This window comes from Oratosquilla oratoria, chromosome 21 (assembly GCF_046742065.1).
Source record: "Oratosquilla oratoria isolate Oo_2021 chromosome 21, ASM4674206v1, whole genome shotgun sequence".
Lineage (NCBI taxonomy): Eukaryota > Metazoa > Arthropoda > Malacostraca > Stomatopoda > Squillidae > Oratosquilla > Oratosquilla oratoria.
The window spans coordinates 25,009,345-25,153,523 of NC_134797.1; the positions used below are offsets into that span (position 1 = coordinate 25,009,345).

Sequence of the window (144,179 nt, forward strand, 5' to 3'; positions counted from 1 at the left end):
ATCACCAACCCTGATGTCCACTAACCTCATACAATAACACCTGTTAAGTCCGGCTAAAGTTGGTATTTCAAAGCATAACAGTGCCTTAAAAATAGTTTCTTATTTCACTATAAAAGTTTATCTTAACTTATACTGCATTGAATAAGTCAATAGTTGATATATTTGTCCTATATACAATGTTAGGTTTCTAGTTTTTTTGATATATTTGTCCAATATAAAATGTTAGGTAACAAAGAAAGTAATGGCCTCCGCTAGCGGACCTAGGGATCTGGGTGCGCACGTCCTGTGTAATAGTAGTGTAGTGACGTGATGCATCCTATGACCCGTCACACACTAATCAAAGAAATCTTCGGAGTTAGCCTTTCCAAGTTCCTGTAGTTGGCAAGCGTAGTTCGCAAGGGTGTCCCTGCCAGCCAGCGGTCAGGAACTTGCAAAGCTCCTCACTTTCCTGCCAGCCTCCTTTAAAAGGTCGGCGTTTCGCTGAGATGGGCAGAACAGTACCGACCAGACCGACCAGTGCACAAACTACATCTCCTCGTCCAGTCTTCTAGCTGTCCCATCGAGCCTCGTCGTTATCATCTGCTACCGCCTCGCTGGTGTTAGGCTCCACGTCCAGCTACAACCATAAAGCTCCACTAAGCTGTGGCCTTAGTCCAAGCTTCGCCTATATTTCTCATGTGACACTTCTAGTGTCGCACCTTGTGGCTAATTACCAAAAGAAAGAGATTAGATATTTTGTGTTGATTTTCATTTGTCCTAGCGTTGTTCCGAACTAAAACTACTACAGTAGTCCTTGATATATATATGTATATATATATATCTTGTAATTCTTGTTGTTGTTCCAGATTGTCACGAGTCCTTTGAGCCCTCTTCTGGTTTGGTAGGTTCAATCTTTCGAGAAAACAATCAAGATATCAGAAAAAATAATTACAAACACATATATACATATAGTGTGCATTTTGTTAGTTATCACATAATCATTTTTAAATATCAACCATCATGTGCTTTACCATTTACTGTCTTATATAATTTGTATTTACCATCATTTGTAATTGTTCATACAATTAATGCAGAAGATGTCTTAGTAAAGATGAACGAAATAAATAGAAGATTATGGAAATCTTAAGAAGAAGAAGAACGCGAAGAAGAACGTAAAGAAGAAGAAGAATGCGAAGAAGAAGAAGAAGAAGAAGAACGCGAAGAAGAACGGGCATTTTGATGGTTAACTTCTCCCATATGCTTACAGGAGTGTGTCCGCAAATGGTAATGAGGCTACCCAAATTACAGAAAGTTTATTTTTAATTGTATTATAATTTATTTCTGCTACCTCCCTTGTAAAGGAAAAGGCCATTGGCATATATCAGAAGCAGAGGAGGATCTTTATTGGGAAGCATACAATATAGATTCTAATGTGTTTTATTGGAAAACATACAATACAGATTCTAACATGTAGAAAGAATATTGAATGCATCCATCTTCTAATCAATATTCATTTGTCTTGTGCAAATGTTTTTCTGTCTTTTTTGAAATATCCATATATTCTGTAGAGTTGTAGATGATAGTTGAGTTGTAGATGATAGTTTCACAAGAAACTCCAGTGCTCATCTCTGGTAATATCTGTTACACTCCAGCTTCTTCCTAATTATGTTCTTTTTCCTACTAGATGCTGGTTCATTTTTCATCAATAGTGTCTGAAAAATATATATAAAAATCAGTTGATTATGTTGTTTAACTTTGAAGTACCTTAAATATGATGTTGGTGAAGCAGTAGTTTCTAACCTACACAAGGCAAAGAGGAGAGCAGATGTGAAATGGGGTAAGATTATGACAGAAAATTTTGAAAGTAATAAAAAGGTGCTTTGTAAGGAAATTAAGAGAGGAAGAGGAGGGGAGTCAAGTAGAGAAGAAAAGGTTAAAGGTGCAGATGGAGAGATGATAATGGAAGAAACAGTAGTAAAAGGAAGATGGGCAGAGTATCTTAGGGAGTTGCTAAATGTGAAGGAGGATAGGGAGGGAAAGGTAGTTGCAGTGGAAAACATTAAGAAAATGACCATGATGAGTGAGGAAAATGGAGGAGAAATAGGGAAAGATGAGGTGAAAGCAGTTGTTAAAATGATGAGAGCAGGTATGGCACCTGGGTTGGATGGGTGTCATATGGAGTGTCTAAAAATGGGAGGTACAGTGATGGTAGACTGGCTGGTAAGGTTATTTAATGTTTGTTTCAGAGAGGGTAGAGTGCCAGAGGACTGGAGGAGTGCATGTATAGTTCCACTTTATAAGAAAAAAAAGGGGACAAGTGTGAGTGTAGTACTCTCTAGTTTCAGAGGGATCAGTTTGTTGAGTGTAGTTGGGAAGACTTAGGGGAGGGTCTTGATTGAGAGGATTAGGAGAGTAACAGAGGGAGTAATTGGTGAGGAACAGTTTAGGTTTAGGACAGGTAGGGGTTGCAAGATCAGATTTTTGTGGTAAGGCAGATATTGTTAAAGCTATAAGAAAAATTAAGGATATTTTTTGGGTCTTTATGAATTTGGAAAAGGCTTATGATAGGGTAGACAGGAAGGCACTGTAGGAGGTATTACAGATATATAGGATAGGAAGAAAGATGTTAAGAGCAGTCAAGAGTTTTTACGAGAGTAGTAGAGCTTGTGTTAGGATAAGAAATGGAGAGAGTAAATGGTTTGAGGTAAAGGTGTGACTTCGTCAGGGATATGTTACATCACCTTGGCTGTTCAATTTATACAAGGTTAGGGTGGTGTGAGATGTAAATGCAAGGGTAATGGGCTGGGGCTTGGAGATGGTTAAAGAAAATGGAGATAAGCCAGTTGTTGTTTGCTGACGACATTGCGCTTGTAGCAGGATCAGAGGATGGATTGAGGAAGTTAGTGACAGAGTTTTGGAAGGTGTGTGAAAGAAGGAAGTTGAAGATAAATGTGGGTAAAAGTAAAGTGACGAGGTGTACAAGGGAAGAATGTGGCAGGATATTGGAGGTGAGTATTAACCCCTTCCATACGGTGCCGCACACGTAGGCGTCATGGGGAGCGAGTGTATTCGCGAGGCTGCCATATCGGCGTCTTGATTATATTTATTGTAGTCGCCTGTCCATAATGACATTCTTTCTAATTCTTTTGTAATCGCATTTTCTATGGTTATCAAAATTCACGGGTGAAGAGAGAACGATCGATATAAGCGGTGACTATATTTTATGATGCGAGTATTATTACGACACGTCGTACGGCTGGCATTGGCTGCTGCCACCGAGATCTAAGTCCATGACGCCTACGTGTGCGGCACCGTATGGAAGGGGTTAAGGGGGAGAGACTGGAGGAAGTGGATAGTGTTAGAAACTTGGGTGCGAATGTGGCAGGAAAAGGAAGGGTGGAGGTAGAATGTAGATTGAGAGAACCAAATAAATACCTTGGTGAATTAAAAGATGTAATGAGAAATAGATATTTGGGTATGGATGCTAAGAGGAGATTGTATGAAGGAGTGATTGTGCTGGCAGCACTGTATGGGGCAGAAACATGAAACATAAGAGAGGAAGAGAGGAGGAGTTTGAATGTGTTTGAGATGAAGTGCCTGAGGAGTATGATAGGCTGAACAGAGTGAGAAACAAGGAGGTGAGGAGGAGGGCAGGGATGGAAAGGGAGTTGGAAAATAGGGTTGATGAAAGAGTATTGGGATGGTTTGGACACATGGAAAGAATGAGTTAAGAAAGATTAGTAAAAGAGGTGTGGAGGGCAGAGGTAGAAGTAAACACGAGGGGGCAACCAAGGATGAGATGGATGCATGTGGTAAAAGGGGCATAGGGAAGGAGGGGAATGTCTGTTGAGGAAGGACGGAAGAGGACAGGAGATACAGTGATGACTCATCATCCAGGAGGAATCAAGATAGAGGGAGGGAGGAGGATGAATGGGAGTGGAGTATGTGGGGATGGAATAAGTGGGAGTGGAATTTATGCCTTTGTTCTTTTTGATTTTGTTTTTACTATCACCCTTGTGAGGGAGAAATAGCCATTGGTATATGTATATATGAGAAATCTTCAAGGTTTTTATGAGTCTTGGGTGTCTACTGTGTAAGGGTTATAGGGGAGGTCAGGAAGAGATTTTCAAATGATAAGGAAGATGACACTGACAACACTGATACCGAAGTTAGCATTAAGAATGCTATACATTTTCTATTCTCTAAAAGGTATATTTTTGCCATTCTCTTTTATCTCCTCACAAATATATTCATGACAAAGGCTGAAGACCTGGGTGCGAATAAAGTAAATATATATATATATATATATATACACACCAATCAACCAAACCTAGCTTCAGTCCTATCTTTATGCAGAATATTTGAGAGACTATTTAAGAAAATACTACCAAATTCCATGTTTTTTTTTTATTGCCGGCACTTTGGACATAACAAGCAACAGTGTCACCATTCAATGGGCATATTTATTGTCTTGTGTTAGGTTCCCACACATGGATCCCCAAGCCCAGATCCAGCCAAATGCTCAAGCTGCAGCCAAAATCACAGAACATTTACTTGACACTGTATGTTGCTTTGAAAGTGAAAGCCTCTGCTTCCAAGATTCAAGAGCCAGGAATTACATATGCAGAAGCACTATGATTCACCACCTCAACATGATCCTCTACTACTTCCACTCTAACAGCCCCACCAAGTGAAACCACAAACACAACTTGAGAGCCCACAACACAACAAATTACCCCGCACAGTCCTGCATTCCCTCTAGTTTCTCTACTCAACCCTCCTGTCTTTTGCCGACAACACCCACATCAGTCGCGCAGTGCTGGAGAACGAAGACGTATACCATCTACAAGACGATCTCAATATGGTCTATGCTTGGGCTAATGATTGTAATATGCAGTTCAATGAAGAGAAGTTTGAGGTCATGAGATATGGTACTAACCAAGAAATTAAAGACAATACCGAACTGTACACAGAAAGAGGAATGACAATCATACCAAAGCACATGTAAAATGTCTGGGTATATATCTAGGAGATGATGCCACTTTCCAGCACCATATCACGGAGACCATGAAAAGGGCACGGGGGATGGCCAATTGGGTATTACGGACTTTCTCCTCAAGAGAGATGGAGGTAATGCTAACCCTTTGGAAGGTGCTAATCCAACCTATCATGGACTATTGTAGCCAACTCTGGTCTCCACATAAACAAGAAGACGTCCAGAGGCTTGAGGCTGTCCAAAGAAATTACACCAGGCATATTAGAGGGATGAAAGATCTCAATTATTGGGATCGCTTGAAAACACTGGGACTCTACTCCCAACAAAGGAGGAGAGAAAGATATAGGGTCATCTACACATGGAAAATCCTGAAGGGCCTTGTTTCTGACCCCACGCCCTCAACAATCAAGCCATGCTACAGTGTAAGGCACGGATGCAAGTGTGAGAGACAAACGTTCCCACCAAGAGCTCCAGAGAGGGTTAAGACCTTACTGGCATCCAGCCTGGGGCATGAGGGGCCAAAATTTTTCAACACTCTTCCAAAAGAAGTGAGAGAGAGAACCAACTGCCCGTTGGACAGCTTCAAGCATGTGCTGAACAGATTTCTATGGACGGTGCCAGGTTACACCGCCATCAGAAGGTTGTCCTCCAACACCATAACAGACCAACTGGACCTTGTGAGGAGGGACAGCAGGGCTGGCAGCAGCGGTAGGTCACTACGGCTGTGAGGACAGACCTCGGAACTTCTCCAAGTAAACCAAGTAAGTAAATTCCATTTTATAGAGACCCTAATTTTTACCAGTCCACCACATCCTCCCACTGTGAACCCATCCTCTCCTTCCTTTCATCCACCCCATCACCAACAACTTTCCTCTCATTGTTCATAAAAAGAAGCTATTACCCACCCAAAACAATACAACAAATAATTTAACATGCAAAAATTATCATATCTGTTCTCTATCTCAAAAGTGCCACCAAAGCACTATTTGAAGTACTCAAGACATTCTACCCCCACCTTAGGCTTGTGCTGCCCAAATACATGAGGTCTAAGCTGACTTATACTCTAACCTAAAACCAATCCCACTTCCCTGTTCCATAAAGGCACTTCCTAAAAAATACAAACTAGGTTCGGGTGACCCCGTGGACTGGGTTTGCCGGCTGTCATATACTAGATTCTTAAACTTCACAATCCTCCCAGGCCCAACTGAAATAAGTGATTACTGGTTAGGTTCAACTTCCTCATCCCCGTAATTCTCTCTCCAAACCCTCACCCATCAAAGATATCCCCTCTTTCAAAACATGGATGCGCCCACTTCCTCCCGCCATGCACCCTCAACCTACTCATTACAAAGGACCAACCCCCTACCCCCATCAAAAATACACCTCCTCTTCCAAAACATGGACACACTCACCCCTCGATCTAGTTTTTCAACCTGCTCCTTATACCAAATGGACATTCCCTACAAAATTGCCCAACATGAGAAGACAAACTTTCCCTCCTCTTTATCTAACCATCAATATCCATTCTCATTGAGCCACCCGACAACAGTGACCCAACCCATCTCCAACAATCCCTTTTAACATACAACCTATACTCACAATTGTATCCTGTCAACCCAAATACTTATGCACTCAGTTCTATGATGGAAATTGTGGACTCATCCCAAACTCCTCCTCCTCCAACTGTGTCTGCCCACAAAAAGCACAACCAGGTACATGTACACTTCCGCACTTATGAGATTATAGATTTGTCCCCTCTCTTCCTTCTCAAGCCAAACGAGGCCAAAACTCTTTCTACAGGGCCCACTTGCCATCTGTTCTCTACAACCTCTCTTCAGGGGGCACCACTTCAAAAACGCACCGATCTCCTATAACAGCTACACCCCCTACCTTCCACAAGAAGAATTAGATGCTCGGCACCGCTCTTTCTATGACGAGCTCCACGCTGATAACCCTTTCACCGAGGAGTCCCACGCCGATCTCCTCTTCCAGCAACAAATAACACACCAATCGCCCCTCCTACGACGATCCCCGTAACAGTCACCCCTCGTGCGTCGATCGCCCTTCCTGCGAAGAGCCCTGCGCCGATCGTCAACCCTGCTATTATCTCCACACAAATCGTCCTTCATATGGCGTGCCCCACACTGATCGCTCCCCCAGTGACGAGCCACACACATACGGTTTGGTCCTTATGCGACCTATCTTTTGCAGCTCTTCTTCACGGTCGGCCCTCGGAAGATTCCCCCTTCAGACCGTCACCTTGTCTAAGGCTCTCTTTTTCTTTCCATCAGTCCCCTGCCCGTCACATACAAGGGCGAGGACATCCACCAGGCAGACTTCCTGTTTAGGCTTCCACCTGCTTCGATTTCCATCGTGGCGTGTTAGATGGCTATCACCTTGCGTACCCATATATTCCAATGAGGTCAGCCGGCCAGCTGTCACGAATTGAGGTCATAGGATGAATTACCTTCCTGACCTCTTTCCTCGGCTTGCAGGCTGATTTGTGGTTAATTGGATGTTCTCGGTTGTTGCTGCTGACTAAACGGATATAGAAATAACTTTTCACAACATGGACGAAGAAAAAAAAAGTGCTTGATCCACCCTAGATTAGAATATGTATTTACCTAGTTGTATTTACCTAGTTGTATTTTACGGGAAGGGGAGCTATGCTCGTGGGGTCCCGTCTTCATATCTCATTTTATCTAAACTATTTTTAAATTCATGTATTGTTTTTGCACACACCACTTTCTCATCTAACTTGTTCCAACTGTCTATTGCTCTGTGAGGAAAGCTGTTCTTTTTCAAATCTCTTCTATAGTTGTCTTTTTTTATTTTCTTTCCGTGTCCTCTTGTATTTCTGTCATCCCATTTTATCAGATTCTCTCTATCAGTAATTTCTATGCCTTTCATGATTCTGTAAATAGCTATCAAATCTCCTCTCTCTCTTCTTTGCTCTAGTGTCTGTAGTTTAAGTTTTTGTAGTCTCTCTTCATATGATAGTTTTGAGAGTGTTGGTGCCAGTTTAGTAATTGCTCTTTGTATTCTTTCAAGTTTTTTTATACATTTTTTTGTACTTGGTGACCATATCGTTGCTGCATATTCCAATCTTGGTCTTATCAGGGTGACTAGGATTTTCCTCACCATTTCTTCATCCAGGTATGTAAATGCCACTTTGATTGTTCTTATTAAATTATAAGTTTCTCCAAAAATCTTATTTATATGTTTCTCAGGTGACATATTATTCATAACAATGACTCCCAGGTCCCTCTCATTTTCTACTCTTTTTATTCCTTCTTCTCCCAAATTATATGATCCTGTTATTCTGTTTTTGCTTTTTCCAAATTCCATTATACTACACTTTTTTGTATTGAACTCCATCTCCCACTTCCTACTCCATTCTTGTACTTTATTTAGATCTCTCTGTAGTGATTCACAATCTTCTTCAGTTTTCACTCTTTTCAGTAATTTTGCATCATCTGCAAAGAAGCTCATATAGCTTTCAATTCCTTCATCCATATCATTAATATATATAGCAAACATTATTGGGGCCAGAACTGTTCCCTGCGGGACACCGCTTATTACTTCATTCCATTTTGAGTGCTGATCTCTTATCACTACTCGCATTTTTCTTTCTTGCAAAAAGTCTTCCATCCAATTTAGCAATTTACCTTGTATTCCTCCTTCATATTCTAATTTCTTAAGCAACTTCTTATGTGGTACTTTGTCAAAAGCTTTTTTTAGGTCTAGAAATGCACAATCAGCCCATCCATCTCTTTCTTGTATTATATCTATTAGCCTTGAATAGAAACATATTAAATTGGTGACGCATGATCGTCCTTGTCTGAATCCAAATTGCCTTGGATTTAGTACGTTGTTTTTTTCCAAGTATTTTACCCATCTACTTTTGATAATTCTTTCACATATTTTTGCTATTGTACTTGTTAGAGAGACTGGTCTATAGTTGGTAGGTTCTTCTTTATTTCCTCCTTTATATATAGGTACTATATTTGCTTTTTTCCAATCTTCTGGAACTTTTCCTTCTTTTAAGGAACTGCTTATTATGCTATGTATTTTGTCTGCCAGTTCATTCCTACATTCTTTCAGAATCCAGTTTGCTATTTCATCTGGCCCATGCGATTTTCTGACATCAAAATTACCCAAGTGTGTCAATATTTCATTCTTCGTTACTTCTATTTCTTCCATAGGGGGAACTTTTTCCTTCCACTCAATCTCTTCAGGTTGTATATTTTCCCTTGTAAACACTGATTTAAAATGTTTGTTCATAATTTCTGCCATTTCCATTTCCTCAGTGTATTCAACTCCCCCTTGTCTTAATTTCTCCAAGTCTTGTTTGTTTTTCAGTTTATTGTTTACAAATCTGTAGAATAGTTTTGGTTGATCTTTACACTTTTCTATAACATCTTTTTCATATTTTCTTTTTTCCTCTCTGCACTTTTGTACATATTCATTTCTATAACCAGTATATATTTTCCATTTTTCAGGTCTTCTGTCTTTTTTCCATCCGGTCCAGGCTTTGTCTCTTTTGTCTTTTAACTCCCTACAACTTTTGTTGTACCAGCATTTTACATATTCTTTTTCTTGTTTTTGTCTTGGGACATACTTTTCCACTCCTTCTTTGTAAATTTTTGTCAAAATATTCCATTTCTCTTCCACTGATGTTTCTTCTTTGTATATTTCTTCCCAGTTTTCTTGTTGGAAGAATTCTCTTATTTGATCAAAGTTTGTTTTTTCATACATCATTCTTCCTTTTCTATATTGTTCATTTCTTTTCATATATTTTTCTTCATTAAGTTCCAGTTCAATCAATATGTGGTCACTTTTACCTATTGGTGTTTTATATTCAATCTTGTCCACTATTCTAGGTTCAGATGTAATTATTAAGTCTAGCCTCGATGGTTCTTCTTCATTTCTATACCTAGTGTTCTCTTGTATCCATTGTGTCATTGAATGGTCAGTAATCATCTCAAGTAGAGCATTTCCCCATGAGTCATCACCACTCTTTACTGTCATTTCTTCCCAGCAGATTTCTTTGCAATTAAAGTCGCCCATCATAACTATTCTTCCTCCGTCTTCCATTATTTTAGTTAATGCTATCTTTGTGTCCTCTAACATACTTTTATGTTCATTCTCCTCCCATGAGGCTGTTTTCGGAGGCACATAGTTGATCACAAATTTTCTGCTCTTCTTATCTCGGTCTTCCACTTCTATCATAATCATCTCTACTGTATTCTTTCCATATATGACACCTTTCACGTTTATATCCTTCTTTGTCAGGAACATAACTCCACCCCCTTGTTTTTTCTCTCTGTTTCTAATCCAATAATTGTATGTATCATGTCCTACACTGTTGGGTGGTAGTGGGCCTTTTAATTTTGTTTCTACAATTCCCATTATGTCCGGTTCTTTTTCTTTCAAATAATCATTCAGTTCATTCAATCCTGTTATCAATCCATCTATATTTGTGTAAGACACTCTTAGTTTTCTGCCACTTCCATTGTGTTCTCTGTTTCCCTTATGTTTTTCTTTAGTATGTCGAACTGCTTTATTTTCATGTTCACTACTCTCCAATAGAATCTCTCTTTCTCTGACTCCGTTCTTTCCTCGTTTTTTGCCTTAGCTTCAATTCTTTTCTGCTTTTCTGCCTCTCTTTCCTCCTTATTCATTTCTCTTTTTATCCATACCTTTTTATATTGATCATTTGTTGCTAGTTTCCCTGTCTTGGATAGAATTTTCTCTGCCGTTGTTTGTGACCTGAATTTAATCTTAATTGGTCTGGTCTTATCTGTACTATATTTTCCGAGTCTGAATTTTTCCTCAATTTCCTTTATAATTTCTGGTTCATCTTCCTGGACTAATTTTAATAAACTGCTTACCCTTTCATTTTCCTCCTTGATTCTTGCGGTTCTATCTGGGTTATGTTTCTCTTCCATTCCTAATATAATTATACATTTCTTTTTGTCAGCTAATTCTCTTACTATATTCTCCTTCTGTCTCATCACTTTAATAACTGAGTCTTCATTATGTTCTTTCAATTGCTGTTTGACTATGTCAGTGAATGAAACCTTATTCCCTTCTTGAGTTATTCTCCAATTTTTAGCTTCTGTAGCTATTTTCTCACTGTTTTCATTACTATTCTTCTTCAATTTCTCATTCTCCTCCTTTACATTTCCTAACTGTCTTTTTAGGTCCTCTACTTCTTCAGTTAAGTTTCTGTTAGTCTTCTCTAGTTGTTCCAATCTTTCAATTCTTTGTAGAATGGAGCCTACATTACCTAACTTACGTTCCAAGTCCTCGATCACCTTATCAACTCTCTCCTCTAGTCTTATCAGTCTGGGGGGGGTTGTGTCCCCCCCACCCTCTTTAAATCCCTGGAACATATTCTCGTCACTTTCTACTGTATTTCTCCTCTCTATACTTCTAATCTTTACATTTTTATTTGCCATTTCGTCATCCGGTGGTCGTTTCATGTTGATCTTCCGCCCGTCTGCCTGGGCCAAGTCCTCCACATCCTCATTATCTTCCATTTCCCCAGTAATCCCTCCCCCTCTCCTCTTTCCTTACTTTCCCACTACCTCACGAGCAATTCCCCCCCCCCTGCAAATACAAAAAGGCACTTCTCTTTGCGTTGGTATCCTCAATCTGCACTTTTCTTCAGAGCGTTCGTCAAGCCGTCCATTCGTTGAAGTGTGTGTGTATATGTGAGTGTAAGTGACAATGACTATTGTATGCCTACTTCTTCATCTACAGGTCTGGTAGTTGGTAGAGTAAGACTCGAATGATGGAGACATGAACCTACACCAGTCATGCGCAGGTCCCGTGGCTTGAGATTGGAACTTGGGGCAGTGCTGCTGGTAGTCTTCCACCTTCGCGACGAGGTCATCTATGGCAAAGAGGTCGCAGCCACCATCTCCTCCTGCCGTCCAGGAAGCGGAGAAGAGCTCTGGATTGTAGTAGACGCACTGGTTGGGTCCCTGGAGGTCGCCAGTGACCTCGCCGTCACGGGCTCCACACAAACCACCTGTGTTATACAAGTCCATCTGTGGACGAGGAGGAAAAGACAGGTTAACAAGAGGTGCAAACACAGTGTGTCTTTGCCAAGTAACTCTACTGTGGAAGGGGAATCCCAAAAGATGAATATGATCTAATATGAAAAACAGTCCATCGAGAATACCGTGATATTCTTTACGCTTGACTGGGCAGAGAGGCGCCCTCCTAGCTGAATGTAATTGTTTGCAGACAGCCAGAGAAAATAAACCGTATTGCCCAACAAAAGGTCATTTCGAAAGTTAAAGTACTACAATACCAAATTTTTCAAGATCATGGGTCGACCTTCCCACAACTTCCACTGAGCTCGATTGTGAGTTAAAAATGAAATATACGAACCATCATGATGTGTGAAATGTGCAAAAATAGGGTTAGTTAGGCACATGGTGTACAAGTTTAGCAGTTGAATGTGAAAATGAAGGCCATGCAAAGTTTAAGGATGGGGCGCCCCACAATCTCTGTACTCTTTTTTCTGATCATAGGCACCTTCACAGCAATGTGGGAGTCCTTCAGGGACACGGCCATTATGTTGGGGAACTCGACGTAGACCTGGTCCTTGTACACCTCAACAATGCACATATCCATCTCCTTGTAGCGAACTACCTCGCGGTCCCTGGCCATGACCACTGGCTTGCCGTTCACCTGAAAAGTCATAGAAAAATTAGAGAAGCTAACTAGCAAGGCAATGACGCTACCGTTCTACTATGCAGGACATTCAAAAAGAATGTTCTGGAACTTGTCCTAATTATTACCTGATGTCAACTCGCACAGTACAGTATGTATTCTTAATTCCAGCGAGTCTTATTCAGAAGAGCTATCCGACAAATGTGTGAAGTTTCGACAAATGTATTAACTATCTCTGCCACTGGGGCTCGAACTATTGTCTGTGCGACTGGTTACCATAAGGTAATGACACTATCACTGTACTACGTAGCCCTATCACCTATTGTCCTCTTAACAAGAACTACCCTACCCTTTCCATCTTTTTTGTTTTCTCCCCTTGCGCCCATCCTTCTTCTCCAACAGACCACCCTCCTTAGATATAAAAGGAAATAGTACTGTGAAAATCTGAACGAAGAGGAGGTATGGGAGGTGGAGACCGCCTTACCTGATACATCTTGTGCTACTGGCACATGCTAAAAGCCACCATATAGATTAGTTTTACCTCTCTATGAGTGCTAAGTAGATATCATTGATGGGCTCCTCAGGGATCGAGTAGTGTTGAACGTGACTCGAATCCTGAGGATCTGAAGCTCAAGTCTATCACTGTTAGACAGTACATTAGTTGCATGGTAGCACAGGTCCCTATCTGCATCTCTTTACTACATTAATCCTCAGAGTAGTCTTTGATTGACTAGGAAATTGAGAAAGTCTTGGTTTTAACTATATACCCACGAAATTGGTTTTATCATAAACCTGTAAGAAAACGCATGACTTCATCCTCTCTTATAGCTACAACAACTCTCGTACTTTGACTTCATCAGACGTGATGTCAGCGACGATCATGCCCAATGGGTCGATGAAACGTAATTGGACTCCTGGCTTTGGATATTCGACGTGGCGGTGGAGGAGCATCCAGCTCTCGTGCCGATCAACATCCATCGCTAACACTCGCCAACACAAACTCCTTTCCAGTGGATAAGTCGTGCCATCGAAAGTGTTGACCTGTTGGAAGTTACGTCCATTATCAAGCGAGGCAGGGTGTGTTTTGTTTAACACAGTCATGAGATTGAAGCATCACATGAATATTTAAAGTCTAGTTCACATTTTTTTTAGGAACATCATTGTCTCTAATGCATCCAATGAAATATAAAATTTCTTATGAAATTATCATGAAATATATCTGCTGAATGGTGTCTACGTTGAGACCTCTTTATGACACCTGTGAAGAATATTTTACAAGGGTACATTTGCTGACATCCGTAAGGGGTTAAAAGAATGCTATTTTGACCCCTAGGTGGTATTTGACAAAAACATTGTTGATCAAGTGAATAGATGATACCAAAAACATTGGCTAACATGATAATAAAGGACAACCGAGATGACAGTGAGAAAAGAGAGAAAATGAGAGAAAAGAGAGAATAAGGAATGAAATGGAGAGCTAAGAACAAAAGCAGACTAAAACAACTGTGGTGGTGATTTTGTTGGTGCTAATCTTGTGAAAACTTTATCATCAAATCTGATGAACTAAGGACTCAGAGTGGTGTTGTGAAGAACTGACTGCCTACATCTTGATTCATAAGGATTCCCAGATCAACTAAAGTGAGTTTTACATTTTGACCCGACCTTATTCGAAGATATTTTTCTTGACTTACGTGATCCTCGTAGACATGACACTCGTCGTGGAGGGGAGCGATGCCGTGGTTGGTGTGATGGTAGTTGTGGTCAAACGAAACAAAGTCATAGACAAAGTCAGGCAAATGCAGATGGTTAATGAGAGATGTCTCTGTAGGCTTGTGCATCCAAATATCCCAGAGGTTGTTGTCAATGCGTCTGTTGGAGAGAGAAAAAAAAGTTTCATTGTTCTGACTGGACAGCAAGGGAGAACGGGTCACCACAGAGAAAGTAATAACAGCTGCAAGACAGAGCTCAACCAAAAAGATATATTAGGCATATGAGATGATCAATAGATAATACTTATCAAACAGCTGAACTTGAACATCAAGGTTTAAGAATAGGAAAATAGGAAAAAAGTGGAAATTATTCTTCCCAGCAACTCTCTTTTCAACCAACTAAACTGAAGAATAAGTAATAATAATAATAATAATAATAATAATAATAATAATAATAACAATAGTGACAATAATATCAATAGTAATAATAATAATAATAATAATAATAATAATAATAATAAAAATAAAAATAATTATGATGATGATGATGATGGTGATGATAATAATAACAATAATAGAAATAATAATGATAATAATAACAATAATTATAATAATAATGATAATAATGATAATATTAATAACAATAATAATAAAAATAAGAATAATAATAATGATAATAATAATAGAAATAGTTACAATAATAATAATAATAATAATAGTGATAATAATAACAATAATGATGATAATATTGATAACAATGATAACAAAAAAATAATAATGATAATAATAATAATAATAATGATAATAACAAAAATAATAGAAATAATAATAATAATAATAATAATAATAATGATAATAATAATAATGATGATGATGATAATAATAATGATAATAATGACAATAATAATAATAATAATAAAAATAATGATAATATTAATAACAATGATGATAATGATACAATTATGATAATGATAATAACGATAATAATAATAATATTAATAATGACAATAATAATGATAATAATAATGATAATAATGATAATAATAATAATAATAATAATAACAATGACAATAATAATAATAATGATAATGATGATAACAACGATAATAATCCCCGTAAATCAGAATGAGGACAGAACTAGAATATTTTACTCTGTAGGTCTATGGGTACTCTTCATAAAACTATTCCATTACCTCTAAGAAAGTTTTCTACCTCTGATCCACCCTTCTGAAACTCCCTACCATATTTTCATTTCACAAGTTCTGTATATATATATATACATATGTATACATATATATATATACATATATATATATATATGTATATTTATATATCTATATCTATATATATATATATATGTATATATATATATATATATATATATATATATATATATATATATAATATATATATATATATACATGTGTTTACCTAGTTGTATTTTACGGGAAGGGGAGCTATGCTCGTGGTGTCCCGTCTTCATATCTCATTTTATCTAAACTATTTTTAAATTCATGTATTGTTTTTGCACACACCACTTTCTCATCTGACTTGTTCCAGCTATCTATTACTCTGTGAGGAAAGCTGTTCTTTTTCAGATCTCTTCTATAGCTGTCTTTTTTTATTTTCTTTCTGTGTCCTCTTGTATTTCTATCATCCCATTTTATCAGATTCTCTCTATCAGTAATTTCTATGTTTTTCATTATTCTGTAAATAGCTATCAAATCTCCTCTCTCTCTTCTTTGCTCTAGTGTCTGTATTTCAAGTTTTTCTAGTCTTTCTTCATATGATAGTTTTGAGAGTGATGGTGCCAATTTTGTAATTGCTCTTTGTATTCTTTCAAGTTTTTTTATACATTTTTTTGTACTTGGTGACCATATCGTTGCTGCATATTCCAATCTTGGTCTTATCAGGTTAATTAGAATTTTCTTCACCATTTCTTCATCCAGGTGTGTAAATGCAACTTTGATTGTTCTTATTAAATTATAAGTTTCTCCAAAAATCTTATTTATATGTTTCTCAGGTGACATATTATTCATAACAATGACTCCCAGGTCCTTCTCATTCTCTACTTTTTTTATTTCTTCTTCTCCCAATTTATATGATCCTGTTATTCTGTTTTTGCTTTTCCAAATTCCATTATACTACACTTTTTTGTATTGAACTCCATCTCCCACTTCCTGCTCCATTCCTGTAATTTATTTAGATCTCTCTGTAATGATTCACAATCTTCTTCCGTGTTCACTCTTTTCAGTAGTTTTGCATCATCTGCAAAGAAGCTCAAATAGCTTTCAATTCTTTCGTCCACATCATTAATATATATAGCAAACATTATTGGAGCCAGAACTGTTCCTTGCAGAACACCGCTTATTACTTCATCCCATTTTGAGTGATTGTCTCTTATCACTACTCTCATTTTTCTTTCTTGCAAAAAGTCTTCCATCCAATTAAGCAGTTTGCCTTGTATTCCTCCTTCAGTTTCTAGTTTCTTAAGCAACTTCTTATGTAGTACCTTGTCAAAATGTTTTTTAGGTCTAGAAATGCACAATCAGCCCATCCATCTCTTTCTTGTATTACATCTATTAGCCTTGAATAGAAACATATTAAATTGGTGACGCATGATCGTCCTTGTCTGAATCCAAACTGCCTTGGATTTAGCACGTTGTTTTTTCTAAATATTTTACCCATCTACTTTTGACAATTCTTTCACAAATTTTTGCTATTGTACTTGTTAGAGAGACTGGTCTATAGTTGGTAGGGTCTTCTTTATTTCCTCCTTTATATATAGGTACTATATTTGCTTTTTTCCAATCTTCTGGAACTTTTCCTTCTTTCAAGGAACTGTTTATTATGCTATGTATTTTGTCTGCCAGTTCATTCCTGCATTCTTTTAGAATCCAGTTTGCTATTTCATCTGGTCCATGAGATTTTCTGACATCAAGATTACTCAAGTGTTTTAATATTTCATTCTTTGTTACTTCTATTTCTTCCATAGGGGGGACTTTCTCTTTCCATTCAATCTCTTCAGGTTGTATGTTCTCCCTTGTAAACACTGATTTAAATTGTTTGTTCATAATTTCCGCCATTTCAGTTTCCTCTGTGTATTCAACTCCTTCTTGTCTTAATTTCTCCAAGTCTTGTTTGTTTTTCAGTTTGTTGTTTACAAATCTGTAGAATAGTTTTGGTTGATCTTTACACTTTTCTATGACATCTTTTTCATATTTTCTCTTTTCCTCTCTGCACGTTTGTACATATTCATTTCTATAACAGGTATATATTTTCCATGTTTCAGGCCTTCTGTCTTTTCTCCATCTGGTCCAGGCTTTGTCTCTTTTGTCTTTTAACTCCCTACAACTTTTGTTGTACCAGCATTTTACATATTCTTTTTCTTGTTTTTGTCTTGGGACATACTTTTCCACTCCTTTTTTGTAAATGTTTGTCAAAATATTCCATTTCTCTTACACTGTTGTTTCTTCTTTGTATATTTCTTCCCAGTTTTCTTTTTGAAAGAATTCTCTTATTTGATCAAAGTTTGTTTTTTCATACATCATTCTTCTTTTTCTATATTGTTCATTTCTTATCATGTATTTTTCTTCATTTAGTTCCAGTTCAATCAAGATGTGGTCACTTTTACTTATTGGTGTTTTATATTCAATCTTGTCCACTATTCTAGGTTCAGATGTAATTATTAGGTCTAGTCTCGATGGTTCTTCTTCATTTCTATATCTAGTGTTCTCCTGTATCCACCGTGTCATTGTATTGTCAGTAATCATCTCAAGTAGAGCGTTTCCCCATGAGCCGTCTCCACCCTTTACTGTCATACCTTCCCAGCAGATTTCTTTGCAATTAAAGTCGCCCATCATAACTATTCTTCCTCCATATTCCATTATCTTATTTAATGTTGTCTTTGTGTCCTCTAACATACTTTTATATTCACTCTCTTCCCATGAGGCTGTTTTCATTTCTTGTTTTTGTCTTGAGACATACTTTTCCACTCCTTTTTTGTAAATTTTTGTCAAAATATTCCATTTCTCTTCCACTGTTGTTTCTTCTTTCTATATTTCTTCCAAGTTTTCTTTTTGGAAGAATTCTCTTATTTTATCAAAGTTTGTTTTTTCATACATCATTCTTCCTTTTCTATATTGTTCATTTCTTTTCATGTATTTTTCTTCACTTGGTTCCAGTTCAATCAATGTGGTCACTTTTACTTATTGGTGTTTTATATTCAATCTTGTCCACTATTCTAGGTTCAGATGTAATTATTAGGTCAAGTCTCGATGGTTCTTCTTCATTTCTATACCTAGTGTTCTCCTGTATCCACTGTGTCATTGTATTGTCAGTAATCATCTCAAGTAGAGCGTTTCCCCATGAGCCATCTCCACCCTTTATTGTCATCTCTTCCCAGCAGATTTCTTTGCAATTAAAGTCGCCCATCATAACTATTCTTCCTCCATCTTCCATTATCTTATTTAATGTTATCTTTGTGTCCTCTAACATACTTTTATGTTCACTTTCTTCCCACGAGGCTGTTTTCGGAGGCACATAACTTATCACAAACTTTCTGCTCTTCTTATTTCTGCCTTCCACTTCCATCATAATCATCTCTACTGTATCCTTTCCATGTGTGACTCTCTTCACGTTTATATCCTCCTTAGTCAGGAACATAACTCCACCCCCTTTCTTTGTCTCTCTGTTTCTAATCCAATAATTATATGCATCATGTCCTACACTGTTGGGTGGTAGTGGACCTTTTAATTTTGTTTCTACAATTCCCATTATGTCCGGTTCTTTTTCCTTCAAATAATCATTCAGCTCATTCAATCCTGCTATTAATCCATCTATATTTGTGTAAGACACTCTTAGTTTTCTGCCGCTTCCATTGTGTTCTCTGTTTCCCTCTTGTTTTTCTCTTGTGTGTCGAATTTCCTTACTTTCATATTCACTACTCACCAATAGAATCTCTCTTTTTCTAACTCTGTTCTGTTCTCGTTTTTTTCCTTAGCTTGAAGTCTTTTCTTTTTTTCTTCCTCTCTTTCCTCTTTATTCATTTCCCTTTTTATCCATACCTTTTAATATTGTTCACTTGTTGCTAGTTTCCCTGTTTTGGATAAGATATTCTCTGCCATCATTTGTGACCTGAATTTAATCTTAATTGGTCTGGTCTTATCTGTACTATACTTTCCAAGCCTTAACTTCTCTTCGATTTGTTTCATTATTTCCGGTTCATCTTCCTGAACTAATTGTAGTAAACTGCTTACTTTTTCATTTTCCTCATTGATTCTTGAGGTTCTATCTGGGTTATGTTTCTTTTCCATTCCTAATATAATTATACATTTCTTTTTGTCTGCTAGGTCTCTTACAATATTCTCCTTCTGTCTCATCACTTTGATAACTGAGTCTTCAGTTTGTTCTTTCATTTGCTGTTTAATTATATCAGTAAATGCAACTTTACTATTTTCCTGTATCTTCCTCCACCCCTGTGCCTCTTTTGCTATTGTTTCTTTATTGTCTTTATTGTTCCTTTTTAATTCTTCATTCTCCTCTTTTACTTCTCTTAACTGTCTTTTTAGTTCTTCTATTTCCTTAGCTAAGTTTTTGTTTGCCTTCTCTAGTGCTTCCAATCTTTCAACCCTTTCTGCCATTTTTGACATTCTACCAAACCTACTCTCCCAATGTTCAGTCATTTGTTCAAGTTTTTCTTCGAGTCTTGCCAGTCGGGGGAGGTTGGTATCCACCCACTCCCCCTCATTAAATCCGTGGAAATTTTTATCCCCACCTTCTATTGTGCTACTCATATCTATGTTTCTAATCTTTACATTTTTGTTAGACATTTCGTCGTCACTAAATTGGTCCGGGCCTCTTTTGTTTACATGGCGTCTGCCTGCCTGGACCAAGTCCTCTCCTTCCTCATTTCCTTCCATTTCCCTCAGTTATTCCTCCCCTTCTCTTTTTTCCTCACCCTCCCACTACACCACAAGCAATTCCCCCCCCCTATAAATACAATAGGTACTTCCTTTGCGTTGAGATCCACGAGAATTTCACTTTTTCTTCAGGACTTCAATCTCTGCCGTCCATCTAACAGACGTGTGTGTGTATTTATTTACCTAGTTGTATTTACCTAGTTGTATTTTACGGGAAGGGGAGCTATGCTCGTGGTGTCCCGTCTTCATATCTCATTTTATCTAAACTATTTCTAAATTCTTGTATTGTTTTTGCACACACCACTTTCTCATCTAACTTGTTCCAGCTGTCTATTACTCTGTGAGGAAAGCTGTTCTTTTTCAGATCTCTTCTATAGCTGTCTTTTTTTATTTTCTTTCTGTGTCCTCTTGTATTTCTATCATCCCATTTTATCAGATTCTCTCTATCAGTAATTTCTATGCCTTTCATGATTCTGTAAATAGCTATCAAATCTCCTCTCTCTCTTCTTTGCTCTAGTGTCTGTAGTTCAAGTTTTGCTAGTCTCTCTTCATATGATAGTTTTGAGAGTGTTGGTGCCAGTTTTGTAATTGCTCTTTGTATTCTTTCAAGTTTTTTTTATAAAAAATTTTGCACTTGGTGACCATATCATTGCTGCATATTCCAATCTTGGTCTTATCAGGGTAATTAGAATTTTCTTCACCATTTCTTCATCCAGGTATGTAAATGCAACTTTGATTGTTCTTATTAAATTATAAGTTTCTCCAAAAATCTTATTTATATGTTTCTCAGGTGACATATTATTCATAACAATGACTCCCAGGTCCTTCTCATTCTCTACTTTTTTTATTCCTTCTTCTCCCAATTTATATGATCCTGTTATTCTGTTTTTGCTTTTTCCAAATTCCATTATACTACACTTTTTTGTATTGAACTCCATCTCCCACTTCCTACTCCATTCCCATACTTTATTCAGGTCATTCTGTAGTGATTCACAATCTTCTTCCGTTTTCACTCTTTTCAGTAGTTTTGCATCATCTGCAAAGAAGCGCATATAGCTTTCAATTCCTTTGTCCATATCATTAATATATATAGCAAACATTATTGGGGCCAGAACTGTTCCTTGCGGAACACCGCTTATTACCTCATCCCATTTTGAGTGATTGTCTCTTATCACTACTCTCATTTTTCTTTCTTGCAAAAAGTCTTCCATCCAATTAAGCAGTTTGCCTTGTATTCCTCCTTCAGTTTCTAGTTTCTTAAGCAACTTCTTATGTAGTACCTTGTCAAAAGCTTTTTTTAGGTCTAGAAATGCACAATCCGCCCATCCATCTCTTTCTTGTATTATATCTATTAGCCTTGAATAGAAACATATTAAATTGGTGACGCATGATCGTCCTTGTCTGAATCCAAATTGTCTTTGTTGTTTTTTTCTAAATATTTTACCCATCTACTTTTGATAATTCTTTCACAAACTTTTGTTATTGTACTTGTTAGAGAGACTGGTCTATAGTTGGTAGGTTCTTCTTTATTTCCTCCTTTATATATAGGTACTATATTTGCTTTTTTCCAATCTTCTGGAACTTTTCCTTCTTTCAAGGAACTGCTTATTATGCTATGTATTTTGTCTGCCAGTTCATTCCTGCATTCTTTCAAAATCAAGTTTGCTATTTCATCTGGTCCATGCGATTTTCTGACATCAAGATTACTCAAGTGTTTCAATATTTCATTCTTTGTTACTTCTATTTCTTTCATAAGGGGACTCTCTCTTTCCATTCGATCTCTTCCGGTTGTATGTTCTCCCTTGTATACACTGATTTAAAATGTTTGTTCATAATTTCCGCCATTTCAGTTTCCTCTGTGTATTCAATTCCTTCTTGTTTTAATTTCTCCAAGTCTTGTTTGTTTTTCAGTTTGTTGTTTACAAATCTGTAGAATAGTTTTGGTTGATCTTTACACTTTTCTATGACATCTTTTTCATATTTTCTCTTTACCTCTCTGCACATTTGTACATATTCATTTCTATAACAAGTATATATTTTCCATTTTTCAGGTCTTCTGTCTTTTCTCCATCTGGTCCAAACTTTGTCTCTTTTGTCTTTTAACTCCCTACAACTTTTGTTGTACCAGCATTTTACATATTCTTTTTCTTGTTTTTGTCTTGGGACATATTTTTCCACTCCTTTTTTGTAAATGTTTGTCAAAATATTCCATTTCTCTTCCACTGTTGTTTCTTCTCTGTGTATTTCTTCCCAGTTTTCTTTTTGAAAGAATTCTCTTATTTGATCAAAGTTCATTTTTTCATATATCATTCTTCCTTTTCTATATTGTTCATTTCTTATCATGTATTTTTCTTCATTTAGTTCCAGTTCAATCAATATGTGGTCACTTTTACTTATTTTGTGTTTTATATTCAATCTTGTCCACTATTCTAGGTTCAGATGTAATTATTAGGTCTAGTCTCGATGGTTCTTCTTCATTTCTATATCTAGTGTTCTCCTGTATCCATTGTGTCATTATATGGTCAGTAATCATCTCAAGTAGAGCATTTCCCCATGAGCCATCTCCACCCTTTACTGTCATCTCTTCCCAGCAGATTTCTTTGCAATTAAAGTCGCCCATTATAACTATTCTTCCTCCATCTTCCATTATCTTATTTAATGTTGTCTTTGTGTCCTCTAACATACTTTTATGTTCACTTTCTTCCCACGAGGCTGTTTTCGGAGGCACATAATTTATCACAAACTTTCTGCTCTTCTTATCTCTGTTTTCTACTTCCATCATAATCATCTCTACTGTATTCTTTCAATATGTGACTCTCTTCATGTTTATATCCTTCTTAGTCAGGAACATAACTCCACCCCTTTGCTTTGCCTCTCTGTTTCTAATCCAATAATTATATACGTCATTACCTACACTGTTGGGTGGTAGTGGACCTTTTAATTTCGTTTCTACAATTCCCATTATGTCCGGTTCTTTTTCCTTCAAATAATCATTCAGCTCATTCAATCCTGTAATTAATCCATCTATATTTGTGTAAGACACTCTTAGTTTTCTGCCACTTCCATTGTGTTCTCTGTTTCCCTTTTGTTTTTCTCTTGTATGTCGAATCTCTTTAGTTTCATATTCACTACTCACCAATAGAATCTCTCTTTTTCTGTCTCCGTTCTGTTCTCGTTTTTTTTCCTTAGCTTGAAGTCTTTTCTTTTTTTCTTCCTCTCTTTCCTCTTTATTCATTTCCCTTTTTATCCATACCTTTTTATATTGTTCACTTGTTGCTAGTTTCCCTGTTTTGGATAAGATATTCTCTGCCATCGTTTGTGACCTAAATTTAATCTTAATTGGTCTGGTTTTATCTGTGCTATACTTTCCGAGCCTGAATTTTTCCTCAATTTGTTTCATAATTTCTGGCTCATCTTCCTGAACTAATTTTAGTAAACTGCTTACTTTTTCATCTTCCTCATTGGTTCTTGAGGTTCTGTCTGGGTTATGTTTCTCTTCCATTCCTAATATAATTATACATTTCTTTTTATCTGCTAAGTCTCTTACTATATTCTCTTTCTGTCTCATCACTTTAATAACTGAGTCTTCAGTTTAATCTCTCATTTGCTGTTTAATTATGTCAGTAAATTCAACTTTACTGTTTTCTTGAATTGCCTGCCAACCCTTAGCTTCTTTAGCTATAGCCTCTTTGTTTTCTTTATTATTCCTCTTTAATTCTTCATTCTCCTCTTTTACTTCTTTTAACTGTCTTTTTAGATCTTCTATTTCCTTAGTTAAGGTTTTGTTTGCCTTCTTTAGTGCTTCCAATCTTTCAACTCTGTCAGCCATTTTTGAAAGACTATCAAACTTACTTTCCCATTGCTCAGTCACTTTTTCAAGTCTTTCTTCCAGTCTTGTTAATCTGGGGAGGTTGGTAACCCCCCCACCCTCTTTAAAACCCTGGAATTTGTTATCATCATCTTCCACTGTTCTGTTCTTATCAATATTTCTAATTTTTACATTTTTGTTGATCCCGTCCTCACTGAAATCGTCATTATTGGTATGCCGTTTGTTTATAATCCGCCTGGCTTGGACCAAGTCCCCCTCTTCCTCATTTCCTTCCATTTCCCTCAATATCCCTTCCCTTCTCTTTCCCTATCACTTTCCCATTACACCACGAGCAATTTCCCCCCACCCTGTAAATACAATAGGTACTTCCTTTGCTTTGGGATCCACGAAATTTCACTTTTTCTTCAGAACGTCCTCTAAGCCGTCCATTCGTTGAAGTGTGTATTTACCTAGTTGTATTTACCTAGTTGTATTTTACGGGAAGGGGAGCTATGCTCGTGGGGTCCCGTCTTTATTTCTCATTTTATCTAAACTATTTCTAAATTCATGTATTGTTTTTGCACACACCACTTTCTCATCTAACTTGTTCCAACTGTCTATTACTCTGTGTGGAAAGCTGTTCTTTTTCAAATCTCTTCTATAGCTGTCTTTTTTTATTTTCTTTCCGTGTCCTCTTGTATTTCTGTCATCCCATTTTATCAGATTCTCTCTATCAGTAATTTCTATGCCTTTCATGATTCTGTAAATAGCTATCATATCTCCTCTCTCTCTTCTTTGCTCTAGTGTCTGTAGTTCAAGTTTTTGTAGTCTCTCTTCATATGATAGTTTTGAGAGTGTTGGTGCCAGTTTTGTAATTGCTCTTTGTATTCTTTCAAGTTTTTTTATACATTTTTTTGTACTTGGTGACCATATTGTTGCTGCATATTCTAATCTTGGTCTTATCAGGGTGATTAGGATTTTCCTCACCATTTCTTCATCCAGGTATGTAAATGCCACTTTGATTGTTCTTATTAAATTATAAGTTTCTCCAAAAATCTTATTTATATGTTTTTCAGGTGACAAATTATTCATAACAATGACTCCGAGGTCCTTCTCATTTTCTACTTTTTTTATTCCTTCTTCTCCCAAATTATATGATCCTGTTATTCTGTTTTTGCATTTTCCAAATTCCATTATACTACACTTTTTTGTATTGAACTCCATCTCCCACTTCCTACTCCATTCCTGTACTTTATTAGATCTCTCTGTAGTGATTCACAATCTTCTTCAGTTTTCACTCTTTTCAGTAGTTTTGCATCATCTGCAAAGAAGCTCATATAGCTTTCAATTCCTTCATCCATATCATTAATATATATAGCAAACATTATTGGGGCCAGGACTGTTCCCTGCGGGACACCGCTTATTACTTCATTCCATTTTGTGTGCTGGTTTCTTATCACTACTCTCATTTTTCTTTCTTGCAAAAAGTCTTCCATCCAATTTAGTAATTTACCTTGTATTCCTCCTTCAGATTCTAGTTTCTTAAGCAACTTCTTATGTGGTACTTTGTCAAAAGCTTTTTTTAGGTCTAGAAATGCACAATCAGCCCATCCATCTCTTTCTTGTATTATATCTATTAGCCTTGAATAGAAACATATTAAATTGGTGACGCATGATCGTCCTTGTCTGAATCCAAATTGCCTTGGATTTAGTACGTTGTTTTTTTCCAAGTATTTTACCCATCTATTTTTGATAATTCTTTCACAAATTTTTGCTATTGTACTTGTTAGAGAGACTGGTCTATAGTTGGTAGGTTCTTCTTTATTTCCTCCTTTATATATAGGTACTATATTTGCTTTTTTCCAATCTTCTGGAACTTTTCCTTCTTTCAAGGAACTGCTTATTATGCTATGTATTTTGTCTACCAGTTCATTCCTGCATTCTTTCAGAATCCAGTTTTCTATTTCATCTGGTCCATGTGATTTTCTGACATCAAGATTACTCAAGTGTATCAATATTTCATTCTTTGATACTTCTATTTTTTCTATAGGGGGGACTTTCTCTTTCCATTCAATCTCTTCAGGTTGTATGTTCTCCCTTGTAAACACTGATTTAAAATGTTTGTTCATAATTTCCGCCATTTCCATTTCCTCAGTGTATTCAACTCCCCCTTGTCTTAATTTCTCCAAGTCCTGTTTGTTTTTCAGTTTATTGTTTACAAATCTGTAGAATAGTTTTGGTTGATCTTTACATTTTTCTATGACTTCTTTTTCATATTTTCTCTTTTCCTCTCTGCACGTTTGTACATATTCATTTCTATAACTGGTATATATTTTCCATTTTTCAGGTTTTCTGTCTTTTTTCCATCTGGTCCAGGCTTTGTCTCTTTTGTCTTTTAACTCCCTACAACTTTTGTTGTACCAGCATTTTACATATTCTTTTTCTTGTTTTTGTCTTGGGACATACTTTTCCACTCCTTTTTTGTAAATGTTTGTCAAAATATTCCATTTCTTTTCCACTGATGTTTCTTCTTTGTATATTTCTTCCCAGTTTTCTTGTTGAAAGAATTCTCTTATTTTATCATAGTTTGTTTTTTCATACATCATTCTTCCTTTTCTATATTGTTCATTTCTTTTCATATATTTTTCTTCATTAAGTTCCAGTTCAATCAATATGTGGTCACTTTTACCTATTGGTGTTTTATATTCAATCTTGTCCACTATTCGAGGTTCAGATGTAATTAATAAGTCTAGTCTCGATGGTTCTTCTTCATTTCTATACCTAGTGTTCTCCTGTATCCACTGTGTCATTGTGTGGTCAATAATCATCTCAAGTAGAGCGTTTCCCCATGAGTCTTCTCCACCCTTTACTGTCATTTCTTCCCAGCAGATTTCTTTGCAATTAAAGTCGCCCATCATAACTATTCTTCCTCCATCTTCCATTATTTTATTTAATGTTATCTTTGTGTCCTCTAACATACTTTTATGTTCACTCTCCTCCCACGAGGCTGTTTTTGGAGGCACATAATTTATCACAAATTTTCTGCTCTTCTTATCTCTGTCTTCCACTTCTATCATAATCATCTCTACTGTATTCTTTCCATATATGACACCTTTCACGTTTATATCCTTCTTAGTCAGGAACATAACTCCACCCCCTTCCTTTTTCTCTCTGTTTCTAATCCAATAATTGTATGCATCATGTCCTACACTGTTGGGTGGTAGTGGGCCTTTTAATTTTGTTTCTACAATTCCCATTATGTCCGGTTCTTTTTCCTTCAAATAATCATTCAGCTCATTCAATCCTGTTATTAATCCATCTATATTTGTGTAAGACACTCTTAGTTTTCTGCCACTTCCATTGTGTTCTCTGTTTCCCTTATGTTTTTCTTTTGTATGTCGAACTTCCTTAGTTTCATGTTCACTACTCTCCAATAGAATCTCTCTTTCTCTGACTCCGTTCTGTTCTCGTTTTTTGCCTTAGCTTCCAGTCTTTTCTGCTTTTCTTCCTCTCTTTCCTCTTTATTCATTTCTCTTTTTATCCATATCTTTTTGTATTGTTCACTTGTTGCTAGTTTCCCTGTTTTGGATAAGATATTCTCTGCCGTTGTTTGTGACTTGAATTTAATCTTAATTGGTCTGGTCTTGTCTGTGCTATACTTTCCGAGTCTAAATTTCTCTTCGATTTGTTTCATAGTTTCTGGTTCATCTTCCTGAACTGATTCTAGTAATTGGCTTACTTTTTCATATTCCTCTTTGATTCTTGTGGTTCTATCTGTGTTGTGTTTCTCTTCCATTCCTAATATAATTATACATTTCTTCTTGTCTGCTAAATCTCTTACTATATTCTCCTTTTGTCTCATCACTTTAATAACTGAGTCTTCAGTATGTTCTTTCAATTGCTGTTTGACTATGTCAGTGAATGAAACCTTATTTCCTTCATGGGTTTTCTTCCAATTTTTAGTTTCTTTAGCTATTGTCTCTCTGTTTTCTTTACTATTCTTCTTCAATTCCTCATTCTCCACCTTTACTTCTCTTAACTGTCTTTTTAGGTCTTCTATTTCATCAGTTAAGTTTTTATTCGCCTTTTCTAGTTCTTCCAATCTTTCAACCCTTTGTAAAATGGTGTTCATATGACCTAACCTACTCTCCAAGTCCTCGATCACCTTATCAACCTTCTTCTCTAGTCTTGTCAGTCGGGGGGGGTTTGTGTCCCCCCCACTCTCTTTAAATCCCTTGAAAATATTCTCATCACTTTCTACTGTATTGTTCCTATCTATACTTCTAATCTTTACATTCTTATTAGACCTTTCGTCGTCCTCCAGCTCGTCTTGCGGTCGCTTGTTTACTTTTCGGCGGTCTGTTAGGGCCAAGTCCTCTACTTCCTCATTACCTTCCATTTCCCCAGCAATCCCTCCCCTTCTCCTCTTTCCTTACTTTCCCACTACCCCATGAGCAATTTCCCCCCACCCTGTAAATACAAAAAGGCACTTCTCTTTGCGTTGAGATCCACAATCTGCACTTTTCTTCAGAACGTTCTTCAAGCCGTCCATTCGTTGAAAGTGTGTGTGTGTGTGTGTGTGTATAAAGTCCACAAATGCTCTTTGATGGCTTACCTGGTGGCATCAATAGTAAGGACACCGGGATCGTTCTTGGCTTGGCAGTAGTTGTGATTCACATGAGGGAAGAGGGAAGCTTCTAGATAGTCATTCAAACGATAAGTGAAGTCCATCAGTGCTGAACATTCCAGCTGTATCAGTAAGATATGCATTAATGAAAGACCTTTCAACTTCAGGGTGAGTAAAATCATGTTAATAATAAAAAGAACAGCATTATCCGATGAGCAGGGTCACTGTCGGGTGAGTGAGCCATATGATCATATGTATCCTATCATTACTATCACATGCCATGAAGGCGCTAGCATTTAGCAATCTTGATGGCTTCACATTTCCTAATCAAAACACCTGACTCAGATAACGCAAGACATCATAACAAGTTCCATTGTCCAGAAAGGGAGTACCTAATGTCACCACAGTTCATAAACCTTTCCTTATACCTACCAAGCTACATTATCGTAACTTCAATACAAAGTAAACACAACCACAAATAATATTAGTAAACCCTTATAATACAACTAACACACATATGATATATGTATATTATTGCCATAAACACATTTCCTATATGACAACCTACACCAAACAAGCTCATCTAAGCCCTTTTCCACTATATAATGACTATATTTGCTAGAGAGAGGAGCTACGGGAGACACTTTCCCTAGACTCACCAGGGGATATATCCCCAAGCAGTAATCCCAGATCATCTTTGATAATAAACCTAGAAAAACAAAGAAAGATTATCTGACCCTGTTAAGCCCATCATTGTGTAGCACCAACCTGCTATATATTGCCAGCAGTGGTGGTCCAAGAATACCCATGCTTATCTGAAGAGACCCCATTGGCACTGCTATTGTAGCCAACCTGCTACACATAGTATCTCAACTGTTGTTTTGCAGTAATGAGACTAGTTGTCTCATGTCGGCACCTTTGAGTATTTTTTTTATTCGAAAAAGAATGTCTCCGTAGAGACTTTGGAGCATCCACTAGCTGTCACAGTTCTGTACATTACCCAGTCCATTCAAGTACTAAAGAGAAGTGGAGTAAGGACACATCTCTGTCTCATGTTGGAATACACCAAGAAAACTTTGGATTTACCCCTAACCCATTTCCCAGGTTTTTCAGTGTTTCAGTGCAGAGCAGAAAAGAGACCGATGATTTCACTTGGTATTTCTTGTAGCCCCGGAATCATCCAATGTGTATCTTATTACGAATCAAACGTTTTCTTGAAGTTGACATAAGATTAGATTCTGTCGAAAAAGCATTTTAGCATTTGATGAAAACGAAGAGCTGAGATCCGGTCAGTTGTAGATTTCTTGTGCATGAATCCACACTGCTACTGATGTTGATCTCTGATAAAGGATCTTGTATTTGCATCAGAAGCACATGATCAGAGACTTTATGAGGGATACTTAGCAGTGTTAGGCTTCTGTGATTATTGCAGTTTTATTGACTATCCTTTTTCTTCCTGACTGGGGATATAAGACCACCCCCAAAACTAGTGCCACAAACTTCTTTTGTCTTCACCATCCTTACCCTGCCAATGTCTGTTTTGATGACAGCTGCAGTATCTGGCTCCTCCTCTGAAGAATTGATTTATCATTAACAGATCCTTAAAGTCTCATACCCAGCTAGCCTAATCTGTAGCTGTCACTATACGAACATCTCTATCTCGAATAGAATATAAATGCGACAATGACTGGGAGCACAGACGTTTAATTGCATTCTAGGTGAAGCAATTTTCTTTTAAGATGAAGCTGCCTCTTTCTTGCCACCCAATAAGGGATTACTTCACTACATTTTTGTAGTTTCAGGTTTAAAATTCCTGTTTAATTTTCTTGATTGAAAACTGAATGAGGGAACATCACTAGCCTCACCCTCCTCTACCTGACTTATATGCAATTGTCATTCAGTGCATACCCTAAATTGCTGGCCAAAGTGTATATCGATAGTTTGCCAAACAAAATCAATAGAGACAATGGACACTATCGCAATTGAATCAAATTAGCTGGTAAAAACCAGGCGCAGAATTAGTACAGTCATACTCCTAAATGTAGGACTAAAGAAAAAAAAATTATGTACTTGTTCCCAGTACTCACCAGGTCTTGATTCCAGCTGACATGGGCATGGAGGCTATCATAGACTGGCCGAATGTGTTCTTGGACTTGTAGGTCCTCATCACAGAAGCCCTTAGACTCTAGTGTTGACAAGATCAAGTCTTTGCGTTGCTGCGTAATGTCTACGGAGGCCTAAAAGTTATTGAAAAATCTGATTTTAAAAACTTACCTGTACACGTGGCACAATTCATTTTGATAGAAGGTACATTTGATAAAACTCAAATATTCCATGAAGATATACAAATATATGCAAGATGCAAAATTACACAAAGGGTTTACACAGTGTTGGGTTTAGGCTAATTGGCCTGTAGTTTAAAGGATTTTATATTGAGTACTTTTAGCACATTATTAGCACTAAATTTGCTGTTTCCCAGGTAGTTGGAGTTGAGTGCAGTGGTTTCGTTTGGGGAACAAACATCTGTACCAGATTGATCAATATAGTGCTGATTACCTGGTTTGCTTTATTGGTGGTTGGAAACTTTAGTTCACTATCCCAATCAATTTATCAACGATATATATTTATGGCCTTGAAATTATCTCTGCACCAGAACTGTAGGAGAGAGGCTTTTACTCCCCCTGCACCAGAAGCTGAATTGTGGCTTCTATGACAAATGAAATGAAATATCAGGGCGAAAGAGGTAAGGAAAATGAATAGGACAGGGCAGTTCCCATAGTGAGGAAAAGGTGGCAAAGTTGGTACTTCTGGTAGTCGATTACACTCAGTTGTCAATACCAGATCCAGAATGCTACCTGACTTAAGAAATTTTGGTTCACGTGTTGGGGTCCATGGCGTAAGAATAAATTGCGAAACATTGCATGTTGATCAATTACTCTGACCAAACAACTGAGGGAAAGTAGATGTCAGAACCAGGATCACTTTTTTACCTGAGCGTGCATTGGAAATTAATTCAATCAGCTTTGTATTACCTCTAAGAGAATAAGGAAGGGGCAGCTCAAAATCCAAATACACTTTTTTGGGGGAGAAATAATAACAGGGTGTTAGGAGGAGTGCACTGATCAGAAATGTAACTGACACTAATATCGTCACTCACACAGAAACTCCATGCATAGGAAAATGAAAGTTAAAGTAATTTCTGAGCACTTTATCGCCTAACAGGTCAATCGGACTATCAGATATTGGATGTTGAAGACAAGAGTCAGTCATAACAAGGAGATCCAGCTTCGCTGCCCTATAAAACTGGTCTACAAAATATAGCTTATTTTTTTAGATAGTTAAGGTTGACGAGTCCTATACTCAGGTACTAAATGTGTGATGGATTGACTAGAAAAAATTTAGGGTTCCCGTGGCTCAAATGGGGGACAAGCAGGTGATGCAGTAGTGATCTGAGATGTAGAAATGTCAGATGGTCCTATGCCAAAACTATTGATGTTGTTTACAGAGGCAGCTCCAGTGGCCTGGGCAAGTGGAGGCCAAGTCCAGTGTGACACATTCACATGTTCACTAGGGTGATCAGGCTGGTTAGAAATATAAAGATGGTTATGGTAGTGTTCATTAAGAATGACTCAGGTCACAAGTTATATATATCATTGAACTTAGGGTTTCTGAGAGATTTTTGCCATATCAAGTATTTTGTGTTTGGTGCTTTTATCTAGAATTTGTGCTCAAACAAGATTCCCTCTGACAGGACAAGTCTAGTGTAACTGGGTACCTCTATGTATGAGAAATTTGGAAACCTCAGTGAAATTCTCACTTCAGACGTACTAGTGTCAAGCCCTTGCTACTTCTGGGTTCTCCTTAACTTGCTGATGCCCCTTCCCGAAGTCCCCTCTCACCAACATAAAGCATTGGCAACAGACCATGGGGCCTGGAATGCTTACGTAAGGACATGTTTGAAAGGAGCCATTTTTTCACGTTCACCTGTCTTGCTTTTACAATCCCCTGTGTAAACTCACTTTCATTTCCACGATGGGAGCAGCATTGCAGCTTTCTCCTCCACGCATCTTGAGGTTGAACTTGCTCTCGAGGTCGTGGTCGAGGGTGTCGGAGAGATCCATCAGTGGGGAAGGTTGAGGGCGCGAGTACTGGGCTTCAAGGCACGTCTGGTGTAGAAGAAGGGAAAATTATGCAAAATCAACATGAGCCTCTTTTGGGTGTCGAGATTATTCTGTTTCTCTACATACAATTAATCAATGAAAGACTTAAAAGATAAAAAGAGTCTGCAAAACAAATTTTTTGAGAGAATAGGAAAAGTTATGTGCCAGAACAAGGGAACTATCTAAATTCTCTTTATGGAAAAATTATGTAGGAAAATGGGAAAATGTTAAGGGGAGGAGTGATCAAGAGGTTCAGTTAAAAAAAATGAATATACTGAATGACAAAAAAATGTACAATACATTTCAGAGGTTATGATTAGAAGATTCCAACTATGCTTATAACTTGCCAAATGAAGATAAAATGTGAAAGGTGAGGAAGAGAAAATCTAGAATACTGTCTGTATCCAGGATGCCAAGAATCACAAGTATGATAATTCAGGACAAACAACCTACCCAAATTAGTAAGAGACAGGAAGCTAAAGCACATGGTGAATGCTGAAGTCTAATACAGAGATCTTGAGTAAAATAAAATGGGGTAGGATGAACGCCAATGAATAGACATGGTAATTGAAGAATTCTGGGTTATCTTTAGAATTACTGAGAGGTAAATAACACATATATATCTGGTGGTTTAATGAAAGCTAAATTTTAGCTACTTGTAATCAAATAATTCTGAGTGGTCTTTAGAGCTGGAAAGGGGTAGATAACGCATATGTATTAAGTGGAAAATGAGAGCCAGATTTTAGCCACGTGGATACTCGAGAACATAAGAAGTAATAAGTGTGTGAACAACCAACTATATAGTAGAAATTAGTGTAGAGTAAAGAAACGGTAGAAGAGAACAGTGTAGTCTGCTATTAGTATCCAATCACCCCCAGTAAAAATTAATGAATAAGATAAAATGAATAAATAAATGGATAAATTTATTAATAAAATTCTACTGATTCTCCTTTCTGGTTCACATTTACCATCATTATGACTCCATCTTTTTGGCGCAATATTTTCTCCAAAGATTACAAGCTGTGGTTATTGTTGACAAAATACTATAATACTGCTATTGTAATTGAGAAAGAGAAATAAAGCTTTAAGAAGTAGTGTCCCAAGGAGGGAAAAATGGTAAGAAAGCTTCATTTACTGTAATAGTGGATAAAAAAAGGAGCATCAAGACAACCTTGATGGTCATGAACAAAAGACTGAGCTGAGCTGAGGATGAAGTCAATCCCCTCCCCATTGTTATACTGTAGTATGTCTGCGTCGCAGGAGAATGGAAAAAAAAAATTCCGAAAACAAGACACTAGGAGCTCTAGCACTCCTTGCGTTTGTCCTCCATGTGGTCAGTCACATTGATGTCCATTAAGAACTGAATACATATTGCTTTTAAGGTAATGGTTGCTCAGCTAATCTTTGTGCTTAATCTGTATCTGTTTGATGTCTATTCACCCCTCTCCATTACCTATATACAAAAAGGTAATTTAGAAAGAGCTGCAGATGTGAACTGATTGGAGATTTGCAATTTTTTGTGAAAACTAGGATCATTGTACACTTGACACTAGATTCTAGATGAGCCTTGATGTCATAAATCGGGAATGATTAATTATTCATGCCCAATATTCATGTGTCCAGTCACATCTGACCAAAGACTAAAATTTCTATTCTCATATGATCTTGCAGGGAGCAAATATGGGAATTTGTCATCCAAGTCCCAGCATACTTCCTAGATCTGGTCACTGGTATAGAGAATACAAGAATTCAATTTCCATGCTGGATTTATACATACACTTTATATCTATACAAAGTGGTTCAGTGAACCCCTTTGGAAAAGAAAATTATTATATTTAATTCAGACTATATAATTTGATGGAGGGTAACTATAAGTCAACAAACCAAAAGCAAAATATATGAAACAATGCACAAGTGTATTTATTGTGGGTTGAAATATTTAATAATACAAGCCCACCGGCTGCGCCGGCCCAGCTACGCCGGGGGCCTTGGCCTGCGGCGCTGCGCCATAGGCGCGGGCGCTGCGCGCCCTGGGCTACGCCCCTTTTTTGGAAAATAAAGAGTTCTTCTTCGAGTTCTTCTTCGAGTTCTTCGAGTTCTTCTTCGAGTTCTTTTTCGAGTTCTTCGAGTTCTTCTTCGAGTTCTTCGAGTTCTTCTTCGAGTTCTTCTTCGAGTTCTTCTTCGAGTTCTTCATCGAGTTCTTCGAGTTCTTCTTCGAGTTCTTCGAGTTCTTCTTCTTCGAGTTCTCCTTCTTCTTCGAGTTCTTCTTCTTCGAGTTCTACTTCTTCTTCGAGTTCTTCTTCTTCGAGTTCTTCTTCGAGTTTTTCTATTTCGAGTTCTTCGAGTTCTTCTTTTTCGAGTTCTTCGAGTTCTTCTTTTTCGAGTTCTTCGAGTTCTTCTTTTTCGAGTTCTTCGAGTTCTTCGAGTTCTTCCTCTTCGAGTTTTTCGATTTCTTCTTCGAGTTCTACTTCTTCGAGTTCTTCGAGTTCTTCTTCTTCCTCTTCTTCGAGTTCTTCTTCTTCTTCTTCTTCTTCTTCTTCTTCTTCTTCTTCTTCTTCTTCTTCTTCTTCTTCTTCTTCTTCTTCTAAGAAGGACACTGGGTTCGTTGGAACATTTAAGGGTGATTAGAGAAAAACATATACGAAAAACACCTATAGCGGGGGTGTCCCGCTTTTCGTAGTGTGCGCGACCGAAACGGGAAACGAATCAAAAACGGGTCAAGGTTTAAAAATTATATTATTGATTAGAGCAAACAATCTTACCAAGTTATATTAACCAGATTGTAGAATGTTCAGGGTGACATGGGCATTGAGAAAAAAAAAATATATATATATACCATCTGTCTTACGGGCAACGAATTTAGAGGTCTAAGAAAACGGGCTTACAGAAATAATCCAATGGGAAGATAAACAAGGATGGGACATTCAGATCTATAATGACATTGTGAAGTCACGTGATGTGACAGCAGAGAAGCAAACCCTTACCATATGATCCGTCTTGTTGTTAGTGCCCTTGAGGAAGGTGGTGTGAGAAATTGCGCTGTCTAAGCCTCCACGGAAATAGCTATAGGGCAACGTCATCACCATTTCATACTTGTAGGACTCCGTCCCAATGAACTCAATCCAACCGCTGAAACACTCCACCTTTGCGACTGTGGAGAGGATGAAGCATTATGGTAAGAACTGTGTTGATGAAAAGAACTGCTGCTTGTCACATTCAGTGTTAGGAAGATGCAGATGTGACTCAGCAAAAGCATTCCAGCTTACTGACAATTGTCAGTTCTACTCTGAATTTTATTAGGGTATGCCACACATGTCTAACAACAGGTGCATACATAGAGGCATGAGAGGAGTAAATAGGTACAAAAACAAAGTATTACTTCAGCCAGAAGCAAGCAATCTACAATAACGCGTGAAAGTGATGTTTCAACGAATGAATAAATGCAGTTATTTTTTATTTATTTTTAGTGGATGGTAACACAAAGACAGAGAAAGAAGAAACTTAGAGAAAGAGAGAATCACAATAAAGCAAAGAGAGGGTTAGTTCCTGTGACAAAATTAAATTCTATTGGTACATTATAGACTCATGTCGACTATTTGCCACATCAATATGCTGGTTGCTACCTACAGTAGAGAACCAAATATATTGATCAATAAGTTTTAGGAAAATATGTATACAAAATCACTGCAGTCAAAATAATTTGAAGTTAAGGTTGAATGAAATTATAATTAGGAATGATACAGGAGTAAGATCAACCATGTTCGGTAATAATAAAAATGATTATAGGGCACTTACATTCCATCTGTTGTGCATTCTCTTCCAGCTTTCTGGCTCTCTCATCAACACTGTCATTAATGCTGTACTGACCACCAATCACGGTTTCGACTTGATCACCATCACCATGTGGATCCTTGTTAGTGGAGAGAAGATTGATATCACATAAATAAATATCACATTTTGCAAAAATGCGATGACAGAGCAGGTACTGGGTATGATGACAAGACAATACTGGAAAAGGCGACAAGAGAAGTCCAGGGTAGAATGGACAGGAAGGATAACCTTGTCATTTATGGAGTCCCTGAGGAAATGGTAGGAGGCATGGATCTAGCGATTAGGTCCGAGAAGATTCGCCATGACAGGCTTGTGTTTACCAATTTGTGCAGTGAAATAGGCTTAACTTGTTATGATAGTGATATTGAAGAGATAAGAAGGCTAGGCAGGTATGAAGGAGAATCAGAATCTGGAAAATCTAGACCCATACTGATCTCTCTTAGAGGTGGTCTGAAAGATAGAATAATGAGGAACTTGTATAAACTTAAAGATGCCAATACAGGAATTTTCAGGAAAGTAGGCGTGTCACATGACATGACCAAGGAGGAAAGGAAGAGAGAAAAAGAGCTGAAAGAGGAGGCCCAAAGGAAGAACGAAGAAGAAGCAGCTTCGGGAAACTTCTATGTGATAAGAGCAAGCCCTTGGAAAAGATACCTGTTGAAGGTGAAGAGAAGAGAGGCAACGAGCGGAGCTTCGGAAGGAGTTGCAAGAACAGAAACAGTGAGCTGTGGGGACACGGGAGAAGGCCAGATAGATATGTAAGCAAATATGTTGAAGCGTCTAAAAACACTAGTGCTAATAAAGAATCGACAAATTGGGTTAAAAATGTTAAAGTGTTATTTTGTAATGTTGATGTGTTTTCCTATGATAAGATTAACGAACTAAGGACTATTTTAAGTGGAGAGCTAGTACCTCCCCAAGTAATTGCAGTACAAGAAGTTAAGCCAAAGAATTTTAGGTTTGAAAGAGACATAGTAGAGTATGCTATAGAGGAGTATGAAATATTTGGCAAAGGCGGAGGTTGGTAGGGGAATGTTGCTGTACATAGAAAAAGGTGTTCAGTATGACATTGTGGAATTCAAGGAGGAAGCTACTGAATATATTGCAGCAAAAATTAAAGGAAAAACGGGTGTAGGGGATGTGTTAATTGTGTCTATATATCGAAGTCCGAATAGTGAGGCAGAAAACAATGGGAAAATTATGTCACTGATGCAAGAAATAGCAGACTACAACATCAAACATAAAGTAATAGTGGGAGATCTTAATTTACCAAATATAGAGTGGAAGAACATGACCTGCAAAACTGGTGATGATGACCTAAGTCTAAGGTTTATTGAGAAAATGCGAGACTGCTACTTTATACAACATGTCGCCGGAATTACTAGATTCAGAGGTTCAGATGCAGGCAACATACTTGACTTGATTATTACTGATGACAACATGATCGTGGAGGATATTGAGATAAGAAATCCACTTGGCAGGAGTGATCATGGATGTGTAATTTTCAGATGCAACATGGAACCACAGGTAAAAAATTGTAAGGGACTTGTGTATCTTTTTGAAAAGGTGGATTATTGCAAGCTAAACGGAATGTTGAATATTAATTGGGATGAGTATTTGGATACCGATGATATCGAGGACATGTGGTGCAGATTTAAAAGTAAACTACAAGAGTCAATAGACAAATGTATTCCAAGGAGAGAACTTAAAAACAGTGGGGAATTAAGGAAGAGAACAAATCATAATTTGCCAATGAATAGAAAGCTGTGGGCAAAGATTAAGAAAAAACAAAGATTTTGGATGCTATTGAAAAAAATGAGGGAAGGTAGAGAAATTAATCAGGGCGAGTATGACAAATTATATGAGGAATACAGACGGATTAATAATCAGGTAAGAGCTGAAACTAGGTCTTCTGTTAAGAACGTGGAGAAGACTATTGCGCAAAACGTCAAGTCTAACCCAAAGATATTTTGGAAGTATGTCCAGTCGAAAACAAAAGCTTCTGTCAGTATATGTAATCTGTATAAAGATTTGAATAAAACTTCTAAAACTAAAGATGACAATGAAAAGGCAACAGTACTAGCAGACTTTTTTAGCTCAGTGTTTACCAAGGAACCAGAAGGGTTAATACCAGAGGTGGAGGTCAAGGATATTCCAATGTTATCACAGATTGAATTCTCTAGCAAGGATATTATCAGTGTTATAGATAAACTACAAAGGAATAAATCCCCTGGGCCGGAACGGCTTCATCCTCGAATTCTGAAAGAGACGAAAGATGTAATTGCATATCCGCTTTGTAAGATCTTTAATCTATCACTTTTGAGCGAAAGACTACCCATAGATTGGAAACTAGCAAACATCTCAGCAATATACAAAAAAGGTGACAGAAGCGACCCAGGTAATTATAGACCAGTTAGCTTAACATGTGTCATATGCAAGTTATTGGAATCAATAATTAGGAAAAGGATTCTGGAACATCTCAAGGGCAATAAGCTGATTAGTAACAAACAGTATGGATTTGTGGAGGGGCGTTCGACGGTACTACAAATGATCACAGTCTTGGACAGATGGACTCAGATTTTAGATGAGGGAGGAGCAGTCGATGTTGCATACTGCGATTTCATGAAGGCCTTCGACACTGTCCCCCACAGAAGGCTAGTTGAGAAGATCAAGAGTTATAACATCAGAGGAAACATTTTGTCATGGATAGCACACTTTCTCAATGATAGAAAACAAAGAGTGATTGTCAATGGAGTTGAGTCAGAATGGAAGGACGTGGTCAGCGGTGTACCTCAGGGATCTGTGTTGGGTCCGCTACTGTTTGTTTTATATATTAATGACTTGCCAGATTCTGTAATCGACAGCGAATTATTCTTGTATGCAGACGACACCAAAGTATTCAGGAGGATTCATGAAAGCCAGGACTGTGGGAGATTGCAAGAAGATTTCGTGAGGATGAGAAGCTGGTCAGAGAAGTGGCTGATGAGATTTCATCCCAAGAAGTACTGTGTGATGAGAATCGGGAAATCAAATGTGGACAATAGGATATATTCTATGGAAGAAGAATTGACAAGAATCAAAGTAGAGAAGGATCTGGGAGTTGTAATTGATGACGAGCTAAAGTTCACAGCACACTTGGCTGAGAAAATCAATAAGGCAAATAGACTAGTTGGGCTAATAAGAAGAACTTTCGTAACATTGAACGAGACCATATTCAAGTCATTATACACTGCACTAGTCCAACCACATTTGGAATACGCTAATCAGGTATGGTGTCCATACAAGAAAAAGGACATTGAGGCTGTGGAAGCAGTTCAAAGAGGAGCAACAAAGTTGGTCCCTAGCCTGAAGGATTTGCCTTACCCTGAACGATTGAGGAAATTAGACCTTCCTACACTATCATACCGTAGATCAAGAGGGGACATGATAGAAACCTTTAGAATTGTGAACAATTTATATGATAGTGAAGTGAGCAGGGAATTATTTATTGAACTTGCCGGTTCAGTGACTCGAGGACACACCAAGAGGATCTACAAGCAGCGCCGAAGATTGGACATCAGGAAATTCACTTTCTGCAGTCGTGTTGTGAACAACTGGAATAGTCTTCCTGATCATGTTGTGAATGCAAATTCAGTTGTGAGTTTTGAAAAGAGATTGGATAGTGTATGGAAATATCAAGATCAAATATTCGATTACACAGCTCAAATAAATAACAAACACCTAGACCACAGTGACCACTAGACCCCAGATGACCTAAGTTTTAGTCATTTAGAGCCAGAGTCACAGGCTTAATAGCCTCTTCCGGGACCCTTCTATGTCTATGTCTATGTCTAAATATTATGTCTCTCCCTGTACATATATACATATATATATAATTATATATATGTATATATACATATATATATATATATATATATATATATATATATACATATTATATATATATATATATATATATATGTATATACATATACATATATATATATATATACATATATATGTGTATATATATATATGAATATATATATATATATATATATATATATATATATATATATATATATATATATATATATATATATATATATATGTACACACACACACACTCTTTCGTCGGATGGACAGTGAAGATTGGAGTTCTGAAGAAAAATCAAAATCTTATTGTATTTACAGGGAAGGGGAAAGCTCGTGGTGTAGTGGGAAGGTGAGAAAAAAGGAGAAGGGGAGGGATTACTGAGGGCAATGGAAGGAAATGAGGAAGGGAAGGACTTGGTCCAGGAGGCCAGGTGTCTTGTAAACAAGCGGAGGACTGAAGATGATTTTGGAGAAGGGATTAACAAAAATGTAAAGATTAGAAATATAGAAAAGAGCAGCACGAAGGAAGGTGAAGATAATAATTTCCAGGGATTTGATGAGGGGGGGATACCAACCTCCCCAGATTAGCAAGACTAGAGGAAAAACTTGAAAAATGACCAAACATTGGGAGAGTAGGTTCGGTAAGATAGCAAAGATTGCCAAGAGAGTTGAAAAATTGGAAGAACTAGAGAAGGTGAACAAAAACTTGACTAAAGAAATAGAGGAATTAAAAGGACAGTTAAAAGAAGTAAAAGATGAGATTGAGGAATTAAAGAGGAATAATAAAAGCAATAAAGAGGCCATAGCAAAAGAAACATAGGGTTGGAAAAAAAATCCAAGAAAACAGTACAGTTGCATTTACTGATATGATAAAACAGCAAATGAAAGAACAAACTAAAACTCAGTTATTAAAGTGATGAGACAGAAGGAGAATATAGTAAAATACTTAGCAGATAAAAAGAAATGTATAATTATATTAGGAATGGAAGAGAAGTATAAACAAAATAGAACCACAAGAATTAATGAGGAAAAAGATGAAGTAAGCAGTTTACTAGAATTAGTTCAGGAAGATGAACCTGAAATCATGAAACAAATTGAAGAGATGTATAGACTCGGAAAGTATAGTACAGATAAGACCAGACCAATTAAGATTAAATTCAGGTCACAAACGACGGCAGAGAATATCTTAGCAAAAACAGGGAAACTAGCAACAAGTGAACAATATAAAAAGATATGGATAAAAAGAGAAATGAATAAAGAAGAAAGAGAGGAGGAAAAAATTAAAAGACAAGAAGCTTAGGAAAAAAACGAGAACAGAACAGAGTAAGGAAAAGAGAAATTCTATTGGAGATTAGTGAATATGAAAGTAAGGAAATACGACATACTAGAAAAAAAACAAAAGGGAAACAGAGAATACAATGGAAGTAGAAGAAAACTAAAAGTGTCTTACACAAATATAGATGGATTAATAACAGGATTGAATGAGCTGAATGATTATCTGAAGGAAAAAGAACCGGACTTAATGGGAATTGTAGAAACGAAATTAAAAGGTCCACTACCACCCAACAGTGTAGGACATAATACATATAATTATTGGATTAGAAACAGAGAGACAAAACAAGGGGGTGGAGTCATGTTCCTGACTAAGAAGGATATAAATGTGAGGTGTGTCACATATGGAAAGAATACAGTAGAGATGATTATGATGGAAGTGGAAGACAGAGATAAGAAGAGCAGAAAGTTTGTAATAAATTATGTGCCTCCAAAAACAGCCTCGTGGGAAGAGAGTGAACATAATAGTATGTTAGAGGACACAAGGATAACATTAAATAAGATAATGGAATATGGAGGAAGAATAGTTATAATGGGCGACTTTAATTACAAAGAAGTCTGCTGGGAAGAGATGGCAGTAAAGGGTGGAGACAACTCATGAGGAAATGTTCTACTCAAGATGATTACTGACCATACAATGACACAATGGATCCAAGAGAACACTAGGTATAGAAATGAAGAAGAACCATCGAGACTAGACCTAATTATTACATCTGAACCTAAAATTGTGGAAAAGATTGAATATAAGACACCAATAAGTAAAAGTGACCGCATATTGATTGAACATACAACCTGGGGAGAGTGAATGGAAAGAGAAATAGAAGTAACAAAGAATGAAATAATGAAACACTTGAGTAATCTTGATGTCAGAAAATCGCATGGACCAGATGAAATAGCAAACTGGATTTTGAAAGAATGCAGGAATGAACTGGCAGACAAAATACATAGCATAATAAACAGTTCCTTGAAAGAAGGAAAAGTTCCAGAAGATTGGAAAAAGCAAACATAGTACCTATATATAAAGGGGGAAATAAAGAAGACCCTACCAACTATAGACCAGTCTCTCTACCAAGTACAATAGCAAAAATTTGTGAAAGAACTGTCAAAAGTAGATGGGTAAAATATTTAGAAAAAAACGTGCTAAATCCAAGGCAATTTGGATTCAGACAAGGACGATCATGCATCACCCATTTAATATGTTTCTATTCAAGGCTAATAGATATAATACAAGAAAGAGATGGATGGGCTGATTGTGCATTTCTAGACCTAATAAAAGCTTTTGACAAAGTACCACATAAGAAATTCCTTAAGAAATTAGAAATTGAAGGAGAAATACAGGATAAAATGCTTAAATGGATGGAAGACTTTTTGCAATAAAGAAAAATGAGAGTAGTGATAAGAGACAAACACTCAAATTGGGATGAAGTAATAAGTGGTGTTCCATAAGGAACAGTTCTGGCCCCAATAATGTTTGCTATATACATTAATGATATGGATGAAGGAATTCAAAGTTATATGAGTTTCTTTGCAGATGATGCAAAACTACTGAAAAAGTGAACACGGAAGAAGATTGTGAGTCACTAGAGTGATCTAAATAAAGTATGGGAATGGAGTAGGAAGTGGGAGATGGAGTTCAACACTAAAAAGTGTAGTATAATGGAATTTGGAAAAAGCAAAAACAGAATAACAGGATCATATAAATTGGGAGAAGAAGGAATAAAAAAAGTAGAAAATGAGAAGGACCCAGGAGCAGGGCCGTTTCTAGCTTTGTGGGGGCCCTAGGCAAGAGGCAGTTAGGGGCCCTCAAAATCATCAATGATGTCTTCATATAACACGTCTTTCCCCACTTCATGGTTGATGCTGATTATTGCAAGACCACTGAGTCGCTCCTGCCCCATAGATGATCTTAAATAGTTCTTGATGAGTTTCAGCTTCGAAAAGCTCCTCTCTGCTGAGGCCACAGTCACAGGCAGAGTACAGGCAATTCTCAGTGCAACCCACAGATTGGGATACAATTCCTCAAAATGTTTTTTGTGGATAAAGGTGAGGAGCTCAAGAGCAGTCATTTCGTTTGAGGGCAAACTTGGTAAGTGTTTAACTTCCATAGCCAGTTCCTTTCCATCAATGTCACTTTCATTTCCAGAGGTTAATGTCTTGCATAGTTTGTCACACTGGTTGTTCAATGACTGATCATCCAGTTTCTGGAAATTGAGCAGCACTCCAAATTGGTCTCTTACTTCACTCAGAGTTTTAAATCTATCGGTTAAGGATTGAATGGTAGTGTCAACAACAACATTAAATAATGTTATTTCTAGCCTCTTCATTGTATCTGCAATGGGCTCATCTGCGGCCTCATAAGCAAAGTGTCTTTTTGTACTTCTTAATCTCTTTTCTTTGCCTCTACATTCATTTCCTCACACATATCTTTAGCAGAGACTTGAGCTGAAGTGAATCCAATTCTTCTGTAGTTAGTCAGAGATGTTTTCGCTTTAGTAAGGAGGTCAACTGACACATCAAGCTGCATTTTAGGAGACTGCAGGAGCTTACTGACATGGTTCACAATGTGTAGAATGTCATACCATATGACTGTGCAAATGATAAATCGGTATGACCCCACCTCTTCTGCCAGACTTTTGGCTTCAACCTTGGTCAGAGGATCAGACACTTCCCTGACCTTCAACAAAGCTTCCCTTATATTAGAGGCCTGATACCGCACAGCTTCTATGCTATTAATACAGCTCTCCCATCTTGTGTCACTCCAGGTCTTGAGTGCAACAGTGACATAATCTTTTAGGATTGCCCATCTTTGTGGTGAGGCTGAAAATAGGTTGTACAGTTTCTGAACAGTGCCGAAATAGCTAGTGGCATCTATTGAAGCTGTTGCTGCATCAGATATCATCAAGTTTAGGGAATGTGCTCCACATGGAACATAGAGTGCACGAGGGTTCTTCTCAAGAAGTCTGGCTTGAACTCCTTTGTTTCTCCCTTTCATGTTGGCACTATTATCATATGATTGGCCTCTGCAATCTTCAAGGAGAATATTCAGTTCCGTCAGTTTCTTTATAATTAGAGATGATAAACCAAGACCTGTTGTTTCAGAAGCTACAAGGAACCCCATAAAATGTTCCTTAATTTCTGGTTTCTTATCCATTTTGACAGTCCTTATGACGACTGGCATCTGTTCTTGATGGCTTACATCGGGAGTACAGTCCAAAATAATTGAATAATATTTGGACTGTTTAACTTCAGTCACCATTGTGTCCATTATTTTAGTACTGATTGAAGCAATAAGTTAATTTTGGATGATATTTTCAAGGTAGCTGGAATGACTGAACTGGCCACTCTCAACACGCTCAATGTGCTGCTTCATGACAGGATCAAATTTAGCAAGCAGCTCCACCTCTTCTAGAAAATTCCCATTATTCTGCTGGTGTAACGTGTTTGATGAACCTCTAAATGCAAGATTTCTCTCGGCTAAGGATTGGATAATGGCGATTAAGCGAGTCAGGACATCTCTCCAGCGCCTCTTTTCAGCCTCCAATAGTGTTCTTTCAGCTTGGTCTATTGTCTTTCCAGTTTGCAAACGGAGTTGTAAATCTTTCCAGGTTGCCATGTGCGCTATGTGTGCTGGACTGCTTTCATGACTTTTCAAAAGTGTGCCTATGTTTTTCCAGTCTGTCAGTCCTTCTGTCACTAACTTTTGTTCTTTGGTTGAAAATAATTTACAACAAAAGCAATAGAGAGCATTTTTTGCTTTTGAGTAGATAAGCCAAGTCCGCTTCATCTTTTCTCCATTAACCAATGTTCTACAAAAATAATGATAATGAAAACTTCTTCCGTCTTCTTTTTTTGGGAAATGTGAAATCAGAACTAATCTGAAATGGCCCTCTACCTACTGCATCCGTTCTAAATGCATCAGACAGAATGGTTGGCCAGTTAGCAGGATCTAGTGGTTTAGAATAAATGGGAGGCTGCTCAGAAGTAGATGATGCCTTCTGTGGTTCTGGGGAATGTGGTGGTCTTGGTGGCAGTACAGCTTCCTGGACAGATCCTGATGAATGTGATGGCACTGGAGCATCCTGTTCAGGAAGTTCAGAATATTCCTCTGGCTTGCTGTCTGGAGCTCCAATATATTTTAGAATTGATCCTGCAAAATTACAAATTTCCTTAGATGATTAGGCGTTAGTCTAAAATAATACTCACCATTCAGAAAACATAATAAAACCAAACTTTAATATGTTTCTTTAAATTATTAAATAAACGATAATGAATTACCTTTTTCTTTTGACCATTTTTCTTCGTCAAATTTCTTTTTCTTTCGTTTCTCTGCTCCGCTGAGATAAATTCGTTTTGATGCCATTACGGGAATGATGATTGGCGAGTCTTAGAGTCTAATGTAGGCCTAGCACAGAAATCTGTTAATTAAGTGAAAACCTATACATGGAATCAATTTTACATACACGATATTGGAGTAGAATAAATATGATTATTTTTATCAGTGTAGGCCTAACACAGATATCTGTAAAGTGTAAACCTTTTAAATACCCCTTAATAAAAATAATTCTACATACACGAAATTCGGGTAGACCTGAAAGGTGAACAGATGGGTGATTGTTGAGCCTGTGGTTATCTTAATATTATATACGAACTAGAGAAACGGACCACACGACAAACGGAATAGAATTCATGTATTTCTGTCACTTCCTTTTGAGCTAACCTCGGTCCTACCATCTAGTGTTTTTTTCATTAGGTAGGTGAAGTGAGAAAATAAATAATCATAATTTTGATAATAAAGAAATAAGCGAATAAATGAATAAGGGATTGGATAATATATCGATACAAAATAAACAAAATTGAACATATGAACATTGAATATTGAAAAAGGTGGAAAAGGTAAACATTCCATAGAATACAAACATTTCCTATTGTGCATACAAATATAATAAAAGGAATTCCAACTTACAGTCACAGAACACACAAAATTGCAAATTTACACTATTAGAAGCTAAGCATGAAGCGACCAAAGAGTAAACAAGAACGCTGGTGATGCCAATTCCAGTGACAAATAAAGCCAAACAATTGGACAAAGAATAGTAAGCTAATGGCCAAAAAGAGTTTGTAATCAACAATTAATAACATTTGTAGCCATAAGCCCTAGCTTAGTGAACACATAAATGAATGAATAAAGCCAATTAATGCTTACCATATTATATCTTTAGATTGAATAAGATGTAGGTGATTTTTAACAAGATAGTATTTTTAGCAGACGATCAAAACATTTCAAACAATAACAAACACTGCAAGAGGCGTGTTGTTTATTTGCGTCGGCGGGCGGGAGAGGCACAGGCTCATATTTGACCTTCGGTAGCGTTACCTAGCCATTGGGCCGGCCGGGGGCCCCCTGGTAGGTTGGGGGCCCTAGGCAATCGCCTATACCGCCTATAGCTAGAAACGGCTCTGCCCAGGAGTCATTGTCATGAATAATATGTCACCTGAGAAACATATAAACAAGATTTTTGGAGAAACTTATAATTTAATGAGAACAATCAAAGTGGCATTTACATACCTGGATGACGAAATGGTGAAGAAAATACTAATCACTCTGATAAGACCAAGATTGGAATATGCTGCAACGATGTGGTCAACAAGTACAAAAAAAGAATGTATAGAAAAACTTGAAAGAATACAAAGAGCAATTACAAAATTGGCACCAACACTCTCAAAATTATCATATGAAGAGAGACTAGCAAAACTTGAGCTACAGACACTAGAGCAAAGAAGAGAGAAAGGAGATTTGATAGCTATTTACAGAATCATGAAAGGCATAGAAATTATTGTTAGAGAGGATCTAATATAATGGGATGATAGAAATACAAGAGGACACGGAAAGAAAAGAAAAAAAGACAGCTATGGAAGAGATTTGAAAAAGAACAGCTTTCCTCACAGAGTAATAGACAGTTGGAACAAGTTAGATGAGAAAGTGGTGTGTGCAAAAACAATACATGAATTTAAAAATAGTTTAGATAAAATGAGATATGAAGACGGGACCCCACGAGCATAGCTCCCCTTCCCGTAAAATACAACTAGGTAAATACACAGCTTGCTGTTGTAGTGCATATTGTCTTGACCTCTCATGTATGAGACCCTGAGTTTAAACCACACTACCAACAGGAAAACCTTCCACTGATGATACAAGGTGTCACTGTCCCCCTTAACAAAAAATTCGAAAAATCCTAAATCTAAAATACTTCCAGTCCTATAAATTTTCTATAATGGCTTCTCAACCTGTAAATGCATTTCTCCATTTGTGGTAGCTTAGGGTCATTTGGGAATCTAAAGAAGCTACTTTTTCATCCTCGGCTTCAGTTAAATGTATAAAGTTAACAAAGACTAACGTTATACGTTAAATCATAGGAAAAATAAGTCAACAGTACCACATAATCTTCCCTCTTACGGCACCTAGTTTCGCTGTGGCTCAACATCAGATTACCTGGAATTCCTGGAACTCATCTGTTTGTTGGCTGTAATCATCGTATTGACCCTCCTGATGGAACTGGGAATAAGGATCCTTTGTCTTCTTCTCCCTGACAACTAAACATGACAGGGTTAGGCGGCTCACCAGCACCTGGTAGATATTCTATTCATTTTATTTTGACTACATATAATCATAACTTTTGGTCTATTTCGGGATCTTGTTCCTCTCCTTTTTGTACTTTCAATCTTTACTTATTACGATGATTTATATTGAGTTAGCAATATTAAATCACAGAAGAAAAATAAAAAGCCTCATCCATTTCTCTACATAAATTGCATCTAGGTTCTAAACTACCTTTCTTGTCATATGATCTACCAATACTGACAAAACAAAAACAGTTTAGAGAGGGCTGGAATATTGTTCTTTTATTTCACTACAGAGTGAAAGTGAAGGACAAGGCACTGGGGATACAGAGTAAAATTGGTAGTGGGGTTGGTGAAGAATAGCAAAGAAGATGGTTGGAAGCTGGAGGCTGAGGTTGCGAAGGCTAGCTGGGTTAAAAGTGCTTATAATGGGAATTAATATATCCAGCACAAGTATCCATCATATTTTGTTGTTGTTCAGAAGAAACAACTCACACCAAAAGAAGCCGGAGGAGATTCCTAAGGTGGTGGAGTGCTCTGGATCAAAAGTAACTCTCAACTCGTAATGCTGCAGCGTGGACTTCGTTCCTTGGTAGAACAGATCCACAAGACTTCTGTTAACAAAGTCAGTCATCAATATTGAGCTCGGCTGAAATATTTCGGCATTTGAATGTATTAGACAGCCGCTTTCTTAGTTTGGTTTTGTATTGAAGGAATAAATAAGGACAATTGAGGATGCTTCCATCATGATCTCGAATATATTTACTATTTACCTGTTTGTTTATTATTTTAACTGTACCTATGCATTTATTTATGTATTTTATTTGTTGTTTACATTATTATAGTTTTTATTCATTATTTTATTATTAATATGATTTTTTTTTTTTTTTTTTTTTTTTTTTTGCATCCGACCTAGATATGGATCAAAAGGTCCCCTGTCGGCATGCTCTGCCTTTGTAATCCTTTATATATACACATTAATACATGTAAGTGTATGTATGTTTTAACGGAGCTCCATTTAATGGATATCGGAAGCAATGGACAAAATCTGCTGCAGCCAACTCAGTCAAAGTCCTACCATAAGATCACGACATACCAGCAACACCTCTCCATTATCCGTGTTAAGTCTGATTTAAACTAAAAAATAAAATTTACTTTATGATAGTGTATATTTACAGTGAATAGGTATCTTATATTGCCAGATTGGATGGTGTGCTTGATTAAAAGAACAGTACTGTATTCTTTTATCATGCAATTGTATATGATAATGTAATGCAACTCTTTCTTTCAAAATGCAGTCATTGATTTTAGCCACTACAAACTTAGTGTCGGTAACTACGGACAATAGGTATTAACAGACAGATGTTCCCCCCCCTTTTTGTACGTTAAAACGAGGGATGAGTGGCATAATGTAATGTGGCATGGTGTGGTGTACAATAGTATTGTAGCACGACACGGTGATGCCCTGACCAGCAGTGATGTTTCTCGTACAAGGGCCCTTTCAATACGGTCAACAAGGCCCCTTCTCATACGGCCAGCGACACGAGAGGGTCAAGCATGGCCACACATACCAGGCGTGACCACGCTGCCACATAGACACGAATGACTACTCAAACAGTCACCTATTAGGAATAAGATGGAACGTAAGTAGGAGCGCAGACATTCAGAAGCAAACCGATGTCACACTCACCTAGCCGCGCCCAGAGCGCATAGCTGATAGGTAGAGTTGCAAACATAGCTATACCAAGCGTGGCAGCGTCTTCGCCCTGTGTAGCGAAAGACGCGCCCCTTCGGAGCCCACGCTGGCAGATACTTGTTAGACTTCTTATGCACACAATGCGCCCTCCTGTACGCATAACCCACCGATTAATAAAGTGTCAATTGTCCGACTGGTTTCGATGTTGCTCCCTTTGTAAGATAGCTTGCAAATATGGCGCAGTGAGTAGGAGTGCTTGCAACTTGCAACAATGAAACATAAGCAACGATTCGTTAATCGGTGGCGCGCGCATGAATGAGTGACAGTAATGTGGCGATACACGATCCGGTGTCGCGTACGGAAACGAAGTGTTGAAGGAACTAGGCGACAGTGTACATGTTGGATCGTGGATGCAATGCCGTGCAACAGTCTGACGCGCTTTCGTAGGCACATGTAGGCATATAGTGGTACGAACAAAGGGACCTTTCATCCCATTCCTCTGGATGCTGAGCCGCCCGTTGGAATCCTACCCGCCGCGACCGCAACCCACACTCGGAGCAAAGCTGGCACCAGGCGACACACCAGCTGACCCACGCAGGCCACACTCACCCAACCGGGGAACATGGAACAAAGACGCGATTCACGGGATTAGGAGATGAGCGACGTCGACTTACCTGCTTCGCCTACGCTCACACCAAATGTGACGTTCTCGCGGGATATTGGCGGTTACGTCGGACAGCACATAGCGGTGACACAAGATCAGCGGAGAGAAGACCGCGAGAAAATCGACAAAAAGGCGGAGAACCTGCTTTCTCTTGTAGCCTTTGTAACCCGCACAACGTCCCCTCCACCAAGCCTCTCACCGACCTCCCCGTCCCTTCCTCCGCCTTCAGCTCCCGGCCCCGCCTGTCACCGGGGTGCCACCCGCTCAGGGTAACCTCTCGGTCCCGCGTCCACAGCCACTGCAGGCCGAAGCACGTTTCCAGTTGTTCCTGTCGTGGCGCCGTGGCTGGGCCGACTATGCCGCCATGGCCTGTGTTAATAGAATGCCACGGTTCATACAGGTCCGGTCGTGCTTATCCCTCGACGTTCAGGGAATACTACGGAACTTCCTGGACATCCCCCATGACACCTCGCTCTCGGCTGACGAGGTGCTCGACCGGCTACAAGCCCATCTCCGGGCCGTGTGAGTCGAGGCCTTCCGCCGCCGCGACCTGTTCCGAGATAGACGCAAGGCGAGTCCTTCGACGACTTCTATCGCCGCATAAAGAATAAGGCTGAGAAAGTAGACCTATGCACCGGAAACACTTGTGCGGAGGCCCAACTGAAAATTGTAATACTCATGGGTGCCAGGGACGAGGGACTCACACAACGCGCTCTCCTGTACGCATAGCCCACCGATTGATAAACGTGTGAATTGTCCGACCTGTTTCGCCATTGCCCCCCACCTTACAACATAGTTTGCAAACAACTAAGATAATAATACCAAATTTGTTTTTATGGGCCAAAGAATGTTTGTGCCGCCACGCAAAAAAAAAAAAAAAAAAAAAAAAAATTAAAATCCAGCTAGAGCCTGAGATGGGAATTGTAGTTACAATTTTGATTTGATGTAATTGGGTCCCAACTTCCATTCTTTCTTAAGTGAAATCACTACGTTCAGGCTACTTTCTACGTATCACCAATTCCTTGCTATAACACTATGGGACTAACTTTTTTTTTACTTTGGCAGGACACTAGAAACTGCAAAGACCTTTAACACGGTAAAGGATAATATTACTTTTGTTATTTCTGTTTCTCTTACTTATTTTTAATTTCTATAATTTATTCATTTGTTAATCATTTTATTAATTCATCCGTTTATCCATTTATCAAATTATTCACTGATTTACTTATTCATTTATTAATTTGTTCTTTTATTAATTTTAATTAATTTATTTGCTTATCTATTCATTTGTTTATTCATTTATTTGAATGTGCATTTATTAATTTATCTATTTATTTATCTATTGTTTAGAAAATCGAACTGTGGAGAACTGATACTTACTCTGGGAAGTTTTCAAAATGTGGTTGAATGAAAGTCGGCTTGACGTCACTTACCAACTCCAAGTCAAAAGCCATACCTGTGGTCTCCTTACCAAGACAGATTATTCTGGAGGGGTTGAAGAGGAAGATATAATGGAACATAATGGGAAATTATGTAGCAAAGAAGCCTGGATAAATGTCTAGGGTTAGTCTACTATAAAGGAAATACATGTGAACATCGATGGCATGATAGAATTGTGAGTCAGAATCGGAACCGAAGATGCTACAGTCACCTTCCGAAAGTTTTCTTACTGTAAGAAGAACATGTCAGACAGATACACAACTCACCTTATAGGGGCTTCTGTGATTGTGGATGATCTTGAAGTCTTTATCTTCGGAAAGAGGTGAATGAAGTATGAAAGGAACCCGCACAGTGAATGGGTGACTGAAGCACCTTACGATGGATACCTAGGAGAGAAAATAGGAGACTTCTTGCATATCTTTCAAAATAATTACATCGCACGAAGTGAGCCCGGAGGCGAGATATTAATTCTTGCTGAATTTTATGATTGTTAGCAACATTACAGCACTACGACTGGATCGCTTCCCGTGAAACGTTCGAGAAAGTTTGGGATAGTTCTGATATGACTCACTGAATTTAGGAATTATTGGGTCAGTCACTAAGAATGTAAAAAAAAAAAAAAATGTTACTTCCTAAAATGCTGTCCACGCATGCGTGATTGCGTGCGCGCGTGTGAGTGTGTATTTACCCAGTTGTATTTACCTAGCTGTATTTTACGAAAATGGGAGCTATGATTGTGCTGTCCCGTCTTCATATCTCATTTTATCTAAACTGTTTTTAAATTCATGTATTGCTTTTGCACACACCACTTTCTCATCTAACTTGTTCCAACTGTCTATTACTCTGTGAGGAAAGCTGTTCTTTTTCAGATCTCTTCTATAGCTGTCTTTCTTGATTTTCTTTCCGTGTCCTCTTATATTTCTGTAAGGATTCATGTTTGTGTTTCATTTACTACTTAGAGTTTGATTCTAAGTATAATGTGGAAACACAAGCACCTGTATCAATCTCAAATGGTATTAAATTGTCATTAATCTTGAAGTTGACTAACTCAGATTTAACAGAAAAAACATCTGATTTAACACCAAACAAATTGTTATCTGCACTGTCTGAATCTGAAGAATCTTCCAGTCTGTTTGCAGTTGCAATTCCTTTTTCCTTACTTTTCTTTTCAAACTTTGAATTTTTGAATCTACAGACTGCTTTCAAATGTCCCTTTTTTCCACACATGTTGCAATGTCTATCTTGAAACCTGCTTTTTTCACTTGCATGGGGAAAACCAGTGTTTGCATGTAAGCTTAGGCTTACTATTAGAGTCATGTCTACTTCCTATTTTCTTGTGTAAATTTTGACTCTCTGATACCCCTCTTATACTGTTATTTTCACCCACAAATGCCTGTTCCATATCTAATATTCTATCAAAAGTTTTCTGGGAAGTCAAAGTTTGTAATTTGAAATTTTCTGCCACTAGATTGGGGAAATAAGATTCATTGTCCACTACCATGAACAACTGATCTCGTACACGGTTGTCAAACTGATCAGCGAAATTACAGTCTTTGGCCAGAGCCTTTAATTCTGCATATAGATTATTCAAACTTTCACCTGGCCATTTTTTCCTTTGTTGAAATGCCACAAGACTTCTATGGTAGGATGGAGTGACTATATAGTACTGCTTTAATGCTTTCACTAAATCACTAAGTGATTTTGTATGAGGGAGATCAGGAGCACAGATCCTTCCCAACTCTGCGTACACAACAGTTCCAACAGACACTAATAATAAGTTTTTCTTCTTCACTAAATCTTCATCGCTATTGCCAGTTATTCCTATATATTGGAAGTGAGCTTCCAAAAGACTCAGCCATAGGTCTAGTGAAATCCTATCTGGCTCAAATCTGTCAATATGTCTATCCTTAGACATCTTTTTGTGCAGACACCAAGAATTACTGCCGATGCAAAAACCGGTGCCTAATCTGAGGCTAATAAATGCATAGTAGACATACTTACAGTCACATAATTTCAATGTCCACTTAACCATAACACTCATTATCCAATTTTTGTCCTCGTCGCCACTGTTATGGCGGGGTAATTCCCAAACAAGGCAGTTTGTTTCTTAGCTTTAATCTTCACCATGTTTACATGGGCCCGGCTTGGCTCAAAAATCATAAATACAGGTAACTCTATGCCAGGCATCAGTGGGCAGTAACAAAATATATACAGTCAAGTATTATGAAAGAGAATCAGAACACATATAACTTAGAATCAAACTCTAAGTAGTAAATGAAACACAAACGTGAATCCTTACATCCCTTTTCCCTTATTTTTTTTTTTATATATATGACATAACCAATTAGGGTGCCACACAATACAGCACTACAAATCAAGGTGATCTGGAGGCTTTATAAGTCTACCAGATTTGGTTCTATTCTCAGGTTCCCTGATAGGAGATTCAACCGGAGAATTGTTAATGTGAACATTGTCTTTAGCAGGGTCATCAGGAAAATTAACATCAGTGTTAGGAATATCATGTGAAGGTTTGTTATGAGCATCAGAATGGCAAGACTCATCAACAGAACTATTATCCATTACTACAGGAGTTGTAGGCTTCTTAACATTCTAAGCCACAGTGGTTACATATCTTGGCATAATTTGATCAGCATGCCTTCTCCAAAATACATTTCCATGATCTGTTAACTGAATCTTATAATTATGTACACCTAACTCTTCAATTACTTTTCCTGGCAACCATTTCTCTCCCTTTCCATATTTTCTTACAAACACAGCATCCTCTAACTTATATTTGGATACACCTACAATCTCTTCCTCAATCTTACTTCTATTTCTATCATCCCATTTTATTAGGTCCTCTCTATCAATATAATTTCTACGCCTTTCATGATTCTGTAAATAGCTATCAAATCTCCTCTCTCTCTTCTTTGCTCTAGTGTCTGTAGTTCAAGTTTTGCTAGTCTCTCTTCATATGATAGTTTTGAGAGTGTTGGTGCCAATTTTGTAACTGCTCTTTGTATTCTTTCAAGTTTTCTTATACATTTTTTTGTAATTGGAGACCATATCATTGCTGCATATTCCAATCTTGGTCTTATCAGAGTGATTGCTATTTTCTTCACCATTTCTTCATCCAGGTATGTAAATGCCACTTTGGTTGTTCTTATTAAATTATAAGTTTTACCAAAATTCTTATCTATTTGTTTCTCAGGTAACATATTCATAACAATGACTCCCAGGTCCTTATCATTTTCTACTTTTTTTTATTCCTTCTTCTCCCAATTTATATGATCCTGTTATTCTGTTTTTGCTTTTTCCAAATTCCATTATACTACACTTTTTTGTACTGAACTCCATCTCCCACTTCCTACTCCGTTCCCATACTTTATTTAGATCACTCTGTAGTGATTCACAATCTTCTTCCGTGTTCTCTTTTTTTATAGTTTTGCATCATCTGCAAAGAAGCTCATATAGCTTTCAATTCCTTCATCCATATATTTAATATATATAGCAAACATTACTGGGGCCAGAACTGTTCCTTGTGGAACACCACTTATTACTTCATCCCAATTTGAGTGTTAGTCTCTTATCACTACTCTCATTTTTCTTTCTTGCTAAAAGTCTTCCATCTATTTAAGCAGTAGGCCCTGTATTCCTCCTTCAGTTTCTAATTTCTTAAGCAACTTCTTATGTCAAAAGCTTTTTTTAGGTCTAGAAATGCACAATCAGCCCATCCATCTCTTTCTTGTATTATATATATTAGCCTTGAATAGAAACATATTAAATTGGTGACGCATGATCGTCCTTGTCTGAATCCAAATTGTCTTCGATTTAGCACGTTGTTGCTTTTTTTTCTAAATATTTTACCCATCTACTTTTGACAATTCTTTCACATATTTTTGCTATTGTACTTGTTAGAGAGACTGATCTATAGTTGGTAGGGTCTTTATTACCCCCTTTATATATAGGTACTATATTGGCTTTTTTCCCAATCTTTTGGAAATTTTCCTTTTTTCAAGGAACTGTTTATTATGCTATGTATTTTGTCTGCCAGTTCATTTCTGCATTCTTTCAAAATCCAGTTTGCTATTTCATCTGGTCCATGTGATTTTCTAACATCAAGATTACTCAAGTATTTCATGATTTCATTCTTTGTTACTTCTATTTCTTTCGTGGGGGGACTTTCTCTTTCCATTCGATCTCTTCAGGTTGTATGTTCTCCCTTGTAAACACTGACTTAAAATGCTTGTTCATAATTTCCGCCATTTCTATTTCCTCTGTGTATTCAACTCCTCCTTGACTTAATTTCTCCAAGTCTTGTTTGTTTTTCAGTTTGTTGTTTACAAATCTGTAGAATAGTTTTGGTTGATCTTTACATTTTTCCATGACATTTTTTTCATATTTTCTCTTTTCCCTCTCTGCATGCTTGTAGATATTTATTTCTATAACAAGTATCTATTTTCCATTTTTCAGGCCTTCTGTCTTTCTTACATTTGGTCCAAGCTTTAGTCTTTTAACTCCCTACAACTTTTGTTGTACCAGTACTTTACATATTTTTCTTGTTTTTGTCTTGGGACATGCTTTTCCACTTTTTTTTTTTTTTTTTAATAAATTTTTGTCAAAATATTCCATTTCTCTTCCACTGTTGTTTCTTCTTTGTATATTCCTTCCCAGTTTTCTTTTTGAAAGAATTCTCTTATTTTATCAAAGTTTGTTTTTTCATACATCATTCTTCCTTTTCTATATTGTTCATTTCTTTTCATGTATTTCTCATTTAGTTCCAGTTCAATCAATATGTGGCCCTTTTTACTTATTAGTGTTTTATATTCAATCTTTTCCACTATTCTAGGTTCAGATGTGATTATGAGGTCTAGTCTCGATGGTTCTTTTTCATTTCTATACCTAGTGTTTCTCCTGTATCCACTGTGTCATTGTATGGTCAATAATCATCTCGAGTAGAACATTTCCCCATGAGCCATCTCCACCCTTTACTGTCATCTCTTCCCAGCACACTTCTTTGCAATTAAAGTCGCCCATCATAACTATTCTTCCTCCATCTTCCATTATCTTACTTATTGTTATCCTTGTGTCTTCTAATATACTTTTATGTTCACTCTCTTCCCACGAGGCTATTTTTGGAGGCACATAATTTATCACAAACTTTCTGCTCTTCTTATCTCTGTCTTCCACTTCGATCATGATCATCTCTACTGTATTCTTTCCATATGTGACACACCTCACGTTTATATCCTTCTTAGTCAGGAACATAACTCCACCCCCTTGTTTTGTCTCTCTGTTTCTAATCCAAGAATTATATGCATTATGTCCTACACTGTTGGGTGGTAGTGGACCTTTTAATTTTGTTTCTACAATTCCCATTATGTCCAGTTCTTTTTCCTTCAGATAATCATTCAGCTAATTCAATCTTGTTATTAATCCATCTAAATTTGTGTAAGACACTTTTATTTTTCTGCCACTTCCATTGTATTTACTATTTCCCTTTTGTTTTTCTCTAGTATGTCGAATTTCCTTACTTTCATATTCACTACTCTCCAATAGAATTTCTTTTTCTGACTCTGTTCTGTTCTCGTTTTTTTTTTTTTTTTTAGCTTCATGTTTTTTCCTTTTTTCTTCCTCTCTTTCCTCTTTATTCATTTCTTTTTTTATCCATACCTTTTTATATTGTTCACTGTCTGCTAATTTCCCTGTTTTTGATAAGATATTCTCTACCGTCATTTGTGACCTGAATTTAATCTTAATTTGTCTGGTATCATCTGTACTATACTTTCTGAGTCTAAACTTCTCTTCAATTTGTTTCATGATTTTAGGTTCATCTTCCTGAACTAATTCTAGTAAACTTCTTACTTTTTCTTTTTCCTCATTGATTTTTGTGGTTCTATTTAGGTTATATTTCTCTTCCATTCCTAATATAATTATACATTTCTTTTTATCTGCTAAGTCTCTTACTATATTCTCCTTCTGTCTCATCACTTTAATAACTGACTCTTCAGTTTGTTTTTTCGTTTGCTGTTTTATCATACCAGTAAATGCAACTTTACTGTTTTCTTGGATTTTTTCCAACCCTGTGCTTCTTTTGCTATTGCCTCTTTATTGTCTTTATTATTCCTCTTTAATTCCTCATTCTCTTTTTTTACTTCTTTTAACTGTCTTTTTAAATCTTCTATTTCTTTAGTTAAGTTTTTGTTCACATTCTCTAAATCTTCCAATTTTTCAACTCTCTTGGCAATCTTTGCTATGTTACCAAACCTATTCTCCCAATGTTCGATCATATTTTCAAGTTTTTCCTCTAGTCTTGCCAATCGGGGAGGTTGGTATCCCCCCCCCTCATTAAATCCATGGAAATTATTATCTTCACCTTCCATTGTGCTGTTCTTATCTATATTTATAATCTTTACATTTTTGTTAGTCCCTTCGTCTCCAAAATCATCCTCGGTCCTTCTCTTGTTTACAAGATGCCTGGCCTTCTGGACCAAGTCCTCCCCTTCCTCATTTCCTTCCAGTTCTCTCAGTAATCCCTCCCTTTCTCCTTTTTTCTCACCTTCCCACTACACCATGAGCTTTTCCCTTCCCTATAAATACAATAAGGTACTTCCTTGACGTTGAGATCCACGTAGATTTCGCTTTTTCTTCGGAACTCCAATTCTTGCCGTCCATACGACGATAGGTGTGCTTACCTAGTGGTATTTTATGGGAAGGGGAGCTATGCTCGTGGGGTCCCGTCTTCATATCTCATTTTATCTAAACTATTTTTTAATTCATGTATTGTTTTTGCACACACCACTTTCTCATCTAACTTGTTCCAACTGTCTATTACTCTGTGAGGATAGCTGTTCTTTTTCACATCTCTTCTATAGCTGTCTTTTTTTATTTTCTTTCCGTGTCCTCTTGTATTTCTGTCATCCCATTTTATCAGATTCTCTCTATCAGTAATTTCTATGCCTTTCATGATTCTGTAAATAGCTATCAAATCTCCTCTCTCTCTTCTTTGCTCTAGTGTCTGTAGTTCAAGTTTTGCTAGTCTCTCTCCATATTATAGTTTTGAGAGTGTTGGTGCCAATTTTGTAATTGCTCTTTGTATTCTTTCAAGTTTTTTATACATTTTTTTGTACTTGGAGACCATATCATTGCTGCATATTCCAATCTTGGTCTTATCAGGATAATTAGAATTTTCTTCACCATTTCTTCATCCAGGTATGTAAATGCAACTTTGATTATTCTTATTAAATTATAAGTTTCTCCAAAAATCTTATTTATATGTTTCTCAGGTGACATATTATTCATAACAATGACTCCCAGGTCCTTCTCATTTTCTACTTTTATTATTCCTTCTTCTCCCATTTCATATGATCCTGTTATACTGTTTTTACTTTTTCCAAATTCCATGATACTACACTTTTTTGTATTGAACTCCATCTCCCACTTCCTACTCCATTCCCATACTTTATTTAGATCACTCTGTAGTGATTCACAATCTTCTTCCATGTTCACTCTTTTCAGAAGTTTTGCATCATCTGCAAAGAAGCTCATATAGCTTTCAATTCCTTCATCCATATCATTAATATATATAGCAAACATTATTGGGGCCAGAACTGTTCCTTGCGGAACACCGCTTATTACTTCATCCCATTTTGAGTGTTAGTCTCTTATCACTACTCTCATTTTTCTTTCTTGCTAAAAGTCTTCCATCCATTTAAGCAGTTTGCCCTGTATTCCTCCTTCAGTTTCTAATATCTTAAGCAACTTCTTATGTGGTACTTTGTCAAAAGCTTTTTTTAGGTCTAGAAATGCACAATCAGCCCATCCATCTCTTTCTTGTATTATATCTATTAGCCTTGAATAGAAACATATTAAATTGGTGACGCATGATCGTCCTTGTTTGAATCCAAATTGTCTTGGATTTAGCACGTTTTTTTCTAAATATTTTACCCATCTACTTTTGACAATCCTTTCACAAATTTTTGCTATTGTACTTGTTAGAGAGACTGGTCTATAGTTGGTAGGGTCTTCTTTATTTCCTCCTTTATATATAGGTACTATATTTGCTTTTTTCCAATCTTCTGGAACTTTTCCTTTTTTCAAGGAACTGTTTATTATGCTATGTATTTTGTCTGCCAGTTCATTCCTGCATTCTTTCAAAATCCAGTTTGCTACTTCATCTGGTCCATGCGATTTTCTGACATCAAGATTACTCAAGTGTTTCAATATTTCATTCTTTGTTACTTCTGTTTCTTTCATGGGGGGACTTTCTCTTTCCATTCGATCTCTTCAGGTTGTATGTTCTCCCTTGTAAATACTGATTTAAAATGTTTGTTCATAATTTCTGCCATTTCAGTTTCCTCTGTGTATTCAACTCCTCCTTGTCTTAATTTCTCCAAGTCTTGTTTGTTTTTCAGTTTGTTGTTTACAAGTCTGTAGAATAGTTTTGGTTGATCTTTATACTTTTCTATGACATCTTTTTCATATTTTCTCTTTTCCTCTCTGCACGTTTGTACATATTCATTTCTATAACCAGTACTGTATATATTTTCCATTTTTCAGGTCTTCTGTCTTTTTTTCCATCTGGTCCAAGCTTTGTCTTTTTTGTCTTTTAACTCTCTACAACTTTTGTTGTACCAGCATTTTACATATTATTTTTCTTGTTTTTCTTTTGGGACATACTTTTCCACTCCTTTTTTGTACATTTTTGTCAAAATATTCCATTTCTCTTCCACTGTTGTTTCTTCTTTGTATATTTCTTCTCAGTTATCTTTTTGAAAGAATTCTCTTATTTTATCAGAGTTTGTTTTTTCATACATCATTCTTCCTTTTCTATATTGTTCATTTCTTATCATGTATTTTTCTTCATTTAGTTCCAGTTCAATCAATATGTGGTCACTTTTACTTATTGGTGTTTTATATTCAATCTTGTCCACTATTCTAGGTTCAGATGTAATTATTAGGTCTAGTCTCGATGGTTCTTCCTCATTTCTATACCTAGTGTTCTCCTGTATCCACTGTGTCATTGTATGGTCAGTTATCATCTCAAGTAGAGCGTTTCCCCATGAGCCGTCTCCACCCTTTACTGTCATCTCTTCCCAGCAGATTTCTTTGCAATTAAAGTCGCCCATCATAACTACTTTTCCTCCATCTTCCATTATCTTGTTTAATGTTATCTTTGTGTCCTCTAACATACTTTTATGCTCACTCTCTTCCCACGAGGCTGTGTTCGGGGGCACATAATTTATCACAAACTTTCTACTCTTCTTACCTCTGTCTTCCACTTCGATCATAATAATCTCTACTGTATTCTTTCCATATGTGACACACCTCACGTTTATATCCTTCATAATCATGAACATAACTCCATCCCTTTGCTTTGTCTCTCTGTTTCTAATCCAAGAATTATATGCATTATGTCCTACACTGTTGGGTGGTAGTGGACCTTTTAATTTTGTTTCTACAATTCCCATTATGTCCGGTTCTTTTTCTTTCAAATAATCATTCACCTCATTCAATCCTGTTATTAATCCATCTATATTTGTGTAGGACACTCTTAGTTTTCTGCCACTTCCATTGTGTTCTGTTTCCCTTTTGTTTTTCTCTTGTATGTCGAATTTCCTTACTTTCATATTCACTACTCTCCAGTAGAATCTCTCTTTTTCTGACTCTGTTCTGGTCTCATTTTTTTCCTTAGCTTCAAGTCTTTTCTTTTTTTCTTCCTCTCTTTCCTCTTTATTCATTTCCCTTTTTATCCATGCCTTTTTATATTGTTCACTTGTTGCTCGTTTCCCTGTTTTGGATAAGATATTCTCTGCCGTCGTTTGTGACCTGAATTTAATACTAATTAGTCTGGTCTTGTCTGTACTATACTTTCCAAGTCTAAACTTCTCTTCGATTTGTTTCATTACTTCTGGTTCATGTTCCTGAACTAATTCTAGTAAACTACTTACTTTTTCATTTTCCTCCTTGATTCTTGAGGTTCTATCTGGGTTATGTTTCTCTTCCATTCCTAATATAATTATACATTTCTTTTTGTCTGCTAAGTCTCTTACAATATTCTCCTTCTGTCTCATCACTTTGATAACTGAGTCTTCAGTTTGTTCTCTCATTTGCTGTTTAATTATATCAGTAAATGCAACTTTACTATTTTCCTGTATCTTCCTCCACCCCTGTGCCTCTTTTGCTATTGTTTCTTTATCGTCTTTATTGTTCCTTTTTAATTCTTCATTCTCCTCTTTTACTTCTCTTAACTTTTTAGTTCTTTATTTCATCAGTTAAGTTTTTGTTCGCCTTCTCTAGTTCTTCCAATCTTTCAACCTTTTCTGCAATTTTGGACATTTTACCGAACCTAATCTCCCAATGTTCAGTCATTTGTTCAAGTTTTTCCTCCAGTTTTGCTAGTCGGGGGAGGTTGGTATCCGCCGCCCCTCATTAAATCCTTGGAAATTATTATCCTCACCTTCCATTGAACTGCTCTTATCTGTTTCTAATCTTTACATTTTTGTTAAAAATTTCGTCGTCACTAAATTGGTCGGGCCCTCTTTTGTTTACATGTTGTCTGCCAGCCTAGACCAAGTCTTCACCTTCCTCATTTCCTTCCATTTCCCTCAGTAATCCCTCCCTTCTCCTTTTTCCTCACTTTCCCACTACACCACAAGCAATCCCCCCCCCTGTAAATACAATAGGTACTTCCTTTGCTTTGGGATCCACGAAAATTTCACTTTTTCTTCAGAACGTCCTCTACGCCGTCCATTCGATGAAGTATTTACCTAGTTGTATTTTGAAGGAAGGGGAGCTATGCTCGTGTTGTCTCGCCATTGTATCTCTCAGTGTCTAGTTTGCTTTTAAACTCGTGAATGGTTTTTGCGCATACTATTTCATTACCCAGTTTGTTCCAAGTGTCTAAAACTCTATGTGGAAGACTGTTTTTCTTCGATTCTCTTCTATAGCTATGTTTTCTTAATTTCCTTCCATGTCCTCTTGTGTTTCTCTTGTCCCAGTTTAGTAATTCATCTCTGTCAAGTATCTCTGTGCCTTTCATGATTCTGTAGATGGTCAGTAGGTCTCCTCTCTCTCTTCTTTGCTCCAGTGTCGGTAGCTCCAGTTTAGCCAATCTCTCCTCGTATGATAGGTTTGCAAGTGCAGGTGCCATTTTTGTAGCTGCTCTTTGGATTCTTTCTATTTTCTTTATGTTCTTTTTGGTACTGGGGGACCACAATGTCGCCACATACTTTAGTCTAGGCCTTATCAATGTAACCAGAATTTTGTTTATCATGTCTTCGTCCAGGTAAGCAAAAGTCACTTTTATTGATCTTAGCAAGTTGTAAGTCTCCCCGACAATTTTGTTAATCTGTGTATCATAGGACAAGTCGTTTGTGATAATAACTCCCAAGTCTTTTTCGGATCCTACTTTCTTTACTTCCTTGGTTCCAATTGCATATTTTCTTGATATTCTGTTTTTGCTTTTTCCAAACTCCATTATGCTACACTTCTTAGTATTAAAATCCACTTCCCATTTCTGACTGCAGTTCCATACCCTATTCAGATCTTCTTGCAGTGCTTCACAGTCCTTATCAGTTTCTACTTTCCTTAACAGTTTGGCGTCATCAGCAAAGAAGCTCATGTAACAGTTCACGCCCTCGTCCATATCATTCATATAGATAGCAAACATTATTGGACCCAGTACAGATCCTTGCGGTACTCCACTGATCACCTTTTTCCAATCTGAATATTTTTCTCTGAGTACTACTCTCATCTTTCTACCAGTCAGGAAGTCCTCCATCCATCTTAGTAGGTTCCCTTGTATTCCTCCTATGTGTTCCAGTTTTTTTTTAGTAATTTTCTGTGTGGTACTTTGTCAAATGCTTTTTGCAAGTCTAGGAATGCACAATCAACCCATCCGTTTCTTTCTTGCACTATGTCTATTAGTCTTGAGTAGAAGCATATCAAGTTTGTGGTGCATGATCTACCTTGTCTGAACCTGAATTGTCTTGGGTTTAATATGTTGTTATCTTCCAGGTGTTTTACCCATCGATTCTTGATGATTTTCTCACAAATTTTGGCTATAGTGCTTGTTAGTGATACTGGTCTATAGTTGGTGGGTTCTTCCTTGTTTCCTCCTTTATATATTGGTACAATGTTAGCATTTTTCCAGTCATTAGGTATCTTTCCTTCCTTGAGTGAGCTATTTATTATGATATGTATTTTGTCCGTTAGCTCTTCTTTGCATTCTTTTAGAATCCAATTTGCAATTCCATCCGGGCCATGTGATTTTCTGACATCCAGTTTGATAGATGTTCTGATATTTCTTTTTGTGATGTAAATTCACTCATGTGGGGAGAATGTTTGTTATTATCTACGTCCCAATTTTGTATTTTCTCTCTGGTGAAGACAGATTTAAAGTGGTTGTTCATGATTTCGGCCATCTCTAATTCATCTGTGTATTCTATATTTCCTTGGCGTAGTTTCACTAGTTCCTGTTTGGTTTTAAGTTTACCATTTACATACCGGTAGAATAGCTTGGGCTGATCTTTGCATTTATCTATAATATCCTTCTGTGTGTGTGTGTGTGTTTGTATGTTCGTATTTTATTCTTTTTGAACCATAAGAGATAAATGTTGCAACGATTACGAAAAAAGAAAAATCGTCCATTTGATTAACCTTGTTTTCCTCCTCTATGCTCACGGTTTCTTTTGTCCACGCATGCGTGATTGAGTGTGTTTATGTGTTGGTATTTTACTCTATTTGAGCCATAAGAGATGAATGCTGTAACGATTACAAAAAATAAAAAAGATTCTTCTACTTGACTAACCTTATTTTTCTCCTCAAGCTTCATGATATCTGCCATGTAGGAAAAGGATAAAGAGGGTAAGGAGAGGTCCTTTCGCGCTTCGAATTCCGAAGTTATTGCTTTGGCGTTCCAAGGGGTGATCACCTGAGCTTTCGTTTGCACTTTGAGGCTCGCACTGCGTGAGGAAAAGATAGATGAGTTCGTTCGCTGTGTAGCCCAACGATATCTGAGCTCTGTGTGATGCCTTAGAAGATAGATGTGTCCAAGTGTCAATTGGAGAGGAGGACGGGGGTCAAGAGGGAGAATGCGAGCAGCAAAAGATTGGCGGGTTTGCTTGTGGAAGAAAGGGATCAAGAAAAACAAATGGTTTCAGAGCAATGAGGAAAGAATTCCGGAGGACAATGGGATATGTAGACACAGACGCAACAGGAGCTTGCTGCTCCAGGGTCAGAAAGACAGAAGCTAGAGTCGTGTTATCTATTGATGGAAACAAACAGATTTTAGGGGGTGTAAGTTGTGGGACGATGTACTAGATAAAACAAAAATTGAAAAATAATCTAAAGCATGGAAAATGAATGCCAAAGCAAAATAGGAAGGAATAAGGGATTAAAACATTGAAACATGCGGATGAGTTATAAGATAGGAAAAAAAAAGAGAGAGTGACGGGAGCTGCGGGGGGGGGGGGGGGGTACAGACCCAGAGGAAAAAAAAAAGTATAAAGTTAGAAGCTAACGATGGGGATGGTAAGGGTATGAAAAACTATACAAAACAAAAATATTTTGATTTGAAGTTGAGCAAGGAAAGTCGAGAAAAAATCGGAGAAGGAGCGAGAAACTGTAACAGTATTTACTAGTTTACGTAGTTATGGGAATTATAGCATTGTGTAACGAAACTTTGGAGGTTTCCATAATAGGGCAATTCAGTTTCTCTGTGAATTCCTAATTACAAACATACACACACACACACACACGTCCGTTGGATGGACGGCGGAGATTGACGTCCTGAAGAAAAAGTTAAATTCTCGTGGATCTCAACGCAAAGAGAGTACCTATTGTATTTACAAGGGGGGTATTGCTCGTGGTGTAGTAGGAAAGTGAGGAAAAAGGAGAAGGGGAGGGATAACTGAGGGAAATGGAAGTAAATGAGGAAGGAGAGGACTTGGTCCAGGCAGGCAGAAGACATATAAACAAAAGAGGGCAGGACCAATTTAGTGATGACGAAAGGTCTAACAAAAATATAAAGATTAGAAACATAGATATGAGTAGCACAATAGAAGGTGAGGATAAGAATTTCCATGGACTTAATGAGGGGGGGGGGATACCAACCTCCCCTGACTGGCAAGACTCGAAGAAAAACTTGAACAAATGACCAAACATTGGGAGAAAAGGTTCGGTAGTATGTCAAAAATGGCAGAAAGGGTTGAAAGATTGGAAGCACTAGAGAAGGCAAACAAAAACTTAACAAAGGTGACAACCTCCCCCGACTAGTAAATAAAGAAAAAAAAAATGAACGAAGCATGGGAGGTTAGGTTTAACCAATTAACACTAGTTACCCAAAGAGTTGATAAACTGGAAGAACTAAAGAAGGAGAATCAAAACCTAACTAAAGAAATAGAAGAATTAAAAAGACAGTTAAAAGAAGTAAAAGATGAGAATGAGGAATTAAAGAAGAAGAATAAAGAGAATAAAGAGTCCATAGCAAAAGAAGTACAGGGTTGGAGAAAAGTCTAAGAGCACAGCAAAATTGTATTTACAGATATAGTGACACAACAGATGAAATAACAATCTAAGGACACAGTTATTTAAGTGATGAGAGAAAAGAATAATATAGTAAGAGACTTAGCGGACAAAAAGAAATGTATAATTATATCAGGGATGGAAAAGAAGCATAATCCAAATAGGACCACAAGAGTAAAAGAGGAGAAGGAAAACGTAAACAAGATATTAGAAGTAGTTCAAGAGGATGGACAAGAAACAGGGAAACAAGTTGAAAAAATACAAACACTAGGGAAATACAATACAGATAAGACCAGACCAATTAAAATCAAATTCAGGTCACAAACGACAGCAGAGAATACCTTAGCAAAAACAGGGAAACTAACAGACAGTGAGCAATATAAACAGATATGGATAAAAAGAGAAATGAGTTAAGAGGAAAGAGAGGAGGAGAAAACAAAAAGACTAGAAACTAAGGGAAAAAACGAGAAAAGAACAGAGTCAGAAAAAGATAAATTCTATCTGAGAGTAGTGGATATGAAAGTGAGGAAATGGTTCATAGCAGAGAAAAACGAAAGGGAAACAGAAAACATAATGGAAGTAGCAGAAATTTAAAAGTGTCTTACACAAACATAGATGGCTTAATAACAGGCTTGAACGAACTGAATTATTACCTGAAGGAAAAAGAACCGGACATAATGGGAATTGTAGAGACAAAATTGAATGGACCACTACCACCCAACAGTGTAGGACATGGTGCATATAATTATTGGATTATAAACAGAGAGGTAAAACAAGGGGATGGAGTTATGTTCCTGACTAAGAAGGATATAAATGTGAGGAATGTCATATATGGAAAGAATAGAGTTGAGATTATTATGATGGAAGTGGAGGACAAGAATGGGAAGAGCAGGAAGTTTGTAGTAAATTATGTGCCTCCTAAAACGGCTTCGTGGGAAGAGAGAGAACACAAAAATATGTAAGAAGACACAAGGATAACACTAAATATGATAATGGAAGATAGAGGAAGAATAGTTATAATGGGTGACTTAATTGTATAGAAATCTGCTGGGAAGAGATGACAGTGAAGAGTGGAGACGACCTATGGGGAAATGTACTACTTGATATGATTATAGAACATACAATGACGCAATGGGTACAAGAGAATATTAGGTATAGAAATGAGGAAGAACCAAGTAAAGTGACCTCATATTGGTTGAACTGCAACTAAATCAGGAAAAATACATGGAGAAAAAGAACAATATATTATATTATCATTATTGTCATTATTAATATTATTATTATTATTATTATTATTATCATCATTATTTTTACTATTATTATCATCATTATTATTATCATTATAATTATTATTATCATTATTGCCATTACTATTGTGGCGAAATTGCATGTATGAATGTTGCATAGTGTGCCTGGATGGTTGGTATGCGTGTAAGTGATGCGTGAATCGGAGAGTCGAAGCATAAGCAAGGGGGTATGTAGCGAGGGTATGCATGGGGGGACGCCAGGGGGGGGTCCCGGCGTCGCTCGCCATACCTCGCATAGAGAGAGTAAGCCTAGCATTGGTGTTGAACACACGTGTAAAATCCTCATGTTCGCTAAGCAGAATAAACAAGAGAAGACTGAACTCCTGCCTTTCCCTGATCCGGACAATTGTAGGCGTGAACTTGTCTTTAACTCGTGATTCCATGATCACGGCCCATGTGCAATAGAAAAAGGTGAGTTTAATGTACATGCGAATACGTAACAAATGGCGTCAGAAGCGGGATCAGGTTGAAGTGATAAGTGACTTGATATCGAAGTGATAAGTGGTTTGATATTGAAGTGATAAGTGACTCAAGTGATCATGGATGTCACCGGTGATAATAAAGACATAGAAATTGAGGGAAAGCAGGATTCGAGTGTCATGGCGTCGAGTGAATGTGAGGATGACACGGTGTTGCACCGAGAGGCTACTGAACATGTATCTCCTCAGTCAGTGTTGCTCTTGGCACAACACTCAGTGGCCGAGATGTTGAAACACCAACAACAGGTCATGGCAGATATGCTTGCGATTCAAATGGATCAACAAAAACAGGTCATGACTGAAGTGAAAGAGGAACTGAGGGCTATTATGGGGGAGAACATGGGATCGTTAGAAACACGTGCTAACCAGTATACTGACGACGTGTACCACCGTGTGAAGGAAGAGGTTAAGGAGGAGGTGGTGGCAGTGAAAGAAGAGGTTAAGGAGGAGATGAAAGCAATAGAAGAGCGGTACCGTGAGCACATGCAGACGTGTCTTGACAGGGTATCTACACTGGAAGCGGTTTTGGTGAGACAGGAGAATGGGGAGATTGCAGCAAATCTCGATACCGTGACATGGTGCAATGCTGGTGAGCATCGCGTAGTGAGCTCAATCATCCCACCACCTTCACCTCCACCCTCACCTCCTCGTAGCCTCTCGCCGCCACCGGCGTTTGTAAGGCAGAGGAACGACTTTTGCCACGTGAACCCAGGGGATGACCTCACAGGGAGACGTCTGGGGAGTCGTTCAGTTGAACTGCAACCCCGGGGGGCCTGTGGAGGTGGTGAAGTCACGCGGTACGAGAAAGAGAGGAAGGTGATTGAATATGACGGGAAGGTGTCTTGGGACGCGTACCAGGCACAGTACGATGTGGTTGCAGCTCGTCATAGGTGGTCACAGGATGAGAAGGCCTTTCAGCTGGTGAGTGTGCTGAAAGGGCAGGCGTTGGAAGTACTGGAGCACTTAACCCCCGCTCAACTGCGATGTTACGACAGTGTGGCTGGGGCTCTCCGGCGTCGTTTCGGCAGGAGGCGGCAACCGGAGGTGTTCCGGGCTCAACTGAAGACGAGGAGGCGAGGGAAGGACGAGGCCCTTCCCTTACTAGCGCAGGACGTGGAAGCGTTAGTGAGGGGCGCTTACCCCATGGCCACGGAGGACACCGTGGACATGTTGGCCAAGGACTGCTTCGTGGACGCTCTTCACGATAGGCAGTTACAGATCCACGTGAAGCAGGCTGCGCCCAAGAACGTGAGAGAGGCTTTGGCAAGGGCAGCGGAGTTTGAAGCCTTTCTCATGAGCGTCAGCCCTGCAGCTCCCCTTCCCAGCGACGCGTGGAAGCGTCCGAGCCGTGCTTGGGCCAGGCGTGCGCAGGCAAGTAGCAAACCATCTCAACCTGGTGGGAAGGTGAGCTCCAAGCCTTTCAAAGGATCGTGCTTCGACTGTGGTCAGGTAGGTCACAAAAAGCACGACTGCAAGAGGAGGGCACGGTCGCTGGAGGACGGAATGCGACCGGTGTTCGAGCCCTGCTGCTGGAATTGTGGAATACGGGGACACAGTTCCCCTGAGTGCCGCCAGCCCAAGGGGGTGAAGCCGTCGGCGGGAAACTTGAAGCAGCTGGGGGCCGGGGCACCTTCCCAGCAGAGCACTCGGGCGCCCCAAGCCAACTAAGGTGTCGTCAGGTGGCGGCGTCCGACGCCATCAAGGTGACAGGGAGTATAAATGGACGCCAAGTGGAGATGGTAGTGGATACGGGGGCAGAGAGGACCTTCGTACGAGAGGGAGTCCTACCAGAACGTGGTGTGAAGGGCGTGGGTCAGCAACTGTGCGGTGTTACAGGAGACTGTGTACCGGTGAAGGGACCGGTGTGGGTGAATCTGGCTGTAGGCAGGGTGACTGAACGCCTGCCTGTACTTGTGGCGGAGATGGAAGATGAATGCCTGTTGGGGTTGGATTTCCTTAATCGCGTGGGGGCGTGTGTTGATCTCCAGGAGGGTAGGATGTCAGTGAGAGGCTATGAAGTGCCTTTGAATCCTAATGGAGAGCTCGCCACGAAGTATGAGGTAAGGGAACACAGAGGGCAGAGATCTCCGGCCGTCAAGTCACCCAGCCAAGGTAAAGCACGGAAAGGAAGAGTGGCTCGCACCTATGCTACTACGACCTTGCACCGCCCCGCATCCACCAATATCGCCACCGCTAACAGCAAGATGGAGTCACCGAAGGAGGAGAAGAAACAAAAGGACCTACCAGAGGGCCTGCCTGAGTACTTGGAAGACTTGGCGGAGAGGAGTATCACGCAGCTGACGGCTGAGCAGGCGAGTAGAGTGAAGGCATTACTTGCACAATACCGTGACGTGTTCAGCAGTGGAGACATGGACTTGGGTCGCACGTCATTGGTTCAGCACAGCATCTATACCAGAGATAGTCCTCCCATCAAGCAGGCGCCTCGTCGGGTACCACCAGCAAAGAGAGAAGAAGTGGAGAAGCTTGTCCGAGAGTTGGCAGCAACGGGAGTGATTGAGCGGTCAGACAGCCCGTGGTGCTCGCCGGTAGTCCTAGTGACGAAGAAGGACGGAAGCCGTAGGTTCTGCGTAGATTACCGGGCGCTGAACGCCGTCACTGTCCCTGATGCTTATCCTCTCCCCCGGATCGACGAGACGTTAGACGCTCTCAGTGGGGTCCAGTGGTTCTCCACGCTGGACTTGAAGTCAGGCTATCATCAAGTCGAGATGGCGCCTGAGGATAAAAAGAAGACTGCCTTCTCGATTGGGCAAGGCCTGTGGCACTGGAACGTGATGCCCTTTGGCCTCATGAACGCCCCTGGAGTCTTTGAGCGTCTTATGGAACGTGTACTCGACGGTATGCAATGGAAGGCGGCAGTCGTCTACCTAGACGACGTGCTGGTGTTTGGAAACAGCTTCAAGGAGGAGCTGGCTAGGCTCACAGAAGTGTTCAGCCGAATGAGGAAGGCTGGCCTGAAGCTGAATCCAAAGAAGTGCACTCTATTCAAGTCAGAAGTGCCGTTTTTGCGTCGTCGGAAGGGAAGGTGTGAGGACGGACTCACTCAAGGTCACCGCTGTGGAAGGATGGCCAGTCCCTCAGAATGTCTCGGAGCTGCGCAGTTTCCTGGGCTTGTGCACGTACTACCGGAGGTTTGTGGCAGGGTTCGCCACTATCGCCGCCCCACTGCACCATCTGACGAGGAAGGGAGCAGCTTTTGTGTGGAGCGAGGAGTGCCAGCAAGCTTTCGTGGCACTGAAGCGAGCGTTGGTGGAAGCGCCAGTGCTTCCCTACCCACAAATGGGCTTGCCGTACATTGTGGACACGGACGCGAGCCAAGAGGGTGTGGGAGCCTTGCTGTCACAGCTTCGTGATGGAAAGGAGTATGTGGTGAGTTACTACAGTGCTAAGTTTAACAAGGCGGAAAGTAACTACTGCGTCACACGGAAGGAGTTGGCAGCGGTGATGAAAGCACTCGCTCACTTCCATCACTACCTGTATGGTACGCGCTTCACCATTCGAACGGATCATGCCGCCTTGAGATGGTTGAAGACGATGAAGGAACCGGAAGGACAGCTGGCCAGGTGGATTGGAAAACTGGAGCAGTACAACTATGAGATCGAGCACCGACCTGGCCGGGTGCATAACAACGCCGACAGCCTAAGTCGCCGTCCTTGCCCACCTGAGTGTGTGCATTGCTCACGAGGGGAGCCTGAAGTGGCTTTGCGGAAAGTAACCGTCGCTCACAGCACCACCGAGGCAGACGAGAAGTGCAAGAGAGACAGTGACAGTGGTAGTAGTAGTTGTGATGATGGTGATCATAGTCCTGGTGTTGAAAGTGAATGTGAAAGTGATAGTGACACTGAAAGTGACGAAAGTGTAACACATGAAGACTGAGAAAGAAAGTGAAGATGGAGTAGAGAGAGACGAGAGACCTGGTCGACTTCCCAGAAATAGGAAGTTACCAGCGTGGTTAACGGACTATGTGATTGACATTTGATGTTATTAATGTGTTAGGATATGCCATTTGATGTTATTTGATATTTGGATATGTCATTGTATGTGATTAAGTGTTCTTAGTATATGTAATGTTTTCCAAATGTAGAAGTGATGTTTTATTTTCTTTGATACAGAGTGTTTTGTTTTGTTCTTTTGTAAGTTTGTAGGTGAAAGCTGACGGGTCGTCAAGCTTTGTAGAGGGGGATAATGTGGCGAAATTGCATGTATGAATGTTGCATAGTGTGCCTGGATGGTTGGTATGCGTGTAAGTGATGCGTGAATCGGAGAGTCGAAGCATAAGCAAGGGGGTATGTAGCGAGGGTATGCATGGGGGGACGCCAGGGGGGGGTCCCGGCGTCGCTCGCCATACCTCGCATAGAGAGAGTAAGCCTAGCATTGGTGTTGAACACACGTGTAAAATCCTCATGTTCGCTAAGCAGAATAAACAAGAGAAGACTGAACTCCTGCCTTTCCCTGATCCGGACAATTGTAGGCGTGAACTTGTCTTTAACTCGTGATTCCATGATCACGGCCCATGTGCAATAGAAAAAGGTGAGTTTAATGTACATGCGAATACGTAACACTATTATTACTATTATTATTGTTATTATTATTATTATTATTATTATTATTATTATTATTATTATCATTATTATTATTATTATTATTGTTATTATTATTATTGATATTATTACTATTATCTTTACTATTATTATTATTATTATCATTATTATTATCATTATTACTGTTGTAGTTGTTGTTATTATTAATATAATTATTATTATTATCATTACTATCATCATTATTATTTTCATTATCAATTGTATCATTATTGTCATTATCATCATTGTCATTACTATTACTGCTACTGATTTTTCGGCATGATGCTATTGTTGTTATAATTATTATAATTATTATCGTAATAACAAATATATTAGCACATTTCCTTCCTACGAAGAGATGAAAAATACTGAAGATGTGTTGGAACGGCATACATTATTGGAACTACTTACAAGAAGTTCATTCTCTGTACGGGCGGATTTAGGCCAAGCTCCCCATTAGTGAAGAACACGGAAGGCGTCGTAACCTGCACCGGTCGCATAAAAAGAATTATTATTATTATTAATTTTTTTATATACTTTATATACTTTTTTATATACTTTATATACTTTTGTCTATAGTCACACACACACAAACACACTTCATCGGATGTACGGCGTAGAGGACGTTCTGAAGAAAAAGGGGAATTTTTGTGGATCCCAAAGCAAAAGAAGTACCTATTGTATTTACAGGGGGGGAATTGCTCGTGGTGTAGTGGGAGGGTGAGGAAAAGGGAGAAGGGAAGGGATAACTGAGGGAAATGGAAGGATATGAGGAAGGAGAGGACTTGGTCCTGGCAGGCAGACGCCATGTAAACAAAAGAGGGCCGGACCAATTTAGTGACGACGAAATGTAAAACAAAAATGTAAAGATTAGAAACATAGATATGAGTAGCACAATAGAAGGTGAGGATGATAATTTCCATGGATTTAATGAGGGGAGGGGGCGGATACCAACCTCCCCTGACTGGCAAGACTCGAAGAACAAATTGAACAAATGACCGAACATTGGGAGAGTAGGTTCGGTAGTATGTCAAAAATTGCGCAAAGGGTTGAAAGATTGGAAGCACTAGAGAAGGCAAACAAAAACTTAACAAAGGAAATAAAAGAATTAAAAAGACAGCTAAAAGAAGTAAAGGAGGAGAATGAAGAATTAAAGAGGGATAATAAAGAAAACAAAGAGGCCATAGCTAAAGAAGCTAAGGGTTGGAAGACAATCCAAGAAAACAGTAAAGTTGCATTTACTGACATAATTAAACTGCAAATGAAAGAACTGAAGACCCAGTTATTAAAGTGATGAGACAGAAGGAGAATATAGTAAGAGACTTAGCAGATAAAAAGAAATGTATAATTATATTGGGAATGGAAGAGAAACATAACCCAGATAGAACCACAAGAATCAAGGAGGAAAATGAAAAAGTAAGCAGATTACTAGAATTAGTTCAGGAAGATGAACCTGATATAATGAAACAAATTGAAGAGAAGTTTAGACTCGGAAAGTATAGTACAGATAAGACCAGACCAATTAGGATTAAATTCAGGTCACAAACGACGGCAGAGAACATCTTATCAAAAACAGGGAAACTAGCAGAAAGTAAACAATATAAAAAGGTATGGATAAAAAGGGAAATGAATAAAGAGGAAAGAGAGGAAGAAAAAAGGAAAAGGAAAGAAGCTAAAGAAAAAAACGAGACCAGAATGGAGTCAGAAAAACAAGAATTCTACTGGAGAGTAGTGAATATGAAATTGAAGAAATGGAAAATAACAGAGAGAAACAAAAAAGAAACAGAGAATACAATGGAAGTAACAGAAAGTTAAGAGTGTCCTACACAAATATAGATGGATTGATAACAGGACTAAATGAACTGAACGAGTATCTGAAGGAAAAAGATCCGGACATAATGGGAATTGTTGAGACAAAATTAAAAGGTACACTACCACCCAACAGCATAGGACACAATGCATATAATTATTGGATTAGAAACAGAGAGATAAAACAAGGGGGTGGAGTTATGCTCCTGACTAAGAAGGATATAAACGTAAAGAGTGTCACATATGGAAAGAACAGAGTAGAGATGATTATGATAGAAATAGAAGACAGAGATAAGAAGAGCAGAAAGTTTGTAATAAACTATGTGCCCCCAAAAACAGCCTCGTGGGAAGAGAGTGAACATAAAAGTATGTTAGAAGACACAAGAATAACACTAAACAAGATAATGGAAGATGGAGGAAGAATAGTTATAATGGGCGACTTTAATTGCAAAGAAATATGCTGGGAAGAGATGACAGTAAAGGGTGGAGAAGACTCATGGGGAAACGCTCTACTTGAGATGATAATTGACCACACAATGACACAATGGATACAAGAGAACACTAGGTATAGAAATGAAGAAGAACCATCGAGACTAGACCTCATAATCACATCAGAACCTGAAATAGTGGAAAAGATAGAATACCAGGCACCAATAAGTAAAAGTGACCACATATTGATAGAACTAGAACTAAATGAGAAAAAATACATGAAAAGAAATGCACAATATAGAAAAGGAAGATTGATGTATGAAAAAACAAACTTTTATAAAATAAGAGAATTCTTTCAAAAAGAAAACTGGGAAGAAATATACAAAGATGAAACATCAGTGGAAGAGAAATGGAATATTTTGACAAACATTTACAAAAAAGATGTCCCAAGACAAAAACAAGAAAAAGAATATGTAAAATGCTGGTACAACAAAAGTTGTAGGGAGTTAAAAGACAAAAGAGACAAAGCTTGGACCAGATGGAAAAAAGACAGGTCTGAAAAATGGAAAATATATACTTTTTATAGAAATGAATATGTACAAACGTGCAGAGATGAAAAGAGAAAATATGAAAAAGATGTCATAGAAAAGTGTAAAGATCAACCAAAACTATTCTACAGATTTGTAAACAACAAACTGAAAAACAAAAAGACTTAGAAAATTTAAGACAAGGAGGAGTTGAATACACAGAGGAAATTGATATGGCGGAAATTATGAACAAGCATTTTAAATCAGTGTTTACAAGGGAGAACATACAACCTGAAGAGATCGAATGGAAAGAGAAAGTCCCCCTATGAGAGAAATAGAAGTAACAAAGAATGAAATATTGAAACACTTGAGTAATCTTGATGTCAGAAAATCGCATGGACCAGATGAAATAGCAAACTGGATACTAAAAGAATGCAGGAATGAACTGGCAGACAAAATACATAGCATAATAAACAGTTCCTTGAAAGAAGGTAAAGTTCCAGAAGATTGCAAAAAAGCAAATATAGTACCTATATATAAAGGGGGAAATAAAGAAGACCCTACCAACTATAGACCAGTCTCTCTAACAAGTACAATAGCAAAAATTTGTGAAAGAATTGTCAAAAATAGATGGGTAAAATATCTAGAAAAAAACGTGCTAAATCCAAGGCAATTTGGATTCAGACAAGGACAATCATGCGTCACCAATTTAATATGTTTCTATTCAAGGCTAATAGATATAATACAAGAAAGAGATGGATGGGCTGATTGTGCATTTCTTGACCTAAAAAAAGCTTTTGACAAAGTGCCACATAAGAAGTTGCTTAAGATATTAGAAACTGAAGGAGGAATTACAGGGCAAACTGCTAAATTGGATGGAAGACTTTTGCAAGAAAGAAAAATGAGAGTAGTGATAAGAGACAAACACTCAAAATGGGATGAAGTAATAAGTGGTATTCCGCAAGGAAAAGTTCTGGCCCCAATAATGTTTGCTATATATATTAATGATATGGATGAAGGAATTGAAAGCTATATGAGCTTCTTTGCAGATGATGCAAAATTATTGAAAAAAGTGAACATAGAAGAAGATTGTAAATCACTACAAAGTGATCTAAATAAAGTACAGGAATGGAGTAGGAAGTGGGAGATGGAGTTCAATACAAAAAAGTGTAGTATCATGGAATTTGGAAAAAGCAAAAACAGAATAACAGGATCATACGAATTGGGAGATGAAGGAATAAAAAAAGTAGAAAATGAGAAGGACCTGGGAGTCATTGTTATGAATAATATGTCACCTAAGAAACATATTAATAAGAATTTTGGAGAAACTTATAATTTAATAAGAACAATCAAAGTTGCATTTACATACCTGGATGAAGAAATGGTGAAGAAAATTCTAATCACCGTGATAAGACCAAGATTGGAATATGCAGCAATGATATGGTCACCATGTACAAAAAAATGTATAAAAAAACTTGAAAGAATACAAAGACCAATTACAAAATTGGCACCAACACTCTCAAAACTATCATATGAAGAGAGACTAGCAAAACTTGAGCTACAGACACTAGAGCAAAGAAGAGAGGAGATTTGATTGCTATTTACAGAATCATGAAAGGCATAGAAATTACTGATAGAGAGAATCTGATAAAATGGGATGACAGAAATACAAGAGGACACGGAAAGAAAATAAAAAAAGACAGCTATAGAAGAGATTTGAAAAAGAACAGCTTTCCTCACAGAGTAATAGACAGTTGGAACAAGTTAGATGAGAAAGTGGTGTGTGCAAAAACAATACATGAATCTAAAAATAGTTTAGATAAAATGAGATATGAAGACGGGACACCACGAGCATAGCTCCCCTTCCCATAATATACAACTAGGTAAATACATATATATATATGCAAAATAGACCACTTGGAAAAAGAAACTAACGAAGCAGAGTGCTTTCATATATTACATCTTCAGTGCAAAAAGCACAAAGTCAAATATAAATACATAGTTTATATATACATGAAGAAGGAACTAGGACAGTTTACTTGAGAGTAGAGGACATTTACCCCCTGGAATGCGGTAGGTCAGGTTGCAAGTGTCAATGCGTCCCACTAATGAGGGAGGGGCGGCATTAGGTCAAACTCGCAGGGTTACATTTTACCTGTTATTCTTTTGCTTATTTCTGGGCAGATAAAATTGTTAAGTTTATATAAGCCATTTTGTAAGTTAGTATTTTGATCACTGTTGGTATGCATCAAACTATACTCCATTAAGTTTCTTACTATTATGTTATTGATGTAATAGAGGGCATGGGCACTGAGAAAAATGGTACCTTACCTTAGATTACACTATCCTACATCATGACAACAGCCTTAAATTTAACATATATCGTAAACCATCCAAGGTAAGCTCATATATTCATTATTATTATTCTCATCCAAATAGTATTAAACGTTTAGTTTTCTCTTCCATGTTTATTAGAATTTTCAGGAACTGTAGTCCTGAATTTATTGATGACGAAATCAGAAATGTTTTTAACACTGGGCTAAAATCAAGATACATACATACATATACCAAGGCTTTTTCCCCCTTACTAGGGAGGTAGCCAAAAAGGAAAAGGCATAAAATTATTCCCACCCATTTCATCCCTGAAAACACTCCACACCCCTCCACCCTCCCTCTCATCTTAGCACCTCCTGGAGGTGCTAAGATACCCTAATTGCACCTGGAGGTGCAAGATACCCTAAATAATTCCTTGGTATTGCTTACAAATTTGCAAGGAAATAATTTTTAACTTCTCAACAAAAATCATCTTTTAGTTATCCTAATGTTTTAATTTTGCCATTTCAAGAAAATTTGTTAAGTGCCACAGAATTATTAAAAAGATTTAACGTAAAGATAGTTTTTAAGAATAATAGTGCAGTAAAACATATGTTCATCAGCAATAGTATTGAAGTTAAAAAAGGATGCATTTATAAAATTCCTTGCAAAAGTGTAATCAATTTTACATAGACCAAACTGCCAAACCCTTAGATATTAGAGTTGAACAACATAAGAAAAATGTTAAGGATGGCAATAACTCTATTAGAATCTTCGAACACGTTAAATTAAATAATCAACCTGTTGATTGGGGTAATGCCCATGCCATCTATTACACCAATAACATAATAGCATGAAAATTAATAGAGTGTAGTTTGATCCATACCACCAGTGATCAAAATACTAACTTATATAAAGGCTTATATAAACTTGACAATTTTATCTGCCAAGAAATAAGCAAAAGAATAACAGGTAAAACGTAACCGTGCGAGTGTGACCTAATGTCGCTCCTCCCTCATTAGTGGGACGCATTGCCCCTTGCTACCTGACCTACCACCTCCCAGGGGGTACATGTCCTCTGCTTTTATGTAAACTGTCCTTGTTCCTTCTTCATGTATATATAAACTGTGTATTTCTATTCAACTTTGTACGGCTCGGTCGACCCCGAAAGTGGCAGGACGGGCGCCGCGCCGATGCCATCACTGCTGGGACCGAACTGCTCGTGAGGACGCTGGATTACTGCTCCACCCTACAGACGGAGCTCGTGGCCATCCATCTGGCCCTGGAGCACGCCCAGAACCGCCAGGAGGCCACTGTGTTCCTACGCACAGACTCCAGGATGGCGTGGCACGTCCTCCAGCAGCCGTACCCCAGCAACAACGTGGGACTCGTCACCACCATCCTGAGCAGTCTGCAGAGCCTTCCCGCACAGGGACGTCGGGTAAGGCTGCACTGGATGCCCAGCCACGTGGGCGTGCGAGGCAATGAGTCCGCCGACGTTGCTTCAAGAGGAGCCGCTGGCGCCCCCCACGTGACCAGGCACGTGCCACCTAGTCTGTCGTAAGTGAAGGCGCGAGCCAGGCGTGCCGCAGCCCACCGCGCCCACTAGACTCACCGGCAGTTAGAAGGAACAAAAAGACAAGCTGCTGGGTACGCCGCCACCACCGACTATCAGACGTTGAGCGCCTTCCATCAACAGCCCAGGGCGGACGGCGTACTGTTGCAGAGAGTCAGGCTGGGCTACTGCACCAGGGACCGAGCTGTACGACGGCTTCCAGGGGCAACAGTGCGATCACTGTGGAAGGCACAGCCGCCACCCGCTGCTGCACTACCTAATGTCCTGCCCGGCCACGGAGGCCCTCCGACCAGCGCCGCAGACAACCCCCTCCCCCTGCAGAAGGCAGCCTCCTCATCAGTCGGGCAACGAGAGCTGCCCTCCTTATCCGCCACACGCCCATGGACGTGATGCTTGGGGTGCTCAGGGCAGCGCCCCCCCCCCTCGCTGACCTCCCCACGCCCTCACCTTCCACCCACTAGGGCACGACAACTCCCCCACTGGCGGGCTGTTGCCCGTATTGTATATTAATGTATCTATCCCTGTACATATTTCATACAATAAATATTTATTAATTCAACTATGTACTTTTTGCACTGAAGATGTGATATACGAAAGCGCTCTGCTTCGTTACTTTCTTTTTCCAAGTGGTCTACTTTGCATAAGTGAACACACGTACCGTGTTCTTATTAGCATATATACACACACACACACACACTTTCAACGAACGGACGGCTTGAAGAACGCTCTGAAGAAAAGTGCAGATTGTGGATACCAACGCAAAGAGAAGTGCCTTTTTGTATTTGCAGGGGGGGGGAAATTGCTCGTGGGGTAGTGGGAAAGTAAGGAAAGAGGAGAGGGGGAGGGATTGCTGGGGAAATGGAAGGTAATGAGGAGGTGGAGGAAATGGCCCTGACGGGCCGCCGTAAGGTAGACAAACGACCCCAAGACGAGTTGGATGATAACATGTCTAATAGGAATGTGAAGATTAGAGGTATAGATAGGAGCAATATAGCAGAAAGTGATGAGAATATTTTCAAGGGATTTAAAGAGAGTGGGGGGGACACAAACCCCCCCCGACTGACAAGACTAGAGAAGAAGGTTGATAAGGTGATCGAGGACTTGGAGAGTAGGTTAGGTCATATGAACACCATTTTAAAAAGGGTTGAAAGATTGGAAGAACTGGAAAAGGCGAATAAAAACTTAACTGATGAAATAGAAGAACTAAAAAGACAGTTAAGAGAGGTAAAGGGGGAGAATGAGGAATTGAAGAAGAATAGTAAAGAAAACAGAGAAACAATAGCTAAAGAAAGTAAAAATTGGAAGCAAACCCAAGAAGGAAATAAGATTTCATTCACTGACATAGTCAAACAGCAATTGAAAGAACATACTGAAGACTCAGTTATTAAAGTGATGAGACAAAAGGAGAATATAGTAAGGGATTTAGCAGACAAGAAGAAATGTATAATTATATTAGGAATGGAAGAGAAACACAACACAGATAGAACCACAAGAATCAAAGAGGAAAATGAAAAAGTAAGCCAATTACTAGAATCAGTTCAGGAAGATGAACCAGGAATTATGAAACAAATCGAAGAGAAATTTAGACTCGGAAAGTATAGCACAGACAAGACCAGACCAATTAAGATTAAATTCAAGTCACAAACAACGGCAAAGAATATCTTATCCAAAACAGGGAAACTAGCAACAAGTGAACAACACAAAAAGATATGGATAAAAAGAGAAATGAATAAAGAGGAAAGAGAGGAAGAAAAGCAGAAAAGACTGGAAGCTAAGACAAAAAACGAGAACAGAACGGAGTCAGAGAAAGAGAGATTCTATTGGAGAGTAGTGAACATGAAACTAAGGAAGTTCGACATACAAAAGAAAAACATAAGGGAAACAGAGAACACAATGGAAGTGGCAGAAAACTAAGAGTGTCTTACACAAATATAGATGGATTAATAACAGGATTGAATGAGCTGAATGATTATTTGAAAGAAAAAGAACCGGACATAATGGGAATTGTAGAAACAAAATTAAAAGGCCCACTACCACCCAACAGTGTAGGACATGATGCATACAATTATTGGATTAGAAACAGAGAGAAAAAGCAAGGGGGTGGAGTTATGTTCCTGACTAAGAAGGATATAAACGTGAAAGGTGTCATATATGGAAAGAATACAGTAGAGATGATTATGATAGAAGTGGAAGACAGAGATAAGAAGAACAGAAAATTTGTGATCAATTATGTGCCTCCGAAAACAGCCTCATGGGAAGAGAGTGAATATAAAAGTATGCTAGAGGACACAAAGATAGCATTAACTAAAATAATGGAAGACGGAGGAAGAATAGTTATGATGGGCGACTTTAATTGCAAAGAAATCTGCTGGGAAGAAATGACAGTAAAGAGTGGTGATGACTCATGGGGAAATGCTCTACTTGAGATGATTACTGACCATTCAATGACACAATGGATACAAGAGAACACTAGGTATAGAAATGAAGAAGAACCATCGAGGCTAGACTTAATAATTACATCTGAACCTAGAATAGTGGACAAGATTGAATATAAAACACCAATAGGTAAAAGTGACCACATATTGATTGAACTGGAACTTAATGAAGAAAAATATATCAAAAGAAATGAACAATATAGAAAAGGAAGAATGATGTATGAAAAAACAAACTTTGATAAAATAAGAGAATTCTTCCAACAAGAAAACTGGGAGGAAATATACAAAGAAGAAACATCAGTGGAAGAGAAATGGAATATTTTGACAAAAATTTACAAAAAAGGAGTGGAAAAGTATGTCCCAAAACAAAAACAAGAAAAAGAATATGTAAAATGCTGGTACAACAAAAGTTGTAGGGAGTTAAAAGACAAAAGAGACAAAGCCTGGACCAGATGGAAAAAAGACAGAAGACCTGAAAAATGGAAAATATATACTGGTTATAGAAATGAATATGTACAAAAGTGCAGAGAGGAAAAAAGAAAATATGAAAAAGATGTTATAGAAAAGTGTAAAGATCAACCAAAACTATTCTACAGATTTGTAAACAATAAACTGAAAAACAAACAAGACTTGGAGAAATTGAGACAAGGAGGAGTTGAATACACTGAGGAAATGGAAATGGCAGAAATTATGAACAAACATTTTAAATCAGTGTTTACAAGGGAAAATATACAACCTGAAGAGATTGAGTGGAAAGAAAAAGTCCCCCCTATGGAAGAAATAGAAGTAACAAAGAATGAAATATTGACACACTTGGGTAATTTTGATGTCAGAAAATCGCATGGGCCAGATGAAATAGCAAACTGGATTCTGAAAGAATGCAGGAATGAACTGGCAGACAAAATACATAGCATAATAAGCAGTTCCTTAAAAGAAGGAAAAGTTCCAGAAGATTGGAAAAAAGCAAATATAGTACCTATATATAAAGGAGGAAATAAAGAAGAACCTACCAACTATAGACCAGTCTCTCTAACAAGTACAATAGCAAAAATTTGTGAAAGAATTATCAAAAGTAGATGGGTAAAATACTTGGAAAAAAACAACGTACTAAATCCAAGGCAATTTGGATTCAGACAAGGACGGTCATGCGTCACCAATTTAATATGTTTCTATTCAAGGCTAATAGATATAATACAAGAAAGAGATGGATGGGCTGATTGTGCATTTCTAGACCTAAAAAAAGCTTTTGACAAAGTACCACATAAGAAGTTGCTTAAGAAATTAGAATATGAAGGAGGAATACAAGGTAAATTGCTAAATTGGATGGAAGACTTTTTGCAAGAAAAAAAATGAGAGTAGTGATAAGAGATCAGCACTCAAAATGGAATGAAGTAATAAGCGGTGTCCCGCAGGGAACAGTTCTGGCCCCAATAATGTTTGCTATATATATTAATGATATGGATGAAGGAATTGAAAGCTATATGAGCTTCTTTGCAGATGATGCAAAACTACTGAAAAGAGTGAAAACTGAAGAAGATTGTGAATCACTACAGAGGGATCTAAATAAAGTACAAGAATGGAGTAGGAAGTGGGAGATGGAGTTCAATACAAAAAAGTGTAGTATCATGGAATTTGGAAAAAGCAAAAATAGAATAACAGGATCATATAATTTGGGAGAAGAAGGAATAAAAAAAGTAGAAAATGAGAAGGACCTGGGAGTCATTGTTATGAATCATATGTCACCTGAGAAACATATAAATAAGATTTTTGGAGAAACTTATAATTTGATAAGAACAATCAAAGTGGCATTTACATACCTGGATGAAGAAATGGTGAGGAAAATCCTAATCACCCTGATAAGACCAAGATTAGAATATGCAGCAACGATATGGTCACCAAGTACAAAAAAATGTATAAAAAAACTTGAAAGAATACAAAGAGCAATCACAAAACTGGCACCAACACTCTCAAAACTATCATATGAAGAGAGACTACAAAAACTTAAACTACAGACACTAGAGCAAAGAAGAGAGAGAGGAGATTTGATAGCTATTTACAGAATCATGAAAGGCATAGAAATTACTGATAGAGAGAATCTGATAAAATGGGATGACAGAAATACAAGAGGACACGGAAAGAAAATAAAAAAAGACAGCTATAGAAGAGATTTGAAAAAGAACAGCTTTCCTCACAGAGTAATAGACAGTTGGAACAAGTTAGATGAGAAAGTGGTGTGTGCAAAAACAATACATGAATTTAAAAATAGTTTAGATAAAATGAGATATGAAGACGGGACCCCACGAGCATAGCTCCCCTTCCCGTAAAATACAACTAGGTAAATACAACTAGGTAAATACATATATATATATATATATATATATATATATATATATATATATATATATATATATATATATATATTATATATATATATACATAAACAAATTGAAATTATACATATATTTTTTGAGGTAGCAGGAATGGATTGTCACTTTCATATTTCGTAATATACCAGTTCTTCGTCGTCTAGTCGTTCGTAAAATTAAACATGAAAGGCTCTGGCGCTTGGTTTAATTAACCTCCTCCCTCCAGTATGTTTCCCACTGTCAAGTCAGCCCACCCAGATTTCTACTGCGTGTGACCAGAATTAATTTCCACCAACCGTTCCGACGAAGGGCAATCCGATGTCGGTGGGGAAAGAGACAAAGATCTGGACAGGATTAATGAATTTCATCAGACTCCATGACGGTGAAGGGGAACCAAACAGTCTCCCTAATTGGTGGAAATCCATCTTGAAGATGCGTTGCACGTTGTAGAAGAGCCTGGTCGCCAGGATGTACTCGTCGCTAGAATCGTTAGGTGTTTCCAAGTTGTCGAAGTGTGTATATTCATCCATGCGCAGGGCCATCTGCGGAGTGGTTTGTATCGATATAGGAATAGTAACAAAAATACTGTCACTAGTAATATGGCGATGATGATAATGACAACAGCAACAATGATAATAATAATAATATAATTATCATGATTATAGTAGTAACAATAACTATTGATAGTAATGTAAATAATAAGTATTACAAAGATAAAAATGATAATGATAATGATATTTCAATCATAATAAAATGATAATAATAATAATAATAATGACAATGATAATAATAATAAAGTAATAATAATAATGATAATAATAATAATGAAGTAATAATAATAATAATAATAATAATAATAATGTTTCAAAGTAGGTCCCTCCACGTTCACATCTAGGAAGTGAGAGGCACCGTAGCAGATGTTTTCCCCATGTTGTTTGTGTTCGTAAGGATGGAGAACACATTAATATGTCAGGGAAGGTTGGTTGTTGATTATATTGAGGGTTTGGCGGATGGGCTTGTTACTTGAGTTTCATATGTTTAGGTTGGGGATTTGCTCTAGTGTTCTGTGTCCTCTTTGGTCTGTTGTCTATGTGTCAGACCAGATTAGGTGGTGTGCGTTCAGGTCACCTACCAGTATGTGGTTTGTCGGTTAAGTGATTGGAATAGGGGTGTGCAGTGTCGGGCTGGTGATTTAGGTGGTTTGCAGATGTTAATGATAACGATGTCAGTGATAATACTGTAACAAATCTTTTTCTACTAAAGATACATGATAGATCTGTAAACCAAAGTATCATCTGAATTCGGAGTCCGTATAAGTTGTTCTACTGTCCAGGAATTCCAAGTATGAAGCTATCACAAGAGAACTGGAAATGAATTGCTAAGTGACTTAGGCTGACATAATTGTTAAGCAAATATATGTCACGTGAACTGTCCTCTCTGTGACCACATATTTTTCGTTTGATGCTGAGGCAACCCAAAGATTTGGTTCAAAGCAGTTTAGGGTATGTACAAATAATTTCTCATATCTGCTTCCCTTCCTCTTTGAGAGCATCTATGCGTTGAATGGCCTACCGGCTCCGGCGCTTGGCCTTCGAGCCAAAAATTTCATAAATCAATCTTTGAGAGCATCGATTAAGGGTTATCATCCTAACTGCAATGTGGAAGATCTACCAATGTAAACAGGAAAAAGTAAATAAATAAGATAAGAGACCTACCAGTGCTTCATTATACATGCCTTTGGCAATACTGCTGGGAATATCCTTCATATCAGGCATGTCTCTCGAGGTGGACAACACGTAATCAAAAATTTTGCCGATGTCACCGTTCAAGACGTACTGGGGAAAATGAGGAAAAGGAGATCAGGCAAATGGTGAAGGGATGATGATCATCCTGTTAATCACAGGTTCTCACAACTGGATGTTATGGAAGAACAATCACAGATCAAGTAGTAGCACTAATACTAGTGGTGCAAATGGAAATAGTGGTTTTAGAAATAGAAGTAGCATTGGAAGTGATACATATATACATACATGCATGCATACATACATACATACATACATATACCTCATACTCAAGGCCATCTTCACCCATCCATCCATCCCATTCTTAGTCTTCCCCTCAAGTTCACTCCATCCACCCCTGCCTTTCACATTTTTTTCTTTACTTATTCTTTCCATGGACCCAAACAATCCCAGTATTCTTTGATCAATCCTATCTGCCATTTTTCTTTTCAATCGTACTCTCCATCTCAACCCCTCATCCCTCACTCTGTCTACCCTCCTAGCCTCCACCATATTCTCAAACACATTTAGACTCCTTTCTACTTCCCTTTAATCCCAAGTCTGCTTCATACAGTGTCGTGGGCACAGTCACACATTCGTAAGTCTTCTCTTTGTGTTCACACCCAAATCCTATTTTTCAAGACCCTTTTCATTTCTTCAATACATTTACTTGCTTCCCTTGCTCTATAATTTATTTCCACCCACACTCCTTTATTCCTAGCTACACGTAACCCTAAATACCTAAAGATCTTTATTTCCTCTAGCCTCTCTCATTTAAAACTCACCTACACCTCACTGCTATCCTTGTACATCTCACCATCATTTTTTTTTTTTTTTTGCCCACGTTTACTTTCAGCTTTCTTCTCTCAAATATCCTCCCAAACTCCGCCACTAGCCACCTTAGACCCTCCTCTAATCCAGCACGAGCGCATTGTCATTCACAAACAACAGCTGGCTCACCTCCCACTTCTTTCCACTCTCCCTCACCAGCCAGAAACCGCCTCCCATCACCTTCGCGTTTAGCTTCCGTACCACCCTATCCATGACATTTTGAACAATCGTGGAAACATTACATAGCCTTGGCACAGCTCCACTTTCACTTCAAACCATTTACTTTCTCCAATTCTTCCTCACAAGCTCTAATACTCACGTAGAAACTTTTGACCGCTCTAGATAGCGGTAAAAGGTAAGGCATGTCTTTTTGTCTTTTATGGATTTCGAGAAAATGTATGACAGGGTTCACAGGAAGACATTGTAGAAATTATACTTATGAGGATTTTAGCTGGACTTCTAGCGGTGATACCTGTAGCAGAAGTAACAGTGATAAAAGAATAGTATAGTGATAATAGTAGTGATAGTGACTGTGGAAATGGTATTAATGATAACACTGGCAGTAAAAATAGCAACACTTGTAGCATTTGTAATATTAGTGATGTTATGTTAAGAAATATATAATGAACTTTTGTTAAAAGTATAGATTATATATATTTTTGTCATACTTCATGGTAATGACATTAATTCATTAATTCGATCATAGTATTCATAGAAAGCATAGTTCTTTTATATCATGGAAAGTATTGAGCACCTAACGAAAATAAAAGGAAAGCAAAAGGAAACAATAGAGAGTAAGAGAAATTAAAACAGAACCCAGGCAAGATATAGTCCTCACCCTCTAAAGGGTAGCTTGCGAGCCCTCTCTCTAACACGCAAAGGGATTTTCAGCATGGACTGACCATTGGCCAGAGGGCTAATGGGTCTACCATGAGAAGGTATTCTTCTGCACCACAAAGGGTGTTTTGGTGTCGACTAAATATACTGCATTACCTGTCTCATCGAGAGTAGTGGTATACTTACCTCGTAGAGAAGATTCAGGAAGCTACCCCGCTGTTCGATAACGACCTCGTAAATAACTGCGGGGTAGTACTTCTTCATGGTGTACAACCACTCGGAGTTCAGGATGACTCCCGTCTGAACACAAGAAAAGGATTTCTAGTTAGGGGAAGGCTCTCATTAGAACATAACACAGAGCTAATTCATTGCATCTTATTCATCTCAGTATATAAATATAAAGCAATGTGTTGACGTGTCTAAGAGTGAGAAGGATTTGGATATATTGAAACAGGTTATCAGGTCAACCCTTTTCATATAAGTTAAATCAAGAAGATGTATTCAGGTGAATGTTACGTAGCCAGGTGGTCATTGCACAAATGTGGAAGTCTTCACTCAGCTTTTAGAAACGGTTGGCGATTGTGAATTCTCTCTGGCCGGTATCTTATGGCCTACTGTTGTAGGAAATCCTAATAAGATCCGATTATATCAGCAGTGACATTGTATCTACCGAAATGACAACAAAACTTTCAACCAATTCTGTTCTCTGATGGGAATACAGCCCTTTTCAGAAGAAACCATACTGAGAACAAAGCTTCTAATTCTAGGACGAAGTTTCACTCGCTAGAGCTTCATCAAATACATGTACTTGATAAAGCTCTAACGAGTGGAACGTGATATTAGAAATAAAATCTTCGTTCTCATGTGATGATTCCTCTGATATTTTTGTCGGCATTGGTCATTTTTATATAAGACAGATCTTCCCCTACTTTTAATACTTCAATTGTAAGATCCACACAGGAAGTACACTGACCTTTAGGAAAGAGGCCAAACGCAGAGTATGGGAGTCCAGTATATTTGACGTTTCGCCCAGCAGGGCTTCTTCGGCTGGGCGAAACGTCAAATATACTGGACTCCCATACTCTGAGTTTGGCCTCTTTCCTACAGTGCTGTTGCAGTCGTTGCTGCTTTTATACACTGACCTTGTGAAACCGTACGGATAACGACAGTGAGTGTACACCAGTAAGGTCATAAATGCAATTCTGAAAAAGAGTCTCACCTCGATGGTTTCGAGGTAGGCACCGATCAGGAGGGAACTGGAGAATCGCTTCGAGGATGGGAAGTGCTTGGTCATGGGCAGGACATGCCTGGCACGCTGACGCCTGTGGACACAGAAGTGGTTGGGATCATCGGCAAAGGGAACAGGGAGGTGCCTCGAAGTCGTGACACTTTTTAGACAAACAGGGTCTTCTGACTGCTAACCATTGATGTTAGACCTGGTTGTCGGCACAAGAGGTCTTTAAAAATACTTACAGGGTGTCGAATTTCTCGCCATGCCGCTCTGCGACGCTCCTAATGATGTGGCTGATGTAAGACTGCATCTGTCGGGAAGGATCCCGCCAGGAGGCCACAGCCAGGCGGTGCCACCAAGCAGTGTCGGGTTTCCAAGTCAACAAGGAGCCAATTGCTGCAATCCGAACCATGTGGTGCTCACCTTGGTATTCAAACACGGACATCAAGATTTTGTAGACCTGTGGAGAAGCCAGTAGTAATATCACATAGTGGAAACATTATTGAATCCGACCATGTACAGTCGACAAATGGTATCACGTAAAGGTATCCTTCATCGGACGCTGATGTCTCAAGACTGTTTCTTAATGACGATTCATTCCACACCGGTCTTGGTTCGCTGACTCACCAGATTTCATACGTCTTCGACATTATCATTCTGCTTATGGATACCCACCTCTTTGACCATGCGTGCTGGAGTGTTATAGGCCTGCAGGGCGTAGCAGGCCAGGCTGCGGACACGAATGTCTGTCTCATTCGAGCCAATGATGATGGGCTTGAGGATGGATACTTTTTTAGCTGTGTTCATCATGATCAGGGCATGAAGGTAGACCATCCTGTGGCTTGCGCTGTTGTCGTTCTGAGCGTGTCGCCAAAAAAGAAAGAAAAAATAAATCAGGGAAGCTTTTGTGATGTTGGTGAAATTTTTATGTCTATAATGTTCCAAGAATAAATATATATATATATATATATATATATATATATATATATATATATATATATATATATATATATATATATATATATATCAGAATGCTAGGCTGCCGCGCTACCAATAACACAGAATCTGGTATGATCTTATACCGTAGGATGATGGTGACCGCCATCTGCCATCCAAATATATCTTTTTATCTAGCACCTGACGCCACACGTGAGGTACTAGCATATGATTGAGGTTTTTATTCGCGTCGCTGTTGTAACGATCTTGGAACAATCCACTCGTAACAGTCAAATCTTCCAAGCAATCAAACCCGACCGTCGCGAACCTCGATCCGGGGTCCATCAGAATGCTGGGCCGCTGTGTTACCAATAACACCATTACAGAGCGTTCCAAAGAGCCAAAACCTGGTATGGTCTTATAGCGTAGGGTGATAGTGACTACCACCTGCCGTCCAAATCTGTCTTTTTATCCAACTCCGTGATGGTGTGATTGAGGCTCGCGACGGCGAGGTTTGATTATTTTACTGTAATGACTTGACTCTTACGAATGATTTGTTCCGAGATAGTTATCTATTCTATTTTCTCCTTGTTCAACTGTAAATGAGCTCATGCCAGCTGGCAAATTAGCAAGTAAAGAAATGAGCCACTGTGGGACCGAAACATACTATTATAATCACCATTAATCGCCAAAATTATTACATGAGAAATATCTTCTTTTAGGTAATCTACTTATCTATTAATTTTGATCCATTCATTGACACTAAGGTTTATCAAAGCGCAAGGTATAAAGTATTTCAGATAACTGTTTTCAACATTTGGCAACGTCCAACTTTATCGGTAGCGTCTGAATGTTGGGCACTTTCGTCCGCTAAAGTCTGAGGTATTTCTTCCAAATTTGATAGAAATTGTCGATGGCACCGGATTAACTGATGGGAATGTTTTGCTGAAACAGTTGCATCACATCAGTAAATATGTGTGTGAGTGAGAGGAACGTTCACAAGCTGTACCTGGAGACCCTTTTTCACGATGGGAAGGAACTGTGCGAGGATCACTCTGGGATTGCAGTATCGATGACCCAGGAGGAGTTTCTGCTGGGTGTCGTCAGCCAAAGGGATCAAGCAGAGCCGGTTGATGGCTGTCGCCATGTTGAGGACGAGAGAGGAGGTCAGGTCGAATTCTTTAGTCATGTCTAAGCTCTTGAGCAACTCCTGGAAGAACGAAAAGAAACATGTGGCCAGTTAGACTCTCATACAAGGTTCTCGGTTGTATCAGGCGTGAAAGTGTAAGAGGGGACTTCAACTGAGACATAGGCAAAAGATGTCTCCGCATCAGGATTGGGGTAAGTGAAAACTACAACCTGAACTTAGACATTGACAGATGGAGACTTCCAAGGATGAGTGAAGACCCATGACATGGAGACTCACCAAGAGGTGTGGAAAGGAGTGGTCGGGCATCTGAAGGCTATTGGTGAGACCCATGAAGACCTGTGCAGACCTCTCGGTGCTAATGGTGCGGCTTTTGATCTGCTCCACCAGCACTCGAACAGCAGCATCTGTCCCTGCCTTGGTCATGGTGTCAACAAGCATATCTCTGTGAAGCACAGGACATTATATTGTGGCGAAAGAGTATGAATGAATGTTGCATAGTGCGCCTGGATGGTTAGTATGGACGTGACGTAATTTGTAACGTGTGATTGATGTGTGATTCGGAGAGGAAGCAAGGGGCATGTAGCAAGGGTATGCGTGGGGGGACGCCAGGGGGGGGGGGGTCACGGCGTCGCCCGCCATACCCCGGATAGTAGTGCAATCCTAGACCCGGTGTTAAACACGTGTAAATCCTCCTGTTCGTTAGTCAGAATAAAGTGAAGAAAGTGACACTCCTACCTTTCCTTGACCCAGACAATTGTGTTATGAGCTCCTTCCATCGCTCGTGATTCTATGATCACGGATCATGCGCCATAGAAAAGGGGAGTTAATTGCAAGAGATTCGTAACAATATATATTGAAAAAAAAAAGTTCTGACTCACAGCTAATTCAGCCCGAACCAGGGATCGTTTTAGGAAAACAGTATGTATTTTACAAACACGTTAGAGTGAAAACAGGAGCGCCTTGGAAATGGAATGTTAACTGAAAGGGACAAGGAAACAAATGACACACTTGGAAATAAGCTCCACCGCTAGGATTCGAACCCTTGCCTGAGCGACTGCTCATTACAAAGCAAGGACATCACCTCTTTATTAACTCACTGATCGTTAAAAGGGACGACATGGAGCACGACCCGGTCATTTCCCAACAGCGCTTGGTAAGTACAGTATGCATTCTAATTTCATCATTTTTTTTTTTTTTTCCAGACGAGCATTCCGACAATTTGAGAGTCGTTATGGCAAATAGTAAGTTCAACCACTAGGACTCGAACCCATGCCTGACCGACTCTTTATTACAAAGCAAGGACAATACCGCTGCAATAATCCCATTAACTTTTACAGAGAATTATCTAAACCACGAGCTGCTTATTCCCCAACGGCGCTTGAATAGTACAGTGTCTTTTATTTTATCGTTTTTTTTTGTTTTGTTTTGTTTTTTCAGACGAGCCTTCCGACAATTTGAGAGTCGTTACGACAAATGGAAATAAGATCCATCGCTAAGATTAGAAACCTTACATGAGCGACGGCTTCTTCCAGAAGTAAGGACAATATCTTTGTACTAATCCTTTGACTGTTCAAGGGAACGACCTGATGCACGATCTGGTCATTCCCAACGGCGCTCAGGTAGTACAGTATGTATTCTTATTACATCGAATCTTTTTCACGTGAGCCTTCCGACAATTTGAGAGTCGTTATGACAATGGATTAGTACAACGGTATCGTCCTTGCTTTCTAAGAAACAGTCGCTCATGCAAAGGTTGGAGAGCGAGAAGGAAACAACTGGCACACTTGGAAATAAGCTCCACCGCTAGGATTCGAACCCTTGCCTGAGAGACTGCTCGTTACAAAGCAAGGACATTACCTCTTTTTATTAACTCACAGATCGTTAAGCTGGAACTCATTTCCATTTGTCATAACGATTTAGATTGTCGGAAAGCTTGCAAGAGAAAGATTCGATGAAATAAGAATTCATACTGAACTACCCAACCGCCGTTGGGGAATGAGAAGATTGTGCTCCAGGAGGTACTTTGTAACGGTCAATCGATTATTACAAAGATATTGTCTTTGCCTTGGAATGATCAGTCTCCCAAGAAAGGGTTCGAATCCTAACGATGGAACTTATTTCCATTCGTCATAACGACTTTCAAATTGTTGGAAGGCTCGCCTGAAATAGATTCGATGAAATAAGAATACATATTGTACTACCAAAGCGCCATTGGGAATGACCAAGCCGTGGTGCGGAAATAAGAAATAATGCATCTCAGCCACATATATTTCTCACCTCATGAAATTCTCGTGTTCATTATTGACATCGAAGGAATTGAAAAGTTTCTCGAGGTTATCGTAGTCGAGAATCATAATCAAGTCCACCAGGATGTTCGTGCGATCGGCGAAGTTCGAATGTTTCTCCTCTTTTGCCCTGAACTCCTCCAAGTCCTTCCTGAGCTCAAGCAAAATATCTTTGATCTGATCCTGCAGGGAAGAGAATGATGCAAACGTATGGTCATTTGTATGACGACCAAGGAATATTGAGGAAAGGGCATGCCTTTGGGAAGATAATTCAGAACAGGAAAAATTGTGTGTATTACCAGTAAAGATGTGGCAAAGTATTCTTTCACCCAGACAGCTGTCGCCAATTATCCTTAAAACCATGGGAATAGTGCATTGCCTCCACACACGCAACACACACACGTGTGTGTGTGTGTCTGTTACAAAAGATATCCATACATGGAAAAAATGCGGAAAGATAAAGCAAGAGACCTGTATGTTTCGGTCTCTAATCAGAAAACCTCTCCAGCAGACTAAATTACTTGTACAAAAGATCAGGTCACATTACTTTACAGCCTGTCAGAAACTGGTGATGTCAGAGGTGTCTCTGAAATTGTTTAAAGGAATTTGCTTTGGTTGATTTGGTTAGGTAAACTATGACCTTGTGACAAATTAGAATTAGTCGTTTAGATCTTCATTGATTCCACAAAATCATTTAAAATTACAACTAGATTTGTGAAGTATGGTGGCACTATTCCAGTCATCAGTATCAGGGGATTATATTCACGGTGTGCTAGTTGTGCGCCGCACACCTCCATCCAGAGAAAGAAATGTGTGATACTAAGGCAAAGGATTACAAAAGCGGGGCATGCCGACAGGAGACCTTTTGGTCCATATCTATGTAGGATGTGAAAAAAAATGACAATGATTGATAAATGAATGAGCAAATAGAAATATATTAATGTTAATAATAATAAATTAAATACATAAATAAATGCATAGGTATAGTTAAATAATAAAGAAACAGATAAATAGTAAATAATAATGATTTGATATATAACTAATAATGAATGATAATCAAACAAATAATAAACAGACAAATGATAACTAAACAAGTAAACAAATCATATAAAATAAATGACGCTCATTACAGCATTTTGCTTAGGTGCTTATCTAAATTATTCTTAAAGCTTCGAACTCAACTACATTGCACTGCCTCTGCAGGAAGTTTATTCCATTCATTAACTACATGGTGGGCAAAGTTGCTTCTACCCACTTCCAAATTAAATCCATTTCCTGACAGTTTGAGACCATTGTTTCTTATCTGAGAGAGAAAAATTTATATATATATATATATATATATATATATATATATATTATATATATATATATATATATATATATATATATATATATATATAGATAGATAGATAGATAGATAGAGAGAAGGAACGATTAACAATGCGACCACCTGATATGATCCCGCGTGTTTCTTACAAACAACTATTGCTATCATGCTCAAATGTACAGTGAAAACAGCACACCCTTGTATATCTTACTAACCACTATCATATGCTGCATCTCTTCGAAATGTTTTGCAGGGAGCCCCGAAACGGAGAGTAACGGGTAGAAGCCGTGTGGTTTGTCCTGCCGAAGGAGAAAATAATCATGATAAACTCAATACAAAGTCCGTTATCTTTTTTCATGCTGGTAAGTTATACTGTAACAAACATTACCCATGCACGTTTGCATGTGCACACACACACATGATTCTGGTAGATGAATCAAATGCAACGGATTAAATTGATGACATGTTTAGGTTGGGTCAGTACAAGAGGAATGGTTCGCGTCCAATGAGGATAAAAATGAAATCACAAGCCGTTGTAAATAAAGTAATCAACAAGTCTTGGAGGTTAGCACGAGAGGAAAAAATTAAAAATATTTGGATTAGGAGAGATGTAAAAGATGAACGTGCAAAGATACGGAAATTCGAAGAGGAATAGGAAAAATAAAAAATAAATGAAATGATGATGGAAGATTTTTTTTTTTTTTTTTTTTTTGTGATCAAACAGAATATGAGGAAATTATTTCAGAAAAAAAAAACAGATCACTATGCCACTGTAAATGGTTTACTATCGGCCAGGTTGGAGATAAATAATGACTTGTGGGTAAATGACCCTGATATTTTGTGCTTAGTTGAGACCAAACTACTGTTTTTTTTTTTTCTTATCTACACCTGGGGAATAATAGACAGAAAAGATAGAATAGGCGAAAGGGTAATGGTTGTTGTGAGAAATGGCATAAAGGTGGAAAAAGAAAATCTGAAAATTAGAGCTAAAGGGCCGAATAGAAGAAACTTCATGTTCTCGTATCAGCCTCACAGAGAAGTCGATGGTTAGACATATGTCATTCCAGCGATACCACATGATTCTGCCTAGTGACTTTGTACTGGAGGCATTCAGTCGCCTCCTCAGATCTCCATTCAGTGTTCATGTCTCACTGTCACGAAGTACGACAGGGATCACTAGAGTCTTGAAGACGCGGACTTTAGTCCTTCTACACATACCGACAACACCAAACACTTACATTAAGAGAATTCATAGCACCGTGGGCCAGCCCAAGGAGATGATGTACCTCTTCGGCTGAATCTCCAGTGCAAGGAATCTCACTATCAAAGTATGTAAATCTATCCGAAACATCGACGTCCACACCGCACACCTCCACAGACTCGACTGTGCCATCGAACAAGACACCGAATGTCTGGCTCTTGGTCTTGATCCAGGAGATCTTGAGACCCAGTGGTTCAGACTCCTCATGAAATTCTCCGAGAGCCCAGTCCAAGAATTCAAGAGTTTCTGCAAGGATGGCTGCATCATGTGTAGAATCAAGGTCAGAGACCGTGAAATTGCCGACTGATGCCCCGCAGGAGATTCGGTTCAACACACAACGCAGTGGTTCTTAACCTATGGGGAATTCCCCACTGGTGGGGAATGGCGGAGTTGCCAAGTGGGGAATGACCGGTCACACAGAAGAACCACTCTTTTTTTTTTTTTTTTTTTTAATCGATGTGTTTTTGTTTCTTTTTGTTTGTTCCTAGTGTCTTGTTGTCAAATTAAGGGCCGTAAAATGGCACAAAAACGCAAAGCGTATATTTACGTACTAAACACTGCATGGGTTAAAATCGAATTTGTCAAAGACCGATGCTGTGGTGGAAAATGGAGAGTTGGCCCACTAAAAAGTGGGGAATTGGAGAAAAAAGGTTAAGAACCCCTGACCTAGTCCATACAAGTATTGAAAAAGGTGGGGACAAGGACACAGCTCTTCCTGACCCCCCGAGAAGACCGGAAAGAAGTCCGATATCCCCGCCCCCACCACCGCACTTGACAGCAGTCTCAGTATCTGAATACACCCCTGCAATAAGTTCCGTAACCCCCGCGGGAATCTCACGCAGTTTCAGGAGTTCCCTGTGTCTCTCGGTGCGCTGAATCGAACGCCTTCTGGGGATCAACGTAAGTTACAAGCAACCCACGTTGAAATTCACGTCGGCATTCCACGGGGACCCGTAGCACCAGGATCCGATCTGTGGTAGACTTCTTGGGCGTGAGCCTGGACTGCTTAGGTCTCTGAGTCTTCAACAGGTGGTCCCGACAATGTGACAGCAGCAGGTGGGCGAACACCTTACCAGGCATGCTGAACAGTATTACTCCACGCTAGCAGTTGCAATCCTGCTGCTCTTTCTTCCCTTTCCAGATAGGGGTGGCCAAACCCCTTCTCCAGTCAGTAGGAATGGTACCAGACTGCCAAACACCAGTAACTACAGAATGCAACCCACGGATCATGGCCTCGCCCCAAGTTCTGAGCAGCTCAGCGCTAACGCGGCAGACCCCAGGCGCCCTCTGACCCCTCAAGCGAGCCACTACCCTCCTCGCCTCCTTGAGGGATGGGCGGGTCGGGCACCAGAGGCTGTCCATCCGCAGCAGGAAACTGCCCCGCGGGGAGTTCTGCCGAGTACAGCTGCTCAAAATACTCGGCCCAAGAAGCACTACACCCCGCTGTGCCCATCAAGACGGTTCATCTGCCACCCGGATCGAGCAAACCTGGGGAAGAGGAGCTTCTTCAGAGCCCGGCAGGCAGGCCCAAGATCACTTGGAGCAAGGCTCCCCTCGACCTCCTCGACGACATCTCTGACATACCTCTCCGTGTCCTTCCGGAGGGAGACTCGCTCTGTGTTTCAGTGGTTGCCCCCGCCCCTCCGAGGCTCTTCCCACTGTGGTTGGTTACAGGGAAACCCGTATGGGGAGTGGGTTGCAAGCGCACCCCCACGGCCCAGACATTTGCCGGTCTGGGGGTCGGTAGAAAGTGAAGTGAGTAGTCGTAGAAGTGGAAATTAAGGATACAAACCGAATTGGAATCGTACGTGAACCTGAGGTTAGGTATGATCAATAGGAGAGTAGGAGACGGGACCCAACGAGCGTTGCTCCTTTCATGTTAGGTAATTACAATTAGGTAAACACACACATATACACACGCGCGTGCTCATACAGATCTGAACCACTTCCTTACCTGCCGCATTGGTTGGTGGTGCACGGAGGGGTGAAAAGCATCGCGGACTGAACTCACGGGCGACTCGACTTCGTACATGAAGGAATCCACTTGACGGGTGGATTCCGGCAGTGTCAGAGGAGTGCGTTGGTGACGCACCGCGTTCAGCTTGAGAATCTGCGGAGAGAGTTAGCAGAAATTCATCATGAGAACTGCCACTTCTTTTTGGTCTTATATCAAGACAAAGTCGAGGACACTGCTGACCCCGAGAAAAGTGCTCGGTCACCCACCTGGTTGGTGACGGTCCTGATCTTTTCGGTCTCATAGCCTAGAGGGTTCATGAGGACATTGCCTTCGATCTCGACCTTCTCGATACGAAGGGCATCGGGGGAGCCACGTAGGATGAAAGACCCCGTGGAAGAGCGACTCAGGAGAGTACCACATTGTGAGGTTCCCATCTTGCAGTAGATACCGTACCCATAGTTCTGCAGAAGAAATAATATGAGAGTTCGAAGGTGTACGAGCCTGTAAAAGATAGGCATAGACGAAGAGGAATATTATTGTGAACAGATAAATGTATGACGCGGCAAATATGGATGTTTTCCGTATCTGCTCCGTGTTCCTGTGGGAAGAGTGGGCGCGAAGAGGGGTGGGGGAGTTGTCACCATGTGCAGAAGAAATCGAGGGTAAACCAGCTTCGTCCTTCAGGACCTTGAGGCAAGTGAAATCTGTCTTGGTGCACGGTAACTGACTTACACATTATGGCGGAGGTAAGCGACCTTTCACCCTCAAGGTGCTAAGAAGGAAGAGGGTAGTTTCACTTTGTGAAGGGGTGCATGTTTTGACCCCCTCCCCTTTTTAGGACGATTTTGGCTTTTGTATGGAAATAGATTGAGACCAGACTGGAAACCGCTATTTTAGGGCAAGAGGATTTCGATTCGACTCACCTGGAACTTGACCAAAGTCTGGCACTTATCAAAGTTGATGACCCTTGAGAGAACGTAGACATCGTCTCCGAGCTTAGGGACGTCGACTCTTAATTTTCCGCCCTTGCCACCCTTGGATGTGCCTTTGCCTCCTGTAGAGCTCTTGCTGCCTTTAAATCCAGATTTGCTGCCTTTGCCATGGCCACCCTTGCTCTTGAGGGCGCCAGATGCAGAGGGGCCTATGTCACTCTGAACGTCTTCTTCGACGGTCATCTCGATGTAATCAACATGTCCTTCATTTAGGTAGTCGGGGATTTTGGTTAGCACATACCTGTGTAAGAAAATTTTCATTTTTGTATGCATACACGTATTTGATACGCCTTTGGTGTAGAGCCTGAGCTTCAACTAACACACACACACACACACATATATATATATATATATATATATATATTATATATATATATATATATATGTATATTTACTGTATATATATATATATATATATATATATATATATATAATATAATAAAGTAGTAGCCTCTGTCTGTTTGTTTGTTAACTTGTTTGTTTGTTCACGAACTCCTAGGGTTTTAGAGATAGACCCTCATAAACATATATATTCTGATATCCTATCACTCCAGGTACTTGGATAACTATATTTCATTTAAAAAAAAATATTTTGTTTAGGGTTAAGGGTTAAAGTTAGGTGGTTTATGGTGTGGGAACACGCTACTACTGTAGTATCCCCTTAAATCGCGTAGCATTTTTTGTGACATAAGAATTAATATGATTAAACAAACCATTGTATGTGTCCATAAATATTATTTACATTTGTGAAATTAATGTTGCCACACACCATGATAGCTTTTGTAAGACAAAGCCATGTAAATGTAAAATGATTGTATGATTTTTAGCAAATGTTGAAAGGTTGGTTATTTTAATTTAATTTTAGTGCGGGCGTAAATAGATTATTCACAAACTCCTACGTTTTTGCAGATAAACCCATATAACCATATATATTCAATTCTCTTTCTATAGAATCTACGGCAATGGGGTGGTATTGTGATATTTACCTTTGCTACTACTGCCCGATGGTCCGAGTCTAGCGATAGCGATGGAATAGATTTTACATCATGTGTTAGACTTTTTCTGCTGGAAAGAACCAAGTCAATCATAGACTTCTGTGTATACTCCTCTGGAATGTGGTTCCACCTATACCATGTCCATTTGTGCGTCTCTTGGTGTTTGAAGAAAGTATTCATAATGGACATGTTGTTCCTTACACAGAAGTCTTTTTGTTTTGTTATCATTTGTCTATTTGATTCTCATTTATTATTAGTTACGTGTCAATTTATCATTATTTACTATTTACCTGCTTGTTTATCATTTAACTATACCTATGCATTTATTTATGTACTTTATTTGTTATTTACATTATTATAGTCTTTATTTATTCATCTATTATTTTTTTTTTCGCATCCGACCTAGATATGGACCAAAAGGTCTCCTGTCGGCATGCTCCGCCTTTGTAATCCTTTGTCTATTATCCTGTTTCCATCCGCATTTATGTCTCCGGTGAGTAAAAGCAGCAACGACTGCAACAACACTGTAGAAAAGAGGCCAAACGCAGAGTATGGGATCCAATATATTTTTGACGTTTCGCCCAGTAGGGCTTCTTCAGAAGAAGCCCTGCTGGGCGAAACGTCAGAAATATATTGGATCCAATACTCTGCGTTTGGCCTCTTTCCTATGTCTCCGATACTGACCCCCCCCCACACACACACACACCACTTCTCCTATTCCCTCTCTTCTGAGTCCTACACGGCCATAAAGGTCTCCTATGATAAGGCTGTTGTCCCGGTTAGGCATTCTGTCAATTGTCTCGTAATTCTTCATAAAATCTTTCTTTTTCTTCTAAGTTCAGACACTGTTGAGGTGCGTAGACTCGGGGTATATCCAAACTGCAGTATTTTGTATTTAACGAAACGCCCATTAAGGTCTCCTATGATAAGGCTGTTTCCCCGGTTAGGCATTCTGTCAATTGTGTCTCGTAATTCTTCATAAAATCTTTCTTTTTCTTCTAAGTTCAGGCACTGTTGGGGTGCGTAGACTTGGGGTATATCCATACTGCAGTATTTTGTATTTAACGAAACGCTTATTATTCTATTATTGACATATTCAATATGTTCTATGCTATTGCTGACATCATGTGAAAGGACTATTGCAACTCCATGCTTTCCATCATCATCACCTTGGTAGAGTAGATCAATTGTCATGAATAACCTTTCTTCCGTTCTTTCCCTTCAATCTAGTTTCAGCTATTCCTAAGATGTCCCAGTTTCTCTCCTTCATTAGATCTACTACTTCTTCTTCCTTTCCTCGAAGTGTGCCAATGTTAATTGTTGCTATCCTCTTCTTTGTCCTTTTAACATGCCGTGTTCGTCTACCTTGGGTCAGTCCGTTCGGTCTCTCTTGAGTTTCTTGAGCAATTGATAGATCCGGTGGTGGCTTGCTAGCCTTATCCTACCTTCTCGAGCCTGCATATTAGTACTTCCTACAAGTCTATTGCTCCCCAAAAGGGTTACAGGTCCTCCAGCACCGGCCCCGAGGAGACTAATGGTTGGAACAAGCTGTCACACCTCTACAAGGTTACACAGACTCTCTCTCTCTCTCTCTCTATATATATATATATATATATATATATATATATATATATATATATATATATATATATAAAATCACGAAGAACCCAGTCAGAATAAAAGGAAACTTAGAAGTATAATTTCCATATTTATGCTAATATATATAGCCCTCTTCAGGAAAGTACAGGTTCCAAGAAATGATTGAGACATAAATACAATTGAGATATAAGGGACGGGGGAACAGTGATAACTTGACAGACGACATTCCGCCACACAGGGCGGAGTCAGAAGGGGGGAGGACATGTGGTCAGTCGGGTAGAGGTGTGAGGTCAGAAGGGATCCGGGGTCATGAGTGGTGGGGAAGCTTCCCTTCCACTCCTGACCCCGAGCTACGAGTGTCCCAAACCCACTGTTCAACAGGAAAGGGATTTGTGAAATTTGTTTAGTGTGAGGAAGAGGATCGTAAATACAATGGGGCTACTTTAGGTCTATTCCCAAAATATTTCTCTTCAACGAGGGGGTATTTTCTCCATCGAACCTTAAGTCGACTATGACCGTGCACCGACCTGTGCTGACAGATTCCGGCCAAGCTCTGCTCTTCGTCGACAACGACGGCCGGATCTTGGAAGGCCTGCGTCTGGAGAAGGCCGTCGTGCTCATTATCGTGAGTCCTCAGGGGCTTGACGGTGAAGAGGGTGGCCACCGCCTTCCGGATATTTGTGATCCAGTAGGGCTCATCCTGGGGCACCACCAGGGAATCCGTCTGTCCCGAAAAAAAAGACAGTGAGTGGTCTCCACAAAATGTGTATACATGTCTTTTGTCTAATACACCCTAGCCATGATTCGTAAATTCTACATGTGGAGGAGTGTGATAATCATTATGTCTTTGTACTCTCGTTATTGCTTTTAAATGAGTGCGCCTGCGTTCATAATGAAGCGGACCTTGCACTGTGAACTTGCTGTGTCGTTCAGTTACCGACGGCATACTTTAGCCTCTGTTGGAGGATCCCACTCTGGGTGCGAGGGAGAGCTCCGCATCCCACAGTCAGTGCCGAAGGCTTCAGTGGCTCCTGAGACTTGCGTTACTCACCCCATTGATGAGGAAGGGCTCTTGGAAGACCCCGACGTGGTCCACCAGGGGTTCATACGTGAGAGGCAGTGGTGCCCTCGAGTCACATCCGATCAAGCCGTTCATGTCTGCAACCTCAATGTTGGAGATCTGAGAGGTGGAAAAAGAGACACAAAAACCCTGCTGATCTATCCATTCGTTCATATTCGGACAAAAACTTTCAACGGGCACGAATAGACGCGAGAATATAATTGATCAGACACTCTCAGTCTCGTCGCTGAGCGGTGTGATGGTGCCCACCTGTGCCATGAGGTCATCCCCCAAGAGCTGGACGGTGACGGAAGCCCTGAGGGAGGCGCCCGCGTGCTGACGTTGGATCTCGGGGATTCCAGTCGTGATGTGGCTTCTATAAATGTATTCATATTCCAGTCCGTGCTGCAGGGCGCTGGCCAAGCCTGCAAACGACAAATAAACGAGATGAGGACGACATGAGGACGAATTGTCCGATTGATCTGACCTAAAAATTCGGAGACTGAACCCCGGAATATATACATTCGTGTATTATCTGTATCTTGCCTATGACCTCCCTTAATTGCGTTTTTCTTTGCATGTGTGTGTGTGTGTGTGTGTGTGTGTGTGTGTGTGTGTGTGTGTGTGTGTGTGTGTGTGTGTGTGTGTGTGTGTGTGTGTGTGTGTGTGTGTGTGTGTGTGTGTGTGTGTGTGTGTGTGATTCACCTTGGTCTTTCTCCTTGGTCTTTGGATCACGTGTTGGACTCGTGATCGACAGCTATTTCCCTCCCGAAAGAGAGCTCAGAGCTCGTATGTCCGATCTATGGGTAATGCTATGTGTGTGTGTGTGTGTGTGTGTGTGTGTGTGTGTGTGTGTGTGTGTGTGTGTGTGTGTGTGTGTGTGTGTGTGTGTGTGTGTGTGTGTGCGTGCGTTTGTGCGTGTGTGTGTGTGTGAGTACATGCATACTGAGGTTTCACCCAGGTGGGATCCTTTATCTGTATTGGGTACACTTTTTTTTAATCTCTTCTACCAGGCTCCTATGGTTTGTTTTTCGCTGGTTCCGGCCCCCATATACTGATGCTGTGTACCTGTGTCTTGCTGGTGCGGGTGCCCATATACTGATGCTGTGTATTTGTGTTTTACGATTCGAGGATGAGTATCTGTGTGTGACCGTGTGTGCACATTTTATGGGTTGCTGTTTGTAAATGCCTCTTGATAATACAATCGACGTCTGGGTGAAGGTCAGGTGCATTGCCTTCTTTCAGATCTAGATAATTCTTATCTACTTTTTACTTTATCTGCCTTGTAGCTGTCTCTTGCAGTATCACGACAAAACGATTGGATCATGTACAATCTGGGGAGTAATCGGATCAATGTCAAGATCAGGATCACTGTGGGTTTTTTTTTTCTTTGCCATAACTGCTTAGAAAAATGTCTTATTATTACTAATCAGAACTAAAATGCCTTTTACTCAATTATAACTATAATCATTTACGTCACAATACTGAGAAATAGCAACAAAATTTGAGCTTCGGCAACTTTGAAATATCAAATTCAAAGTCACATGTTTAAGAAAGCCTTAGTTCGGAAAAGGTTGGAAGTAGTGGTATCGTGTTGCAGGGTTATGACCTTTCCTTTGGTGTCAAGATATCTGACCTCGAGCAGTCCTGAAATCTCCAGTTTAAGGTCATAGCTCAAGGACACATCTTTTAAGATCACAACCGATAGAGGTTGTTTATAGCTTACGTGCATACCATGTGACCTTCATCAAGGTAGGGAAATTTTGAATGAAATCGCACCGAAATGCGCCGTTTTTTTTGTTTTTTCTGTTATATTTGAGACTCTCACTATTCATTTTTTTTTCATTTCATTTATCTGCCATCCATTCGAGAAATTCGAATTTCTTGACATCAATTTGTACCTGCTTTTTTAGTCTAAATATGAGACCTCTCATTTTACCTTATGCTAACTATTCTCCTTTACAAACATCATATCCCTGATGGATTTGTGTAGGATAGTCATATATCCCATCTTCCTTGTTTTCTCCAACGTTACGTCAAGTTACAATAGTTTTTTTTTTTTTTTTTTACATTATCATGACTTTGTGTGGGTCATCGTAGTTTTAACTCTGCATTATTATTATTATTATTATTTTTTTGTTTTTTTTGTTAGAATGAACAAAATTACCTCGTGTATTTATTCATCAAGCATGTGTGCTAGAAATCATATTGACGCAGCCCATCAGTACCCTACACTCTTCAGGGCCCATCAGTACCCTACACTCCTCAGAACCCATCAATACCCTATACCCGGTTTCTGCATCTGGCACAAAAAAACGTCAGCTTTCACTATTTTTCCACATCTTTTGTACATGGAGAGACTCAGTGACTGGTCTGTGTTCCTGTTCCACCGGTTGGTAAAATAAATAGAAATAGAAAACAAATAGAATAAATAAATCCCAACATAGAGAACAGAGCAGGTTCTTCCCACAGAAAACTATTCTTCTGGATCAAACCCTTCTTCTTTTTTCACTCCTTACATCTTCCTCATCCAGTTCGCAATGGCTCTTTATTTTGACAAAATAAATTTCGTTTGAATCCTTTTGCAAGGTTTAACTGTATCTGCTCAAGGCCACGGTTACAGATTGATGTTGATAATTTTGAACATATGGGAAGTAAAGTAAGCCACCACATAACATTTACGTTGGAAAATCAATGCAGAGCTGCCGGCCGATGTTTGTTCTGCCCGGCGTCATGTCAGCGTCGTCTGATACATGTTTGAACATATGCACAAAGCTGCCTCCTCGCTGTGGAAGGACATCCCACCATTCCATTTTCCCTCACCCTATTTATGCTCCAGTTATTTATATGTAGCGTTCCATTGCTAACGTTTCCATCAGGTTTTGTAACTGTGGTTACTGTGTCTGATCTTTTCTGCTAAATCTATCGTCTTTGTCCGAGAACTACCGAGACTAAACTATTCAAATTTGGATAGACTATGCTGTTTCTCAGGCTTTCGTTCCTTTGGTTTTTGGTAATGTGACGAGATCCACTAATGGAAGTTTTCCGTTCCTTGTCGTTGTCTCCCTATTCAGAAATGACATATAGGCTCTGTTAACGGACAGACAACACGGAAACACACCGCGTCCAAACTCTATGTTTTGATTTCGGTTACTACAAACCAAGATCTAAGAGTATATTTAGACCTTGCTACAACCTATTTTGGTCGTAGGATATCGTCAACGTCAAATCAAGTCTTGGTTTAGTAAAGAAAGCCAAGATGTTGAATTAAAAAATTACTGATATGCATTGAGGGAAAACATGCTTGAAGAAATTAAACTGAGATACATTGTACTACAAATCTCTTACAATCCGCCTCTGAACTATGTGTAACACTAACTTGATGAGCGGTAAACTTAAATGGTGTAATTAATCTTACAGCGTTCTTAAAGTGTCATTGCAGAAACCGACTGCTGGAACTCCGTAGATCAAGGCAACTTTGAAATTCATGTTGTTTCTAATTTCTCTACATTATTTCACTATTAATTCGCATGTCATCTTGAATTATCATTATGATATGTTTTAAACCTTGATTTTAGTTCTTGATCCTTGTCATTCCATACACAATCATTTAGGAACTTCAGTTCTCCCTTAATTTTCTATAGCAAAGGTATTTTTGATGTGATTGCTGAAGAGTGTCATCAAATTATAAACCCTAGATTTTCATAAATAAAAATATAAATACCCCCCCCCCGTCCGCCCACTTTTGAAAAATTGAATGGACGATAACCAATTTTTTTTCCCTAATAAAATGGCCCTTTTGCTTACCTAACAAGGCCAGCAAAGGGAACGAAGATTTCATGGTGTCCTCGCAATCTCGGGAGCGTCGCAGCAGACGTCTCTCTTGAACACTCGACTGGCACAGAGTGTTCGTCTCAAGTGATGGATAGCTGAGGGTTCACGTGGCGTCGCAAGGAAACGAGCGATGTCAGATAAAAATTATCTCCCACACACAAACACACTCTAGCGGTCCGGATTCGATTCCCGCCCAGGACTGAAATAATTTCAGCATCGGTGAGCTGCGAGCCATTACTTCAACTCTCGTGAGCGGGGAGTTGGGTGTGTGTGTGTGTAACGTCATATCATTACCCACAGGTCGGCCATATATAAGACCTAAGCTCTCATCACAAGTCTAACACGTAATCCAAGAACATGGTGAATAACACACATGCGCGCGCGCGCACACACACACTATCCCATTATCTAAGCGGTACAATAACGGTTTGCAGTTTCAATGAATCCTTTAAGCCCTGAAATAGGCTCGTTCCTGACACGCGAGCTAACAACATTAATCACTACAATAGTGTATAAGTGTTTGTATACACGCGCATATATATTTACATATATATATATATATATATATATATATATATATATATATATATATATATATATATATACTGAAATATGTATGGTAGAATGAGTGGAAAGGGTGGTGAGGTAAACGCCAAAAAACCATAGGAGTTTTATTATTAACGTTTCGTCCAAGGACTTCCTCAGAGTATACACTAAGAAAATATTTGCAGCTTATATACTATACTTTCCTTACCCCGTTCCTCCCCTATCTCCGTCCTTCCTTCGCTCCGCTTCACCTCGAACAAAGTCGCTAGTCAACTTTGATGATTTAATAAACCTTTCTCTATGATTATTGCAAGGTTTTGAAGCGATATACGCTGCTTCGATTATTTTTCTTTCTTGCTTTCTTAGCCCTTTGTGGAGTACCTCTGTATTTTCCCAGTCAGGAAGATGGCCAAAATTGTCTGTATGAACCACTAGAGAATTTTATGACCGGTGGGTTCTTGTGTTCATGTAGTCGTTTTCTCTCTCTCTCTCTCTCTGCCAGTTTCCCCAAAATAACTGACGGGACAGCTTTTACAAGGAATTCTATAAATCAGGCTATCCTCAGCACCCATGCGGTACTCATTTTTGTTTTTGTTTTTAATTATGTTATATATTTTGGTCCCTGTGGTATATGCAACTCTTAACCTTGCCTTGGTGAACAACCGTCCGATTTCATCAGCGTGTTTGGAATTGAGGACGGACAAAAAAACCGGCTGTCCTCTTTGTTCTCACATATTTGGCTTTTTCTGGTTCTTTTTGTTATTCTTAAAGATTTTTCTTTTAATCTACGTAAGAGTCCTTGTGGGTAACACAGTTTCCTAAATATCTAAAAAATGTATTCAATTTCTCCTTGGAGAAATTCCTCACTGCACACCCGGTATGCTCTCAAAAAGAAACCTATTACTACCCCGCTTTTTATTCATGGGTGGTGAGCAGAGTAGTAGTGGATGATGTCGTTTTTATTTGTGTTTTTTCTGTATACTGAGAAAGCAGTATTGTTCCCTTTTCTCCATATTACCGTGTCTAGGAAGGCTAATTTGTCATTCTCCTCTTGCTCCATAGTGAATTGTATGTTCTTTTCTATCCCATTGAATATGTCTAATTTATCCCTGAGATCCGTCTCCCTGGGGGTGATAGCAAGTACATCATCCACGTACCGCAACCATGTTGTATCTTGGCGCATTAATGTGGTAAAACGGTCCCTTTCTAGAGCCTCCATGTATAAAGAGGCTAGAACACAAATGAGCGGACTCCCCGTCGCGAGACCACAGCACTGAAAATATTCATCATTATTGAATATGAAGGAACCAAATTTAACACATAAGGTTATTAACTTTAAATAATCCCCCTTGCCAAGAGGAAGGTCTTCGTCATTCATGTCGTTGATCACCTCCTTGGTAAATAAACTTGTAACATCATATGATACCAACCTCTTTTGTGAGAGATCTGTATCTCGTATTATCTCAATCAGATCATTTGAATTTCTCAGATGTGTTTTGCTCACTAACCCTAGTCTAGAGGATAAGGGTTTGGCCAAACACTTGGCCAATTTATGTTGTGCACTACCGATCCCGGAAGTGATGGGTCTCATCGGGATGTTTGGTTTGTGTGTCTTTGGGAGTCCGCGCATACTGGGTGCTCTATAGGGGGCTTCCTCCAATAGCCCCACTAACTTCTAACCTCTGTTGGATTTGACCAGTATCCGCCTAGCTTCTTTCTTGAACTTCTCTCCTTCCGTTGCCGCGTGCCCCTTTTGTTTCTTTTCGTAGGTGGTGGTGTCACCAAGTAAGTCATAAATTTTGCAAATGTAATCGGTTTTGTTCATGATGACGATTCCTCCCCCTTTATCGGCACTCGTGATCATCAGGTTATCATTATTTCCAAGGTTCTCTAAGGCTGACCTGAATCTTTTTTGCATGCCAGTGCTTGCATTAATAGCACAATTAATGTTTCCACAGGTAAGATGCCTCATCACGTCGTCTATGGAGTGGAAAAACGTCTCCTATATAATGTGTTAGACACTCCTACTTGTCCTCTCTACAAATTTGATGATTACAGTCAACTCTAATGTCACACATTGCATAGGATTCATGATTCTGTAAGTATTAGTGATCATGTTTATAAGAGCATGCCTGACCGCCAATCTAAACTCAATTGTAGGTTTACAGGTCCCCTTTTGGTTACTGAAAAGTTGCATCCCAATAAGTTCAGGGTCTTTGATCCTTCCCAGGGACTGAGTGAAGTGTTGCACGCTGATAGGCTTAAGGTAACAAGAGTGCCTATCCCTGCATTTGCCCGGCCTCCCCCAAGGCCCACTGTACAAACTATGCCTTCTGTATCTACCCCTCACAATTATAATCTCCGTTCAAGAGGTCCTTTGCATTAATATCTGTGTATCCATTAATATATGTGTATTCCTGGACACACATATCTTTAAGTACGGTAACCAGCTTGAATTCAAAGTGTATAGAAAGCCCACCAACAAAAATGATTTAATTAATTTCTACTCCCACCATGATATAAGGACCAAGAGAGAAGTAGTAATAGGCTTTTTCCTTATGGCATTTAGGATATGTAGTGCAAAATACTTAGAAGAGTGCAGGTTTATTAAAGAGACCTTTTTAACACTAAAATTTCCAGAATTATCTTTTTGATAATTGCAGACAGCAGGCCGCTAAGATTCGGGAAAGCCATAGGCAGCAGGACAGCACAACAAGACGTCTAGTGTTGCCAACCAGCGACGTTGCCACCAACCTGACACATCTTTTAAGAACCACCAACTTGGAAGTAGTGTGCCAGACAAGCAGAACGATAAAAGACATCACGAAGACGAAAATACACAACAACCAGACACCGGGCACCAAAGTCGGTGTTTATCGTATTCCGTGTTCAGGATGTGATAAAGTTTACATCGGAGAAACGTCACGCGACCTGAATACACGAATACGTGAACACCGTTACGACGTCAGACATGATGTCACCACCAATGCATGTGTGACACATAGAAACAAGGAAAACCATCTTATGGACCGGAAGAATGCAGAGCTGCTGATATGAGAACCAGGCAAAATCCGCAGGAAGTGTTTAGAAGCAGCAATCATTCAAGGAACGAACACTATTGAACAAAACAGGGGCATGTTTAACATCTCGCCTCACATAATTCCCCAAATACCCATGGCCAGCAAAAATTTAAATATCTAAACCACCCTTTGTGGACATTTCGCCCACGACGTTTGGGCCAGCATTCCCATCCTTTCCCAGCGTTCAACCCCCCCCCCCTTCTCCTCCTCCTCTTCCTTCCCCCCTTCTTCTTTTCTCTCCCCGTTCCCTCCTTTCCCCTTATTTAATATGAAGCATTTGTATCTCAACTTGTACTTAAAAAAGCTGTAATAAGAGAAACGTCGTACAAATAAAGGCTCCGTCCTCATATGTTGTTTAACTTGTCAATATCTGTATTGGTGTATCGCTTATGATGTTCACCATTTTTGTGTCAATTTGTTATGTAATTCATATGTTGTATTCCTTGTAATGTTTACCATTTTTGTGTCCATTTCTTAGGTATAATGTGTAACTATTGTTTAGCTATTAAGTGTAATGTACCGGACGTCCAGCAATTATCTTTTGTCTCTTGTTTTTACTGGCGCCAGTACTTATTTATATGTATATATTCATTTATGTTCTTCTATTATTTAGTATAGATATCTGCGTATGTTGTATTGTCTAGGGTGATTTCATGTATACATTTTTTTCTTCCCCATTTTTGTATGTACACTATTGTGTGTGTGGAGATTATCCTTTTGATTTTGTTTTGTCTCTGTCATTCACTTTTCTCGTTTGCTCGGCAGGGTCACCCAGTGGTGGTGGCCAAGTGATGTGATGGTATCGTATCATTGTGTATATTATATTTACATACTGCGTTCTAGTATCGTATATTTATTGTTGTGTACTGTACTTACGAATTGTTCAATTATGTTTGTGTTTTCCCATTACATAATCATCATATAATTTATATTAACTTTATTATTGTCATTGTATTATCTAATTACAATTCTTTGTACATTCTGTAAAGAGAACCAAGCAAACTATGTATGTTTCGCGCGAAGCCAAGGCTTGGCGTATAGTTTGTACTTTACGCATATTGTTGATTGTAGTGCTTAGGTGAATTTAACATTATATATTTTCTTACGTATAGTGAGAATTTGATTTGCCATCTCACTACACATATGTGTTGTGTGTCACTATGGCGTATGGAATTCCATACGTCATAATGACACAACTTGTGCAGGCTAGCCTACATAAAGGATTCGATTAAATTGCAATACATACTACGTCCCATGCGAGTGCCCTCGGTGGAACGAAGAAGTTGTGTTCAAGGTAATTTTATTTTGTAGAGTTCTCGCGGCGCAATGGTATGGTACTTGCTTAGTAAGAAGTTGCTCATGCAATGGTTCGACTCCCAGTGGGAGAGTTTATTAATTACACACACACAAACACACACACACACACTCACTCACACACACACACACACACACACACACACGACTCGGTGGCGCAGTTGGTAGAGCGCTGAACTGCCACAATAGTGGCCCGTAGTTCTTGGTTCGAATCCTGCCCAGGGCCGAAATTACTTCGGTACCGCTGCGCTTCGGGTCGTTACTCTGACTCTCGTGAGCGGGGAGTTGGGTGTGTGTGTGTGTGTAAGGTCATAGCATTACCCATAGATCGGACCTACGAGCTCTGAGCTCTCTTCCAGGAGGGAAATGGCTGTTGATCACGAGTCCAACACGTGATCCAAAGACCAAGTGAATACACACATACATACATACACACACACATGTACCGGTAGTAGCACACTTGTAAATCACACGGAGAACCCATAGTCGAGGTGAAAGAAAAAATTGGGAGAATTTTAACTTCCATATTTTGGCTGTTAACTACAGCCCTCTTCAGGAAAGTACATGATAGTCGAAGTTGTTACAGAAATATATACTACTCTATCAGCAGAGGTCAAGCGGAAGATAATAACTATGATAACTGAGAAGGAGACTCACCGCCAAACGTCAAATGATGTCCGGAGGCCATTGTCCTTTGGAGATGTTAAAATTGAAACATTCTTCGATAAGGGTGGATTCAATTATCTTCCTCCTGAAACCACAACTGATGATTATGATGACTAACATGGTGTAATAAAGCCGAACTTTCTTGGGTATATTAGTTGGAACTTTTGTGTTTGACCAATCTATTGTTCAAGTTTCTCCCAGTTTAGCCTAGGTACACCAGGTCACAATCTTGGCAGGGTAAATTGTGAACGCCTGGAGAGCCCCGCTAAATTTTTGGCGCATGTTCAGTTTGTTTATGCACTGTGTTGGGATAGCGGCGGGCAAATGTGAGACGATCCTTGGGAATTACTTTGACAGAAGATCTGATTGTGTTACTGTAGGGGATTTTTGAGAAAAGTACCTCTTTTCTTTAAGAAAGGTACCGCTGTAATTCGACTACATATATGCACAGAAAAGATAAAGGTCGAGAAAGGAGTACGGCAAGGTGATACGACTTCACTCAAACTATTTACAGGCTGCTTGAAGAAAAATTCAGAAGGTTGAGTTGGGAAGAGAAACGTGTGAAGATTAATGGCGAGTATTTCAACCACCTACGGTTTGCGGATGTCATTATTCTTATTTCAGAAATAGCAGAAGACTTGCAAGATATGCTGAGTGATCTAAACAAGGAAAGGCTTAAAGATGAATAAGTATAAAACCAGTCATGTTCAACACGAAAGTTCAAAGTAAATGTTTATAATCGATGGTGAGAGTCTTGAAGAAATTGATGAGTATGATTACAGTGGGGGACAAAAACTTAGGTTCCAGAGTAAAAGTAATAAATTTCCTCAAATAACCTACATTATCAGGTAAACCAGCTCTCTAGTACTTTGTTGGACACACCTTTCACTTGATACATTCTTGGAGACGTTTAGGGACAGATGCTGCAAGATTTTGAAGCCACACAGGGTCCATATTCTTCCAAATATCCTTGATGGCTACCTCCAGCTTGGGGATTGATGAAGTGCCGCGCTCACGTAACTTATCTTTCATGAGCGCCCAAAGGTTCTCAACTGGGTTTAAATCAGGTGAATTACCTGGCCAATTTTTTATATACTCCACATCACAGAATGCAAACCATTCTTTAATGAGTTTAGCAGTGTGACATAAGAACATAAGAATGAAGGAGACTGCAAGAGACCATAAGGCCTACACATCACAGAATGCAAACCATTCTTTAATGAGTTTAGCAGTGTGGCATAAGAACATAAGAATGAAGGAGACTGCAAGAGACCATAAGGCCTACACTAGGCAGCTCCGTATCCATCACCACCTGTCATCCCCATCCATAAAGTTGTCTAATCGTTTCTTAAAGCAGCTGATAGTTTCAGCTCTCATTACATGGTTACTAAGTCGACCACCATATTAGTAAACCAATTCTTGCCTATTTCCTTCTTAGATCTAAATTTGTCCAGTTTAAATCCATTACTGCGAGTCCTGCCCTGTTCTTTTGATATGATGACCTTGTTTGCATCACCCTTGTTAAAGCCTTTGATCCACTTGAACACCTCTATTAGATCACCCCGCACTCTGCGTCTTTCATTTTGGTCATTCTTCTCTGTACTAATTCTAGTGAATTGATGTCCATTCTGTAGGACGGAGACCAAAACTGTACCGCATAGTCAAGGATGGGTCTAACTATCGCTAGATAGAGTTTGATAATTACCTCTGCACTTCTGTTCGTTACCGTCCTAGTAATGAAACCTAATGCTCTGTTAGCTTTATTCCTGGCACTAATGCACTGTTTCCTGGATTTAAGGTCCGGACTCACTAGAACTCCCAAGTCTCTCGCACTCAGTTTTCTCTAAAAGCGTGTTATCTAAGCTGTATCTATTTTCGGGGCTGTGTAGCCCTACGTTGAACACGCTTCACTTAGAGATATCGAAGTTCATTTGCCATTTCACCGACCATGTGAACAATTTGTTAAGATCATCCTGCAAAATCTCTGCGTCGTCTCCTGACCTAATTACGCGTCCTATTTTTGTGTCGTCCGCAAACTTACTAACATCACTATTCATTCCGTCGTCTAAGTCGTTTATGTACATAATGAACAACAAGGGACCCAAAACCGAGCCCTGGGGGATCCCACTAGTAACATTGCCCCACCTAGATTTTACTCCATTTATGGTGACCCGCTGTTTTCTGTTACTATTCCAGCTCTAATCCATTCTAACACTTTTCCTCCTATGCCATGGGCTTTGAATTTATTTAATAGTCTCTGGTGTGGCACCTTGTCGAACGTTTTGCTAAAGTCAAGGTGAATAACATCGTAATTATCATTGTTATCTGACGCCTTATATGCTTTAGTGTAAAAGGATAGAAGATTAGTCACACATGACTTACCCATGGAGAAACCATGCTGTGTATCACGAATTAAATTATGTCTTTCGATGTGTTCTCCGAGTCTATTTACTATTATTTTACCTATAACCGATTGGCCTGTAGTTGCGCATAGACGATCTATCTCCCTTTTTAAAAACAGGAACAACGTTTGCCTGCCTCCAAGCAGTAGGCATAAAACCAGTGTCTACCGATTTATCATTTTTTCAGTTAACTGGTCGCAGATTTCGAATTTACACTCCTTAAGCATTCTCGGAAAAATTTCGTCTGGACCCGGGGATTTTGTAGCTTTAAGTCTTTCAATCTGCTTGACTACTTCTACTTTACTAATGCTGATTTTAGATAGACTACTTTCTTCATCCCCTCTGAAAATCGGATGACAGTTAGGTACTTTATCTAACCTCTCATTAGTAAATACCGAGAGAAAATATTCGTTAAACTCCTCACTCATTTTTTCCTCCGATTCTATCATAACATTTTCATCGTTTTTAATTGGCCCTATTCTTTCTTTATTTTTTTATCTATGGAGATGAAAGAAACCCTTTGGGTTGGATCTTGCTTGACTGGCAACCTTAATTTCATAATTACGTTTCGCTGTACGTGTATTTTTTTATCCAGCTTTGCCATTTCGTTATATCATCTAAGGTGTGTTTCCCCGTTTTTTATTTTTACGTAAAGTCATCTTTTCATTCCGATCTCATATTTCAATCTGTCCGTCATCCATTTGGGAGTATTACTATTTTTCCGTATTGACTTCAGGGGGATAAATGTATTTTGTGCATTAATAATTACATCAGTTAGATTGCTATACATTTCATCCAAATTGCTGACCTGTTTGTTGAGCCCCCGTCCCCAAGTGCACCATCCTGAATGAAGACATCTGTTTTGCACTGAATAAAACAGTCTTTCAAATTATCATTAAGTAGGTCAAAATATCGGTCTGCATTCAGAGTTACATTTTTTGGTAGTATCACTAATGATCCCACACCATGGTAGCCAAAAGCACCCCAAATCATCAATGAATCAGGATGTTTTACAATACAGTGTGTGAATTTTGAGTCGAAAGGATCACTGCCAGGATGACGGTACACTTTGCCAAGACGGTTTCCAGTAACGGTGGAAGTGGCTTCATCACTCCACAACGCATTTTTCCACTTCTCCACTGCGTAGTGTGCAACCTTGGGCCAAAAAAAAAAAAAAAAATCGTGATGCTGGTGGAGCCGATCCGCCAATAGGGAAGCACAGGAAGCCTACTCTTCGTACTATAAAGGTACTGAGGAGACGTGTGGATGCTAGTCCACGTATAACAGCACCACAGTTGAAGGAAAACCCTAAATTACTTAATCGTGTGTCTGTGAGAACAATACGCCGCTGCATGCATGATGATCTGCAATTTTCACACCACAATGATCGCAAGAAACCACTTGTATCCATAAAACAGAAAAAGAACAGGGTCGCTTTTTGCCGCATATATCTACAGTGGGATGTGGACAAGTGGAAAAATGTGTTGTGCAGTGATGAAGCCACTTCCACCATTACTGGAAACCGTCTTGGCAAAGTGTATATGCAGTAACTACGTGCGTAGTTAGACCTACGCAGTCCTGACCATTGTCATGTTATATAAATCTATACAACCACCTCCATACGCACTACGCACATGCGCTGGTGTCATATGTATTCCATATGTATTTCATGTACTTTTGTATAGTCACCTATATGCATCTTTCCATGCAGGTTCCTCTTATATCTGTAGACACAAGTGTTTCCCTTATGTTATGTGACCATATACGAGCATCCAATATACTTACCTATATTGTTATAAACTACAAATACACCTGGCAACAAAAGATGCCAGACTACATGCCCAGACCTATGCATCGGGCAATCACTGCTAACATCTAGTAGTTATGAGTCATGGCTAGTTTGACAGAATAAGTAACGTGCGTACACAGTGTTTCACTTATCCACACAAACTCCTCCTTGCCACCATGAAGACTTCCGAGGTTCTTGCGAGTTGAATTAGCCGCCAACATATCCGGTATAAACTGCGTCGTCTGTCAAGGCCCCCGTCTGTCAAGGCCCCCGTCAAAATGAACTATTTCCGAAGAAAATTATTGTAAAGAAAAGATGGGCGCCATCAGAACAGTATGGTGTGCGTCCATCTTATGGAATTGAAGCCCCCCTCTTGATATAAGAATATTATACCTACTACGATTATTATTTCATAGAAAACCGGATATGGTAGGCCTCGCGCCGGCCCGTACATCCGAATATCATGTGATGCGGCTTAACCGCGCGAGGATTGACGTCATATTTTTCTGGTGTTTGATAAAACATTTTGGTGTTTTATGTTTTTTTTTTTTTTTTTTTTTTTTGTTTTTTTTTTTTTTTTCTTTTTTTCTTTTTTTTGACCAAAGGACAAGACATCTTCTCATCGGAGTTTGCTGCCAGACCTCACACCACTGCATTTATTTGTAGTTTGAAAAAACGCTCACCATATACCAATAGTTAAGTATAAAATAATGTAAAACAAAATAGATAAATAAATAGATAGGTGAATGATTAAATGAATACAAACAGAAAATACACAAAAAAAGAAGAAAGGAGATGATAATAATCATACGTTAGAGGAGTGCTTCCTGAATTTAATGAACAGGGAAGACCAGCTTCATGCAAGATCTTACCAAGAACCAATGACCGTAAACCTTTCATATATACGTTTCAGTCACGGACTACAATTAGGACCTGGCTTGCTGTGTTGGTTTCCGACAGCCCTAGCCGGACGGAGACATGACCCAACGTTGGCCTAAAAAGCCCAGCGACTTGCTGCAACTGGCGAGGCTTTGCTCTACCAGGGGTTTCTCACTTGCCACTGCGTGAGGGTGAGATGATGAGTTTCGGTAAGAATTCGCAGGCGGAGAGGAGGGAGATGGAAGGAAGACGTGAAGAAAATGGTGAAGACGATTCCTAGTCCCATACCTGACCGAAGCTAGCTTTTCCCAACCTGATATTTATACGTATTGGTGTATATTTTTTCTCTCGTATATGCTGTGTGAATGATGTATAGTTTCCTCTTATTAGTATTGTAATAAAATATATGATATTAATAATTTTTTGCCTTTATTTAAGAAATTTAAAAATTTCAAATACTCAGAATTCATACGATAACGTATGACTACATTAATATTTTTTCTCAGTGCCAAAATATAATTGTTTTTGCACTCAATTCGAAATCCGGTAAATTCACAAGAAATGTACATATATGACTTACTCCACACACACACACACACACACACACACACCCACACCCACACACACTTCAACGAACGGACGGCTTAGAGGACGTTCTGAAGAAAAAGTGAAATTTCGTGGATCCCAAAGCAAAGGAAGTACCTATTGTATTTACAGGGTGGGGGAAGTTGCTCGTGGTGTAGGGGAAAGTGAGGGAAAAGGAGAAGGGGAGGGATTACTGAGGGAAATGGAAGGAAATGAGGAAGGTGAGGACTTGGTCCAGGCAGGTAGACGACATCTAAACAAAAGAGGTCCGGACCAATTTAGCGACGACGAAATGTCTAACAAAAATGTAAAGATTAGAAGTATAGATAAGAGCAATACAATAGAAGGTGATGAGAATATTTTCCAGGGATTTAAAGAGGGTGGGGGGGGACACAACCCCCCCCCCCCATTGAAAAGAATAGAAGAGAAGCTCGATAAGATGATCGAGCACTGGGAACTTAGGTTCGGTCACGTTCACAACATTGTGCAGAGGGTTGAAAAATTGGAAGAACTAGAGAAGGCGAACAAAAACTTAACTAAGGAAATTGAAGAATTAAAAAAACAGTTAAAAGAAGTAAAAGAGGAGAATGAAGAATTAAAGGAGAATGATAAGGACAACAAGGAGGGTTGGAAAAAAAATCCAAGAAAACAGCAAAGTTGCATTTACTGACATAATCAAACAGCAAATGAAAGAACAAACTGAAGACTCAGTTATCAAAGTGATGAGACAGAAGGAGAATATAGTAAGAGACTTAGCAGATAAAAAGAAATGTATAATTATATTAGGAATGGAAGAGAAACATAACCCAGATAGAACCACAAGAATCAAAGAGGAAAATAAAAAAGTAAGAAATTTACTAGAATTAGTTCAGGAAGATGAACCAGAAATAATGAAACAAATCGAAGAGAAATTCACACTCGGAAAATCAAGTACAGACAAGACCAGACCAATTAAGATTAAATTCAGGTCACAAACGACGGCAGAGAATATCTTATCCAAAACAGGGAAACCAGCAACAAGTGAACAATATAAAAAGGTATGGATAAAAAGGGAAATGAATAAAGAGGAAAGAGAGCAGGAAATAAGGAAAAGACATGAAGCTAAGAAAAAAAAAAACGAGACCAGAACGGAGACAGAAAAACAAGAATTCTACTGGAGAGTAGTGAATATGAAATTGAAGAAATGGAACATAACAGAGAGAAATACAAAAGGAACAGAGAATACAATGGAAATAACAGAAAGTTAAGAGTATCCTACACAAATATAGATGGATTAATAACAGGACTGAATGAACTGAACAAATATCTGAAAGAAAAAGATCCGGACATAATGGGAATTGTTGAGACAAAATTAAAAGGCCCACTACCACCCAACAGCATAGGACACAATGCATATAATTATTGGATTAGAAACAGAGAGATAAAACAAGGGGGTGGAGTTATGTTCTTGACTAAGAAGGATATAAACGTGAAGAGAGTTACATATGGGAACAATAGAGTACAGATGATTATCATAGAAGTAGAAGATAGAGATAAGAAGAGTAGAAAGTTTGTAATAAACTACGTGCCCCCAAAAACAGTCTCATGGGAAGAGAATGATCATAAAAGCATGTTAGAAGACACAAGAATAACACTAAACGAGATAATGGAAGATGGAGGAAGAATAGTTATGATGGGCGACTATAATTGCAAAGAAATATGCTGGGAAGAGATGACCATAAAGGGTGGAGAAGAGTCATGGGGAAGTGTTCTAATTGAGATGATTATTGTCCACACAATGACACAATGGATCCAAGAGAACACTAGGTATAGAAATGAAGATCCATCGAGACTAGACCTAATAATCACATCAGAACCTGATATAGTGGAAAAGATAGAATACCAGGCACCAATAAGCAAAAGTGACCACATATTGATAGAACTAGAACTAAATGAGAAAAAATACATGAAAAGAAATGAACAATATAGAAAAGGAAGATTGATGTATGAAAAAGCATATTTTGAAAAAATAAGAGAGTTCTTCCAAAATGAAAACTGGGAAAGAATACACAAAGAAGATACAACAGTAGAAGAGAAATGGAATATTTTGACAAAAATATATAAAAAAGGGGTAGAAAAATATGTCCCAAGACAAAAACAAGAAAAAGAATATGTAAAGTGTTGGTACAATAAAAGTTGTAGGGAGATAAAAGACAAAAGAGACAAAGCTTGGAACAAATGGAAGAAAAACAAAAGACCAGGAAAATGGAAAATATATACTTGTTATAGAAATGAATGTACAAGCGTGCAGAGAGGAAAAGAGAAAATATGAAAAAGATGTCATAGAAAAATGTAAAGATCAACCAAAACTATTCTAAATATTTGTAAATAACAAACTGAACAACAAACAAGATTTGGAGAAATTAAGACAAGGAGGAGTTGAATACACTGAGGAAATTGAAATGGCGGAAATTATGAACAAGCATTTTAAATCAGTGTTTACAAGGGAGAACATACAACCTGAAGAGATCGAATGGAAAGAGAAAGTCCCCCCTATGAAAGAAATAGAAGTAACAAAGATTGAAATATTGACACACTTGAGTAATCTTGATGTCAGAAAATCGCATGGACCAGATGAAATAGCAAACTGAATTTTGAAAGAATGCAGGAATGAACTGGCAGACAATAATACATAGCATAATAAACAGTTCCTTGAAAGAAGGAAAAGTTCCAAACAATTAGAAAAAAGCAAATATAGTACCTATATATAAAGGGGGAAATAAAGAAGACCCTAACAACTATAGGCCAGTCTTTCTAACAAGTACAATAGCAAAAATTTGTGAAAGAATTGTCAAAAATAGATGGGTAAAATATTTAGAAAAAAAAAACAACGTGCTAAATCCAAGACAATTTGGATTCAGACAAGGACGATCATGCGTCACCAATTCAATATGTTTCTATTCAAGGCTAATAGATATAATACAAGAAAGAGATGGATGGGCTGATTCTGCATTTCTAGACCTAAAGAAAGCTTTTGACAAAGTACCACATAAGAAGTTGCTTAAGAAATTAGAAACTGAAGGAGGAATACTGGGCAAACTACTAAATTGGATGGAAAACTTTTTGCAAGAAAGAAAAATGAGAGTAGTGATAAGAGATCAACACTCAAAATGGGATGAAGTAATAAGCGGTGTTCCACAAGGAACAGTTCTGGCCCCAATAATGTTTGCTATATATATTAATGATATGGACGAAGGAATTGAAAGCTATATGAGCTTCTTTGCAGATGATGCAAAACTATTGAAAAAATTGAAAACTGAAGAAGATTGTGAATCACTACAGAGAGATCTAAATAAAGTACAGGAATGGAGTAGGAGTGGGTGATGGAGTTCAATACAAAGAAGGGTAGTATAATGGAATTTGTAAAAAGTAAAAACAGAATAACAGGATCATATAAATTGGGAGAAGGAATAAAAAAAGTAGAAAATGAAAAGGACCTGGGAGTCATTGTTATGAATAATATGTCACCTGAGAAACATATAAATAAGATTTTTGGAGAAACCTATAACTTGATAAGAACAATCAAAGTGGCATTTACATACCTGGATGAAGAAATGGTGAAGAAAATTCTAATCACTCTGATAAGACCAAAATTGGAATATGCAGCAACGATATGGTCACCAAGTGCAAAAAAATGCATAAAAAAATTGAAAGAATACAAAGAGCAATTACAAAACTGGCACCAACACTCTCAAAACTATCATATGAAGAGAGACTAGCAAAACTTGAACTACAGACACTAGAGCAAAGAAGAGAGAGAGGAGATTTGATAGCTATTTACAGAATCATGAAAGGCATAGAAATTACTGATAGAGAGAATCTGATAAAATGGGATGAAAGAAATACAAGAGGACATGGAAAGAAAATAAAAAGATAGCTATAGAAGAGATCTGAAAAAGAACAGCTATCCTCACAGAGTAATAGACAGTTGGAAAAAGTTAGATGAGAAAGTGGTGTGTGCAAAAACAATACATGAATTTAAGAATAGTTTAGATAAAATGAGATACGAAAACGGGACTCCACGAGCATAGCTCCCCTTCCCGTAAAATACAAATAGGTAAATACACACACACACACGACTCATGGCGGTCCAGATTCGAATCCCGCCCAGGGCTGAAATAATTTCAGTATCGCTGCGCTGCGAGTCGTTACTCCAACTCTTGTGGGTGGGGAGTTGGGGTTATGTGTGCGTATAAGGTCACAGTATTACCCACAGATCGGTCATATATGAGCTCTGAACTCTCTTCCGGGAGGGAAATAGCTGAGAAACATATAAATAAGAAGTTGCTTAAGAAATTAGAAACTGAAGGAGGAATACTGGGCAAACTGCTTAATTGGATGGAAAACTTTTTGCAAGAAAGAAAAATGAGAGTAGTGATAAGAGACCAACACTCAAAATGGGATGAAGTAATAAGCAATGTTCCACAAGGAACAGTTCTGGCCCCAATAATGTTTGCTATATATATTAATGATATGGATGAAGGAATTGAAAGCCATATGGGCTTCTTTCCTGATGATGCAAAACTATTGAAAAAAGTGAACACGGAAGAAGATTGTGAATCACTACAGAGAGATCTAAATAAAGTACAGGAATGGAGTAGGAAGTGGGAAATGGAGTTCAATACAAAAAAGTGTAGTATAATGGAATTTGTAAAAAATAAAAACAGAATAACAGGATCATATAAATTGGGAGAAGGAATAAAAAAAAAAGTAGAAAATGAAAAGGACCTGGGAGTTATGAATAATATGTCACCTGAGAAACATATAAATAAGATATTTGGAGAAACCTATAATCTAATAAGAACAATCAAAGTGGCATTTACATACCTGGATGAAGATATGGTGAAGAAAATTCTAATCACTCTGATAAGACCAAAATTGGAATATGCAGCAACGATATGGTCACCAAGTGCAAAAAAATGTATAACAAAACTTGAAAGAATACAAAGAGCAATTACAAAATTGGCACCAACACTCTCAAAACTATCATATGAAGAGAGACTAGCAAAACTTGAACTACAGACACTAGAGCAAAGAAGAGAGAGAGGAGATTTGATAGCTATTTACAGAATCATGAAAGGCATAGAAATTACTGAGGACATGGAAAGAAAATAAAAAAAGACAGCTATAGAAGAGATCTGAAAAAGAACAGCTTTCCTCACAGAGTAATAGACAGTTGGAACAAGTTAGATGAGAAAGTGGTGTGTGCAAAAACAATACATGAATTTAAAAACAGTTTAGATAAAATGAGATACGAAAGCGGGATCCCACGAGCATAGCTCCCCTTCCCGTAAAATACAACTAGGTAAATACACACACGCACACACACACACAGGCCAGAGCTGAATGAGTGAGACTCCAACATTATCTTTTTTATTTTGATGACTTGTTTCACTTCCTTATTGGTCACTATTCCCCTGTAGTTTTTGTATGTTGCTCCAGCATGGTGCATTCGAATTTCTGAACGCGTTATTACCAAGCTTTTAACCTGCCGTTTAAACAAAATGTATATCGCACTATTGGCAATTCACTCAAAGAATCTCAGTCGATCCAGCGTTTTCGGTTGGCAGCCCTGCTCACCCTTCGCTACGATGCAACTCACGAACTTTTTCATAGCTAAATATTTCAATTTCCGACCTGATTGTCACTCTTCCGAGCATATACGTTGGTACAACCATATTCAAAGACTCAAGAAGATAATGAATATGAGATGATGAAAGCCGTAAACTAGTCAAGATTCGAAAAACCATGAGCGGTATGTGTTCAATTTTGACTCATGAGACCGATTGCAGGTGGAGGGAGGGAGGGAGCAGGACGCTGTACTTCCAGCCACCCATCCAGTACCAAAAGATAATCATATAAACCTTTCATTCTCTCTTTTATGTGTCACTTTATGGGACATGTGAAAGCACAGTCATATTCATGACTATTTTATATCACATAAGACATGTTAAATTTTTACAACCAGCCTCATAATGACTGGACACGACGACAATAAGTAAAATGCTGTATAAGCATTAAAATCATATTCCTTATCTTATACTCGCTATAATTACTTTCTTTGCACCATCGAGATGGAAAGCTTTGAAATAGGTGAACAAGGACTGCTTCATCCCTAGATGTACATGAAACTCGTGTAACTCGTAGAGTCACTGGGCTAAGTAAACAAATATAAATATATTTCAAGAAAGATTGGGGTTTCAACCATCTCAGCGGGGAAGGGTGAGCAGGGCTGCCAACCGAAAACGCAGGATCGGCTGAGATTCTTAGAGTGAATTGCCTATAATTACTTTAGAATTACTACTACGTAGCGGGCGTCTATTTGGTAGAAAGCAACGACCTTTTTATGCGCTTGCAAAGCGCTCTACGTTGTACAAGCCAGCTGATAATAAAAAGAACGAAGCATTGAGATAATGCATGTGGCTCGGGAAATTTGAGCAGATAACGACCCTTCAGTCAAACCTTGACATTGGTGGAATGAAAGAGGGCAGGTGACCTCAAAGTCAAGTGGGGCACTTGAATTTTGATATTGTATAACCTTGCCGATTGGGAGTATATGCATATACATACACACGTACAAACACACACACACACACACACACACACACACACACACACAATTTTATATACATACATATATATATATATATATACATATATATATATTTTCTTGCAGGCAGACGAGGTTAAAAGCTATTGAAGATTCATTTTTGATTATCTTCTTGCGTATAGTCTCTATACGACGAATAGTTGACTTATCATTTTCTGTAAGTCTGTTTAGGAGATCTCTTATATTGGCCGACGTTTCGGAACTCTCTTGTTCCATCTTCCAGGGCGATATGTTGTGTCAAGTTTTCTGTGTAGGTTATATATGGGATGTACGGATCATGGACACTGTGTCGAGGAAAAGTTGGATGCTCATTGGTGGATGGTAGCCAATGAGCGTGCGTTGTTTTCACTCGCGGGGGGGGTGGTCTCTCCCAGTGGGCGAAGCGATGGGGTTCGTTGGTCGCTTAGCACTTAGTCTTTTGCTAGATGGCAAGACCCGTAGGTCTTCCACCTGGATGTTGATTGATGGCTGCTTTGCTTGAATGTAGAGTGCTTCAAGGAGTAGCAACCTTCGTGGATCTCTTTCTCTGTCAATGATTGTTGTGTTGTGGTCCAGATCTTTTCTTGTTAGTGGTCTGTTGAGTTTGGTAGTGTGGTGGGACTTTATGGATCCGTTACTCAAATGGCATGTCAGGCGTCTTGTAAGCTTAGTGGTTGTCATACCAATGTAAGAGTGAGGTCCACACTCCTCACTATTGCAGCTGTATTGGTATACAACATGGTCTTCTTGTAACTCTGTTTTCGTTGTGTTGGGGCGATTACGTATCATTAGTTGGGATGTCTTCTTTGTCTTGTAATATATGATGATCTGGATGTGTTTTGCTGGGTCGGTGGGTAGTACATTCTTGTGAATAATGTCCTTTATGATCTTCTCGTCTGCTTTGTATTCTGTGGACATATGGCTTTTAGATTTTTATAGGTTTCTTTTCGCTTGTGGTGTTTCTGTCTTCGTCGGTGTACCACAAGCGAAAAGAAACCTATAAAAATCTACTACAAAAGCCATATGTCCACAGAATACAGAGCAGACGAGAAGATCATAAAGGACATTTCACGCCCTCGTCCCTATCATTCATATAGATAGCAAACATTATTGGAGCCAGAACAGATCCTTGCGGTACTCCACTGATCACCTCTTTCCAATCTGAATATTTTTCTCTGAGTACTACTCTCATCTTTCTTCCAGTCAGGAAGTCCTCCATCCATTTTAGTAGGTTCCCTCGTATTCCTCCTATGTGTTCCAGTTTTTTTAGTAGTTTTCTCTGTGGTACTTTGTCAAATGCTTTTTGCAAGTCTAGGAATGCACAATCAGCCCATCCGTTTCTTTCTTGCACTATGTCTATTAGTCTTGAGTAGAAGCATATCAAGTTTGTGGTGCATGATCTACCTTGTCTGAACCCGAATTGTCTTGGGTTTAATATGTTGTTATCTTCCAGGTGTTTTACCCATCTATTCTTGATGATTTTCTCACAAATTTTGGCTATAGTGCTTGTTAGTGATACTGGTCTATAGTTGGTGGGTTCTTCCTTGTTTCCTCCTTTATATATTGGTACAATGTTAGCATTTTTCCAGTCATTAGGTATCTTTCCTTCCTTGAGTGAGCTATTTATTATGATGTGTATTTTGTCCGTTAGCACTTTTATGCATTCTTTTAGAATCCAATTTGCAATTCCATCCGGGCCATGTGATTTTCTGACGTCCAATTTTGATAGATGTTCTGATATTTCTTTTTGTGATGTTGTAAATTCACTCATGTGGGGAGAATGTTTGTTATTATCTACGTCCCAATTTTGTATTTTCTCTCTGGTGAAGACAGATTTAAAGTGGTTGTTCATGATTTCGGCCATCTCTAATTCTTCTGTGTATTCTATATTTCCTTGGTGTTGTTTCACTAGTTCCTGTTTGGTTTTAAGTTTACCATTTACATACCGGTAGAATAGCTTGGGTTGATCTTTGCATATATCTATAATATCCTTCTCATGGTTCCTTTTCTCCTCTCTTCTCACATTTACATACTCATTTCTATAGTTTATATAAGTTTGCCATTTGCTTTGTTTTTTTGTCTTTTCTCCACCTTTTCCAAGCTTTGTCCCTTCTGTCTTTTGCCTCACTGCATCTTTCGTTGAACCAACATTTAATGTACTCTCTCTCTTGCTTTTGTCTTGGTACATGCCTGTTTACCCCTTCATTGTAATTATCCAACAGTATGTTCCATTTCTCTTCCACTGTCGTCTCTTCCATATAGAATTTTTCCCAGTTTGCATTCTGGAAGAACGTCTTTAGTTTTGCAAAGTCTGTTTTGTTGTACATCAATCTTCCTTTCCTGTGCTTTTCGCTCCTCTTCATCTCTATTTCTTCTTTTAGTACAGTTTCGATGAGTACATGGTCACTCTTTCCAATTGGTGTCTTGTAATGAACTTTGTCCACTATTTCAGGTTCCGTTGTAAATATTAAATCTAGTTTTGATGGCTCTTCATTGTTTCTGTACCTTGTGTTTTCACTGACCCACTGGGTCTTTGTGTACTCCATGGTCATGTCTAGCAGTACATTGCCCCACACGTCATCTCCTCGTACTGTCATGTTGTCCCAACAAATTTCTTTGCAATTGAAGTCTCCCATAATTACTAGGTTACCCTTACCCATTAGTATCTCATTTAGTGATTTTCTTGTATCTTCTAGCATTTCTGTGTGTTCGTTTTCTTTCCAAGCATTCGTTCTTGGGGGCACATAGGTCACCACAAACTTTCTACTTTTCATATTCTTGCCTTCGACTTTTATCATGATCAGTTCAACATTACCTTTGCCCTCTGCAATTTTTGTCACGTTTAGGTCTTTCTTGGCCAAGAACATGATTCCCCCTCCCTGCTTTTTGTCCCTGTTTCTTATCCAGTAATTGTATAGCCCTTGTCCAATATCAATAGATGGTATTTCTCCTCTTAGTTTAGTCTCTACAATTCCCATTATGTCTGGTTTTTCTTCTAACAGATAATCATTGAGTTCGTTCAGACCTGAAATTAGTCCGTCAATGTTAGTATAGGCAACTTTTAATTTTCTTCCTTCTCCATTATCTTTTCTGTCCTTGGTTTTTTCGTTTTGATGTGCCACTGTTTCAATCTCATGTCGATTACTCTCCAGTGGAATTCTTTGCATTCTGTCTCCGTTCTCAACAAGTTTTTTTCCTTTGCTTCTTTTCTTAGTGACTTTTCTTTTTCTAATTCCTCAGTACTCATTTCTCTTTTTATCCATATCTTATTGTACTTTTCACTCTTTGCCAAATTGCCTACTTTTTCAAAGATGTCTTCTACTACCATCTGTGACCTTAATTTGATCTTTAGAGGTCGATTTCTATCTTTAGAGTAGCGACCGATTCTGTGTGTCTCTTCTAAGTCTATGCTTGAATCTCTTTCCCCCCCCCCTGAATTTCATTTAGAATTTCTACTGCTGTCTCTTTTTCTCTCATGTACCTCGCCAATCCTGTTTTTCTTTTAGTCCATAGACCACAATACATTTTTTTCTATCTACTGTATCCCTGACCCAGTTTGCTTTTTCATTAATCACTTGGATAATTGTGTCTTTTGCATTATCCTGCATTTGCTGCTTGACTATTTCTTTAAAAGCAGTTTCCTTGTTTTCGATGTTTTCTTTCCACTTCTTAATTTTCTGAATACTTTCTTCACCTAGATTCTCTTCGATCTTTTGTGACAACTCATGTAATCTGTTGTTCACCTCTATCTTTAAATTGTCGCTGCTGTTATTTTCATTTTTTTTTTTTTCATTATCATTCTTCAGCTCATTTATATCCTTTTTCATATCTTTGATCTCGTTTGTGAGATCTAAGTTGGTTTTTCTTAGGTCAGAGATTTCGTGATTCGCCTGAACTAAGGATTATCTTAATCCTATGATATCATTTCTTAAGTCCATAATTTCATTCTCCCACCGAGTCATAGTTTTGTTCATATCTTTCTCTATCTTTAATAATTGACTTTCATATTTATTAAACCCGGTGAAGTCGTCTTGACCGCACGTGGATTTGTTTACATTGTGGTTCGATCGTCTGACGCTAGATGGCTCTGTTTCGTGACTGTCTCTCGAGTCGTTGTTTTCTTTCATTTTCGCTAATTCCATGATAATACAATTGCCTAGCACTGCAGAGATATCATTTCGGACACTCACGATCACTCCCCACCCCTACAATCGTGTGTGTGTGTGTGTGTATTTACCTAGTTGTATTTACCTAGTTGTATTTCTGTTATCCCATTTTATCAGATTCTCTCTATCAGTAATTTCTATGCCTTTCATGATTCTGTAAATAGCTATCAAATCTCCTCTCTCTCTTCTTTGCTCTAGTGTCTGTAGTTCAAGTTTTTCTAGTCTCTCTTCATATGATAGTTTTGAGAGCGTTGGTGCCAGTTTTGTAATTGCTCTTTGTATTCTTTCAAGTGTGTGTGTGTATTCACTTGGTCTTTGGATCACGTGTTGGACTCAAAGGATTACAAAGGCGGAGCATGCCGACAGGAGACCTTTTGATCCATATCTAGGTCGGATGAAAAAAAAATCATATTAATAATAAATTAAAACTATAATAATGTAAAAATAAATAAAATACATAAATAAATGCATAGGTATAGTTGAATAACAAACAAAAAGGTAAATAGTAAATGATTATAAATTGACATATAACTAATGATAAATGAAAATCAGACAGACAAATTATAACAAAACAAAAACAAATAATATAAGATAAATTATAATCATTACAGCATCTTACTTAGGTATTTATCTAAATGATTCTTAAAGCTTCGAACTGAACTACATTGCACTACCTGTGCAGGAAGTTTATTCCATTCATTAACTACACGGTTGGCAAAGTTGTTTCTATCTACTTCCAAATTGAATCTATTTCCGGACAGTTTGAGACCATTGTTTCTTGTCTGATTCTCATTCAATGTGAAAATTTGGTCACTTTTGATGTTGTCAATTCCCTTTAAAATCTTAAAGACCTGTATCAAGTCACCTCTGAGTCTACGCTTTTTTAGGGAAAACAGATTCATGTGCTTAAGTCGATTTTCGTATGATTTATTTTTGATATTTGGAATCAGTTTTGTGGCTCGCCGTTGTACTTTTTCCAGTCTGTCAATGTCTTTAATGAGATTCGGTGACCATACGGAAACAGCATATTCCAAATGTGGACGAACTAACGATTTATATAGCTTGTTAATGAGTGATGGACTTTTGAAATCAAAAGATCGCGCAATCAATCCCAGAATCTTATTTGCTTTCTCAGAGGCTGAAATACACTCGTGATCGACAGCTATTTCCCTCCTGGAAGAGAGCTCAGAGCTCGTAGGTCCGATCTATGGGTAATGCTATGACCTTGCACACACACACCCCCAACTCCCCGCCCACGAGAGTTGGAGTAACACCCCTCAGCGCTGCGATACTGATATTATTTCAGCCCCGGGCGAGAGTCGAACCCGGACCTCCGTAGTGGCAGGCCAGAGCTCTAACCACAGCGCCATGAGAGGTGTGTGTGTGTGTGTGTGTGTGTGTGTGTGTGTGTGTGTGTGTGTGTGTGTGTGTGTGTGTGTGTGTGTGTGTGTGTGTGTGTGTGTGTGTGTGTGTGTGTGTGTGTGTGTGTGTGTGTGTGTGTGTGTGTGTGTGAGTGGTAGTGCTGGGCAAATACCACTAATTTCAATATCGAAATTATTGGTGAACAACAATACGGTTACCGAAATTACCGACAGTTTACCGGTAAAAGACTCGTGAGGCAGTAGTGACGTCACAAGTTCGAGCCAAGTTCGAAAAATCAATGTTTTTGTCCTTTAATAAGCTATATCTCTGGTTCTATTTTATATATTGTTTTTATTGTTATGTCATTGTAAAGGGAAAAGGTCATACTTTAATTGGTGCTACTATAGCATGCTATCTACCGCGCGAGTGAGTGAATGGAGGGTGTCTGAGGGTGGGTGTGGCGTAAACATTTTCGTTCGCGTCTGTCTGCATGCATGGGTTCATGTTTGGAGGTGGTAGGGGTAGGCAGCTACCGGTAAAGTTACAGGTTTTATCCAACAACCTTAACGATAGCTTACCGGTAAACATTCTGCTACCGTTAAAGCTTTGTTAACCTATAACTCGATAAGCTATACCATAACATTCAGAGAGCGGTAAGCACGTCTTGGCTTGGTGATACTGAGTGACGGTGGTGACGGGCCCAGTGCCCCGCTAATTTTACCGGTTGAACTTTAACCATTAAGCAAGTATGTACCGCTAAGGTCTCGGTCGTTTTTTTTTTACCATTAAAACCTTTTTTTTTCGGCACTTTTTTAATTTTTCAATAGAAATAATGTTATTTCTGTGATCAGCATACGAAACTGTATTAGTTGTGAAAGTTTCATAAAAAAAATTCCGCGGGTCGCCAAAGGAAGACCCATATAATATTTGGGTCTTCGTTTGGCGACACGCGGATTTTTTTTTTATGAAACTTTCACAATTAATACAGTTTCGTATGCTGATCACAGAAATAACATTAATTCTATTGAGAAATCCAAAAGAGTGCCGAAAAAAACGGTTTTAATGATAAAAACTTACCGAGACCTTAGCGGTACATACTTGCTTAATGATAGAAGTTTAACCGGTAAAATTAGGGGGGCACTGGGCCTCTCACCTCCGTCACTCAGTACCACCAAGCCGAGACTGCTTACCGCTCTCTAAGTGTTTTGGTATAGCTTATCGAGTTATCGGTTAACGAAGCTTTACCGGTAGCAGAATTTTTGTCGGTAAGCTATCATTAAGTTTGTTGCCGATAAAACCGGTAATTTCACTGGTAGCTGCCCACCACTAGTGAGTGGATGGGTGGTGAGATAAACACAGGGAACCGTTTAAAGATTTATTCTGAAGTTTCGTCCTTACCAGGATTTCTTCAGAGTACATGCACATTCAAACAATTCACCCCCTAAATACCCGCCGAATCTATCCGCGTTCCACCATGATCGACCTGACCTCTCGTCCTCCTACGCTCTGCCTCGCGAAGTATCAAGCGGCTGGCCGTCTTTGTTAATCTAATAAACCCATTCCGGTGGCTGTTGTTTGGATGGGAAGTGATGTAAGCTGCTTCAGTTATTTTTCTTCTTTTCTTAGGAAGTCCTTTCTGCAGCACCTCTACTTTGTCCCAGTCTAGTAAGTGGTCGTGAGTATCTACATGAACCACTAGCGAGTTTGATACTCGGTGTGCCTTGACGTCATTCCTGTGCTCAACTGTCCGCTTTTTAATACCTCTGCTGGTTTCCCCGTAGTAGCTCAGAGGACAGTTTCCACACGGTATCTTGTAGACGACACTGTTTTCTTCCCCGTTGGCCACGACTTTGTTCTGGTTCTTAACAATGTCTCCTATTTTCGTTCTCGTGCTGATCGCAATCTTGATGCCGGCTCTAGTGAGCGACTGTCCCAACTCGCCTGAGTGGCTCGAGTTTGGGACGGACAAATATTCCCTGCTATCATTTTCAGTCACGTCTCCTCTGTTCCTTATGCTTCTTTTTGCTATCTTTAAAGCCTTTTCTCTAAGTCGGTACAACAGCCCTTCCGGATAACAGAGTTTGGTGAAAACGTTGAAAATGTAATCCATTTCATCTTTAGTAAATTCTTCACTACAAATGCGGTATGCTCTCAGGAAGAATCCTATTACCACTCCACTCTTTATTCTCTTGTTGTGGCCGAAGTAGTAGTGAAAGATGTCGTCTTTATTGGTACTTTTCCTATGAACCGAGAATGCGGTCTTGTTCTCTTTTCTCCAGATGACGGTGTCGAGGAAGGCCAATTTGTTATCTGTCTCGTGTTCAACAGTGAACTGGATGTTTCGTTCGACATTATTTAACCTCCTCAGTTTGTTGTCCAAATTGGTGTTCTTGGGGGCCACGACTAAGACATCATCCACATATCGAAACCAGGAGGTGTTTCGACCCATTATTTTTACAAAATGATCTCTCTCTAAAACTTCCATATAGAGGGATGCTAAAACAGCACTGAGGGGGCTCCCCATCGCAAGGCCTCTAGATTGGATTGGCTGTATTCCTCTCCGTTGAAAACGAAGGGACCAAATCTCACACATAGCGATATAAGTTTTAAGAAATCTACCTTTCCTATGGGTAGAGCCTCTTCATCCATATCTCTAACTACCTCTCTTGCTGCTTTTAACGCCCCTCCCACGGAAACATTTGTGAATAAGGCTGTGACGTCATACGAAGCCATATTTTTTCCTGAAATGTCCATATCCTTTAATCTGTGAATGAGGTCACTGGAATTTTTCAGGTGGGCGCTACTTATTAATCCCAGTCTGTTGGATAGGGGTTTCGCCAGACATTTGGTCAACCTATGCGGAGCACTACGCATGCCTGAAGTGATGGGTCTCATCGGGATGTTGGGCTTGTGGGTTTTTGGGAGCCCGCGCATACAAGGTGGTCTCGGGGCTTCCTCCAGTAGTCCTATCAGTTTTTTGCCCCTTGGGGTCTTCGAGAGTATCTTTCTGGCCTATTTTTTAATTTTTTCCCCTTCCATTGCAGCGTGACCTTGATATTTCTTTTCATATAACAACAACAACAACAATAATAATAATAAAAATAATAATAATAATAATAATAAAAACAATAATGATAATAATAATATTAATAATAATAATAATGATAATAATAATAATAATGATAATAATAATAGTAATAATAATGATAATGATAATAATAATGATAATATTAGTAATAATAATAATAATAGTAATAATAATAATGACAACAACAACAACAATAATAATAACAATAATGACGATGATGATATGGTTTAATGTCACACACTCCCCCCTTATCGGGAGGCTAGGACGATGCCCCTCACAGAGGGCTTTGTAGCGTGGAATTTAATTAACCATGCCCTTGGTTCAACTTCGCCGGTAGCAGGATTCGAACCACCCTCACCTTAACCCTCGTCGCAAGTAACGACGCCCTACCTCGCTCAGCCAGCGAGCTTCCTTAATAATATAATGGTAATAATAATAATAATAATAATAATAATAATAATAATAATGATAATACTAATAATAATAATAATAATATAGTAACAACAACAATAATAATAATAACAATAATGATAATAATAATAATAATAATAATAATAATAATAATGATAATATAATAATAATAATAACAATTAATAATAATAATGATAATAACTAATAATAACAATAATAACAATAACAAATAATAATAATAATAATAATGGTGGTAATAATAATGATAATAATAATAATAATAATAATAATAATAATAATAATAATAATGATAATAATAATAATGATAATATCAATAATAATAATAATAATAATAATAATAATAATAATGATAATAATAATAATAAATTGACGAGGCGAGCTGCAGAAATGATACCGCATTTTAATTGCGTTTACTTCAAGATATCTAAACTTTTCCACCAAGTTGAATGGGACGCCTTCAATGGTGATTTGAGTTTTGTGCATTCATCCCGATTCAATCGCAATATCTGTCTCATCCTTAGTTATCTTGACACTCATAAATTTTCATTTGCTCCCTCATTTGTTTACTACGCTTTGAAGTGTAATCGACTAACACCATATTCAGGCAAGAGCGAATGTACCTTTCAGGAAATGTACAGACAATCTCAAGTAACTCCTCCCGTATCGCATTTTTTTATTCATAGTACTTGATTATAACGAGATTACTCTTGTTGCTATCTGGAGGTACTTGTGTTTACTGACGCAGTTCATCTTCGGCAATTCTGTTTACATTCATCGCCTTTTTGAAGGAAACTTCAGTTAGGGGGCTCGCGCCACTGCGACAACAGCACCATGAAAACTTCCTACATTTTGCTGTCTTTGCTAGGTAAGAGGAAAACAGACGAATACAGCAGTTACTTCAGAGTTTCTCTAGCCCCCTAATATATAAATATATATATATATATATATATATATATATATATATATATATATATATTAAACTCATCTGCTGGGATTCGAACCCTTGCCTTAGCGGCTTGCGTCTCTATAAGACAAGGACCGTAACCACTACTCCATCCTGATCCTTCAAAAAGAAACGATATAGTTCACGGCCCAGTCGTTCCGCCGAGGACACCCGGGTGGAGCGTGATATGCACTGTATTTCATCAGATCCTTTATGCAGGCTAGTCTTCCGACAAATGTTTGTGTCAATTGACAATTGGAATTAAACTCATCTGCTGATCAGGATGATCATCAGGCCATTGTATTACGAAATGTATTTATATATAACTTTATTTGCATACTCTGTAGAGAACATTAATATGATGACCTTGCCTGCATCATCCATGTTATAACCCTTGACCTTTTTTGGACTGTTCATATCATATAGGTAAAAATGTGTTGCTTGTTCTCTCTGTTCTGTAAATGGGGGGATAGCCGGGTCCTTGGTTGTGTGACCGATGGAATTCAGGTCCTGGGTTACAAAGACCAACTGAACGGTTCGCTTTTAAGTCCTCTTCATTTTCTTTGTCCCTTGCAGGCTTGGCCAGCGCCCTGCAGCACGGACTGGAATATGAGTACAGCTACGAAAGCCGCATCGCGACTGGAATCCCCGAGATCCAACGCCAGTATGCGGGCGCTTCCCTCAGAGCTTCCGTCACCGTCCAACTGTTGGGGGAAGACCTTATTGCACAGGTGAGGTTGACCACACAGCTCAGCGACGTGACTGAGGGACATTCTGACAATTTGTATTTATTCTTGCGTGCAATCGCGTCTTTTGAATTTTTTTTTTTTCCGAATATGAACGAATGGATAGATCAGCATGTTGTTTTTTTTTGTCTCTTTTTCCACCTCTCAGATCTCCAACATTGAGGTTGCAGACATGAACGGCTTGGCTGAATGTGACTCGAAGGCATCACTGCCTCTCACGTATGAACCCCTGGTGGACCACGTCGGGGTCTTCCAAGAGCCCTTCTTCATCAATGGGGTGAGTACCGCAAGTTTCAGGAGCCACTGAAGTCTTCGGCACTGACTGTGGGGTGTGGAGTTCCCCCCCCCCCTCGCACCCAGAGAGGGATCCTTCAACAGAGGCTAAAGTATGTCGTCGGTAACTGACCGACACAGCAAGTTCACAGTGCAAGGACCGCATCATTATGAACGCAGGCGCATACCCATTTAAAAGCATTACTGAGACTACGCATAAATAATGATTCTCACACTCCGCCACATATAGAATTTAGGAATTATGGCTAGGATATATTAGAAAAATATGCAAAAATATATATATATTTACACATCTTGTGGATGTATCCAAAGACCACTTACCGACTTTTTATCCGGGACAGACGGATTCCCTGGTGGTGCCCCAGGGCGAGCCCTACTGGATCACGAACATCCGGAAGGCGGTGGCCACCCTCTTCACCGTCAAGCCTCTGAGGACGCCCGGAAACGAGCTCAACGGCCTTTTCCAGACGTACGCCTTCAAGAATCCGGCCGTTGTTGTCGACGAAGAGCAGAGTTTGGCCGGAATCTGTCAGCACAAGTGAGTGCATGCCCATGCTCAATTTATCGTTGTAACATTCTGATCGATGAAGACATTTGACAGTCGTTCAGGAGAAATATTATTAAGAAGGACCCCCCAAAAAAGTGCATTATACTAATAAAAAAAAGTCGATGGTTAGTATCAGCCAAATCTTAAGCCTTTCCCATAGATCCCTTTCCTATTGAATACTGGGTTGGGACACTCATGGCTGAGTCGACATGGGGTGGGCAACAAACGTTGGACCTGGCTCAAACCTCAGCCAAGGTCGAGATAAACCAAAGAATTAGTAAAACTTTACTGTGGATCGGGGTATTAATTTCTAGGTAAACGCAGTTCATTTAATACAGCAGGAGGGACAAGAATTAGTCAGTTCTCTCTAGGTGCAAGAAGCCTCTCGTATATGTGCCACATATGCATACGCAATTGAGTAAATGAAATTGAAAAATATGAACTCTCAGTCAGGTAACACAAACGCATTGCTTGGAGCGTACTGAGGTATTTTCTTTAGTGGGTTTTATTCCCCCCGGCTGGGCAGAAAATCCGTTGTTTGGGTTCCACTTTCTGACGAAACTGCTTCTACCAAATCATGGTTCATCACTAGCATTCAACACTTCGAGAATACTTATAATTATTGCTTAAACAAAATTCTTCCTCATAATATTTACAATGATCAAAATACTTTGACTTTTATCACTCCATACACCATCAACCACGGTTATAATATCTACAAACACCACACTTTCTTATGTACTCGCTTTTACACTCTCTATAAATACATGTCATCAATTCTAAATATCTATCTACTAACCAAAAGGCTTCTTTCCCTTTATAAGGGACGTAGCCAAGGAAGTCATGCATCCACTTCCATTTGTCACCCATTTCTTTCCCTTTTACCATAGCTCCATATGGATGAAGGGTCATCCCTGTACCCAATCCACTGCCCGGGTCATAGGCAATGCAGTAAGACAGAGCACATCCACAGCTAGGTCAACCGCTACATTTACACAGTGACATTCCCTCCAAGTCCCCTCAAAAGAAGATAGAGGAGAAATCCCTTCAAGCCGCATTAATTTGTAGTCCACTCACAACCATTCTCTACTTACACTTATCTCTTGTTCTCTCTCTTTCCTACCCAACAGACATTTCATTTTTACTTAAGGTTTTCTTCATCCCATCAATCCATTTCATTCTCGGTCCTCCCCTCAAGTTCACGCGATCCACCTCTGCCCTCAACATTTTTTTTTTTTCCTAATCTTTCCTCATTCATTCTTTCAATGTGCACAAGCCATTCCAATTCTATTTGCCAGTCCCCTTTCTACCCTCGTTCTCCTCATTTCCTCATATTTCAAGCTATCCATTCTCGTAACCGCTACCATTCTTCTCGAACACTTAATCTCGAGTACATTTAAATTTTTCCTCTCTGCCTTTGTATTAAGCTATGCTCCTTTAGTTTATCTTTCCTGATGGTTACTCCTGAATATATATACATATATGTATATGAATATATATATATATATATATATATATATATATATATGTGTGTGTGTGTGTGTGTGTGTGTGTGTATTTACCTAGTTGTATTTACCTAGTTGTATTTTACGGGAAGGGGAGCTATGCTCGTGGGGTACCGTCTTCATTTCTCATTTTATCTAAACTATTTTTAAATTCATGTATTGTTTTTGCACACACCACTTTCTCATCTAACTTGTTCCAACTGTCTATTACTCTGTGAGGAAAGCTGTTCTTTTTCAAATCTCTTCTATAGCTGTCTTTTTTTATTTTCTTTCCGTGTCCTCTTGTATTTCTGTCATCCCATTTTATCAGATTCTCTCTATCAGTAATTTCTATGCCTTTCATGATTCTGTAAATAGCTATCAAATCTCCTCTCTCTCTTCTTTGCTCTAGTGTTTGTAGTTCAAGTTTTTCTAGTCTCTCTTCATATGATAGTTTTGAGAGTGTTGGTGCCAGTTTTGTAATTGCTCTTTGTATTCTTTCAAGTTTTTTTATACATTTTTTTGTACTTGGTGACCATATCGTTGCTGCATATTCCAATCTTGGTCTTATCAGGGTGATTAGGATTTTCTTCACCATTTCTTCATCCAGGTATGTAAATGCAACTTTGATCGTTCTTATTAGATTATAAGTTTCTCCAAAAATCTTATTTATATGTTTCTCAGGTGACATTATTCATAACAATGACTCCCAGGTCCTTCTCATTTTCTACTTTTTATATTCCTTCTTCTCCCAATTTATATGCTCCTGTTATTCTGTTTTTGCTTTTTCCAAATTCCATTATACTACACTTTTTTGTATTGAACTCCATCTCCCACTTCCTACTCCATTCCTGTACTTTATTTAGATCTCTCTATAGTGATTCACAATCTTCTTCAGTTTTCACTCTTTTCAGTAGTTTTGCATCATCTGCAAAGAAGCTCATACAGCTTTCAATTCCTTCATCCATATCATTAATATATATAGCAAACATTATTGGGGCCAGAACTGTTCCCTGCGGAACACCGCTTATTACTTCATCCCATTTTGAGTGTTGGTTTCTTATCACTACTCTCATTTTTCTTTCTTGCAAAAAGTCTTCCATCCAATTTAGTAGTTTGCCCTGTATTCCTCCTTCAGTTTCTAATTTCTTAAGCAACTTCTTATGTGGTACTTTGTCAAAAGCTTTCTTTAGATCTAAAAATGCACAGTCCGCCCATCCATCTCTTTCTTGTATTATATCTATTAGCCCTGAATAGAAACATATTAAATTGGTGACGCATGATCGTCCTTGTCTGAATCCAAATTGCCTTGGATTTAACACTTTGTTTTTTTTTCTAAATATTTTACCCATCTACTTTTGATAATTCTTTCACAGATTTTTGCTGTTGTACTTCTAACAAGTACAACAGCAAAAAGCAAATATAGTACCTATATATAAAGGAGGAAATAAAGAAGAACCTACCAACTATAGACCAGTCTCTCTAAAAAGTACAACAGCAAAAATCTGTGATGCTTAAACCAGTCGCTAGAAATCCAGGAAGTGAACCAAGCTTTCTTAGAACTGTAGTAATGCACAGGAAGTCTGTGAAAACAGTTCTTGAGCGTCCGGGGTTCCGCAGACTTGCCCACGACAGTTAGTTTGAGCCTGTGTGTACCTGACGCATTACTACCACACAACACTGAATAAGAATAAAGAATAAGGAGTTATTATAATAACTCCTTATTCTTCTTACCGGGTACCTTATCCTCGTCTTTCCTTGCCTGGGTATATCTAAGCAAGGCCTTCCACATAATCCCAATTTCATCCACATTACATATTTGACTCAATTTAAATTTTCATTGTCAATAACATCATGTAACTTCAAACGAAATAGTTCAACACCCGGTATCAGCACTACCAGCTTCGCCTGATTTATGCACATCACTTATGCCGTGACGGTTCCTGAACCGCTACAGTCATCCATCGCGAGCCTTGAAATCAGATATACCCATGTGTACAGCAAGCTTTGCAGCACTGGTAGCAATATCTACACCTCACCTTTTGCACCACAAGCCCGCTGTTGTTCATACCACTTATAGATGGCTGCATCTAGGCCAACACTCTGTGATAATTTCATGTGTTTTCTACCTGACCCACTCTTTGCTGTCTGAAACACAGAATACTTTGCAGCACAACTCAGCAGCTTTTCTCTCGTTTTTGTTTTTATGTCAGAAACTGTTTCTTGACTCCATAATCCTCACAGACCTGCGCCACTGTCTTCCCCGACTCAAGCCTCTTTATCAATTCAATTTTCTGGGCCACAGAGAGATACAGAGGCTTCTGTGTGCGTTTCGCCACTTTCTTCGGGTTTGGTTGTACCATCCTTGTGCACAAAAATGTAAAGAAAATGTACAGTTACAGCAAATATGTATGAGCATAACACAAACACTCGACACGAGGCAATGTTTGTATATGTCCGCCACGCACAATGCCATCTATCGCCAGACGCGGACATTGACCGGTAAACAAGGCGTGGGAGATTTGAAGTAACGGGATGCCAGCTAGGACTGCTTTTTCGATCCCCGGACTTGTCCGAGCATATGACCGGTAACACCAAATATTGCCGTACGCCGGATTTTGTCTGGGAAATCCGATGTCCGGGAAACCGAGGTCCGGGAAATGGTATGTCGAGTAAATATACATATGTACATACATACATACATATATATATATATATATATATATATATATATATATATATACATATATATATATATACATATATATATACATATATATATGCATATATATATATATATATATACATATATATACATATATATACAGAAGCTCAGTATTTACAGATGCATCAAATGCGTGTTTGCATACAAAAAAATTAATGTTTTCTTCCACAGCTATGTGCTAACCAAACTCCCCGACTACCTGAAGGAAGAACATGTTGAGTACATCGAGGCAACCGTCGAAGAAGACGTTCAGAGTGACATAGGCCCCTCTGCATCTGACACCCTCAAGAGCAAGGGTGGTCATGGCAAAGTCAGCAAATCTCGATTTAAAGGCAGCAAGAGCTATACAGGAGGCAAAGGCAATTACAAGGGTGGCAAGGGCGGAAAATCAAAAGTCAACGCCCCTAAGCTTGGCGACGATATCTTCGTTCTCACAAGGATCATCGATTTCGACGAATGTCAGACTCTGGTCAAGTTCCAGGTGAGTCAAATAAAAAACTTCCTTCCTGGAGGCAGCGATTCCCACTCTGGTCTCGATCCATCTATATACAACGGTCACAATTACCCTTATGAGGGAAAGGGGATGGCCGAGACAGAGAATACATTTACTCACCAACAGATATCACACTCCTCATCCCACCTTAGTTCTTTGTGGATGAAAGGTCGCCTGTGCCCCTCTCCAATACACCCGAAATTATTTCCACCTCATCCATCTATCTCGTTGTAGGCCTTCCTTTCAAGTTCCTACTATCAACACTCTTCACTAATCATTCCTCATGCATTCTTTCCATATGCCCATATTACATCTCTTTGTAGCATGTGATCACTTAGCATTCTTACATGACACATCATCCCAAGACTGAATTGGGTCCTCTTCACTGGAGAATAAACTCAATTTCATCCTTTCCTGTTGGAACAAAAATTCACAAGGACGATTGAATTCATTATTAGGCAAACGCCTAGGCGATATCTTTTAATGTTCCAACCCTTAAGTCTTGCTCGTCTGTATTTTTCTCACTCTCTTAATCTCTGTCATTCTCCTTCTCACGTAGAATTTTGGCCACGGCATCTACTGCAAGATGGGAACCTCACAATGTGGTACTCTCCTGAGTCGCTCTTCCACGGGGTCTTTCACCCTACGTGGCTCCCCCGATGCTCTTCGTATCGAGAAGGTCGAGATCGAAGGAAATGTCCTCATAAACCCTCTAGGGTATGAGACTGAGAAGATCAGGACCGTCACCAACCAGGTGGGTGAGCGCACACTTTCCTCGGAGTCAGTAGTGTCCTTGACTTTGTAGTGATACAAAACCAAAAAGAAGTGGCAGTTCTTATGAAGATTTCCCGCAAACTCTCCTTGCAGACTCTCAAGCTGAAAGCGGTGCGTCACCAATGCACTCCCTTGACACTGCCGGACTCCACCCGTAAGGTGGATTCTTTCATGTATGAAGTCGAGTCGCCCGTGAGTTCAGTCAACGGTGATATTCACCCCTTTGTGCACCACCCACCAATGCACCAGGTAAGGAGTTCAGATTTATGTGCGTATAACGCATATATATATATATATATATATATATATATATACATATATATATACTATATATATACATTTATATATGTATATATATATATATATATATATATATACATATATATACAGTCAAACCTCGAAAGCCCGGACTAATTGGGGGAAGGGTGGTCCGGTCATGCAAAAATCCGGTCATCGAAAATATCGCCATAACACCCGTAGATTTTCGTAGTGGTATACGTATGGGTAATGTATGATATAGCATAGAAACATAAGAATAATACACTAACACTATAATAATATTGCTATAATACTAATAATTCTGTAATAATAACTGTAATACAGGCATGTAAATGTACTGTTTATACAGTGTACTGTACTGTATTTTTTATTACGTACACTGTAAATATCGGAAGGTATATACGCAGGACAGTGGTGGCGGCCAGAGTTACTGCGTTTTCTACACTGCCGTGTAGAATGTGAGTGTTGCCATACCAGGGCATACATTTTTCTCGGGCGTGTGCAGACTTTCATAGCAAGATATACTTGTCAAACTTTGACAAAATGTTGGTTCTAGTTTTTTTTATTCTTGAATGTATATAAGGCCCCCATACCCTAACATATTCAGTAAGATATAATTTTTTTTATATTATCGCTAAAGGAAGCTGAAACTTTAGCATAGATTTTTTTTTCTACACGGTAAAAACGTATCTTTTGGGGTATAATATTTTATAAGTAACACAATTACCAATAAAAGTCATATGTTGATGTACCATTTATTATTTGATAACTAGTTCTATGATTTTTGAACAAAAGTTTGAGTTTTTGAATGTTTTTAACAGCCCGCTGATATGTAGAAAAAACTTCCTCGTGTCCTAGTGCAGTTGCCACATGCCGCTATTTTACTACGCTTTGGTACAAAATTCTACGAAACGGCAGCCCTGGTGGCGGCTTGACTGGGCCGTTTGAGTACACGTGTACGGCCGTCGTTGCCACCTACCGGACAAATAGGGAACTTTGCTTGAAAAGTCTGCCCTTTGTTCATTTCTTTCGACCGCTCATACGAGGGTCCGTGCATTCGAGGTCCGGGCTTTCGAGGTTCGACTGTGTATATATATATATATATATATATATATATATATATATATATATATATATATATATATATATATATATACATGTATACATATATATACATATATATATATGTATATATATACACATATGTATATATATACGTATATATATGTATATATGTGTATATATATATATATATATATGTATATATATATGTAAATATATATATATATGTATATATATATGTATACATATATATGTAAATGTATATATACGAGTATATACATATATATATATATATATATATATATATATCCTGCCCATATATACAAAAAAGTATACATATATATATATATATATGTATATATATATATATATGTATATATATATATGTATATATTTATATATATGTATATATATATATATATATGTATATATATATATATATATATATATATATATATATATATATATATATATATATATATATATATATATATATACACACCAAGGACAAAAGACACCAAGGTCCATACAACGCCGGGCACGTGACCTGAGCCACCAAGATCCACACAAGCACGCCGGACAAGTGACCTGATCGCCCATACCTTCTATCTTAACTCACTGTTTTAGTATAAATACACACTGTTCTCTACTCTGTAATTCATATCTGCTGAAGAGGATCACAGTAAGTGATCGAAATATACAGATCTCTATATCTTCGCTTATTCTTCTCCGAAAGTGGGTCATCAGTATTATTTTACAAATGTGCTACGACATAACTTTGTTGTGGATATGTATATATGTATATCTATATATATATATGTATATATGTGTATATATATATACATATACATGTATATATATATGCATATATATGTATATATATATGTATATATATATATATAGAGTCAAACCTCGAAAGCCCGGACTAATTGGGGGAAGGGTGGTCCGGTCATGCCAAAAGTCCGGTCATCGAAAATATCTCCCTAACACCCGCAGATTTTCGTAGCGGTATACGTATAGGTAATGTATGATATGACATAGAAACATAGGAATAATACTCTAACACTGTAATAATAATACTGTACTATGATACTAATAATTCTGTAATAATAACTGTAATACAGGCATG

The 144,179-nt window shown here is 38.7% G+C and overlaps 6 protein-coding genes across 7 annotated transcripts in view; 3 read left to right on the plus strand and 3 right to left on the minus strand.

The window, feature by feature from the left end:
* Window positions 1-1,402: 1,402 nt before the first annotated feature.
* Window positions 1,403-52,420, minus strand: LOC143036794 (hemolymph clottable protein-like). Its single transcript, XM_076204536.1, has 13 exons — window positions 52,266-52,420; window positions 49,021-49,139; window positions 48,398-48,498; window positions 36,685-36,799; window positions 35,874-36,040; window positions 32,749-32,895; window positions 30,817-30,966; window positions 28,718-28,851; window positions 14,356-14,533; window positions 13,511-13,705; window positions 12,527-12,682; window positions 11,793-12,033; window positions 1,403-1,691 (listed from the first exon to the last, which is right to left on the minus strand). Exons 1-13 carry the CDS (start codon window positions 52,403-52,405, stop codon window positions 1,672-1,674), a joined length of 1,863 nt encoding a protein of 620 aa, XP_076060651.1. The 5' UTR covers window positions 52,406-52,420; the 3' UTR covers window positions 1,403-1,671.
* Window positions 44,282-46,322, minus strand: LOC143036795 (zinc finger MYM-type protein 1-like). The gene is made up of 2 exons (XM_076204537.1): window positions 46,183-46,322; window positions 44,282-46,054 (listed from the first exon to the last, which is right to left on the minus strand). The coding sequence occupies exon 2, from the start codon at window positions 45,170-45,172 to the stop codon at window positions 44,288-44,290; it is 885 nt and encodes a 294-aa protein (XP_076060652.1). The 5' UTR covers window positions 45,173-46,054; window positions 46,183-46,322; the 3' UTR covers window positions 44,282-44,287.
* Window positions 52,421-52,555: 135 nt separating the features above from the next.
* On the minus strand, window positions 52,556-106,897 carry LOC143036792 (hemolymph clottable protein-like). The gene is made up of 20 exons (XM_076204535.1): window positions 106,740-106,897; window positions 103,203-103,357; window positions 102,924-103,052; window positions 102,400-102,596; window positions 99,210-99,519; window positions 98,553-98,747; window positions 98,284-98,439; window positions 95,284-95,367; window positions 93,734-93,924; window positions 91,733-91,898; window positions 91,316-91,516; window positions 90,046-90,228; window positions 89,613-89,830; window positions 89,359-89,461; window positions 88,326-88,439; window positions 86,406-86,525; window positions 84,987-85,232; window positions 73,647-73,720; window positions 65,137-65,290; window positions 52,556-52,711 (listed from the first exon to the last, which is right to left on the minus strand). Exons 1-20 carry the CDS (start codon window positions 106,771-106,773, stop codon window positions 52,571-52,573), a joined length of 3,171 nt encoding a protein of 1,056 aa, XP_076060650.1. The 5' UTR covers window positions 106,774-106,897; the 3' UTR covers window positions 52,556-52,570.
* LOC143036791 (uncharacterized) lies at window positions 68,221-70,305 on the plus strand. The gene is made up of 2 exons (XM_076204534.1): window positions 68,221-69,042; window positions 69,076-70,305. Exons 1-2 carry the CDS (start codon window positions 68,698-68,700, stop codon window positions 70,303-70,305), a joined length of 1,575 nt encoding a protein of 524 aa, XP_076060649.1. The 5' UTR covers window positions 68,221-68,697.
* LOC143036796 (uncharacterized) lies at window positions 104,512-110,581 on the plus strand. The gene is made up of 3 exons (XM_076204538.1): window positions 104,512-104,684; window positions 109,271-109,410; window positions 109,976-110,581. The coding sequence occupies exons 2-3, from the start codon at window positions 109,361-109,363 to the stop codon at window positions 110,367-110,369; spliced, it is 444 nt and encodes a 147-aa protein (XP_076060653.1). The 5' UTR covers window positions 104,512-104,684; window positions 109,271-109,360; the 3' UTR covers window positions 110,370-110,581.
* A 23,830-nt stretch (window positions 110,582-134,411) lies between these two features.
* Window positions 134,412-144,179, plus strand: part of LOC143036797 (hemolymph clottable protein-like) — a 191,496-nt gene continuing 181,728 nt past the window's right edge. For both annotated transcript variants that reach the window (XM_076204540.1, XM_076204541.1), the window contains exons 1-7: window positions 134,412-134,568; window positions 135,223-135,377; window positions 135,541-135,669; window positions 136,028-136,224; window positions 140,614-140,923; window positions 141,495-141,689; window positions 141,803-141,958. In XM_076204540.1, the coding sequence (XP_076060655.1) occupies window positions 134,535-134,568; window positions 135,223-135,377; window positions 135,541-135,669; window positions 136,028-136,224; window positions 140,614-140,923; window positions 141,495-141,689; window positions 141,803-141,958 (1,176 nt within the window). In that variant the 5' untranslated portion in view covers window positions 134,412-134,534. The remainder of the gene's footprint in view (window positions 134,569-135,222; window positions 135,378-135,540; window positions 135,670-136,027; window positions 136,225-140,613; window positions 140,924-141,494; window positions 141,690-141,802; window positions 141,959-144,179) is intronic.

Coding starts and splice junctions, on each gene's coding strand:
- LOC143036795 (XM_076204537.1), bottom strand. CDS start 45,172: ATGGACACAATGGTGACTGAAGTTAAACAGTCCAAATATTATTCAATT.
- LOC143036796 (XM_076204538.1), top strand. CDS start 109,361: ATGATTACAGTCAACTCTAATGTCACACATTGCATAGGATTCATGATT. Junction 109,411..109,975: donor TGCATAGGATTCATGATTCT/GTAAGTATTAGT, acceptor TGATAATTGCAG/ACAGCAGGCCGCTAAGATTC.
- LOC143036794 (XM_076204536.1), bottom strand. CDS start 52,405: ATGTTCCATTATATCTTCCTCTTCAACCCCTCCAGAATAATCTGTCTT. Junction 13,706..14,355: donor GTCATGTCTACGAGGATCAC/GTAAGTCAAGAA, acceptor AACTTCCAACAG/GTCAACACTTTCGATGGCAC. Junction 12,683..13,510: donor TCACGTCTGATGAAGTCAAA/GTACGAGAGTTG, acceptor ATGACTTTTCAG/GTGAACGGCAAGCCAGTGGT.
- LOC143036791 (XM_076204534.1), top strand. CDS start 68,698: ATGGATGTCACCGGTGATAATAAAGACATAGAAATTGAGGGAAAGCAG. Junction 69,043..69,075: donor ACCACCGTGTGAAGGAAGAG/GTTAAGGAGGAG, acceptor GTGAAAGAAGAG/GTTAAGGAGGAGATGAAAGC.
- LOC143036792 (XM_076204535.1), bottom strand. CDS start 106,773: ATGAAATCTTCGTTCCCTTTGCTGGCCTTGTTAG. Junction 102,597..102,923: donor AGCCCTTCCTCATCAATGGG/GTGAGTAACGCA, acceptor TTTTCGGGACAG/ACGGATTCCCTGGTGGTGCC. Junction 95,368..98,283: donor ACCACCAACCAATGCGGCAG/GTAAGGAAGTGG, acceptor CTCCTTCGGCAG/GACAAACCACACGGCTTCTA.